This window comes from Ammospiza nelsoni, chromosome Z, assembly GCF_027579445.1.
Source record: "Ammospiza nelsoni isolate bAmmNel1 chromosome Z, bAmmNel1.pri, whole genome shotgun sequence".
In the NCBI taxonomy this organism is placed as follows: Eukaryota; Metazoa; Chordata; class Aves; order Passeriformes; family Passerellidae; genus Ammospiza; species Ammospiza nelsoni.
The window spans coordinates 1,921,901-2,055,937 of NC_080669.1; the positions used below are offsets into that span (position 1 = coordinate 1,921,901).

The window sequence follows — 134,037 nt, forward strand, 5'->3', positions numbered from 1 at the left end:
GAACAATGCGCCTCTCGCACCCGCCTGCCCCTCTCCGGAGGGCTCCGGGCGAGCTCGGACGGAGCCGTCCCGCTGCACCGGGCTGCGGCTCCCTGCTCCGGGTCTGGGGGCCGGAGGGAGCCCCGAGGGGGCGGCCGGACCGAGCCGAGCCGAGCCGAGCCGAGCCGGGCCGGGGGCGGGGGGGCCCCGCTCGCTAGAGGCAGGCGCTGGGGGCTCTCCTGCGCCCAGCAGCTGCGGGAGCTTTGGAAATTGCAAGGAGGCTCTCGCAGAGCTTGTGAACCCTCCTCTCCCCGAGCCAGCGCCCCTCCTCTGCAGCGCTGACGGTACAACGATATAATAATGATGGGTGGCTGAGGCTCGCATTTGAACTTGCAGGCTCGCTCCCTGTGCCCACCGCTCGGTGCCGGCTCCGCCGCTCGGAGTCAGGTGCTCGCCGGCGGGAAGCGAGCGAAGGAGGGACACCGAGCTCCGGCACAAGGGAGAGCCCGGAACCACCGGCTCCTTCCAGCACTAACGAGGGGATTTACTCTTTCATGCGGCCACTGGGATCTCTGGACTAGCCCAGACACCACGTTGTGATTTTTTGCTATCTCTGCAATACGCTACCTTTTAAGGTAACTATAACTCTTTTATTGCGGGTTGGTTTGTAGTGATTTTTTTTTATTCCCCCTCCTTTTTTTTTTTTTTTTAATAATATGACTGCCAGCAAACACCTAGTCTAAGATTTAAAACAAATGTTTTACTGCTTGCACCAACAAAGAGTTTGAACTGCAAATCTTAAGCGGGGAGGGAATAGTGATGATTGGTGAATTTAAACAACCTGGGGTAAGTTCAACCACACGCGGGGGAAGAGGAGAAGGAGGGATGCTCGGGAACCCACAAAAAGAAAAAAAAAAAAAAGAAAGAAAAAAAAATACAAAAAAAAAAAAGAGAAGAAAAAACCGATCCAAAGAGGAGAACAAAGAAAACTAGGGAATAGAAGACTTTGGGGTGACAAGAGTGTTCGGTGCTGGTGGCTTTGGATGGCTGGGAAGGTAGAGCCGCACCTTGGCGTGCGACGGGGCTCCGGAGGGAGACGGGAGCAAGCTGTTCCTTACGGGTGTGAAGTACACAAAGCGCCCGTGTGGCAGGAGCGACGAGCACGGACCTTTCCCCCCGGCCACCAGTTTTGTAGCGCTGGGAAAAGCGTGCGCTCTGTGTCCTCCGCTCCTGTGTGTTCCCCACATCCCCCCCTTTTTTTTTCTTTTCTTTTTTTTCCCTCTCCAATCCCTTCCCCTGCTGTTCCTGGAAAGCTGCTCGCAGGGCAGAGCGGCTCTGAGGTGCTCAGCATCTCTCCGGAGGAGCCGGCGAGCAGCGTGCCCCGAACCACATTTTCTCTGCGGGAAGGGGGGCAGTGGGTGAAGTGGAGGAGGAGGATCGCAAGGTCAGTGGAGCAAAACGCCCCCTCTTACACCCACGTCCACTTTCTGGGGCACGGGCTTTGCCTTCCCCCCTCCGCTGCCAGGGATTTCGCCTTTGTGTTACAAAGGAAAAGAAGTGAGAGCGCGGCGGTGGAGGGCAAGCCAGGAGTTCCGACGGCGGGAAGGAGCGGCTCTGTGTGTGTCCGTGTGTCTGTCTGTGTGTCTGTGTGGGACCCGGGCAGCCCGGCCCCGTCCCCACACAAAGGGGCGGCGGGCAGCGGGTGGGGGCCGCCCCTCATTGTCCCCCTGGTCACGTCCTCCCGGCCACCCCCTCTCCCTTCCTCCTTCCCTCCCTCCCTGCACCGGCTCTCGGTGCCGGTGGCTCCTCTATTTTCTCTTTTTTTTTTTTTGTCTTTTCCTCTTCTTATCACCCGCTTTCCTCGGTTTTTCTCCCTTTCCCCCATTCTCTTCCTTCGTCCTTTTTCCCTTTCCTTTCCTTTCCTTCTTTCTTTACCCCCTTTTCCTCTTTCCCCTTCTTTTTGTTCCGTCTCCCCTCCTCTTTCTTCCTTTTCCCTACCCGTTTTTGCCTCCCTTTCCCCCTTCTTGCCCTGTCCCTCCCTTCCCTCCCTTCCCCTTTCCCTCCCTTCCCCTTTTTTTCCCTTTCCCTCCCTTTTCTCCCTTTCCTTCCCCTTTCCCCCTTTTTCTCCTCCTCCCTCCACCTTCCCCTCCCCTTTTCTTTCCCTTTTTTTTTTTTTTTTTTTTTTTTTTTGTTAATTGAGGCGTGAGCGTCGAAATGCGCTGCAAAAAAAAAACCCCAAAAAACCCAACCCAAATCAAAAACCCATCCCGGTATGGGAGAGCGTAACCGTTGGGTGGGTTCAGTGATTGCCTTGATTTCCGTGCCTTTTTTCTTTAATCCTTTTCTCCTTTTCTTTCCTGGCCTCTCTCTCTGAGCGAAAATGGGAAGTTTCCTCCCCCACACGGAGCGAGCGAGGCCCGGCGGGGCGAGCCCGGGACGGGGCGGGCGCGGCCCCGCGCTGCCGGGGCGGGGGGATGTTGTGACAGGGCTGGGCTTTGGGGGGCTCTCCGTGCCGCGTGTCCGCCGGGGGGTCACGGGCTGATTGCCGGTTTTGGGGCGGCGGTCTCTGTTCCGTGTTGGGCCCGCGGGTTCGGGCCCGGTTTGGCGTCGCGGGCCCGGGGCCGGCCCGGGGGCGCGGCCGCTGTCGAGGAACGGGGCGGGTGCGGCGGCCCCGCGGCGCCCCCGGGCGGCGAGCGGCGGCACAGCAGCTCCCGCGGGTTTCCCGCCAGAGCGTTCCGGGCACCGTGAGGGAAAAAAGGCCTAACCCCCACAAATCACTGCCGTAATAAAATAATTAAAAATACGCAACACCCCCTCGATAAAAGCCGCTGTCTCCGCTGTTCATCGCACTCCCCATCGAGTGGTATGCACAAGCAGTGGGTACAGAGGAGGCTCCAGCACGGGCATGGGGATGGAGCAGCTCTGCTGGCAGCAAAGGCTGGGCACCAGAAGCTTTGGCCTGAGCTCAGGGCGGCCTCGCAGGGCCCGAAGGGGCCGCGGCAAAGATGGACACGGACGATTGCCGAGGGCCGCGGGGACGGCGGCCGGGGAACGGCTCCCGGCGCCGGAGGGCAGGGCCGGCCGGGATCTTGGCAATGAGGAATTGTGCCCTGGCAGGGTGGGCAGGCCCCGGCACAGGGTGCCCAGAGCAGCTGGGGCTGCCCCTGCATCCCCGGCACTGCCCGAGGCCAGGCTGGACACTGGGACAGTGGAAGGTGTCCCTGCCATGGCAGAGCTGGCACTGGGTGGCATTTAAGGCCCTTTCCAGCCCAAACCATTCCACGATTCTGTGGTGCTGGAGCAGGCGGTGCCTGATGGACAGTGCTGGACAGCAGGGTGTGACTGGCACATTTCCGACTCTGGGCAGCCCCTCAGTGCCTGGGCTCGAGGCCTGAGGTGGCGCCGGGGCTGTGGGGATGGCAGAGCGAGCTGAGGGCACCCACAGCCTCCCTTGTGCCCAGCAGTGGCACTGGGAGAGCCCCAAGAGGGCTGAGGGACCCCTGTTGGAGCCCACAGCGGGGTCCTGGTGCCTAACCCCACAATGGCTGCACAGGGTGCCATGAGTGACACCTTCACATTGTTTCCACCTCTTGCTCCCTTCAGCAGTGTAGTTGCTGGAGAGAAGTGGCCCTCAGCTCTCCTGGAACCAAGCCTGACAGAGGTCAGTGTGTCTGGGCGATGCTCTCAGGCACGGGGTGGGATTGTCATAGTGTCCTGTGCAGGGCTAGGAGCTGGACTTGCTGATCCCTGTGCGTCCAGCTTGGGATACCCCGTGTTTCTGGAAGGCAGGAGCGACAAGGTGGAGCGGGGGTGATGCAGAAGGAGCAGGGTGTGCTCGCTGCTCCTCCTCGTGCTGCCTCTGGCAGTGTTCCACTGTGTCCATGCGTGGCTGTCCCAGAGCCTGGAGCTGCTCCTGGCACACAAGCACGGCGCTGTGAGGGATGTCCTGCTGCTGCAGCCAGAACACACTGTGCTCTGGTCACTGCTCCTGTCTGTGCTCCAGCCTGCAGGCAGCACCAAAAGGACTCAGCCTGGAGGAGTTTCCCCTCACAGCTGCTGGGGGTGATGAGGGAGATGATTTGGGGTGATGCAAAGACATTCTCCAAGGCTTTGGGAGGGCATTTCCAAGGGATAACAGGCCAAGCAAGAGCCGCTGGTGAATCGGATGCAGGCTGATGTGCCATGTGTTGGCACAGTGGGTTAATTAATCGCGTGACAGAGAGGTGGTGGGGCTGGCAAAGTTAATTAGGCAGCGCTGATGGTGGGGTGGATACAGGGCGGCAATTAACAGTACCGGGATCAGAGGACTGCAGAAGTCAAGGAAAGTGCAGAATGTGTGCCTTTGAGGGAGGATGGTACCTGTGAAGCTTTCAGAGCTTGGAAGGTAGCAGGGGATGTGCTGTGACTGGGATTGGTCATTTCTACCTTTTTGGGGTTCCACTGGAAACTCTAATTTACTGTTTTATCCATTAGGATGAGCAGCCTTCATTCTCTTCTCTAGTGCTGGCTTCTGTTGGGTCCCACCCTCTTTTTCTTTTTCTTTTTTTTTTTCTTTTAATCTTTTATGTCATTCTGACTTTCACTGTGAGGGTCAGATGGGCAGAGGCTGCTTTTTACATGTTTAAGGAACATATCCAGATTTCCCAATGCAGCTGTGGAGCATGTGCAGAACCAATCTCAGTGTGACCTGAGAAGTTGCAGGTTTCAGAGACATTGTTACCTCTGTGAAAATGGCCAATATGGCAAATGCCTCATTGTCTCAGCTTCAGAGAAACCAGGAGTATTTTTGGATTGTAAGCTTTAGTCTCTTCCACATCAGGACAATTTGCTTTCTGAACCTGGAGTTTTAAACAGAAAGAGAGACATGATGTTCTCTCATCTGGTTAAATTAAAATAGCATTGGTGTGAGATCAAGCTTACACACTGCAAACTAAACACAAGCTGGAATTTGGTCAGAACTTACTGCTCCTATGAGTTTTTGCTGTAGTAAGAGAAGGTAGCAGCGCCTGGAAAAATAGGAGAGCTCTCTCTTTCCCCACAGAGAGAACCCCTACTGCTAATTTTTAAAGATGTGAAGTTTGCCCAGCAGTTTTGCATCTATTGGTTTAAAGATGCTGCACTCAGGGCTGCGTCCCATTTAGAAATGTAACACAAATTCCTGCTGTAGATCCATTTGCCTGTAGCAGCTCCTAATAAAATGGATCAGCCCAGTTGGAAAGCAGCCAGCAGGCAACCCAAGTTTGGTCACGTCAACTGAGGCACTTTTTTAGCAGAAGGTGGAAATTAAACACTTACTCAAGTCTTGCAGCTTGAGTTGGCAAGATGTGCTCACTGTGTTATGGATTTCTTTTACTATGGGTGTAGTGACACCAAGGGAGGAAAAAAAAAATCTTGTGGAAAAAGGTATAGTTGGATGGATTTTAGCTAATTGCAGTGGACTTAGGGGCAGCACAGCAGCCAGACAGCAGAATTCTGCGAGCTGCAGGGTGCAGGAATGGGAAACACAAACCTGTTTTAGAGCAGGGATTTAGGTCTGGGGGCTACAAGAGAGCTCAGTCCTCTGCAGCCTCTGCCAGCAGAAGGGCAGGAGACCGGAGCAATCACATCCAAGAGCCTGGAAATGTGGGTGGGAATCGGGGTGAGGTGTAAAGCAGCAACCTCTGCCTCACCCGTGGGTCCTGAGGAGGATTTTTGGCACCAGCTCTGCAGAGCTCTGTCTCCTCCTGAGGCAGGATGCCCTGTGGGGCTGAGTAAGGTGCTGCTGTTATGGTCTGCATGTTTGGAGAGGGTGGCAGGGGTGATTCCATGTTTAATTCTGGCAGCTGGAGTGGAGCAGCACTGGGCAACCCAGGAGTGTTTATGGGCACCCACCAAGGCCTTGGGGCATGAAAACCAACCCTCAGGTGTGGAGGGTTGTGTGGGAGTCACGCTCCTGACCCTTGGGGCTGAAAATCGGACCATCCTCCCATGGGTTTTCATTGCTTGAGTGAGCATTTCAGGATAAAGAAGATTTATAAAAAGTCAGGAGGTGGTTTTCTAAGAGTCAGGTAGGGATTTTTGGGCAGGAGTCTCATGTTAAGCTTTGTGCTCAAACAGTGCAGTTTTTTGGAGCTATCCAAGCCCTTGGTGCAGCAGGTGTAATTCCCGCCCTTCTCAGTAAAAGGTTAGGAGCCATCACATCCAGGAATGTCCGCTTCTGTTCCCATGGATATGTTGAAAATTGCCCTTCCACATTTGCCTTTCTGTTTTCATCTGTCCCTGTGGGTGTGTGTGTTGTGTTTGGTGAGCTGGAAGCGTAGCAGCAGGGTTTGTGTTCTTACCAAACATGGAAGCAGTTGTGTTATGACAGCAATTGCAATGAACTTCCAAGGGCAACAGGCTTCCAGTGACACGTGCCAGACGCCCAGGTACGCCAGGGAAGTGGGCCAGGTGCAAAATGCAACCAGCCCTGCTTAGGTGCAACATTGCCCCCATTGTTGGGAAAAAGAAAATACTTGTTGTTCTTTTTCTTGTCAGGTTTCTTTGATTCCCTTGGTTCTGGTCCCAAAAGGCAAGGTTGCCTTCAGGGGAAGGAGGGAGATAAAACTCATGGGTAAACATGGAGAGCTGAACTTGTAAACATTCTGTTCTGGACCTTGGCTTCGCTGTGGATGCAGCCGGTGTGTGACGCATGGGAGCACATGTGGGCAGAACATCTCAGAGGGTCTGGAGCCACTCAGCTCCCACAGGTGCCAGAACTTTGTCTGGCAGGTCCTTCACCCAGCGCCTTGGAAGGTGGAGAATTCTTCCAGTCAGTTTTCTTTTCATGCTGTCATCAGAGCTCTTGTGTTACCAAAGGAGCTTCACTGCAGTGGTTTTGGTGCTTGAGGCTTCCAGCCTTTTTGGGATACAAGGGTTGGTTGCTTGAAGGTTCTTCTGCACTTCTGTAGGCTCAAACTGACATCACTTTTTCTTTTAATTGTTGTGTAATAATGAGGATCATTTAAGTGTTTATCTAAGCAAGCATGTGACTATTTCAGAGCTCATCCATTGCATTCAGAGGACTTGGATGTCTGAAGCTCTGATCTTGTGCAACCTCCTCACTCATAACAGCCTTCTACAGAGACAGTATAGAATTTTAAAGGTAGCTAATAAATAGTCACTTTTGTTTTCTTCACATGCAGCTTGGCTTGTGTAAATGTAGGAAGAGATAAAAGTCTGGCTGAGTGGTTTTGGGGGGTAGGTGTTAAGGTCTTCACAAGAAGTTTTATGGCCTGCAGGGCTTAAACTGAATGAAGTCCTGATTCTAGTTTGGGATTGAGTTGTGAAAAGTGCAAATTCCATGAAGTTCACGTTGCAAAATAAGTGATATCACACTCTGCACTCAGCTGTCCTGAATGGCTGCAGCAGACGTGGGGCGTCCTTGGCAGCGTGCAGCCTGCTCTGTGGAAAGCAGCTGCATTTCTCCCTCCACGCCCAGGGAATAGGTTGTAGCACATGTTTCCCTGTGCAGTCAGCTGGCTCTGGCTGTCCACGTACAGAGAATGAAAGGCTCTGGGGTATTCAGCCCTGTTGGGTGGGAATTTTTAGCTTGCCTCACTGGAAAGCCTTGGTTGGAGATGTTTTGCGTCTTTGCCGTGCTGCTCAGACGTTGCAGGACGTGTGCCAGTTCACACAGACTCCTGTGGAGCTTGGGCTGCAGCTGTGAGCTGTGGAGAGAACTGTCCTGAGGTTGAACACGTCACCAGGAGTTTTCTGAAGCTGCCTCTCCGTGTGTCTTTGCTGTCGTGTTCAGAGCACCCTGTGGAGTTTTTAAAAGTAGAAGTTTCAAATTGTACACGTGTGCAGTTCAGGTTCCATGGTTATAACACAGGTACATATCTATTAAATCTCTCCTTCACTTAAGGCAGTTCAACTGCAAGCTCTCTTGAACAGGAAAAACACTGTCAGCTTGGTTACTTGTCCTAGTGAAGAGCTCAGGTGGCAGATTTTGCAGCAATATCAGGAAAATCAGGGTAGTGATAACAATTTGTTGGCGTTTTGACAAACTGCTTCTGAAAGTAATTTATTGTGTTGGGATGTTCATGGCACGTACATGTAACTGTTTGGATGAGGGACTATTTATAAACCCTTTGTAGTCACTGGTGTTTGTGTGTCTTGCAATGCTTTTGTAACTTTGGGGATATTTACAGGTTCAACGTGTGTAACTATGAATGGAAATGAAAACTGTGAAATAATGTTGTGAACGTGCAATTTATTGCTGTGTACATGTGCTACATGTGAAGAGCTTTCCAGCTGTTGGAAGGTAGAGCCTGTAAAGGAAAGTGAGAGGCAAACCCAAAGGGAACCGACATGTCAGGGCATCACTCAGGACTCAACAACCTCAACACCCATTACAAATCTCTATTCCATGGAGGCATGTGGTCATTATAACAAATCTCCACCATAAATTGCTAAATGAAATGCCCTGAAAGCAGGAAGGACTGATTCTGATACCAGTGACAAATACTGATGTGCTGAGTTACAACATTTGCTAAGTGCAATACTAACCACTTACTCCTTTGTTCTTTATTTCTAGGTCAAGATGTTGTTAAGTATAAAAAGTATCTTATGGATGTACTCTACGTTAGTTATAACATATATGCTACCTAAAGGTAAGTCTTCTGTACATAGAACATTTCATTAAAATTAATTTAGTGGTCTAATTGGCAGGGCAATTCACAGGACTGAGGAAACAGCCCAAGCTCAGGAAATTGTCTTTCTTTGCCCCTGCCATGCTGCACCATGTTACTGATTTTATTTCTGTGTCCTCCTCAAGGCATTAATGGTTTCTTTCTGTTGTGCTTGGGCTGCCATGAGCTAAGCTGGGGCAGGTCCCTTGGCTGCTGGGGTCTTTAGCAAGGAGGTGTTACAGCAGCTGCAGGTTTGGGTGGAAAGGAAGGAGCCCTTACTGCCTCTCTTGGTAATTACATGCCAAGACTGAAGTATGTATCCATGTGTGGTTGCCCTGGTTATTTGAAAGTTTGGGTCAGGCCTTCAGTATGGAAAATATCTCAACAACTGCTACAGATTCAACAAAAGTGGGAAAGCAGCTTTCCCAAGTCTCAAAGCAAGATTTTTTTCTTTATTTTCTTTCCCCCTTCTTTCCAGGTACTTCTCAAACTGATTTTAACCTTTAGGAAAATCAAATTTACCACTTTTTTTTTTTTCCCACCTAGCTGGAACACTGTTGCTAGTAACATGTTTAGGTAGTCCTGAATGATAAAGAAAAGAATTTGTTCATTAGTGGAAACAATTAAAAAAAAGGATAATAGATTTGACTATATGGAAGAAAGGTCTGGATCAGATCACAGACCTGACTCACTGCCTTGCACAAATGCAGAATTCAGGGATATTGGGTTTGAGAGGGCAGCACTCTTAAATGGGGAGGAGTGTATGGATCCTTGGAGCTGTAGAATGTGGGATGGCATCTTTACATGTCCTCTCACTTACTCCACCTTTTATTACATCATAAATGTAATTTATCTCCAGAGTGGAATTTTTGGTACTTGAGAGATCTTTATGAACGTCCCATTCTTTGGAATGTAGATCAGGTTGTGACCCATCCTTATTTGTCCAAATTTTTTTGAAGAAATTCAGAAAGACCCTGATGTTCCTAGAACACGCTGTGAATTTTGTGAGGTTTGCTTTTTAAGTCAAGTGCCATTCTTTTGGCCTACAGAGTCTTAACCATTTTCAAACTATGACCATGGTGAAGAGGAAAAGGATGAAAAAAATTTCCTTTTTCACGAATTCCTCTAATTCGTGATCCCAGAGAATCTGTGCAACTCATGCCCTTATCTTTTGTAGAAAAGTCAGTTGGTGCAATAATATTTTGAGAATGAATGTTAGAAGACTTCACAGAATCTTTATAAGTATAGCTTTTGTTTAAAAATACTCCAAAATAAAATGTATCTCAGCATTCTGAAAGATTGACACCCTACATTTCAACCTTTTCTTATCAAATCCTTAGTTTGGATTCAAAATTGAAGCCTTTAAATCTTTCGTGAAACACCAATTCCCAATTTATTACTATTGCGGTTTACAAGCTGGACCTTGTGTTCATAACCAGCACTGCAGTTTTTCCTACCTGTTTTGGGTGGCCATTTGTGGTGTTGAGTTCTGCAGCTGAGATTTACATTTGCCTGGCTCCTTGTGAGTGTCTTGTAGACCATAAAATTAATTCTTCATCGTTCTATGTGTCCTTCTCTCATTCTGCTTGCTCAGACCACAAGCCACCTAGTGAGTGACTCAGGTTACTGTTGGGTCTCAGTCCATTACCGTTTAATGTTTCCTACAAGTCTCACTCATTTAAATTCATAATTATCTTCACTAAAAGACTGGTGGTTAATGAAATAGCTTCTCGTAGGTTCAGTGCTAGTAGCTGGATTGACAAAACACATGGTTTTAGTGATCCTTTCTATTTCTGCTGCTAGACAGGGCAATATAACCATATGTCCCAGCTGGTTGTTGATGAACTGAAAAATGAGATGCAACATTTTTCTTTTTTTTTTTTTTTTCCCCTCATAAATTTAGCTAAAAATAAATAGAATATTTTATTCTTTAAGCATGTGGGATTTGTCTGCATAGTCAGTAGCAACATTCTGTTCAGCTAAACTCAATTATGTGGCAAATTCACTCCTCTAAGCAGTGTCACACCATGCAGGGAAGGTTTTACTCTTTTCTTCAGACTCCTTGTCCACTGCAGACCTATTGTCCTGGTCATTGTGATTAATGTGGTACAGAAGGGCATAATTCTGTCCTTTAAAAAATTTATCAAGACTCCTACTTTAAGAATTTTATAACATTTACCACAGAACAAGTGCACACATTTTGAAGAAAGAGACTTTGTTCTCAAGCAAGAATTCCTTTCTTCCCTCTTCAAAAGGAAGACATCCCATTGATAGGGGCTGACACGGAATATAAGCTTAGCAAAAATGCTAAAGGGGGTAAAAAAAGGGTTATATGGATTAATATGAAGTACTGATAGCTTCTACATTGGTCAGTAAATTCTGCTAGACTAACTAATTTGGAGTGCATCAAGAAATCAAGCTTTTTTGGAACTGTGCATGAACATCACTTAATCTTGTATTTCAGATATTATGTCAGCCAGACATTTTCTTTTTCTGTAGGGAAAAGCTTCCACCTCCTTTCTCCTTCTCCTCTTCCTCTTTTCCACTTTTTCCTATTCCTCTTCTCCTTCTTCTTGTCTTCTCCTCCTTCTTCCCTCACCTTGCCACAAAAAATAGTTTTTTTATAAAGTGTTGTATAATGCTTTCTAAAGCTGGGCAGAACTGCAGCTGCCCAGAATCTTCTGTTCTGGGAAGTAGCACAGTTTAGGAGGCTGGGTCTAGTTTTTATATCAGGATTGAAATTGTTGATTGCCAGGTCTTCCAGCTGGCTGATGTGAAGACACGAATTTTAAAGGGAGGAAATTTCCTCAGGGTTCAGTGCTGATATTCCAGATCACTCATAGTCATAAACAATGTTCTTACAAAGTTTATTAAAGTTCTGTCAGTCAGTATAATTATAATTTAGTCATTCTTCAATTAAGAAGAAAGTTCCTGTAAGGTGTATAGATGACAAGAGATCATAATAAATTCTGAATATTTTGAGACTGATTTTAATCTCCCACCTGTGCAATTTGGCAGTAATTCCATCACAACTGATAGAACTGAGAATTCATTCTATTTCTTTATCTCTAACCACTGTAGCTCTGTGAAGTTTCCACAAAATAAAGGTGATATAAAAGATCTCTGGTTTCATCTGCTTTGATACCATCACCTTGACTCTATCTGAATTGTGTAACTAAGGAATTCTAGTTTGGTAGGCATGGATGAAAAGGACCCAAGAACTCAATTGAGAATTCTGAGTCTTCCCTGTCGGCCCATTTTTTTCTGGCTAGTACTTTATTACTAAAATGCTTGGGCATTAAGCTGATGACTCTTGTATTGAACCTGTTTGGATAATACCATTAAGACTTTGTCCTGTGGAAAGCCATCTTCACTAAAAACTGGTGGTCTCTGTTAAAAATAATTAGTTTAATGAGGAACTTTTCTTTTTGATTCCATTTTCCTTTTTCCCCCATTTCTTTTTTCTGTTTTCTTTCTTCTTTTTTTTTTTTCTTTTTTCTTTCTTTTGCTCCCTCTTCTTTTTTCTCTTCCCTTTTTGCTCCTCTTTAATTCTCTTCCTCTGCCCACCCTTCCATCCCACCCTCCAATCTTCTACTCTTTATGGAGAGATTATACTTTTTATCATAGGTAAACAGATAATTTTCATGTGCTGGTGTCTCCTGTTTCATGTATCTCTCTGTTGATGGCTATTATTAAGTTATCATATTTCTAAACTTCATAAATCCCAGCTCCCTTCAAAATAATGATGACCATGCTCTACCTTTCAAAAATGCTAGAAGGACTGTGAAAGAGGTAAAACAGTTCCTGTTGAGCATCAGCTTTTAATCTTCATTAAGCCATTATGTGTGATGAAATAACATCACATAAAAAAAGGCAAATCCATCAGAAACCCTCTCTTCAGTCACAGGGTACAGCTTGGATGAACAGTAGTCAACTTCCCCCTCAGGATATTGTCAGATGGAAGCATTTCACAGTGAAATGTTTGCAGCTGGAGATGACATAAAAAATGATAGAAGTCCTGATCATGTCAAGTCTGAGCCAAGCGGGGACTTTCTGCGTGCTTTACTTCTTCCTTTGCTTTTACATCCTGAAATATTTCATTTCTGCGATGTGTTAAAGGCCCGGAGGCTGCAAAGAAACAACTTTGAAAGAGTGACTATTTGGGAGACTCTGGCTGGAAAGGCTTTTGTTTCAGCACGTGTGCAGTAAAAAAGAATTAACCCCTGAGAGAACAGTGGGGACAGGGGTGCAAAGCCATGGGATGTGTTTCCTTCTGAGGAGAGAAGCAAGGTGTGACCTCCAGCAGCTCCCCTGCATTCAGGGTTTTGGCCAGTGAGGTAACTCATGATTTTTCACTCAGAGTGGTCTTCCTCCGGTGAGTTGAAGAAACAGCTCTTACAGTTCATCTGTCACATAAAATTTCTGAGCAGTTGCCAAAGTTTAATTACTTGGTGACCATAACAAATAGAGAAAATAAGTCAGAATGAAATTTTCCCAAAGGGAAACGTGCTCTATCATCAGCCTAAGATGTACCAAGATTGATGCAAACTTCTTTTCAGTTTGTACTCCCCAGTCCTGTTACAAATCAGCTAAGGCTCATGGATTTCAAGCTTTGCATTAGTGAATCATTAATTAACAATGAAATATATCTGTTTCTGATTTTGCTGTTACACTGATGTGATTTCTCCTTTCTCTCTCCTCGCTCCCTTCCCTTTTTCTAGTTAAAGCAGAAAAAAAAACCCTGGTCAAGGGATCTCTCTCTGGAACTTCAGTCCTGCCGTGCTTCTTTTCAACCACACCCACCATCTCCTCCAGCTACGCCGCCGAGTACCTCCGCATCAAATGGTCCAAGGTGGAACTGGACAAAAGCGGCAAGGACGCCAAGGAAACCACGGTCCTGGTGGCCCAAAATGGCAACATCAAGATAGGCCAGAGCTACAAGGACAGGGTGTCTGTGCCCAGCCACGCCGAGGAGAGCGGGGACGCCTCGCTGACCTTCTCCAAGCTGCGCGCCAGCGACGCCGGCGTCTATCGCTGCGACGTCATGTACGGAGTGGAGGACACGCAGGGCATCGTCTCTCTGGCTGTTGAGGGTAAGGATTTTGTCAGTTTCATTTCTAGACAGCAGTAATTCCAGTTAAAGCCACGAAACTTGGTGATTAACACAATATTAGAGAGGATTTACAGCAGTGTCTTTAGCAATTTGCCCTTTGTCGCCGTCATATTTTCTGAAAAATCCCTTCACCGGGATTTCTTCTCCTGGAAAGCTGAGAAGCCTCAGAGAAAAATGAAAACAATAATTATCTGATTGCTTCTCCCTGTTTGGCTGCTTTGGAATGTGGTTGGAGATTGTTTATCCAACATGTGAATTGTTTCATTGGTTCCATGTGAATTGTTTTGCCTTAATCACCCAATCACCATCCAGCTGTGTCGGGACACTGGAAGCAGTCATGAGTTTTCATCATCATTCTTTGTAACCTTCTGTCTGAATCCTTTCTCTATTCTTTAGTATAGTTTTAGTATAGCATAATGGAATGGAATGGAATGGAACAGAATGGAACGGAATGGAATGGAATGGAATGGAATGGAATGGAATGGAATGGAATGGAATGGAATGGAATGGAATGGAATGGCCTTCTAAGAACATGGAGTCAGATTCTCAATTCCTCCTTTGTCCTGGAAACCCTGAAAATGCCACAGCCCTTAGATTAGGGTGAAAAGAAGCAATTTATGATGGAAAGGATGAAAGTTTAGGATGTAAAGAAGCCGCTGAAGCTGTGGTTGACCTGTCTTGATGTCCCCAAAAGTGGGAGCCACTCTTTCTGGGAAACAAATATCAAGCATTAAGGAAGTGCTCCTTTTTTCCCAGTAATAAATTTTGGATGGGCAGAAGGAAAACTCATCTGTGAGAAAAAAACTCATCTGCAAGAAAATAAGTAGGGAGGTGTTTGCTAAATGTGGGGCAGGCAGTGATAACAGTTTGCTTGCCATCTCTATTAGGAAATAGTCTCCAAAATTTTGAGAGGGAGAAGCCTATGTGTTGAGAGAGAGAAGAGATAGGAGTTTCAGGATGGTTGATGTTGGAAAAGACATCTAAGATTATCAAGTCCAAGCTTTAACCCAGCACTGCCATATTCAGTACTAACCCAGGTCCCCAAATGCCACATTCAAGCATTTTTGGAACTCTCCCAAGGACGATGACACCCCCACTTCTCTGCAAGTGTATTTCAATATCTGACCACCCTTTCAGTGCAGTTCATCATTTCCTGATGCCCACCCTGAGCTGCCCTGGCCCAGCCTGAGGCCTTTCCCTCTGCTCCTGTCCCCGTTCCCCCCAGCTGTGCCCTCCTGGCAGGAGCTGTGCAGAGCCACAAGGGCCCCCTGAGCCTCCTTTGCTCCAGGCTGAGCCCCTTCCCGGCTCCCTCAGCCCCTCCTGGGGCTCCATTCCCTTCTCTGGCCACACTCCAGCCCCTCAGTTTGTTGTTGTGGGTGGCCCAGAGCTCTCCTGGGATCTGATGTGCTCCCACAGAACAGTCACTGCCCTGTGGCTGGCACAGCCCAGGGGCCATGGGCCTCGTGGCCACCTGGGCACCCCAGGGCTGGTGTCACAGCACCCCAGGGCTTGTCCCAGCCCCTCTGTGGTGTGCTCCATGGGTTTCAGCAAAACCAAAGAGCGAGTGGCCAGCGCTGCGTGTGATGTGTGGGTGTTTCCCCCCTGGGAACGCGCTGGGGGAGCACGGCACAGAGACTGCTCCAGAGCCCGTCAGGCTGGCACTGAGCCCGGCCTAACGGGCTGTGCTGAAAGGCAGGGCATTAACCCGGGCCCTGTGCCATGCACAGGCACGTTCTGGACCCAGGTTTCTGCCTGTGCTTACAACAGCACTGAGCTGTGTGGATGGATCTTGCTTTGGGCCCTGCCTTGCATGCCCGTTTGGAGCTCGGTGTTCTTTGGAAGTTCAGTGTTTACTCAGGTGAATAAATCCCAAAGCAAACATTAATATCTGCTGCTGGAAATCATGGCTTTGGCTAAGGGTTTTTTGGTGAGCTTAACACTGTATTGTTCTTCCAATCTGCCTAACCTAATGTGAACAGTCTGTTGGCGTTGATTCAATGAAAGGATTTGAAGGTGTGGCCTTAATTTGGAAATACAGTAAATCAGTGTAACCATTAATGTCTGCATAACTTCATAAACTGTTAGGTCCTAATGACAAAAGCAAAAGAAATCCTGGTTTGAACATTACTTCATAACGAGTGTACCTGGCATTCCTTACCCCTTTTCAAGTGTTCCCTTGACTACATATCTATATCCAGGAGCTGCAGATGTTTATGACAATAAAATATCAGATGATTTATGGTGATACTGCAGCTTTTGTAGTTGCTGCTCCTGCAAAAACACTGCAAAGTGTTGAACTGATTAGATTTATTATTTTACCTCAATGAAAACTTCACAGGCTGCATTTTCTTTCTGCAACTGTTCTTTTCCATGAGTGCTTTAATGTCAGAATTTCAGGAGAGGAAAAAAGCTAAATCTTGATCCAAGTGGAAAATTGGTTTGCTAGACCGTCATTTGTGCCATCCATTCTCAATTTTCTTCATTATGTAAGCAAATGGCATTTATTAGACTCAGAAGAACTTCGTGGGAATGTTGCTGCTCAAATCTTCTGCTCTATTCTTTATGTTCTTTATGATTTCCTATGATTTCAGCTTTTATTATTAAGCCAAAAAAAAAAACTTTTTGTCCCGAACACAAATTATTTCTGCTGTTTCTCTTTGGACCTGCACCCCAAAGTGGCACCTTTTGAGGAGATTGTTCTCCCCCTTTGTTCATCCTGTCCTGACTGGGGTGCAGGGAGGTATTTCCTTGTTAACTGAGCTAATTCCAGAGCTGAGGAATACCCTGGTTCAGCACTGTGCTTTGGTCAGCTCTCCTGGGTGGAGCTGGGGCTGCTGAAGCTCTGGTAAAATTATCACCAGTTTTTTTATTCTGCTCATTTTATGCTCAAATTAAGTAGGCCAAAACTTTTTGGAAGAGTTCTACTGAAGCAGGTGTAATTTCACTTTTGCCATTATGATGAATTTGTGGTTTGGGGTTTTTTTTTCTGGTTCTTTGGGTATTTTTAAACCAATTTAAGAGTTTTTTTCTTGGTATTTTCGGGGTCTCTTTTTGTTTTATAGACAATCTCTAATTTTAAGCTTTCAAACAGAAAGCATAATGCAGCATCAATGAACCCAGGAAGATAAGATTAGACAGCTGGCCAGCTTGTTTTTCAAATTAACCTTTATAGTGTAATAGATGGCTGGGAAAGATAACTTGGATAAAATTACTGTAATTGCCATTTCTCTCCTTTAGCTGTGCTGGGAATACTAAACTGCTATTGAACACACTGTGCATCAAATTAATGTATTTTACCAGTGATGGAATGTATTGTGAACAAAAAGTGGGATTTCTGAGGAAGGATAATTTTCTCGGTAGCATACAGATTTTCCTGGGTTAAGCTGAATAGTGAATATTAGTCATTGGAAGTAGAACTTCTAATGCCTAATTATTTCTTTTGGCTGGGTCTCAAGCCCAAGACTGTACAAAAGCTGTAACTGTGAACCTATTTTTAATTGTTTTTTTCTGTTTAGCTATCACAACAGACAAATTTGATAACTTGTACGCAAATATCCAGTTAATTTGCTGTTTTAGATGCCAAATGAACTTCTGACGTCAGACTCATATGTTATTAGCAACAAACTGTTCAGACAAAAGATCTGCCTGTCCCAGAGTCCTGTTCCAATGAAAGCAGCTGATATCAAAGGGCAAACTTAAACACTTACCCTGTTGCTGTCAGAGACCTCTCAGCGATGGAATTACCCACACAGAGACTTGGGGTATTCTATCCTGAACAGATTTGGCTTTGGTTTTTCCCATTTGTTTTTTGAATGTCTGTAGATTTTCATTATCCATGGGTGAGCTCCTGGTTAAGCCACCATTTAAGCACAGCTGCTTATTTTAGTTATCCTTCACAAGGAAGACACATTTCATCACACTTTGTCTCTGCAGTGCATATTTCTGCTAGATCATTTTTTGACAGGTGAGAGTTTTCTAAACAATGACAGGATCTGGGAAATTGATGTAATTCTGTGGCTTTCCTTTGCCTTGATTATAGGAATTAACGATGAAAGCTACTGGGGTATCAATAGCTGCTTATATTTGGAAATAGATGATCTTTAAGGTCCCTTCCATCCCAAACCATTTCATGATTCTGTCTCGGAGACATCATCAAGACACTGTGAGTTCACATGTCATCTTTTGTCTGCTGAGCACCGCTTGGCTGCTTGGTGTGCATCAGAGATCAAATATTTTGATGTGAGTATCTGTTCAGATGTCTCATCTTAGAGCAGACGACCTGAATTGGCCCATTTAATTCTAAGGGTGTGAGCAGTTGTGTTCTGCTGTGCACAGCCCTGGGGCTCTGGGAAAGTCACAGCAAGGGGCAGGAGAAGGATGACACCTTGGGTTACTTGATCCACTTTTCCTTTGGCATTGCACATCTCCCCGTTACGTGCTGAGCCTTGTGCCCAAGCTCAGCAGAGAGCGCCCATCCTCAGGGGCCAGGTGCTCTCTACACTTCACCCCTGAGATCAGTTTGGCGTTTTGCACTTGGTGAGGCTGTAAGAGGGAGGAGGGAAACGCTTAATTTTAGCCCAGGCAGGAAGTTTGGGGCAGCCAGGTGCTTGCCTTACTCATTATTAAGGCCTGCAGGGCTGTGCTTGGGGCAGGCAGCTCTGCAGGATCAGTGGAGGGGCACTTTCCTCACACTGGATACCCCCTTTCCTGTCATTAATCACGGAGAATGCTTTCCTGGCACCCTGGTTGCTGCTATAATTACATTGACCTCCCAGACAGGGATATTTTGTGTTCAAAGTGGATCTGACAGCATGGCAGTGTTAGATGCTTCAGCTTCTCACAAGGAGAGGAATGAAGAATCTTAGAATATTTTGAGTTGGAAGGGACCCACTAGGATCACCCAAGTCCAGTCCTGGATATGTAGAACAAGTCATTCATACTCATTTTCACCTCCACGTGTTCTCTTCTCTGCCTTCTGTGCATGTTCCTCCAAAATTTTCCCTTTGTCTCATGAGCAACTCTTTGTAAGATTCTGTAATTTCATCTCTCTGTGGTGTGTTGTGCTTTTCTTCTAACCTTTCTTGCTGTTTCTAAGCCCAGAATTCAAACTGCCTCACACTGGGAGTCCTTGGCCTCTCAGCTTTTGGATATTCCTGGGTGAGGTAAGCTCTCTGCATTAAATATCCCTGGTCACCAGTTAGGGAGATTTATAGAAGACTCCTTTAGACTCAGCTTGTAGCCTTTAGGCAAAGCTACCTTGGGTGAGTTGAATTCCAGGAAGGATTTTATGAAAAGGATTGCTGTACCTTTCTGTGTCACATTTATTCCTTCTCTCTACTTGTAATGAAGTCCGCTTTTATAAAATACATTTGAGCTACCTTGTAAAAATCTGACCTAGAAATGAAGTGACACAGTAATTTTCATTCTGGAACATTTCTGAATATTTGGTGAAACACTTGTTTTGTGCTAGGATATTGGGCAATTAAGAAGAACATGTATCACCCAACGTATTCAATATTAAGAAGTCAGAACAAACCACTCATTTGAGCTGATTTTTGTTCTCCTCCTTGGAGATAATTGATTTAAAGGGATCAAAGTAGAAAACAGGATCCTTCTAGTTTACTTACTCTTTTGTTATAGCTCCTCAGTGAATATTTTTCTGCCAAAAGTGAGAGCTCTTTATTCTTTTCTAACTGATATTTTGGGAATTCACTCTTTTCATGGGCCTCATTTTCTCAGTTTCTGTTTTATTCTGCTGCAAATCTGAAAGACTTCTTTTCCTTTCTTTGGGTGTATTTTCTTTTTAATGCCTGTAAAGACAATCCGAGGCTTAAGATACTGATCTTTTTAATGGAAAGAAACAAGACTTAGGGAGGCAGCAGTAGATGGTAATTCACATTTTCATTTTTATGCAAACTTGTCTTTCCTACAAGCATTTTAATGATAATAAATGAAAGTTGTTTCCGAAGTGGGAACGCTGCCACTCAGAGATTGTGTGCTGACAACCTAATTGATCTGTTCTCTCTGCAGCAGAAATCCCCTTCTTTATCTCTTAAGCAGGCATTTGAAGAGGTGCTTTTACCTAATCTTTTGGACTCACCTGTCTTGAAACCTTACCACCTCTTGATGTTGAACTTCCGTGTAAATTATCACGGGCTGCTGCATTTTTCACCTCGTTCTTTACTCTCCTGCCTAATGGATCCCGAGGAATCTTCCTGGCAAGGGAAGAGCACAGTTGGTATGGCCCACCAAAGGATGGCAGAGGGAAATGTATTTTCTGGGTGGTAAAGACCCAGGGTCTACATGCAATGCGTGCCAGGAAGAGGGAAGGAAATGTCCTGGCCAAGCTGCTGTTTTTCCCTTGGAGAGTTTGGGAGTTTGGTGGACAGGCTGGGGTGGTTCTGGGTGCAGGAGCTGTGGCGGGAGAGAAATAAAGGACAAAAGCCACAGGTGAAGCTCAGCATTGATCCCGCCTCTCATCACCTGGAGCTGTTCAGAGGAGGCCCTGTGCCCCCTCACCTGTGTGCGGTGAGGATGGGCACAAACATCCTGCCCAGGGGAGCACCTGTGAGCTGGTGCCTGTCCCTGGAGAGCCCCAGCAGGGCCGGGGAAGGCACTTTCCCTCCCACCCTGAGCTCCCTGAGGCCTTTGGCAAGGCAAGCCTCTTCTTCTCAGGTTGCCAAAGCTCAAGACAGGCATCAGAGGATGGGTGCAGAGCCTAGAGAGAGAGACAAACGGATTATTCATGCACAGAACTGAAAAAGCTGCCCTATTCCTTCCTCTCAGACAGTGCTCAGCCCTGTAACCCATATTTTTGGGGTGTATTTGTAATGTAAATTGCCCTCTGCATCAAGCCCAGGGAGGATCTGAACTGTGATCTGAACTGTGTGGTAGCTCTGGCACTGGGCTTGGGGTTATTTCAGGGGTCTGCACCACAGTGCCCAAGGTCTGGAGACAAAAATTAACAGGATAACAAGCTCTGCCATCACAATCTTTTCCCTTTAGGTATTTGCTGTGTGAGGCAGCCGCTGAGGCTCAGAAGCTGCCACATCCAACACTGCGTGAGGCAGCAGCGTGAGCTCGCTAGTGAAAGTGAACTATAATTTATTAGCCATACCAGGAGCTAATAAACCAGCTTCCCCTGCAGTTCCACAGGGTTTTGATGCATGATACACAATAAAGCAGCAGCCCAAAGGGGTGTAACCATGCAACCGGGTTCTTACCCACGGAAACCCTTGCTCCTTAAAAATGAAATGCCTCACATTTTTATTTTCTGCTCTAAGACGTGAGATCAACGACGAAAAGACGTTCACCCTTGCTCTGACAGAAGTGAATTTTGGATGCTACAAATTGCTTTCCTATGAGTGCTCCTTCTTGCTGCTACTCCTTCCTGTAATTACACCGACTTTGTTTGCCAGATGTTCAGTGGCAACATTACACCGCTGTAGTCTGTTTTCCAGTTGCTTTATTTGTTCCAAGGACAACTCCTTTCTTGCCTTTTCTTTCGGGGAGGAAATAGACAAAGAGGGGGGGGAGAGAAAAAAAATTCCTTTACAAATGTTTTAAAGTGCAAAGACCGGGACAATGGGTTTTTCCCCCTCTCTCTGTCTAACTGAAACAATGAAAGTCCTGCACTTTAATCTTCTTAGCCCCAGGGGTCTTCTAATTATTGCAGCTGTTGCACAGGCTTATGCATAGCGAGTCCTCCTTCCCATTCACCTCGGAGGCTCTTTCATGTCCATTAGCTCCTCGCTGGAAACGGAGGAGCCTCCAGCTCAGAGAATAGGTGAAGTTTACCTTGTGGATCAGGGCGAGGAGAACAAAGCATTCCCCGAGTTCCTTTCCAGGATTTACAAATGACCAAAGGCTCTTCTTTGCCTCGGCGAAATCCACTTTAAATTGGCTGGGATTTTTAACTCTTTAGTCCTGCCTCCTTCAGGTGTCACGCCGAGGGTAGGAAGGGCAGGTGGTGCTTCCAACGTGGGGGAAAAAAAAAAAATGGAAGGAATGAGAGGTGAAACAGCTGGTTGTGAAAAATACACTCGTGTGTTTAAGCAGCGGGAAGCTTAACAAAAATACAGCTTTACAGAAATATGTTGCCATCCACTCTAAGGTAACAAAGCTTTTGGTGGCTGCACTGAGAAGCAGAAACTCTTGTGCCCAGTTTGAAGTCATAGACTATCCCTTTAACAATTTTTGAAAAAAAAAAAAATTTGTAGAAAAGAGACAATTAATCCAAATTCACACAAAATACATTTTAATTTGGATTAAAACAACAAACTGAATTAACAAACTGCTTCATGTAATTGGATATTTCTGACTCAGAATCAAACATGCTTTAGTACATAAACACCAATGTTATAAAAAAGAAAGTTTTGAAATGCTTTTATATGTTCAAAAATAACAAATAGAGTAGCCACATGCACAGCTTGTGACTATTATTATGGGTTCACAGTGAAACAGGATAAATATTTTATCTGCTTCTGTTGGGAGCTCTGTAAAAGTTGTCCATTTTAAAATTCTAGATCCATAACAGCCAGCGGGCTGCCTGAAATCCTATTTTTATTTACTACTGTGCTACTAATATAGCAATCCTCATTTATACCAGCAGGTGTTCTGCTCACAGTTTCAACCACTGCTACTAAATTCTGAATATATTAAATATTTTTATGCGTACCACATGCTAAAAAATATTAATAATCAGATAATATTTTGGCGATTTTAAGTTTCAAATGCTGATGTTGGCTAACTGTGCGTTCTGGGGTGTGGGGCTGTGGGGAGCAGGGTGTCCCCATCCCCACTGAAGCATTCCTTTGGCTCCCAGCACAGGATGAAGATGCCCTTTGGAAGCTGTCCCTGTTCTCTGCTTGCTCATGAAACCTGCCCAGAAATTGTTTGGAACGGTGCAGTGGGGCCCGAGCCAAATAATGCAGTGAAATAACCTAACAATTTAACACCCTTAATGGCTGAATTTCAGGCACCTGGAAAGTTTAATGTAATGATACAAACGCAGACATAGTTTTCCGGGGTGTATTCTTCACTTGTCACTGCTGCCAAACAACATTTGGATCCGTCTGAAGCTGAAATTGCACTGTTGCTTGGAAGGAGCTGTTTGTGATGGGTTTTGTCCGTTGTGAAAGGCATTTTATAGGGATGCTGGGGGTCTGCAAGCTTCCAGTTAGTGGCTGCAGCTGCTGTGTGACTCCCTGTTAAATGGTGAAACATGGGGATTCCCAGCCTTTCCTCTTTTATTTCCCGTTTCTCTGCAAGTGGCTTTGATAAAAAGTGATGTCTGATGGCTGAGTAGTTTTCAGATAATATCTTCTGCATTAATTTCTTAGTGAATCATGACAAGAAGAAAAATGTGAACTCTCTGCTTCTTGGCCATATGCAGATTTTTGGTGGCTGGCAAGACTTTACTGAATTTGTCTGCCTGAGAAAAAGATTTCTAAATAAGTAGGAAATTCTTGCATCAACAATTTGCTAAGTGACCTGTATTTCTATTTGCTTGTGAACTAGATTTTCTTTATCTTTCAACAATGCTCTAACAGCAAAGACTTGTTGTAAAATTAATTATTGCTACAATATTACTATTTTCCCAAACTATATTACATTACGCTGTTTCCTCATTCATGAAGTACTCCAGTAAAACCATCAGAGAAAAGGAACATTCAATGGTTTAGGGGCTTGTTTTGTTTTGTTTTGTTTCCATTCTCTGGTTGTTTTATGGTGTTGGAACACTTTTGAGGATTTTAGAGTGCAATTAGGTATTGCAAGGGACAGGCCTTTGATGCTAAAGTGTAAAAGACAGTGGTAATAGGGGGAAATGATTTTGTAAGGTGGGATGGCTGCTTTCTGCCACTTCAGCGCCCTTTATGGTTTGTTCCAGCTGTTGTCAGATTCAGTGGGAATTGTCTGTGTGTAGAAAACAGAATGTGGCTTCTAGACAGATCCTGCTTTAAACAAAACCATCTTCACACCAGGCCTCCCTCTCCAAAGGTCTGACGTGCTCCAGAAGCTGCTGAAATTGTCGAGGTCCTTTTCAGAACCAGAAAAACCCCAAATAAAACCCCAAATAAAAATGCTTTGTTTTGCTTGTACCATCTGTGGTGTGTGCAGCAAAATATGGCTATGGAAAAATGACTAAAATCTATATAATGATGAATGATGTATTTGTAGTGATCTTTGATGAGTAGAAACAGACACCAGGCCCATCACTGATTAGCAAATCTGCTTTAAAAAAAGCACATTTTTGGGGGTATTTTGTCATTACTGGTAGCAGCCACTAGAGGGGGAACAGAATTTATACCGTGATATCTCACATTTTTGTACTATTTTTCATTTTGCCCACCTGTTTTCAGCATTGTGACAACACCTAGGTGAGGTAAACAGAGTGGTGATGGCCGCAGAAACAACCATCACAACATCACAAGTGGTGATGGTTGCATAAAATGTGCCACTGATAGAGGTTTTTGGGTTACAGAGTGGTGATGGCTGCAGAAACAGCCCCAAATGTGCCGTTGATAGGGAGTTTTGGTTACAGAGTAATGGCTGTGGAAACAATCCAAAATGTGCCACTAACAGGGTTTTTTTGGGTTTCAGAGTGGCAATAGCTGTGGAAACAACCCAAAATTTGCCACTAACAGGGGGTTTTTGGGTTGCAGAGCAGTGATGGCTGCAGATACAAGCCAAAATGTGCTACTAACAGGTGGTTTTTGTTTTACAGAGTGGTGATGGTTGTAGAAACAACCCAAAATGTGCCTCTGATGCGTTTTTGTTTGCCTTCCAGGTGTTGTGTTTCACTACCGGGCTGCCACGAGCAGGTACACCCTGAATTTCACCCAGGCCCACCAGACCTGCCGGGACAATGGTGCTGTCATGGCCAGCCCAGAGCAGCTGAAAGCAGCCTATGAGGATGGCTTTGAGCAGTGTGATGCTGGATGGGTGTCTGACCAGACTGTCAGGTGAGGCTTTCAAAATGCCCCTCCACGTTTTTACCCAAAATTTGTGTGCCTGGCCTGTGCAGACCTAAACTGTTGTTTTGCCACAATTGGTGCCTTGGAGTGGCTGCCTGGAACAGAGGCTGGATAAGATTAAGGAAATAAAGTGGATACTTATTAAAGGCCTTCAAAAGGTGCATCTTGGGCAGTCAGAGGCTTCCCAGAGGCTGCACCCAAAATGGACAATGGACACAAGTTTATCACACAATTATAAGTTTGGTCCATTTGCATATGAGGGGTCAATCCTCCAATTACAGCTTCAGGTAATGAAGTAAGTTACTCCCAATTTTCTCACCCCCCCCCCAACCCACTTTATACTTTTGTTTATACTTTTTATACTGTTTATACTTTCAGGGCCTGAGGCTGTCCTTGAGTTTCAGGCCCAGAGGGATTGTGTTGTCTGACCAAAATGTGAAGACAGTAATTCACGCTCTATGTGGAGCTCAGAGCTACGCCCTAAAGCAGTACAGGATTTGAAAAATACAAAAGCTGAAATCCTAAGGGGTCATAACGATAAATTTTCTGCATTTCCAGGTATCCAATTAGACATCCAAGAGTTGGCTGCTTTGGAGATAAGATGGGAAAGAAAGGAGTCAGGACCTATGGGCGCCGCTTCCCTAACGAGACTTATGATGTTTATTGCTACGTGGAGCACATGGAAGGTGAGATGGGTCTGCAAAGCCTGGAAGTGCTCTGCAAGGCTTAAAAAGTGACTGGGGAGCCTAATGTGGGAGAGCAGAGAGGGAGAAAATTCCATTTAAAATAGGTTTTGGCTGCTCTGGATCTGAAGGGAGCTGCCAAATGGAGGGAACCTACAGTTTGCGGTCCTGCAGGTCCTAATTAAAGGCCAGTGTGGAGTCTACAGAGAGGCAGTCAGGGTTCAAGCTGCCTATAGTTAGTGCAGTAGATGTCACAAAAGTTGCTGTTGAAGTGTCTTGTTTTTTGAATGTTATGTAAAAATATTTTCAAAGAAATGCATTTAATGTTTGAGAAACTATGTATGCTATATATAAGTATATACAAAGATAGATGTAGTACATGTGCTAACTGTATTGCAGTTCATAAAGTATGTGATTAAGTGCTTTTATATGTCCATGGCATAAAATTAGACAGATATTGAATTGCCATCTATGTTTAATAGTATCTTTCTAATAATGGGTCATCTCAGGCTCAGAAATAAAAAGACATGAAAAATCTTTGTAGTTTCTGAGCATAGTTTAGTAAAATTATTACAGAGGTACTTCACAACCAGGACTAAGTTATATTTTCCACTTACTACAGTGGTCTGAGTGTGTCACAATGCTGTCTGTTTGGCAGGTTTTTATTCCATGCCAGTTCCACAGCTCCTATCTAAAAACCCTGATAATTCCTAACTAAACATCCTCAGGGATGGTCCTTGGCTGTTACACTTTTAATTTAGTGCTCTTAAAGTCAGCAGAACAATAAATTAGCCTTGGCTCTGAGCAAGCCTGCCTTTGTAGGTGTACATATATTTTTAAAAAGCAATTGCAAAATGCAAGTGCTCAATGTTTGTTTGTAATCTGTTTTAGATAATATATAGATTAGGTCATGCAAATTTTTCTCCTGCTGGTGACTTGGAGAGATTTTAGTTACTGAAATCAGTAAGTGTTTTTAGTAGCTGAAGATCTGTCCTAGACCACTTGGATATTTATGCAATACAAGCAACACAGGTATTGCAAACCCTCCAGAAAACATCTATACTTGAGAATTTGTAACTTCAACTTGAAAATTAAGTGACAGAGTTTGGTTAGTGCTTTTCATTGTCTTAATTTTAGTTATGCCCCATTTACATCTGCCAGTAAGCAGCACCTGTGAACATCTACAATTCATGACATTTGATCCTCCATCAGTCCTTGATGGGATTGGATTCTGAATCTCCTCTAAACTGCTTTTAAATTCAGTTTGTGTCTTTCCTAGCCTACAAAAAAAGAAGGTTTAGCCAAAAACCTAACCTGTATAATTCCTGGGTGAAGAACAATCTCTTGCTCTTTTCCCTCTTCAAGAACAGAGAAGTGTAACTAATGCAGAGCAGATTGTCCTGGGTGCATGTGAGCCATCAGTTTCTCAGGGTCAAAATTTATCACTAAACTTCCAAAAATAAAGCTTGAGTCAAAACTGAAGCATTTTTCACGGAGGCTTATGGTCTGTGCTTGGGACAACCTGGAACCAGACCGGTGTGTGGCTCTAAGAGGCTGCAGTGACTGTGCAGTCCTCATGGATGAAAATTCACAGGTCCTCAATTTCTCTCGTGGACATTAATTGGTTCTTCTTTGTTATAAAATTGCATTTGCCAAGGTTTATGACCTGGTTTCCCTCTCTGGATGCATCTACACTTCTGTCCCACTGTTGTGCAGCTGGACTGTGGTGGCATGGTCTGCTTTTATATGAAAACATCCAGCTGCTAAGAAATACATGAGCTAGAACACAATACTGTAGTGATTTGATTAATTATATAGCATTCATTATATTGAACAAGTTTAATGCCAGATTGTTATAATAGTTAGCCAAAGACACTCCCCAGCTTTTCCCTTTTGTTGCTTTTGAGTTTTGGGGTTTTTTTTGCTTGGTTTGGGTTCCTTTTGTTTGTTTTGTTTGTTTTATTTCAATTTGGGTGTTTTTGGTTGGTTGGTTGTCTTGTTTGTTGGTTTTTGTGTGCATGTGAGAGAGATTTTATTATTTTCTCATATTCTCAGAAGTTTTAAAATGATCAGGGGTCTGACAACAACTTCTATGAGCTCCAGGAGGAGTTTATGGGTACAGGGCATAGAAACATTGTAGGTAGGTTCTGCTGACATGCAGAGGAGTTAAATTATTATGTTTGCATGAGGAGAAACAGGCACATGTTAGGAGATAGACAGCATCTGTGAGTTTATACTTCATAACAACTCACCCACAGAAAATGGAAATTTAGAATGTCAGTGGAGTTATTGGAAAGTTGAATTAAACTAGACTGCTGTGTGGGTAGGAAACTTACAGGTCAAGAGCTAAAATTGTGCCAGATTTCTGATGGCCCTGTTCTCCAAAGGTTGATCTTGCAAGGTGTGACCTTAACTTAATTCATAGCAAAATGAATCCATGGCACTTAGGGTGTGCTTAAATACAACTTTTTCCATGTGACTTTTAAAGCTCATATCTGTGTACCCTGCCATGATTCAATGCCAAGTCTATTAGACTTGCTTGCACTAAAGAGGTCCTTATTTGGAGGGTCTGTGTCAGTGGAATGACTATTCATGGCACAAGCCTGACTAATGATATCAAAATTTGGGGTATAATGAGGGTCTCACCATGGAAGTCATTGAACACTTATTGGTCTGTTGGCTGCTGTTGGTCTGTTACCCCAGAAGGCTATAAATGGTGGTGGGAATTCTTGCAATACATTTTAAAATAAATGTGCATTGAATTTGCAGTACTAATTTGGGTATTTGCAGTGAGGATTTGTAGGAGCAACTCCATCTCGATTTTATTCCTTTTTGGCTGTGTGTGGAATCAGGAAGTTAGCCAGAGACATGGATTTCTCCTTAAATCACAAACTATTAGCTTAAATTGAAAACAGTTATCTAGGCTAACTCTTGCCATTTCCTTGTTCTGAGGAAAGCCAGAGAGATTAAAGGCTGCACAATTCTAATTTAAATAGTATGAGTTTTGCTGCGACAGTCAGAAGAATAACTGTGGGAAGGACTGAAAATTTCTGAGCTCCTGGAGATAAAAATGAGAACCTGGAGTCAAAGTATCATTAAAAAGGTACCAGGCATGGTGTTTTATTACAAGCTGTTTTACATTCCTCGTATTTCATCACTCATTTCAGTGTACCAAACACTAGCAGAAACCTTTAGGGTACTTTTAACTGCAGGAAGTGATTTATGAGTGAATATTTTAAAGTGATTGAGCTGCAAAGGTTTGAGTGGGGATTCTTTACCAGCTGAAGGGGTCTCTCCTGTGGTGTGATCCCTTGGATGGAGATGAGTGTTGGGTGGGGAAGAGTTTGAGCTCTTCAGACAAGCGGAGTGTGGTTATTTGGTGTCAGAGATGGAGATAGAGCCACCACCAAAGCCCACTGGTGGGGTGAGCTTGTGCAGAGCCAGAGCACAAGCCACCCCATCAGGACTGTCTGCTGGCCAGAGCAATCAGAGCCCATGTGTGCCTGACAAGCCTCCCTCACGTGCAGAGTTATTGTTGGGGTGTCTGTGGGGAAGGTTGTGCAGCCCTCCTTCCATGCACCACCTCCCCCCCACAGGGAGAGCAGGGAAGAAGGACAAAAACCAAAACCAGATGTCCTTTGAATACTTTCCACCTACTCTCATGCGGTTTTGCTGTTGTCATGGAAATTTCTGTGAGAGTGATAGTCATCATTAAAGGAATCATAGTCTAAAATGTGGCCTCAGGTGAGAAGTTTCTTCTGTGTTTTGGGCAGCTAAAGATCTTCTTTGGGGTCTATTCTGATTCTGGAGCAAGTAGGTTAATTTTCAAAGCTGGGACACAGTGAAAACTTAGGGTTTTTTTTCTCTAGTTCAGGGCATGTGGTAGAATTCTCATCTTTTCCATTCTACTGGACACTTATCCACCTTAACCCCTCATGCAGGGTTAAGTTCTCAAGAGGATTCCTGTTCAGCCAATGGGTCTGCACAGAGTAGACTCAAGACATTCAGGAAAGTGTAGTTAAATCATTGCTGCTTGTGCATCAAAAGGAATCAACTGACTTGTTCTGACGTGCAAGAGAAAAAGACTTCTTCATCTTGTCCAGCCTCCTGCTTTAAAGTTGGAGCGAGCTGCTTAGATGTTTGTGGTTTTCCAGCCCTGCAGAGTGGTTTTGGTAATTAGTGACTTTGTTAAGGACACCTCTTTATTCCCCTGGTGTGTCAGAGAACCAGCCCTGAGCAGCAGAGAAAGAGAGGAGGGGGATGAGGAAGTTCTTGGTCCCCAAAGCACGAGGGTAGGGTAAGTGCTTTAGTCCTCAAAGTGGTCATGGTATTCCTGTTTCTTTGCACACTTAACCATGTCCTAGGAATGAGGTTTTGAACAGATTCCACGTTTTTGAGGAAAAGAAAGTTGTGATGGCAGTGCCTCATGACTGCCTGGGATTTGACCTGCTGGATGTGTCCAGGTGAGGAGCAGTAACCACAGGTTATAGGGGCAGGTGAGAAAATGCCCTTAGAATGCTCTATAAAACATCAGGAAAGATGGCATTTTGTCTCTGACCCTTGTCTCTACCCAGCTGTATTCGCAGAATCCAGGAGCTCTAACACTGCCAAAGGACATCTCTGCTTGGTGAACTTGGTGGGTTCCAAGTGTCAGAAACAAATGAATAAATGAATAGGTCTGGAGTTCACCACAGGCACATTATGCTAAAAAAAAAAAAAACAAAAAGGAAAAAAGAGTATCTCTCAAATTCTTAGTGGGAGGTAGTGTTTCTTCTCAAACAAAACTATCACAACGGAACTAAAATGAAAAAGCACTGGAAAGTTTTTGTCTTGGTTTGGTTTTGTTTTTGGGGGATTTTTTGAGGGGTTTTTGAGTTTTCGGTTTTTTTCGTTTTGTTGGTTTGGTTTTTTCGTTTTTGTAATTGTGAGAGTCGAGCATTTCCTCCTATGGGAATGACTGACTTTTCGTATAATCAATATCTCTCTGCATTTTCTAATGCCTGGCTTTGGACGACTGTGAAGGCTGTAGAATCTGGGCGCCTGACCACAAGGTAAAGCTCATGAGCACCAAATTCCAAATGGGACAGTAATAATCACAGAATCATTAAGGCTGGGTAAGAAGAATTTTGAGATCATTAAGTCCAACCATCAACTCAGCACCACTACCCCAGTCAACAAAGGTGGCTTTGGTTCTAGCCTGCCCTTCTTCCCACCTTCCTTTTATGTTGTGTGATTCATGACATTCACATCCACCAGTGTGCCCAGCTCACCCAGACATCTCCTGAGGAAAGTGATTCAAAGCAATGAAACTTGCTGTAAAATCAGCTGATAAGATTTTTAGAACTGATTCTTGTAGAACTTAATGGTTTCCTCAGGGATTGCAGATGAACGAGCTTTTGTCTTCAAGAGAAAAATCTGACTTCTTCATCTGCCCCAATGTTTTGTAAAGAGATGGAAAAAGCCTGACTTTCACCAGGTATCTCTTTTGACCAAGCAAAACAAACACATGTGAGAGGAAAATCCTGGGGATTCTTGGAGTGCAGTGACCGCTGAGGCTGCTCCATCAGCCTGAGGCTTGGTTTGGAGCAGGAGCCAGCAATAACACACATTACATTATTGTCTGCAGCCTAAACACTGTCACGTTCTCCACCCCACCCCCTGGTACTGCTGAACCAGTTTTTCTTCATCTGCTGGCCTAAGCCCTGGGCTTTGCCTGCAGAGTATTGCTGAGTTACTCAGGGTGTGCTCCAGCTATAAAAACAACGCACGTGGCTGTTTAACGCACACAGAATTGAATTTTCCCTGCCTGGTGTTGGTGGCTATGTCATTTGTTTATCGAGCAGATGAGTTTTCCCTTTTAATTTCCTTATTTTCAGGGTTTTGGCTTGGAAATTGAGGGGCTTCCAGTCATCTTAATAAAAACACTGTAAGAGTGTGGTGGGATCTGTCCTGCTGTTAAATATGGAAGCTGTTGTGCTTTCAAAAACAGGAGTAAATTGTAGAGACTGCGTGGATTAAATACATTTCATTAACTTCAGAATTACTTTTCTTGCATTTTAGAAGAAGATTCCTTGCAAGGCTTGAGTCCTTGTCTCTGATACTTTGAAGGAGTCAGGATGTTTCAGCCACATGCTAGAAGTGAAGGAGATCAAGAAGCCCCAGGGAAACTCACATATTTTAATTTTTTTTTTGTAAGGTGGTTTGAGAAGCTTGCAGAAGCAGAACAAACTTTCATGTGTTTCTGGATTCACATATCAAGCAAGGCCTTTATTAAGCTCTTTCTTTGTTTTCCACATTTCATCCCAACAATTAAGCACGTTAAGTGCACATTTAATCACAGAGAATCTATTTCAAACTGGAGGGACAAATTGAGGAGTCATAGCTCCTAGAGTAATTTACTGCTGTTTGCAATATGACTTTTGCCCATTACTTGATTTTTTCAGAAATAAGAATTGTGGAATCATAGAAAAATGCTCTCTAACTAGAGCAATTACAAGATTACATGCTTTAACATCTTTGCCCTTTATCTTATCACTAGCATTCCTGAAATAAATGCACATTTAATTGGTATATGATGGAATTTTGCCTATTGCCCTGCTGCCTTTTTGCCTTCTTTGTGAGGTTATTGTCACAAATTCTTGAATATTATGTGTCAAATACATTGGATTTCTCTATTGGATTGTTTTGGTTAAGATGTGTTTTTCTTTAAATATGTAAGGGGTTTTTTTCCCCTTTTTTTTTTTTTTAATTGTGTCGGTTTGGTTTCATTTTTTTGTAAAACAATCCTTGACAAAGACGGTGTTTGTTTGACAGCAGCTGATTTTGACAGATGAACAAAATAAGCCCATGTGGGGTCGGTAGAATATATTCAGTGCAGAGAAAGGTATGACACTCATATTTTAAGTGTGCAGGATTATCACTGTTGCAGACACAGGCACACTCCAAGGCAAATCTGAGGCAGACTTCTGCCTAGAAAGTGCAGCTTGGGTAAGTCAGTTCTCTGCAGAGTGACCTCGCTTAAAGAGGAACCATTTGGAAATCTTACACCAAGATTTAACCCCTCACTAAGTTTATCTGCCTTAGCTGAGGGCAGATGACAGCCCAGATGAATAAATAGCACTAACTTTAATGAAGGGGTGTACAAGCTCCATTTGGAACCAGTGATCCAAATCACCTGATGGAGAAATTGCTTTTCTAATAATCTTGCACTGTTTACCCATTTCCCTGTATATTTTATAGTTTATCTCATAGGAAATGTTGTGGGATTGTCTGCAATTATTTTTTTGTTAACAGAAGTCATGGAAATTCATTGTTCTTCTTCACTTTTCTCACTTGTCTAACTGGACTGATATCTGCTGAATAATTACAATTAAATTGCATTTTAGCTATTAATTTTCATATACATCATGGCTGCTGTCAGAGAATCAGTGAGCAATCCTCAGAGCAGAGAGGGCTGCTCTGGAGAGGCCTTTCTTTGCTCCCCTGTTTCATGGTGCTGCTTTTGGGACAGGACTGTGGCATAGCTGCACCCATCACTGCGCTGGATATGGCAGCAGAGCTGGCGGGCAGATGCCAGAAGGATGTAAAACACAAAATACTCATTTTCTGTGTGGTCTGAAGAGCTGAATGAGCCATTCTGAGGACAAACGGCTCTTTGCTTCCCTTGTCTGTCCCTCTACCTCCAAGCTGGGAGCTGCACACAATGTGCATAAAGCAAGTTACACTATGGGATTGGTGCTACAGCTGTAATAACAAATCAGAGCCTCTACCTAGGAGGAAAAAGAAAGCTGGCACCTTGCCTCCTTTCACACTTGCATTCCTTTCAGGCCCCTAACAAGTGTAATATTGATGTGAATGAAACTGCTCGGGGTGATGTAGTTTCTGTCTGCATTTTTCTGTGTTCCCTTCAGACCTGTGCAAGGGTAGGACAGACTGGCTGGCGTGGAAAAGCAGTGTTCTCCACAACAGTGGCTGTTGTGTCCTGGCCTGCTGGGGCTGAGGGAGGGCATCGCTGTCTTGCAACAAATACTTTGATTTTTGTGCACAAGCATCTCATTTTAGGTCTGTCTGGTTTCATCTGAAGTCTAAGCAAAAACTGGAAAAGGGTCATTTTACTGCTTCATTCCCAGGACATGAACATGAGAGGCTTGACTTTTCTTTGGAGTGTTTGTGTGAATGAAGCAACCAAGACAACGGCACAATGGGGGTTTTCCTTGGAAGCAAAATATTAGATGTGCTATTTGCTTTGTTTTAGTGTCCAACTGGATGGCTATTGCTTACAAACTGTTATTCTTTGGAAGCTGAACTATGCTATCAACATTGTAGACTAATTCAGCTTCTCCACACAAAGAGTGCTTTGTGCATGCAGCACGTCTTGTGCATTTCCTCACCTTTGTTTCCAAATGGGACAAGAGGAAAACTGATGGAAATCCAACATTAGAAACTGCTCTAGGGTAGACAGTGAAGAATATTTCCTGTTTTTTGAGTGTTTGAGGCGAGATTCTAGCAATGCCTAAAAGGGCCAGATAGGAAGCTTGCAGAAGTAGAAAATTTGCTTTATGGAAAAAGTACATTCTGATGGACTGGATTTAATTTACTCAATTGAGCTGCAAATTCTACTCTTACAGGGGTCACAGTGGAGCCTCAGGGCTGCTGTTACCTCTGCTAGAGACCAAGGAAGGGACTCGGTGTCCAGCCATAGTGTGCTTCATGGCATAAAGTTTGCTTATAAATGCTCATGCTTTGTGGCAGTTTAACTTTCAAATCCAGGCCTGGAACACTTGGTTTACAGCATCTGATTATTTTTCTCTTTAAGGAAAAAAGAAAATACTCGCATTTTGGGAAAAGATCCTCAACCTTGCAGGACTCTGCAATTGATCGATGGCGGAACGTGCTACTCAGCCTTCGTTACCTTTTTTCTCTAATGTTTCCTCCCGCAGATGAAGTGGTCCACGTCTCAGCCCCCCAGAAGTTCACCTTCGAGGAAGCCAGGGAGATGTGTGAGGAGCGAGGAGGTGTCCTGGCTTCCGTGGGGAACCTCTACGTGGCCTGGAGGAACGGCTTTGACCAGTGTGACTACGGCTGGCTGGCGGACGGCAGCGTCCGCTACCCGGCCTCGGTGGCGCGGCCCCAGTGCGGCGGGGGTTTGCTTGGGGTGAGAACCCTGTATCGCTATGAGAACCAGACAGGCTTCCCTTACCCCGATAGCAAGTTTGATGCCTACTGCTATGAACGTAAGCATTTATTATTTTTTATTTTCTGGGTGGTGGTTTGCAGCATGCTCGCCGCGAGAAAGCGTTTCCTCAGTCGCGCGTTTTGCATCAGTTCTTGTGGCGCGCGCGGGTTTTCAGGAACTAAAATGTTGTTGTCAAAGCAACATTGTCAATGTCTTAAAGCAACATTGGCAGGGGAAGACGGGCAGAGTTTTAAGGTAAGATTTCAGCCTGAGCAGTGTTTTGACTGTGAGTCTGTGCGTGCTTCATATTTTGGTGCCTGAGCACACCTTGGTATCTTTGCATCTTGTCAATGGACACCACACAGACATTCAAAGATCACCTGACCATGTCACCTCCTCCAGATGATTCTGCCTTGGGAGGCTGGACTAGATGATCTCCAGAGGTCCTTTCCAACCACATCTATTCTGTGGCTCCGTGATAAATGTCCTAAATGTGAACAATGGATATTCTCCCTCCAAGGATGGCAGCAAGAGAAGCTGTTCACAGGCTGCAAACAAGGCTGGCCACTTTCAGGTCTCTCAATGCCAGTAATTTGGGGCCTGTCTCTGGATCCCAGGCACATTGTCCCATCACTTTCTTTCTCTTTCTTACTCAGTGTTTCATGGGCCAGTGGGTGGTCTAAAGTGCCTTTCTTACTGCTGCTTGTTTCCCTCCAGGTATTTTCACAGGCACATTCACATGGTAGACTTCACCAATCTAAACCAGATGTCCTCCACACCTGTCAGCTTTCTTTTGGGGTCAGATATTGTCCTGTAAGCTCCTCTATCTTCAGTGCCAGCCACCTGGCTCTGTTATGGTGCAACCTCTCCTTGAATGGGTTCCTGTTGTCCCAAAAGGTTCACCAGCTCCCCAGCTGAATATCCTGCTTCCCTGAGACATGCAGCCTCAGCACAGGGGGCTTTGGACAGCTCAACTATTTCCCTGCAGGCCTCTCTGTCCAAGGAAGTTCCTTGTTGCAAATAGCATGACTGACATTAACACTGTGTTGAGTTAAAAGTTCAGAACTTGGTCATTAACTATGAATATTTAGGTTTTTTGGACTCAGTCCAGTGACTGTAACTCAGAACTACTTGAAATGTGCAGTTTGTACTGTCCCCATCTTTGTGGATAATGAACTTACTGCAGCTGCAGATCTTTCCAGCTCAGGCACTGAAGACCCATTTGTGAGCAAATCTTACTCTTTGAGAACAAATCCCGACATCTGCTGCAACATTATGGTCTGGCTGTTCTCAGACACTGTTGGTTTGTTGTTTTAATTTTCCTTTATAGTTTGTGGGTATGATGTTCCAAAACTTTGCATGTGGAAATAGTCCTAATGGAACTGGTTACAGGAAAAAGGACTTAAGTTCAGGAGTCTGTGCTCTAATCTGCAGAGCAGCATTTTGTCATATCACTCCTTCTGTTCCTACTCCAAATTGTTTATGACCTGTTTAAAGTGTTGTGGATAAAAAAGACTTTAATGAGGGTGTATTTCATAAGTCTCTCTAAAAGACTGGGGTAAGAACTGAGCATTTTGCCTGTAATCTAGTCTTTAGTTAGGACAAATTCCAACCTGCTGTTTGTTTTTGTGAATTTCTCTGCTTTCAAGCAAGATGCGCCTTTACAATGTTCTTTCCAGAAGTTTTAGTTAGCAAAGTTGGTGGTAACATACCATTTGTTCCAAAAGGTACTGGGTTGTTGCCTTTTATATAAAGGCTTTTCCTGAGAAGTCTTGCCCTTGGTATATAGAGAATAAATATTTCATCACTTTGCAACCCGGGAATAGACACTTCAGGGCTATCAAGCTTTTTACAAGAGAAAATAAGACTAAACAGAACCAAAACAATTTGGTAGAGGCTGAACAGCTCTCCAACACTTTTAATTACAAACAATGGAATATCAGAATTAATTGAACACTGCTGGCTAGAGGACTCAGGCTTTGCCAGACACATCTGCCTTTGGGTAGAGAAATGCAGGGGTGTCATGCACTACCCTCCTTCAGGGTGCCACAAATTTCAGAAGTTACTGAAAGCTCTCTCTCCCTCTCAGAAGGTGCTCGGGATCTCACAGGAACCAGCTGTGGCTCCTCAGTGCTTTTGCTAAAAGATTTATGCAAGTGGTGAGTAATGAGCCTCCCTGCCCAGCATCTTGGTCGTCCACATCTCCAGCAGCTGCCTGGTGCAGTGGCTTTAGAGTGAGTCACTCTCTCCCACTGGGGCCTTGGAGCAGTCTCTTCTTTGGGGCAGAAAAAGGGAGAGGATTAAAAAAAAAAAAACCAAAACAGGCTCTGCATGAGAGCAGAAGGCTTGAATTGAAGCCCTTTGTTTCAAATCATCCTTTGCCTGTAAGTTTCTTCCGAAATTTCCCATTATCTCAGTTTCAAAGCTTCAGCCCACCACAAAATCTGTTGTCCTCGAGTTCTGCCTGCTTTGGGGATGGCATTAAGCTCTCACACAGGGATTCCCACAGCGCCTGACAACAAAACTGCCCTGCCCAGCACCTGGGCTCTCGGCGAAACCCCTGCTCACAGCTCTCACTGCGTGTCTCACACCTCTCCCTCCTCACCTGGACGTGCAGCCACACCACAGCACCTCTGTGCTTATTCAAGCTGTTCTTGTCCTCACCAAGACAAATTGTGCATTTGAGAAAGGAGATATCTCCTCCATCCTGCTCAGGCTCCTCACTCCTGTTTTGTGATTAGGAGTCTCTCTGCTGGAAAGTCTCAAAATGTTAATTTTAATTTGCGGTCTCAAGAAACCTCAATCTGTATTTTGAGCATTTTGTTTGCCTGTAAAGAGGAATCGTATTTATTGAAATACATGAAAAACACACGCAGTAAATTCAATTTTAAAATTATGTTCGCTAGTTTCAGTAGAGCAGCCAACCTGGACAACTTTTAAAGTACAGTTAAGTTCAGGATTTTAACTTCAGCAGTGTTATGGGTACAAAATTACATTGTATGAAATGTCTTGACTTTATGAAAATAAGAGTGGCCCAGACTAATAATACATGATTTAAAATCTAAAAGCCTTGTTAAAAACCCCTGAAACTTTCTCCCCTTTGATCACAAGTGCTTTTCACTCTTCAAAAACCACATGGGTCTAAGTTTCTGAAACATTATCTGTGCGTTTCATTTCATACCTCCAAGGCTTTTGCCAGACCTTTTATTTCTTTTTTTTTTCTTTTCTTTTTCTTTTCTTCTCTCTGAGAGATACCTAATCATATATCAGATGGGGCCTGAAAAGGTTTCAGGTTAGACACATGACTAAGTACTTGCAGCTCCTTGGAGGTCATCATCAGAGGGAAAATTTTTCAAGTGTTAACATATAGGACTTATATTAACAGGTTTAAATTAAAAAAAAACAAAAAAGAACAGCTGTTGCTGAGCACTTATGCTAATTTCTAAGAGATGAAAATATTTCATTATTAAGAAAATGATTAATATAATTTCAATTGTTTAAAATGTATCTTTTTATACATATTTAATAATTAATACTTTCAGAGAGCCATAGAGGATTTACTTAATCCTGTTCTTCAGCCTCCCAGTCTCTCCAGGGCTAATTCAAGAAATCTTGTCACAGACTTCAGCTGACTTGGGATGGACCTTTTTATCCCAAAGCACCCATTGAACAAACTGCACTCCAGAAATGCACTAATCAAAATGCATTCAGGTTTTTAACTCACATGCCTGCGACAAAGCTGAACTTGATGAGCTCTGTACACAGAGGTGGTTGGATTTTTTGAAACACAAATCCCCTTTTTGCTGAGAAACACTGATTTATTAAAGCTGAATTCTTTCATAGACCTGTATTGGTTTTGGCGAATCTTTCAGCAAAACATTTTTCACTTTGACTCAAAACACGTGTTGACCGTTTTGCTCTGGATTTGCCCATTCTCTTTCCCATTTTCCTCTCTCATTTTGACTTCGTTTCATGCACCTTTATTGCTTCTCTTTTGTTACACCACTTGGGTTTGGCATCACGGCTCTGTTTTAGCAGGAGATTGGAAAATTCCAGTTCTGGGCTGGCGTTGCCATGCGTGTTCCTCAGGAATGGAGAGTCCGCGCTACTTTGATTGTTCCAACCCAGCCCCGTCAAGAGCGGGTCCAAGTCGGGGCTGAGGCCCTCTTGCTTTGATGCTTCATCCATCTGAAGCTCAAAAATCTGTTCTGTAGGACAAATATAGGAAATTATGACCTCCACAGGGCTTTGAGGTGTCCTGCAGCACCACCATGGCAGGCTCAGGAAGCATCCACAGTGCTCCTCTTGTCCTGCAGCAGGATAAAGGACAGAGGCTGCTGGGCACAGCTCAGGAGCTGGCAGGAGGAACGCTGTCTTCCCCTTCTGCTGCATGTGACTTAGCTTGGAAAACCTTGAATAGCCGGGCAGCTCTGTCCTTCTCCACAGCAACCGTCGGTAGCTGCGTGTCCCAGCTATTTCCTGGATGAGGGAATTAGTTCCAGCCTGATGTCAGGGGCTGTGTCACGGGAGATCTGTGGATTTCTGATCAGTTTGGGAACCGACGCGGAATGATAAAGACCTCGGGCGTGGCAAAGCACGAGGAGCAGAACTGCCAAGCTGAAGGGGGGAAAAAAAACTCAAAAAAAGAAATTTATATCTGAGGAAGCACAGTGCTGGGCATAACAAACCCAGTGTGCTCCAGCATTTCAGAGTCCAGTATCAGAATGGAGAAATGCCTTTGGGCAGGTGAGGATCCCAAGGTCAGGGCACTGAGCACAGCCTGTGCTCAGGCTGCCTCTCTGTGAAGGTGAAAGAGTGCAAAGAGATCACCCCCCCAAACCAACATTCTCCAGCCTTTTGTTATCTTCCTAGGAAAGCAGATTTATGTTCTTCTCTCAGATATGGTGTTTGTCAAGTCCTTCACAGCTGCAGAGATCCCTGGTAATTTCTTGGCCCAGGTGTGGCTGTGGTAAATCCCTGCCTCTCCCTGCTGGTGAGCAGCACACCGACAGCCCCCTGCAGCTTCCTCACCCCACTCTTCCTCAGGGCTTTGAGAGCTCGGTTAGACCATGCTGAAAGCTGCAAGAGGACCTCAATCCACTCCAAACCAGCCCATGCTGTTCATCTCAGCAGTGTGTCACCTTGAGAAGGAGGGGAAGGATTTGGTTCCTGGGTGCAGCTTAACCTTTTAAATGTTGCCTAAGGTAGGAGCAGAGATTTATCTGCCTGACTGATGTGTGAGGAGCAGCTGTTTGGAGCACCATGAAGTGCTGGGGAGGAGATGCTTCTTTTGCCTGAGCAAGTGAACTTGCATTTGCCTGAGTGATTCAAAACTGGAGGCTCTAAGAACAACCTCTTAGTGCAGACATTGTGGCCAGAGAGAGAGAGAGGAAAGAGAAGAAGACACAGCTGGAGGCATTTTCCTGTCATTGCCTCAGGTCACTGGGTAGGTCAGGTAACAAGGAGAGGATGAGGAACAACAATGTGAAGAAGTGGAAGGTCCACCCCTATAAGTGTTCAAGTGCAGAAGAAATTAATTGATTTTGCTCTTTGTCACCTTTGTTCCATTGCTGTGGGGTCTGGGCATCACCCATGGCACACAGGGGTGATTTCCCCCCTTCCACACCAGGTGGGGGGAGCAGAGCACCAAGAATTCTGCTCTCAGTTCTTACCCAAGCGACAATCTTGCAATCTTGGCCCTTTTTCTTCTTCAATTGTTTTTTTGTGGTCACAAAGCAAAGATTATTGCTTTTATTGCTTTTATTTTTTGGTGCTGGGTTACAGATTTAATTAGGAAGAGCTGACTAAAGAGGCTTGCTTTTTTTTTTTTTTTTTTTTTTTTTGTTTTTTTTTTTTTTGTTGTTGTTCTTCTTCTTGTTGTTGTTGTTGTCCTCTTTGGCAGTTTCATAATAAATAATGTGGAAAGAGACATGCTTTTTGCTATTGTTCTTTTGTGGATAGATTGGCAGGTTATAATTGGTTCACAGAACTACACTTGCATATGGGGAAACCAGGAGATAACATATCTTTCCCCCTTCAACCATCTGACTTGAGAAGTTATGAAATAGCAAGTGGTTTTACTTAAGAATGTTTGTGTTCACAGAGCTAAAAGAGCTGCTGCCTCTGCTGTTTTGTTAGCTGGAAGAAAAGACCTTGGGCAGTTGTGTGAAGAGGATGCAAAACTTTTCATTATAAGTCTTTCTTGCAAATAACACAGCCTGACAGTTTTCAAATTTCTGGGTATTTTTTAAGAATCCTGTTGGTTTTCTCTGATACGGCACATGCTTTGTAAGCAGGAACAGATCCTGCACTTAAGTTTTCATATTTTTCTCATTATGTTTGGCTTTTGATTTTGACGTCAGAACAGAGTGTAGGTGAGTGGGAGTATGCACCTGGAGTTACAGAGAAATTCTTACAGCTGCACTGTCAGATTTTGAATTCTGCTACCAAAAGTCTCATTATTTATGAACGAAATCCCACATGCCCTGTGCACCACTGCTTCTGGAAAAGTGTGAATGAGCAGGTGCTGGATCAGTGCCATGATCAGAGGCTTCTTGCTCATTCTGTAACTCAGAGCACCAATTTTTGTCCTTTCTTTCTTTTTTTTTTCTTTACTTTTCTTTTTTTTTTTTTTTTTTTTTTTTTATCTGTTCTTAATCTTAGACTTGTTCAGCTTGGAAGGATCTGCCAGTAATTTAAACTCCAGCTGGCAAAACTTTTGGACTCAGGGGAACATTCAAGGCTGTCCTCTCTGCCAGGGTTGGTAGCAGGGAAGGAAGAAACACCAAGAAGAAACGTAACAAATTAACATTAAAAAAATATGCAAAAACAAAGCAAGGCAGTTCTCTGCATTGGCATTGTGCTTAAATTGGGCTCAAAGATTTCAACCATTAATTTTGAGTGTCTCAACATTATTTATGTTTTGTAATAATTTATTTTGGCTGTAATTCACAGAAAGAATTCACTATTTCCAGCTTTTGTTCCAACTTAAAGCAAATTTTTTTGTTTTGGCTGTTAGCAATGACTCAAAACAATTGGGTCTATGTCTATTGGGTCTATGTCCTTCCAGGTTCTTAGGTACTTAGCTAAATGTAAACAAATATACAATATTTCTGAGTGCAGAAAAATTGTTCAAGTAGTTGAAGTTAGGTACATGGGTAGAGCTGGTAATGTTGAAAAACCATGGGTACAAATTATATATAATTTTTAAAATAAGCATTTCTGCTCCATAAAGTCCACTAATACTGATACCAAATTAAACAGTACAGAATTTACTAAAATTCTTATCTGGTAATTGCAAAGTTAAACCATGTCCGAAGTTGTGCAGTTTGATTTCCTTGAAAAAATAGTAAGTTTCAATATTGCTCCATAATTTTGAATCCTTGTTTAAGTCATGGTGGAAAAGAAGAAGAAGAAAATGCTGTAGAGTAAAAGCATAAATTAAATAAATAGGGAGTGAAAACATATAACATCTCTGCAAAGTCATACAGCCCTTCCAAAATCACAAAATCAGCAATGCATGTTGTTCAATGTAGAAGGAATAGATTAAAACAAACAAACAAAAAAAATAGATAGTCTTTGATATGAGCAGCTGCTGGTGAGATAATTTGCTTTCTTGCTGCTAATATGTTCATGCACTTTATTAGGAAAATCTGCCTCATGTCTTGAACCAGAAGGAGGACAAAGGAGATAGCATATTGCACGCATGATGCAAGGAGTACAGTAATGCAAAACATCTGGGTGGAGTGGAGGACAGCTCAAACTGGAGTTGTCTACTAAAAAAGCAACCTTCCCTTTGTTTGTTCTTTCTTTCTTTTCACACACAAAAAAAAAAAGGATAACATGGATATATTTCTCATTGAAGAAGCACTGTCAGGGTTTTTTTTTTTTTTTTAGCCACTTAAATAAGTTTGCACTCCTGAATGTTGTGAGTGAAAAAACTTGCATGTAATTGTTTAGACAAAGTGATTTCAGGGTCACTCTAGTTGATTTTATCCAGAGCTGAATTGCACACAATTTCCATGGGAGAAAATCTGGCTGTTTATTGATAAACTCTTAAAAAATATGGGCTCCACTTATAACACTCTATAAAGGTAATATTTATTGATTCAGTTATTAATATAAGCAAACCAAATATGCTTGGTGTTTTTTCAGGTTGGCATAATAAATGTGTACCTATTCTGTCAAGTCATTAGCAGATAATAAGTCACGAATAATAAATATCTGCATCCCAGGCATAAATATCTGAACTCTTGGGACTTCCAAGCATTTCTTGGAAATCTGGAAGCTGCGTAAGTGGTTGTGAGTAAGTGTACACAATTTCCCAGCAGCGATGAAATAAACTTACCTTTATTTTCCACAGATTTTAAAAAAAATTATCTACACTGCCCTCATTTTTGTCTAGTTCTGTTAGAGGGTATTAACATTTTAATATTTGTGCAGAGGGTGATCCTGATGGTCACTGCAAGTGTGGCAGCTGAAGCCTGAGTGAGTGTTTGTGTTGGCTGCAAAACCAATTCCATCCACATTAAGGAAACTGATCCTGTGATTAGAAGGGAGAGATTGAGACTTGGCTGCCTCCTTTCCATTCTGCCATTAAAAAAAAAAAAAAAAAAAGAGTAAAAATTGCTGTTGAGGAAAATAATGAATACTTTGGTAGAGATTTAACGGCTACCACTCAGCAGCACACACGACTTGTGTGCATCCTTCATTTCCCAAGCTGTGAAGCAAAAATTGTGAAGTTTAATCCAGACCCATACAAGCAGAGAGGGGAGGAAAAAATATTTTAACTTAAAATAAATAAGTAAAAAGCATACAAGAATATGTAGCTAAATCTTCTTTGTAAAACCACAAAAAATTTAAATTTGTGGTAGGGAAAAGAATCTGCTCCTTTTTTTTCTGCTGGCAAAGAACACCACCACTTCTAAACATGGCGACGTCATATTTTCTTGCCCTCACAATTTCCTTTTCACTTTCACTTCTCATTCAGGAAAGCTGAAATATCAACCCTTTTACCTCATTTTCCTACTCTGTAATTCTACACGTCCTTCTAGAAATTTTGAGCAGTCATCCTCTGACCAGTCCTGGTCTTTTGCAAAGGTGGCATTTTCAAAGCTGAGTGTGTGAACCTGAACAAGTATTTGTGTCACCCTGAGTGGCACATGAAGAATTCATATCTCCAGCTATCAAAGGGGCACCTAATTAGCCATGGGCATTTGAAAAAAAACTGGTTTTTTGCATGCATGTTGCTTATGCTCGAGGATAAATTGTAAAATAATGTAACTGTTTTGATTTCTGTCTGCAAGGGGAAGAGACTTATTTGATCTATTACATTCTAAGCAAGATTTTATTTTGCAAGAAGTTCTAGGTGTAGTCAGTGAGTTCTCATAAGCACAGACTGTTTAATGCATTCTTCATATGCTTAGTGTGATTTAAAAGCTGTATTTTTCTCTTTATTTGCATCTTATAAGGCTTTTGACTCTGAGTCACTTAGCAGCAAGCAGCATTGCTTTAAGACATTCACATCTTCCACCCATGTGCTCCTATTGCCCTTCTGAAGATTACTGACCTGGGAAAACTGGCAGAAGGGAAGATGGTTCCAACCTGGGCTTTTCCTGAGGAAAATCTCTTTTCTGAGCATCCATTTTTTCCAGGAATTTAAGATCTGCTGACACACCTTGCAGTGTTAGCACACATTTCCTCCTCAGATGGCAAGGAAATGTGGGCTAAAAGGAGTAGAAAAGCAGCAAGGCCACTAGGCTGTTTAAAACATCACAATTTGGTTCACTGGAATCACCTTTCTTTGTGCCTTCTGTTCATCTAGGATAGCAACTCCCTCACCTTTTCCACCATCCAGAGGGTTCCGCACTTTGCCTTTGCATGTTCAGCACTCCCATGGAGGCATTTCTGTCTGTGGAGGAGTTTCAGATGTGCATCTTTGAAGTGTTTTCAAAAGATCAACATCATTTTAGTAGCATTAAGTTTGTGATCTTATGGTTCAACATTCTCACCTTTCCCCACAGTAAATTTCTCCCAGCATAATTTAAAGGCAGGAGAATTTTCTAGTGGCATGCTTGATCCTGCTGCTTGAGCATGCTCTCATTGCAGTGAGGATTCCTTTTTTGTAGCTTGTAATTATGTGCTGAAAATAAGCTAAAGCGTTGTTTTATACATCTGAGCTGGATGCTGCATCAAGCTTTGAAGAAAACCCACAGCTCTCCTCATTTGTGACATCTTGAAATAAACTTTTCTGTCCCCAGATCAGTACCTGGCAAGCTGATGGTCACTCATGTAACACAAGGGCTTCTAGGGGTAATTATATAAACCACAAATATGAAGAATATTGCTAATTTTTTTCACTTCATCTAGTGAAAGTGACTTTTAAGTTAGGCATTCTGCAGCTTTACAGTGTTTTATTGCATGTCATTCAATGCTCCAAAAAACTACCTAAAGCCTTTGAAACACTTATTTTTCAGCATGGCATTTATTTTTTGTTGGGGACATTCAAACTAACGAACTAGAATATCTTGTGTACTGACTGTACCTTTTTTTTTTGTTTTTGTCTTTTTTTTTTTTTTTAAAGCTAAAAAAGTCACAACAGAGCCCACAACCATTGAGCCTGTGACATCCCTGAGAACTGACAGCGTGAGATCGTCACCTGCTGGAGCTCCTCTCGGGCCTCCCATCTCTGAGACCCTGCTCACTAAAGTGCCTGCCACCCAAACGGTTTCTTTGGAGGAAACAACCCCAGAGTCTGAGGAGGACACAGAAATCACTACTGAGGTGGCTGAGGAGAAAAGGGAGATGGAGGTGCTCATGGAGAACATTCCTCTCACCACCCTCCTACCTGAGACTGTCACCGACGGCGAAATGTTCACCGGCGACACGCTGGGCAGGACTGAGCACGATGTCTCACCCAGGCCAACAGACACCACGGCCCCAGACGTGGAGCTGGATCACACTTACTCTGAAGCAGAGGAACAAGGTAGGTCTGAAAGCATTGAGGACGCTTTCTTGACCTCTGTAATTTTTCAGGATAGCACAGCTGTAGCTAAGAGTTCCACTGGTTTTTGGGAAAATGCTGAGACGGGAGATGCGCAGAGGCACGATGCTGACAATCAGACTGAGCAAATAGAAGTGGGCCCTCTGAGGACAGCTACAGATAGCTTCTTGCAGACTGCTCGGAGAGAGGCTGCCAGGACAGGGACTGCAGATTCACTGACAAAAGAGCAAGCGTCTCACAGTGCCCACCTCAAAAATGCACCCACGACAAAATCACTGGAGGCAAAATCTGACGAGAAACTCACGACTGTTGTGATCCCTAAAGCTCTGCTCACTGCTGAGTCTGCAGAGAGGGAGGGCAGTGAGAGCATGTCTGGCACAGATTCTGGGGTGGCTGCTGGTCATTACCCAAGAGCAGAAGTGCCTGCTGCATCAGAGACACTCCTAGATGAGCAAGCAGTAACCACTGGACAGTTCTCTGCAGTGAAAGAGTCAACGCCCTGGGTTAAATTTAGCTCTGCAACAGCATTTGACAGCGAGGCCTCAGCTCAAGGGAGCAGAGAGGACCTGAGAGATGTGCAGCCCACCGTGGCATCTGGAACACCTGTATCCTTTTCTGTGTCTGCTGCTGATCAAACAGAATCTGAGGCCATCTCAGGAAGTACTGATGCCCTGCTAGTTTTTGGAGAAGGCACCATATCTCTTATCCCCTCATCTCAGCAGACAGAAGCATCAGCTGTCTTGGAGGAGCAGGAGGAAACAGAACAGCCAGAAATGAGGACAATAGATGAGGAGTTCCCTTTTTCCACAGCTGCCATTCCTCCATGTACTGCAGGAGAATCTGAGGGGTGTTCTGCAAGGGAGAAGATCACACAGGCCCCTCCAGGTTCTGGCACGTGGCTGCCAACAGATAAAGAGGAGGGGTATATGACAGAAGAGTCATCTCACACTGGAAGAGTGATTGAGTTTGCTACAGAGGATGGCTTCTCTGGAATGGAGCCCACATCATCTCCAGGGCACATTGTGGAATCCACAGTGCATCCAGGAGCTCCAATTTCAGCAGCTACTGAGACAAGCAGGGAGGCAGCAGAGACCACAGGGGATGAAGAAGTGGTATCATCTGATTTTGGTCAGAGCAGAGACACTGCAAGTGTATCCCATACCAGCAGCTCCTTGGATTTGGAAACGACCACAGCATCCAAAATACCAGTGGAAGAAAGTAGTGCAACCATAGGGTTTTTTAGCTCCCCAAGTGTAACTGTATTGCCAAGTGCTGTGCCCACAGCTGCGGGGGTAACTGAGCATGAAGCAGATGAGACATCAGGGACAGAGGGAACTATTAAATTTACAGGTGTGACCAAGGTAGATACTGCAGCTCCACAGAAGGAGTACGATGCTTCCCTAGTTCCAGTTACAGTAGAGAGTGAGGTCACTAGAGATATGCCAATTACTGATCAGACTCCTTTTGATGATGTCTTTCATACAGAAGCAACAGAAACAACTGCAAAACATAGCAAGGTGTTCCCAGAGCTCTCCACACTCGACCAAGGTTTGGAGCCAAGAACTGCCACACTGTCTATGACATCTGCCCACACACACGAACCAGAGATGTCACCAGGACCTGAATGGGCTCAAACAGCAGTTCAGGAGACGCTGGATGAGACAGGCTCAGCTTATGAGGAGATGTACCCAACCACAGAGGCACCTGTGCCTGCAGTGACATCCACAGACCACGGAGGAGTTCTGACACCTGAGGAAACCAGCGCCTGGTTGCACCTCACGGCGACTCCAACAGCTGGAACTGCTCCTGACCAGGATGAGGAGGTCACTGAGGTGATGCCCATAACTGCTGGAACCGAAGCAGAGACACAGGAGAGCCCAGGAACCCCCACCAGGGAGGAAGATGATGCAGTGAGCTGGGATTCCGTGCCCCCCTCCCACAGGATGCCAGCAGGACGTCCCACTGTGGAAAGCATTACTGACCTGACTCTGGGAGCTTCTCCAAGCCGGGCTACAGAAGGCTCAGGAATGACAACAGAACCTGAGGAAACCAGGCCAGCTGTATTTGCAACAGACAAGGCAACAACTCCCAGCAGCGTGGCAACACCTTCCCTCGGTGCTGCAGACAAAGCTCAGCCTACATCTGCCGCCAAGCCCTTTGTCACTCCAAAGTCTCCACGCCTCATTCCCGAGGAAGAGGAGGAGGTGACGAGCCATGACATCATCATAATTGATGAATCTGTGTCTCCCAGCAAAGCCACTGCTGAGGATGATCTGCCAGGGAAGATGCTGGAGCCGGAGATCGATAAGGAATATTTCACCGCATCCACTGCCACGGCGGTGGCACGACCCACTGCTCCACCCCAAGTGAAGGAGGCCACAGAGGCCTTGCAACCTCAGGAGGTGTCTCCTTCCACTCCACACCCTGATAATGACATAAGATTGTATGTTATTCAAATCACAGGCAATGACACAGGTAAGATTTTGCCCTTTAGACCCGCAGTCCATCAGAGTGGACAGTTTGTCATGTCAAACAGGTGTGCTTTAGGATGTGCTGGAGATGTTTCTTGGATCACTGAAGGATGCAAAGTACCACTTTTGTCTAGACAGCCACTTGCTGAATATTGGTAGGTCTATTTTTCTGTCCGTTAAAAGCCCCTCAGAAATGTATTTTAAATTTGCTGTGTGGTAAGAATTATTTCTACATAAGAATGAATATGAAACTGTTTTATTTCTTTTTAAAAGTCATGATGGCTACAGTCCAGTTTTCTTTTTTTAATGTTGTCAAGTCACCAATTTAACTCCAGCTGTCTGTGAAACAAGCATTTTAATTTCACAGCTTCCATTCCATGCATTACTAGTCCTAAACGAAGCACTAGATTATTTTAACATTCCATTGGTCTGTAGCAATTAACAATGCCATGTACAGTGTAGTCAGCTAAAAAATGGTTAAAGCACTCTACTGCCTCCTGTTATTTGGAGGAACGGGTTTTTTAAAATTTTTTTTTAATAGCATATCATAGAATTTTTTTAAAATCCACCTTAGGGAATATGTGGTGCACATTGATGCAATATTTAATTCTGCCACATTTTTTAGCTGATGGTTCTGTACATGTGTATGTAGCTTCAATTCCATGGGTATCCAGAACAGAAACTTCTTAAGTAGCAATGAACTGTTGGGGTTAATGATGAATATGTCTCCATAATGCAAATGTGGAAGGGTGTGCAGTTTTACATCAAAGAATCCTGTCAATTGACTATTATTTAAGATGTCACGGTAAAACATTTTATTTTAAAACAAAAAGCAAAGGAACTGACAAGCAGTCAAAGCACAGAATTTCTGTTAGGTTCAATGTTTTATGGTGTTTAATTGTCTTATGTTTGTATAATAATTATTTTATTTTTTTTGAAGGAACACAGTAAAAAAATGGATTTTTTTGTTCTTATATACCTTAACTACATGCATGTCTTTCGAATGGTTGTGTCAGAAACTGTTTTCTCTTTGGTTCTTGGCCAAAACGTCCGTGCCTCTGAAGAACTCATCCAGCAGAATTCACAATTTATGGGAGTCTTTTGGATGGTTTTTTCAGGTTTGTTCTTGGTAGGGTTCCATTCAAAAATCAAAAACCAGTAGTGGTTTTTCCCTCGAGATGTGCCATATCCTGTTTGGACATGTAATACCTTGGCTTGGTATCTTTTTACACATTGTGCTTGTTATCCTACTTTATGTTTACAGGGTGCAAATCTGCACAAGTTATAGCAATTGTAGCTTAGCCTTCTATTTCAGAAAAGGATAGTTCTGAAACTTTTGTTTCTGTGGTATATTATCTTTATTTTGTCTTTAGATGTTACCAGTGCCTTGGGAGTCAGGAGCAGAAGGGTAATTTCTGAAGACAAGACTTAACCCACATATTAAGTCCTTTTGCACCTATGGAAACTCATTTAATTTGACTTAATGATGAGTAGTAGGGGTTTGAGTTATGCTGCAGTTTATTTCCTACAGGGGAGTGGGTTGTGCTGCGTGTTCCAGGCAATGGGAAGAAGTAGGATGGTTTGGAAGGGTGTGGATGTAGGATTTCTCTGCATCTACACTGAGAAGAGCCTCATTTTACACCTTTTGTTTTGTTTTTTTTCCAGAATAGTGTGGGTACTGTGTTTCATTAAATTAGATTTGGTTCAAAGTGGATTATCTGAAGGACAGAGCGTGCAGATACTTTTCGTAACTGCTCTTTCTTACTCTGCCTTGGGTGATCAGGTCTTTAGGACAAACTTTCTTCAGGGTTTGTCTTCTTCATCTTCACAAATTTTCAAAGCTGTGCATGCATTTCCCACGTACAGATGTGCATGTGTCAGGGTGTGTGTAAGCAGACATAAAGTTATAAATCCTTAAAAATCTGCCTTTAAGAATTATTTCTTCTGTGAGGAGAGGAAAGAAGTTCATAGTCTTGAAATGTTATTAAATTTGTCATATGGCACTGTCTGTGCTCTCTTTAAACACAGAGAGACCCATCATGTGTCTAGTGCAATTTTAGAGAGGAATTTTCTTCATTTTTCTGTTTTCAGGCCCTGGCAGTGGGAATTCCCCCACTTGGCTATCCACAGACTAAAGGCACCCTCTACCTACTGACCCCAAACTCAGTTAGAGCTGCCAAAGATTTATTCTCTCTGAGGGATTGGAATGATTTACTTTATTGCTACAGAAATGAAAGACAACATCTGAAAAATCCTGTCAGACCCAGTTTCCCCTCATTGTTCTTAGTCCATAAAGTTTTCTTTGCACTGAAGGAAATCCATATAGGGAGTAATGAAGAGGAATGAATTTGGCAAATTTTACCAACATATGCCTTTCAGTGGGATGTAGTTTAACTTCTTATTCTATCACTCTTTATTTGAGAATTGATCCACTGTCATAAAGAACTACATAAACTTTACTTCCGGCTTTTTATTCTTAGCTCTTTGGAAATTGTAAATACAGTTTACATCATTACATCTCCGATAAAACAAAGGGGTTTTCCTCCTTTGGCATGTTTTCAAGGTAATACAGTGTAGCATTTTTAGATAAAGTTAATCTGTGAGGTTTATAAATGAAGGCCTTCACTGATTTTCAAGAGTCCAAAAGTGCCTCCTAAGAAAGGACAGCTTGCTTACCAAAGCCCTTGAAGTAATAACTGTTTCAAATAGGAATTATAATGAGAGGTTATATATAGATGGCATTGTCTATAAATGAATATATTTTCCTTTTTGTGTTTGCAGAAGTGCTGGAACTATTTATGAGATTATTCTTTCCCCCTCATTCTTCACCTCCTTGTTATTCAGCTTTTGCCAGAAGCAACAGTTTAACAGTGAGGCAGGGCTCAGCAGAAATTCAGCACCATGTTTTGTTTCCTATCACTCAATTACAATAAAAACCTTGCTATTACACAGCTGAATATTGCTCCCTGCAGCTCCATTTGCCGTCCACAGCGTGGGCACAATAATATTTAAGTGCTCCATGGAGGTGCCATTAGACTTTGTCAGGCAGGAGCAGTGTTTCACGTTCCATGTGGAAGAGAAAGGCTGTGCTAAACGTGTGAATTCTTGAGATTTTGAGGTATTTTTTAGCAGTTTTGAGGTATTTTTTAGCAGTTTCCATCAAGCAGGACAGAGAGCCTGCGGTGGTGGGAGCAGCCCTGGCTCAGGTGAGCTCACCTGTGGCCAAGCTCAGGTGGGAGGAGAGGCAGGAAGGACTCCTTGTGCCTTCCTCCTCCTCCTCCTCCTCCTCCTCAAACCCTCACCAGGCTGGCACCAACTCCTCTGAAGTCTTTGGGCTGGAATGTGCTGTTGATACACGGAACGTGTTATGGATGTATGGAATTTCAGGGGGATGTTATTCTTCACTATCACTGCAGGCTGAAGCTGCACTCGAAAGGTGTGGAGTTAAATTAGGTTAAATAAAGGGGCAAGGATATTTTTCTGTCTCATACACACATCCCCCTTAATATAAAGTAGTACAGTAACTGGAAGGTGATATTAAATATTATAATTTCTAAGACTTTACATTTATTTATTAGACCGGAAGAAGGTTCTTCTAGAGGACTTTTTCTTATTCTAGAGATAAATAACTTTACTCTTAGCTTTTAAAATGCATGCTTGCAGTCAATGAAAACTCTCATAAAGGAAGTTTACTTTTAGATAAAAAAAAAAAACAAAACAGGGCATGGAAACAGAAATAATTTGAAGGCCTGGTGGAAGGTCAAACTCAGTTTGAATTCTGGAAGGTCAAACTCAGTTTGAATTCTGGAGGACGTGTTCTAGGGCTGATAAGAACATAGAGCTGAACAGGTAAAGTTGTTGGTTTGTGTAGGAATACAGCAGTTTTCGTTGAGAAAATGTACAAACAATCCACACGCTCCCATGTGGGCAAACATGGGGCGGGTGCACAAATTAATCTGGGTAGTAAGACTTGTTTTTTCTGACAGCCCACGGGCAGATCTCAGGAAGGTATTTCAATTAATGAGGAAAACATCCTTGCACATGAGGAAACATCCCTTTTTATGCTACAGAAAGGGCCACACACGTGTTTCAGAACGGAAGGGGCCTGGGACCTCCATCCACTGGAGTGGAACCAGGAGCTTTTCCCTTGGAATCGTGAGAGTGAGGAAGCCAAACACCCCTGCAGTGTGAGCTTCCCATGGCATCAGCTGGGACACAGGACTTTGTCCTTTTCTCTGAGGATTCAGGATTTGCCACCTCGTGCCCTGTTGTATCCTCACAGCTCTGATGTTTCCCAGTGCTGCTGCTGGTGCTGGAAGGGCATGGATTAGCAGCTGGGAAAAGTTAAAAAAGAAGCCCAACCAACCAAACCTGAAGGAACTTTTCAGCTCATAAAGCTTTTATGAGCTGAAAAATGCTTGTGGGGGTGTTGTTTAACAGTGGTTGAGGGGATGCTGGAAACATAACTCCTGTCTGAATCAGGAGTAATTTGCACACCTGCGTTTTTTGGAGATATTTGAAAGTCTTTATTCAGTGAATATGTTTCAAAGTGTTTGTTGGACCCTGGGACTCACACCAGCTCTGTCTGGTTTCTTGTCCCCTCCAGCCTTGAAGAGAGTGAAATTGCAGGAACCTGTGCTTTGTGGATGTGGATTTTTATGGAAAGAGGTTACAAACCTTTGTGTTTCAACATGTAATTCCCTGACATGCATATTTCTGTCTTAGCAGTGTGAGAGGGCAAGCAGAATTTGAATGAAATGCAGGATGGTAATGAGTCATAGTCATAAACATGAACAAGGGAGGCAGAATAGAGTCTTTTCAGGTCCATCTTAGGCCTTGCCTTAAAATTCATTTAATCTTCTTGTCTTCACAAGGGCTGTCAAAGATCCTCATGGCTCTGTTTAAGCCTGATTCTAATATCTTGCCTGAAGAGCTCCTTGGCCAGTTTATACCCGTGTTTATGCTTGCCAGCATTGTCTTTAGCCTGAATAGGTCCTTTTTCTTCCTGACACTTATCCCTTGATACTTTTGTTATTTCTCTGCTCAGTCTCAGAGAATGACCACGTCCCGTTGCTCAGCCCCTGTTTTTGGTGGTTCCTGATGGGGGAGTGGGAATGTGCTGGGAGGGAAGATGCTGGCCCTGCCTCAGGCCCTGGGGCTGCTGGGGTGACCTGTGCCTCTTCCAGGCATTGCAAGGGACACCGTGCAAGTTTGCAGCATCCAGGTTTGCATCTCTCTTCATCTGTACCCACACTGTTCTCCTTTAAGGTGTTTTATTTGTGCTCGCTGGCCAGCCATCTCTCTGGTTGTTTTATATATTATATACATTAATTATTTTATATTATATATTAATTATTTTGTACATTATAGATCAATATATTTATATATTAATATATGTTAATATTTCTAATATATAATACAATATATTTTAATATAATAATATTTATATATTAATATATTAAGATATATTTATATTATATATTATCTTATATAATTATATTGTTTTATATATTATATATTAATATATCAATAACCACAGAGATTATTTGCCAGCAAGCACAAATAATTAATTAATATATAATTAATATATATATTTATATATAATATAATATACAGTATATATTATATACAATATAATATACATTATATATCATATATCATATATTATATATTATATATTATACATTATATATTATATATTATATATTATATATTATATATTATATATTATATATTATATATTATATATTATATATTACATATTATATATTATATATTATGTATTATATCATATATTATATATTGTATTACATTACATTATATATTGCACTATATTACATTATATATTATATTATATTATATTATATTATATTATATTATATTATATTATATTATATTATATTATATTATATTATATGTATTATATTTTATATACCATTTTTGTGGTATACACACATGAGCTAGGTGGAATTTTTGGTGTGCCTTTTTTTTTGCTAATTATTGTGTTACTCTCCTCCCCTTCAGCAGAAGTCTCTCTCTGTCTTTTGTGTGCTGAAACCACCATTTCTTTTTTCCCCAAATGAAGGGCATATTCTACTGAAAGCCATGGTTTCTTTACAGGACCTATTTCAAATCAAGGTTTACTGTAAGAAAAGCTTCTGTCTTGCAGCTAGGCTGACCTGAACTAATTTCTGGTGGGATCCTGAAGCAGCAGCAAAAGTGGCCTCACATGGGCAGGACCAATTTCCCACCTTATTAAATGCAAAAATCTCCTTTTTTTTTTTTGTTTTTCCTTAATGTAGGGCTGGGCTTGTCTCCTTATCAACTGTCATGTTCTAAACTTCATTTCCCAGGGAAGCAGGTCTGACTAGAGTAATTTTCACATCCTAGATGGCCGAACTCCCTCTATTCTTCATAAAACCTGCTGTAGAGTTGGCCACATTCTTCCTGTGCCTGGAGTAACTGAAGTGTTAAAGGCTGAGCAGCGTGGCCAGATCCTGATTTCATCTTCCCCAGTGTAATTACACCACAGTAATTCCAATGAGGTGACTGAGAGCAGAACTGTGCTGGTGGGGATGTGGGGATAGTAGCTATCACAGTGTCTTCATAACACTTTGCAGATTCTGGGTCACTGTATAATTAGGTGATTATTTTTCTTCAGAACACGTTTGAGTTCAATCCAAACTGGTAGATCTGTTGTTTAACTAAACCCATTGGGAGTTTTCCATATTAGAATAGTCTTTTTTTTTTTTTTTTTTAAGCTGGTGATATGGAGGGCTTTTTAAAATAGGTTGTACACCATCCCATATAATTTGCATTTAAAACGGAACAGTAGCAATGTCTTGTATGAAAGCAAAAATACTAACCAAGTAATTGTAATAAATTCAAGCTTTTTTGTGCACTTCTCTTTTTCTCAAAACAAAGGGAAAAAAAAGCAAACCAACCCCACCAGCCCCATATGCAACAGAGCTGAAACTTGATGCTTAGAAATTTTCACTAGAAGCTAAAACTGAATTAACAAGTGGTCTTTAGGCCACTGTTTCTGGCTCTTCCTGAAGAAAGACTTATTACAGAACAATAATTTCTCTTTCCACATTCCTTGCTGGACTTCCATAGATACAAGGAACAGTGCCCTCACATTTAATGCTGTTCAGAGGATGCCTACACATTCCCAGCTGTTTTTGCATTGTATCCAAGGAGACGCCTCAGATCTAGACATAGGGATTACACATTTCCAGCTTTCTTATAGCTCTTTGTTTATTCATGAGAGAAATGAAGGAATTTTATTCATAGGTACAATGTAGTTTTTCATACTTCTGTTGTGAAGAACAGAAATTCCTTTTAGAGGTTTTGTTTACATGTGGAGAAAGTCCTACTGCAGAAAAGATGAGCTGTCTTTTACATGGTGATGCTATATGACTTAATTTTTTTTTTTTTTTTTTTAATGAGGAAAGTGTTTTTCTGTACCAAACTTTTCTGAATGTGTCCAGATTGTAACTTTCTTAATATGGAATTTACAGTGGTGGGGGGTTTTTTTCACATTTTCAGTTTGATTAGTGGATTATTCCTTGCTAATCCAGACAGCCTTTTAAAATCTTCCTTGTTTTTTTGAAGTGATTAAGTGATAAATTTGATCAGTAATATACAAAATGCCCACTGGTGTCTTTCAGAATATTTTCCTGCTGTAAGTGAGGATGTGTGCAGACTGGCTGGATAATATTTTGTGTTGTCTTTGGGAACATGTTGCTGAAGTTATTAATCTTTCTTTATAGACTAATTTTTTTTTTTTTCCAAGCTGATCATTAGGACTTTTCTGACAAGAAAAGTGTTACGTTTGTCATGTATTACTGCTTTTCTTGAATGAAGAGGATTCAGTATGAAAGCTTTCAGCTTCCTGAGGAGGAGAAAAGCAGTTGGAATTTCATTCCTGGTCAGGAATGTCTTGCAGTAGTCCCTGCCTGCCTGGGCATTACCTCTGCTTATACTCCATTAGCTTTTTGATACCCATCATTAGCTCAAAGAGTGCACAAGAAATATTAGTTTTTAACTTTAAACCATACTCTTGGATTTTACATGTAGCACCTCATCAAGCAGGAATCCCATAGTTTCAGTGGGAGGTTTTTTGGCATTAGAAAAGGAATTTCCACATATTTGATGTAATTTTTTTGTTGCTTTTTGCCAGAATAGCAGCAAAGAATGTGCCTATAAGTACACAGAGTAGCACTGAGATTTTTGATTGTATTTCATTGTGGGATTTTTTCCTAAACCATTGCTTTTTTTGTTTTTTTTTTTTTTTTCCTTGAAAGTGGTGAGTAAAATGATTCTGGGCTTACTTATATATTCACCACTCTGGCTTGAAGTGAGTTTCCAGTCACATGTCTAGTTAAATGGTGAACATTAGAAGCAAAATTCATGAGTCCTTGGGAAATGCTGTGGGCACTTGTTCCAACTGACAGGACCAAGGATTAACCCAAAATGTTCTTCAGAAGAGTATTTGTTCGCACTTTAATTGAATTGTTTTACTTCCTGGCCTATATATACAATTTTTTTTTTCTTTTTCTTTTTTTTTTTTTTTCAGTTTATTCTGACCACATACAGAGTCTGCCAGGTGTGAACTAATTCTGCAGCAGTATTACCATGTTGGCACATGATGGGGTTTGTGGCAGTACCTTACAGTCACAAATATGTCTCCCTCTGCTGATTTTCAGTGGTGCAGTTATATTACCACAGCAAGGCATCTATTTTTAGCTGTAGTTGGTTTAAAACCTTTGTTCTCAAGTGCTGTCCAGCACAAGTGCCTTTTCCAAAAAAAACCCAAGTCTTTCTAAAAACAAATTAATATTTTTCCAGAACAAATGTTCCAGTTTTGCCAGGGAAAAAAAAAAAAAACAAAAAAAAACAACCCAACAACAAAAAAACCAAAACAAAGCAGAAAAGAAAACCGAGATGAAAAAAGTTACTGCAAGAAAAAATTATGTGATTCTATGGTTAAACAAACACTCATGTTCTGTAGGCACTGTTTGAAATTGTGTCTGGTGGAGACACATTTGTGTCACTCCAGCTGCAGCAGAGGGGAGCTTACAGATTTATGCTGATTTAACTGAGAACCTCTGGTTTATCCCTGGGCTGCTTCAGGTGTTTTATAACCAAAACAATTTTATTAACGCATGGAGATAAATTTATAACATTTTCACCTTTTTTATTTTTTCTTCAGAAGCAAGGGATGATACTGAGAATAATCAATTAAATTTTTCCAGAATCCACTCTGTATCTCCTGAGTAATAGTTGCAAAGTACAGGATTAAGATCTAGATGCAAAAATCCTTTTGCCACATATATCAATATCTATGTATGTATTCACTCTAAATATGAATTCTAACACTCACTTGCACGTAAGAAGTTTTGTAGATACAGCAGTACCTTGAGCTACCACTGCCACTTCTGTACAAACTCAATTACTTTTGCACGTGCCAAGACTAATTTGCCCCAAACAAAATTTTAGTCACATTTCAATGAAGAAAAACGAAACTTAAAAAAATATATTTGCCTTGGGGAAAAGATTGGTGTTGCGACATGACTAATTTCTCAAAATAATGCCCCAAAAGAGCAGGGGCTGCAGCTAAAGAATGTGATTTTGGTTCCTTGCTGCACGACCACTGGGCTTGTGCAGGCATTATATTAAAAGTGTGCTTATGAGGTACATGAAAAAATGCTTGAGAAATAGTAGGGGATAAAATGCCAGAAAATCATAATGATAAGTGGAATAAATGTCACCAGAGAGCTGTAAAAAGAGCATTTTGGGGTAGAGCAGGTGGGGTAATTGTCATCATAGCTTCAGTTCTTGGAAAAAAAACATTCTGTGTATTTTCCTTTTCCTTTTCCTTTTCCTTTTCCTTTTCTTTTCTTTTCCTTTTCCTTTTCCTTTTCCTTTTCCTTTTCCTTTTCCTTTTCCTTTTCCTTTTCCTTTTCCTTTTCCTTTTCCTTTTCCTTTTCCTTTTCCTTTTCCTTTTCCTTTTCCTTTTCCTTTTCCTTTTTTTCTTGCTGTTTTACTCTTTTCTTCTCTTTCTCCCCACACACACATACACTCACACTCACCTATACAAACACCACTGTCTGTTTTAGAGCTTGAACTGTAAAATATTCTCTGGCTTTATTTCTGCCACATAAAATTCCTCTCGTGAGACAAATCAAGAAAGAAAAATTTAGTACATGCCTTGTACATAAACCAACCTTTATTACTCCTAAAATAATATGATGTCAATCTACTTTTTTTTCCCCAAATTGCCACATTAAGGAGTGTACTGCAAGTTTTTTTTTTTTTTTTCCCTAATGCCAAGTGATTCCTTTTTCCAGCATTACTGGAAAAAGGAAGAGGAGAAAGAATATTTCTTTCAGCCCTGAGCATCCACAGGTGCAGTCAAAGGGTGGCGTATGCCTTGAGATTCTAAGTGTAGAATTCTGACTTGTGCCCAAATTTATGTTGTGGTAAGTCAATTTTTGATTCTTGCTGGAGGGGACACTCTCTCCCCGTATTGGTAAGGCCAGAACTGGTTCTTTCTTGTGCCAGCTGTCTCGTGGCAGAAACATTTGAAACAATTAGCAGGATGTAAATGTGACGAAGGGGTGGTGGTGGAGTGGCACAGGAAAGCCCAAAATTCATGGGTACCTCAGTGTTTCCACCTCAGTCATGGAATATCACGCATGAAATAATGGATGAAGTCATTCTGGTGAGCAGATGCTCTTTCCCAACCAGCTTTTCCTGCAGAGTTGGACTTCCCTCTGCACACACTGGGGCACACCAGCTCAGTCAGATGCAGTCTGACTCCTTTGCTTTGTTTTGGGCTCCATCTGGAGAAAAATTATTTATCGCACAGCAGCTGTTTGGGTTTGGGTTGTTTAGCCCTGCAGAGCTGCCGAATTGTCTTCTCTGTAGGCAGTGAGGGAAATGTTGCCCTTGGAAGGATGCTCGAGCCCGGGAGGAGGCTCCACGGGCTGGAGTCGTGTTTAGTTGGTGACACATTGGAGCAGAAACGAAGTGGGAATGTGACTGCCCTCAGAATGCTGCATGACAAATTTCCAGGCATTGCCCAGGGAGCTGTACCCTGCCCGTGCTGGGGCTCACGGCAAAGCTGCCATTTTTAACAACTTGACATTTCGCTCAGTCTGCTTCTTTTTAGCAAATTTATTGTCGGGCGCGGGGGAGAAGAACAAAGCAAACACCAGGAATTGCCAGAGGGCCCCGTAATATGCTTTTATAATAAAACAGTTCCTTTCCTTCTGACATGGTTTCTGCATCATCCTGCCTGCTGCTCTGGAGTTCGGCAGGGCAAACCCAGAGCCCTGTGCAGAGCAGATGTCCCCCTAAGTGACACCCACTCCCCACAGGTGCCTCTGGCCGTGGCCTCCAGCTCCAGCCTGGGGTCCTGTCTGTAAAAAGAAATGCCAGAAAGTGATACCCATGGATTTTGCATGAAAAGCCCCAAATATGGTAAAGCAGAAGGACTGGATAAGTGAATTTCAGTAGGCAAGACTGACCACCCACCTTGAATTGCTTTCAACTCCTACCCAGCCAGCTGTGCAAAAGTCGCTCCTTACAAATACTTTCTCCCAGCAGTTTACCTGAGTCGCTGAGACTTTTGTGCAAGGTAAATTTATACATATGTGTGTAATGTAATAATCTCTCTTGACTCTCAGAGCGATAGCAAAATGTAAATTTTGATAAAATTTAGAAGGTTAAAAAAACCCCAAGACAATCCAAACCTCAAATTATTGAAACCTGCCTTGTGTCCTTGAGGATTTTTAAAGGGAGCCAAAGGTAACAAAATTTTAGAAATATATATGTCCAGCTGGGAAACATTTTAAAGTGAACTAAATAAAACCTTTTGTTTACTTAGAGAGAACAGTAATCAAGACCTGGATTTTACCAGACCTCATCATGTATACTAGTCATGTTAATGTGAGTTAGAAGGATTAAAAGCATAAAAAATTTAAATATTTCTGGATTTTAAAATTTTTTAAAAAATTTTTTGGCTTAGGTGTGTATAATAGTAGGCATGTTTCTCTAATGCCTTAGACCAGCTCCTTGGCAGTATTCCTACTTTTTCCTGAAGAGAAGGGTTATGCCTGGAGCACTGTTGCACTTTGACCATGCTTAGGTGGGATAATGATACTACAATATGGCACAAGGTAGAGGAATCGCATTGGGATTTTGGTTCAACAGGAAATATCTGTATTTCAAAATACTTTATTTATTTATTGTAAAAAATTAAATGAAAAGAACAATATACATTGAAAAATACCAACAAAATCAAACCTCTTCTGTGAAGCAAAACAGCGCAAATTATATTATCAGATTTATTTATTTTTGTGAAATTGAATTGTTTTGTTCCAATTTGAATGCAGTATCTTAAGGGGAAAGAACATCCTACTTAATAGAAAGGTTTAGATTTTTTTTTTTTTTTTTGTACTGGGCACAGCTTTTCAAATCCCTTTTTTATTTCCTCACCATGCTTTTAAAACAGAATATATTCAATGAAACTGACACATTCCTGTGGAATTCGTTGAGGCTTTGGATGGTTTTTTCCTTGCTGTAGGAATTTCAGCAAGCCATGGTCATAAAGCTTCTCAAATCCCTGCAGGCTGTGGATCAGGTTCCTGGCAGAGCTGAGGTTCAGGGGAGTCCGGGCACGACACAAAGGTGATTTAAGTCTTTCCTCATCCTAGAGCCTCTGATAGGTCTCATGGCCTTATCAGACCTCTAGTCCTTCTACAAAAGACTGAGCTGTACTGCTGCTCACAAAAAACTGAGCAGAAGTTTAGATTGAGAAGAAATAAGTTCACGAATTGCAGAAGTGTGAAATTCCAATGTCTGCAGGACGCCAGATTAGATGTTAAGAACCCCATTTTGAAGGGAACTTCACAAAACCATAAGTCTTCTGAATGAAATATTTCGTGTTTCGAAAGTTTGGAAAACATCATAATATGTTTTCTATTTAACTCCCCATTAATTCTTCCTCAGATGATTATCTGATGGGTTTTGAGAGAGAAAATGCTTTTTTACTGCCTGCCCCCTCAAAGATGGTCTTGGAAAAGCTCTCCGCAGAATATTAAAAGTCTTCTCAAGAAAAGAAATATTGCTGCACATTACACATTTCTGGATGTGTGCAGGCATTATCTGGTGCTAACAGGGAGGCAGCTTTTCTGTGTGATCCACTGGAAAACTGGCGTGGGTTTGGAACCAGCCGTGGTGGATTGGGAGGGTTGTGAGGAGAATTAATGACTCCTTGGTCCGTGGCTCTGTGGTTATGTGCAGCAGCAGGCTGAAACCACCCTGCTGTAGCCAGGGGGATTTCCATTTCTCACATAGAGGAGCTGTTACTGAGATGGATGCCTGCTCCTTGCAGGTCATTTAGAACACCTAGATGTATTAAACGGATTAAGGAACACTCCAGGCTGGATACACCCATGCTTTCCATCTCCATTCCAGTGCACCCCTCATCACTTCCCTCCAAGAGAGGCTCTGCTGATAAATCTCTCCCAGGACTTGTTTGGGTTGGCACTCTGAGCTGACAGCCCTTGGCTTTTTCTCCTTTTGAGCTACTTGTTTTCACTTTCCTTCACTTGGAGCCAGAATAACAAAGCACCTCTTTGAAGAAGGGCTCCTTTTGGCTTGTTTGCCATGAGCTATTGATAGGCATATTTGATAGACAAAATCCTTCCCTTTAAAGTCCTGGTTTTGTCTCTTTTTTAGTAGTCTTTGGTCTGTGTGTGCTTACCTGCAGCAGGAATGGGTGTGAAATAAACAGGAGCCTACCCTCAGGGTCTAACAAACCAGTTCAACAGATAAATATTTCTTCTGTATTAGTATTTCTTCTATATTAATGTTTTATGGTAGGTTTTCATCCCAGTGTTTTATACCCAGTTGACAAGGATGTATGAGCCACATCATTATGTAAATTATTTGTCATCTCAGGAGTTATAGAGCATTTTTCATTGCTCTTAACCCTGAGCAACCTGAATCCTAACACTGAATAATCAAACCTGTAGGAAGCAAAAGAATTTCTAATTAAAAACAAAGAATAAAAAAAAAAAATCAATTACATTCTTTGCTATCTCCTGAAAATCTTGTTATTTTTTCTTTGGAAAAATATTGAAAAAAAAGACTTCCAAAGATGCTTGTTATTTAATGAAAGAGCCTCCTGAAAGCTTATTATCAGAATATCATACCTTTTCCTCAGGTTCTTTTATGTGGATTGTTCTGGCATGTGAGATCTTGAAAAAGCTAACAAAGTAAAAGCAGCGTCTGATAGAGATCTCTGCATGTGTAAGAATTTGTATTTGTCTTCTAGGTGAGTTTGGAACAGATGTTGTTCACTAAATTTATTGCCTACCATAAATGACTTGGTGTGAGCTACTAATTTGAGGGACTCCCAGGTGTGCACCGCTGCAAAAATTCTGCACTGTTGGTCAGACCTTGTTAGCCATGGTGCCCTCCTACAAATTACAGCCCATCCAGGCTTTATGAATTATTTCTTTTTTCAAATGTACAATTTCTGTGCAAAACTGCACGCTTTGTTTCACGGTCTTGATTGCTGTGTGTGAAATCATAATTAATCTTTAAGGCATACCAGGGTGTTTATGCACATCCCTCCTTGGCAGTTCACACAGCACAAGGCTTCTTTCCTGGCCATTCGAATTTCTGTGTGTGGGTGCAGTTATTTTATAGTGAATCTACCAAAAATCAGAGGCTCTCAGAGCTCCCCATCAGCTCTGCCTCGCCATTCCTCTCTCACTGACTGAATTCCCGTGGGTTCTTGCATGCACAGATTTGAAAGGAAGGTGTGAAATTCTGTCTGAAGTGAAACTTCTGCTTTTATGAAGTCATGGTTTCTCAGTGTGTCCAGGGTGGCCCTTTGCTGAAATTCATGGATTCTGAAAGGGGTGTTGTTAGACATGCTCCTCAAAGTCATGCTGCCAGTCTTGGAGAGATTACCAAATCCCTGCTTTTCACAAAATTTGAAAGGGAGATCTCTTAGAGCTCAAGTAAATTGCTGCAGAAAATTTATTCTTCTGTGGGACTGGGCAGCCTCTCTCAATATTTCTAATTTACTGGAGAAGAGCATTCATTCTTTGCAAGCATTGCATAAAGTAACTCCCAACAAGCACACGTGAGGGAGGGAGAGGAAATCTCAGTTCTGTAGCCATCTAATAGAGCTGTCATAGCTCATGGCAAACACCAGGCTTCTCTGAGCAATGCACAACAGCCAGGCAGGCACAAGGTTAAAAACAACCTTTGTTTTGCTTGCACTGGCAGCCCTGAGCTTAGTGTTGCACAGACTTGACACTGTAGTTGAAACAAACAATGCTGAAGGTGATTTATTCTCTGTATTCTTCAGCTGGAGCTTTAGCAAAGCTGAGATCCAGTAATACTTCATGAGTTCAGCTGTAAACACAGCGTGAGGTATTAGAACATTAATTCTCAATGGAGCTGCAGTGACCTTTTCAAAACCCAATTGAAGTCAATTTGCACACACAAGCCAGCCCAGGCCAGAGAATCATGAACCCCTCGTAGTGCTCTGTGTCAGTTTGACTTGATAGAATGCATTCTTTTCCAGAATGATCACCTGATGGCTCTGTCTCTGCGGACTCAGTAGTCACAGAGGTTAAATGATCTCCATAGGTGGGGGAATTACTCCAAATTGATGAAGTGCTTTACCTCAAGCTCTCATTGTTTTATGACTTGTGGATGGTTTTAGTGAGGGAGATTTGATTTAAGAGCCGAGCTGTGTCACGTACTGCAGATATTTTTTCAGGAAGCAGTGGTTGCTGACAGTGCTCTCGGGCAGGAGTCCTGTCAATTGCTTCAGATCCTCTCCTGGCAGATGTGGGCAAAGCTCCATTGGCCATTCCAGCTTGTACCAGCAAGAAAGTGATCCCCTCTGGCCAAAAGGGTTATAAACATAGCTCCAGAAGAAAGAAACACTCATGGAATAGGATTTCAGCACAAGGTTTACAATTTCAAGTCAGTTGGCCAAGCTTGAAATATTGGGGCTTGTTTCTGAGTCTGTTGTGTCCTTCTTTTTAATTTTTTTTTTTTTAAATTTCATTTTAATTAGGATAGTTTCCATTGTCTGGAACAGAAGGTTTGAAGCAATGTTTGTGCTGAAAGGGCAAGTTTAAAAAGTGTCTATGGAATCTGGGATCATAAATCTTGGAGGAATTCACGAGGCTTTCTGCAGCTAAAATCTTGCCTTCTTAATCTTCTTTCTTCCCCTTTATATGCCACCTAGAAAAAAACTGAGAGGCTTGCAACCTGTAGGAGTACGTAAATAATTCAAAGTTAGTGGTAAACAGAAGAAAATTACTTGACTTCAGTCATGTTACCCCTCTGAGTGGGTGTTGACCTTTGAATCTGTGATATTTTTTCTCATTTGCTGCATAATGCTTTAAAATTCCAAGTAGCAGCAGCTATGTAAAATTATTTATTCACTGTCCTAGGGTCCAAGTCTAGTGAAGAGTGATTGATGTAGATGTTATGGTGTTCCTAGTAATCTGAATTACTCTATAGTATAAGGAAAAGGGAGATGCAGAGGGAGTTTTTTTGTGTCTTATTTTATTTTAGACTTTGCCTTGCTTAGCTTTGCCTAGATTCAGTTATTGGTAGAGGTCAGTTACTGTTCTAAATCCCTGGAAGCAGTTGCAGCAAGTTGGTCTGAAAAGTGGTTTTCATCTTGTCCATTCCTCATCTTTGCTGAAAATGTAGGAGCAGGTAACTCAGGCATGGGTTTGGGACCAAGGGCATTGGCAATCAGCAGACCTGAATAACCAATGTGTTCAATATACAGAGAGGCTCCAACTAGAAAATCACACCCCATGGCAGAGTTTAACTTTGTGTCAACAGGAGAACACACTGAATTTGCAACAAATTGTTGAATTTCAGATTTTTTTTTTGTTTGGTTTTTTTTTTTTTTTTCTTCTCCAATGGATTGCTTGTACTTCGTGTGTCTGCTGTTACTTAGGGATTATGAAAAACTCTCTTTTTCTTGCAGATCACCCGGTGAATGAATTTTTGGATCTGTTCAATCGCCACATGCTTCCTCATGCAATAGATGAAACCCACATTGATGCAGAGTCAGCTCAGACTGAACCCTGTACTTCAGACTCTGTGCAGGATTCCTCTGAATATATAATATTGGATCCTTTCTTTCCAAACTATCCAGAGTTTGAAGACGACGAAGACTGTGAAAACACTACTGATGTTACAACCCCTCCAGCTTTGCAGTTCATCAATGGCAAGCAGCAGGTCACCAGCGCACCCAAGAGCACAAAAGCTGAGGAAGCCAGGAGCGACCAAATCGAAAGCGTTGCCCATTCCAAAAACGTGACCTTTTCCCAAATCAACGAGACAAACACATTCATCATTAATGAACCTGAAGCTTCTGGTACTATGCAACCAAGCAAAGCTGGAGAGGTGATGGGGCCGTTTGAGGTCACACAACCAACCTCAGGGGCTGCAATGTTAGAACCTGTCTATAGTGGGGAGTCTGAAGTTGTGACAACAGATAAATCAGTGGCCACCACTTCTTCACACGAGCAGTCTGTGCAAAACAGCAGAGAGACCATGGCCTGGCAGGGAACTGAGGAGAGCTCCACTAAGGATAGCAAAAACCTGCTTTTGGCTCCTAGTGAATTCTCTGGAGATGGCTCCACTGAGTCTGATCTGTCCACTCCGGTCTTAGATGTTGTGACAGGGTCAAGAAAGGAAGATGATGAAAAAAGTTCTGGTATAACATCTTCTCCTGATGCATTTACTGTGGAAAGTTCTGCTGTAACTGCTTCTCTGGAGGCAGTTTTTATTCCTGCTACAGTAGACAATGCCGTAACTGACCTTATTTCAGAAAAGGCAACCCCTGCTCCGGGAGACCATTATAGAACAACTCTTAAACTTAATGCAAATTCCCCTGTTGAAAACATTCTGGAAACAAGTCATACAGCAAAGCCTGAGATGAGTGCTGCTTCTTTTATGGTGCTGGAAGGCTCTGGAGATGTGAAAGACAGCATCACTGTAACAGAGGAAATAGCAGTAACAGAAACACTTTCAATGCAAGACACTTCTTTGGGCTCCGGCACAGCACTACTGACAGAATTTTCTGTGACTGATTCAGGAATCACCTCTGCTTTGCCCAGAGCTATAAGTACTCCTTATCCTGCCTTTGATCAAAGTCCTCAAGTAACTGTTGCCACCAACTCTGTGTCTGAGCTAATTACGGAAAAAGTGCTTGCCAGCTCTCTTGTAACTGAAAAGAATATTGATGATGAAAGAGAAATGCACACCACTGTTTACGCAGGTCACCAAAATTCAGCTACTGCTGCAGAGGAAAATTTGGATTTGAATGAACTTGGGAGCACCACAAGTGAAGTCATAACTGTAAGTCACGAGCCCGTCAGAAAAACAGTACCAGGTACCATAAGTTCTGAAATCAAAAAGGTCACCACCGTTCCTCTCTTGAGGGAGAAGAAGCTTTTTGTAAATGAAGGATCAGCAGAAGAGCCTGCAGACATATTTTCAGGGGGTTCCACAAGCAGAGTGGTAAGTATTGGCTCCCCATTTATTGATCCAGGTTCTGGAGACACAGATTTTGTCGTTGAGTCCGCTACTTTGACTTCAGTCCCGTTAAGGCCTGTCACTGAAACACAAACAGAAATGTATCAAGGAAAAATTTACAGCACAGATGATGCTTCACCAAAGGATGCAACAACAGAGTACGAAAAACGTGCAAGAACAGATGAACCTGCAGTAACAATTTTGAGTACTTGGTCAGAGAGCTTCACAGAGGGGTCTGGAGCAGAAAGTCAGACGTCCCTGGATATGTTTAGTACCAAAAACCCAGGAGAACTCAACACAGAAACAAAACCAACCTACACAGCTCCTTCTGACATAAAATCTGGTTCCACGAAAGAGATAGCATCTCACATTGCACCAGGAATTGAAACCAGAGATTCAGAAACGGGTGAGGCCACATCATCTCCAGCATCTGTGGTCAGTAACAACCCTCATGAGGGCTTGGTGACACATGGTACTGGCAGTGAAAAAGCAGTAGCTGAATCTACAGAAAGCAAAGATGCAAGAGTTGGTTCTTCAACTGTCTCCTTGGGCAAGATTTTCCTGATTGAGCACGGCTCTGGGGAAGAATTCAAAGATGACAGCAGCACCACAAAACTTATGTCTAATGGACCTACGGAAGAAATACTTGGAGGTCATTTCTCAATTACTGACCAGGGATCTGGAGAACCTGACTCATCCACTGGACCATTTGCAGAAACAGCAGTTGCCCCGACTGGGAGACCAGAAATGTGGGAGAAGGATGACAGGCAAGCTGTCAGCACATCACCTCTGTATCCTGCCTTCACTACAGATCCTGATGAGCAGGTCACAAGTTCTGAACATGAGGTAACCTCCATGGGGGCTGCAGGGGATGTGAGAACTGAGGAGAAGACTGCTGATGAGCTGGCAGCGAGAACTTTTACAACGAAGATTCCTTTGATGGAAGAGATACAATCTGGAGAAGAGACGGCAAGCGAAATTTCACCAAAAGCTACGGAATCTTCTGAGGAAACAACAACAGACTCGTTCTTTAAAAGTACACAGACTAGCCATGAACATCTGGGATTTTTAAATGTTCCAACTCCCAGTCCTTACCTGGAAGAAAAGGAATTAGAAACTGAACCTGTCAAAAAACCACTTTTGCCATTTAGTGATGACAGAGTAACTGAGGCTGTAACAATTGAAAGGAAATACGTAAGCTCTCCAGTCACAGTTGTAGAGCAAGAGGAAGAGCTGGTGCAAAACATTTTCCCTACTAAAGATATTCCCAGAACATTCCTGACACCTAAGGAAGAAAAACAGCCAAATAATGAGCTCATTGGAGATCCACTGTTTTCAGGACAGGGGTCAGGAGACGACCTTGCTGCTCTTCCTTCTGTAGTGCCATTTGTTGTCCAAAAAACCAAGAGTACCTCAAGCCCTGAAACTTCTCACCCTGCAACTATGGGACCTGGGCTTTCCACTGACATGACCCAGGACTTTGAACGAGGAAGCACTCCAGCAAATGTTGAAGTTAATGAAGAAGTCACAAGTGCTGTAGCTGAGCTGCTGCCAGAAACTGGAGACCCATTCCCCACCTCCACCTTCCCCAGCTCCTCAGCTTCAGCAGAAGACAGCTCCAAGAGCTTCATCTCTGAAGAGGTTGAAGACACCACACATTATTTTGTTGCGAATGAAGAACCACAGGAAAAGGAAACTGACCATGGGAGAGGAGAAAATGAAACAGATAAGACAACACCCACGTCTAAAGCTGCTTCTCAGGAGGAAAATTCACATTTTCTGATTAAAGGAGGCACAACTCCTGTATCTGTTATACTGAATGGGACTTCCAGTCCTGAAACAGAGGAATTTCTTGTAACATCAGCAACAAAACCTCTGGGCAGAGTGCTACCTGAGGGCTCTGGGGAAGGATCTGGCTGGGTTGGTGTTTCAGATCCATCTTCCCCTGATACGTTTTCCCATTTCTCAATACCCACCTCTTCCAAAGTGGAACTAAATGTATCATCTAGTGTTCCTGGACCTGTTTATTCCAAAGTTATGACCACAGAGACTCCGAGAGATGGATCGCAGACTGCAATCATGGGACGAGTCTCCCTTTTCACAGAAGAAACGGAGGTTTTGGTAAATCCATCTGCTGCTCACCCAAAGACGGCTTCATCAGAGGAGCTAACGAGCGACACTGGGTTATATGAAAAAATTATTCCTATGATTGATGATAAAAGAAGTGTAATATTGAACGTTTCTGTTTATGGTGACATTACCCTGATTGAAGAACGACTGCAAACCCCACCAGAAGAAACAACTATTATAGACATGGATCACTCTACATCAATGCCTGAGGATATAATAAGTGTGCAGACTATGCCAAATCCTGTCACACAGTCAACATATGGCTATGATGATAGCACAACAGCTGAAGGGGAGAAATATTATTCCACTCCCAGGTTTTCCATAGCCACAGAAAAGACACTTGGATCTGGTGACACTCTTCCTCTGACTACTTCCAGTCCACCAAGTAGAGAGCTGGTGACCTCTGGGCACAGACCAACCTCAGGTGATGTGGATTTGGGTTCAGGGAATGACATGAGTTTTGCGACAGAAACTCTCACCACCACGGGACCCTCCGAACTGGGCATTTTCCTTCCCACAGTGCCATCTCTGGCAAGCCCCCAGGTGCCTCTTGAGTCCCAGCCTGTTGTGACCAGCCCCACAGAAGACACCTATGAGCCCAGTACTTCAGCAAACAGCCAAGCAACAGCAGAGCAAAGCGAAACAGTCTCTGGCTTTTCTGGGATGGGCCAAGAAGAGCTGGCTGATAATCAGCCTGTGGCTCCTTCTCTTACACCAGTTGTAACTGGTGAGCCAGAAGAGGCTTTGGCAACTGGTGAGCTTGAGTTAAGTGTTGCCACCACACAGCCAGCATCCCAGATGACAACTGTGTCACCCACCAAGGGTGCAGGGAATCGTCCCATGGTGTACACAAACACAAAATCAGCATCAGCAGAGTATGAGGAGACAGATCCAGTGACTTTTTATTCTGTTTCTCAAGCTCCTCAATCCTCAGTAACTGTTCATTTAGTAAACAGAGTATCTGAGTACCCTGAGGTAATCATTACCAGCACATCACCATCATCATCATCATCATCAAGGGATTCACATCAGTCCAATCACTCCTCAGGAGGAATCTTCAAAGAGGTTAGTTCTGATATTACAGCAACATATAAACCACCCACGAGTGACCTTCTGGAGGCAACAGAGTCCCCTCTGCTGGAGCTTTCTCCTGAGCCTGTTTCGGACAGCACAAGCACGGAAAGCACTCCTCAGTTTGGCAGGATTCTAACAGGTGGGACGGAGGAGACAGAAACCCCTGCAACTGATTTACCTGCTGAGGAAGACGCTGCTGTTTCTGGAGATTCTCCATCAATACATGTCTTGCCTACTGCTTTTCTGAGTTTCGGAGAAAGAGCGAGCACAGATATATCAAAAGTCAGCACAACAAAAGTGGAAGCTTCTTCAGGGAGAGCCAATAATCCCCACCAAGAGGAAGCCAGGACTGCTGAGAGGCAGAACCCCTGGCTCGTGCCCACAACTGTTTCAGACTCACCCAACAGCATCAAAAGTGAAGGATTTAAACCTGGCCAGGACGCAGCTACAGTGGTCACCTCGCCCTCCCAGCTTTTGGATGGAGGCACAGAAACACAGGCGGCCTTGTTTGGCCAGGGGGAGATCACAACCACCTCCTTTAACATTGCAGCCAACAGCATCGCCCCTGGGAACAGCCCCTACCAAAAGGAGCCATCAGCGCTGGGCTCCGAGGAGCCGAGCACTGTGGAAACCGTGACTTCATCATTTTCCCTCCCGGAAGTCACAAACGGATCAGATTTCGTGATTGGCACCAGTGTGGGTTCAGTTGAAGGCACGGCAGTGCAAATTCCAGGTAACTTCCCCAAAACGCGATCCCTTGTGGTGTTACGTGTGTTGTGGTCCTTGTGGAGGGGTTGCCTGGGCTCTGGTGAGGGGTGTGACAGTCAGAGCTCCTCGTGAAGTGACAACGGACCTCGTCACCCTCCGGCTGAGAAATCAGCCTGGCTGTGGCCCCCACAAAGTGGAAGAGGATGGGGGGGTGCCAAAAAAAAAAAAAAAAAACCCCCAAGCCCAGTGACTTTCCATCGTGGAGCTCTGGATCAGACTGGAGGTAACCAGCCAGTTCTGAAAGGCAGGAAGGTAACGTTGGTTGTGGCAGGGAAATCAGCTGGAGTGATTTCATTTGCCACATTACAAAAGATGATTTTATCTGGTGACTTTTCTTGTGATAATTCTTACACAATTGGTTTTCTGTGAAGGGTTGTTTTCAACTTCTTGCAGTTGACCTAGAAAGCAACAGTGCATGTCTTAGGATCAGAATTTTCTATAAAATTGAACTTCTCTTGACCTACAAGACAGCTTTCCACATAGCTTTCCAAATCAAGATCATCTTTTCAGCCTACATATAGCTTTAAGTGGTCGATGCAGTGTCAGTCTCTTAAAAATTACAGAACTTTTTTTAGACATAATTTGCCGCAATATTTTGTTTTCCATGATGGTATTGGGAACCATTTCATCAAATACATGGGTGATGCCAGTAGTATCACTTCAATTCATATTTTGTCTAGCAACATCTGATGAAAGAACTGGACTGGTCTGATTTTATAGGTTTACTATTATTTTTTCCTCAAATAATCCAGCTAGCTGGAAATTTGAAAATGCTTACTGTGGAAATGTCCAGTCTGTAGAAGGATAAACAGACAGCAAACACACAAAAAATGCCATTAAGGTGCTTAACAGAGCCCTTCATTTGTGACTTTCAGTGAAACAGCCAGAAAACAAGCACCCTGTTGAACGGATGGGATCAGAACCTTTCCAAAACCTCCGAGGTGAAAACCTTACTCACTTAATCATAACCCTGAAGTTTTGCACATAGAGTTTTCTTCTGGAGGCTTTCAGCTGGATCTTCTGCATTCCCATGCCTAGACAGGGAAGAATTTGCATCTCTAATCTGCAAGAAAAAAATAGATTTTTTTTTTTTTTTTTGGTCAATCCTAGTCAGATTGCTTTGGGAAAGGATGACCAAAAAAAAAAAATCTTAATTTTTCTCGTGCCTCAGATTTACAGAACTCTCTTCTCTATTGTGTAAGCTGTCAAATCCAGGGCTTTATTTTTGCCTGTCAGAAAGACTGCCTTCAGGATTTCCCTCTCACTGTGAGAAACTAACTCTCAGAAATGGTTTGGTGTGGACTTGTCTGTGTGAGTGAGTGCTCCTAGGCACAAAATCAAATGCAAATACCCAGGTATGTAAGCTCAGTGGAAATAAACATCACTGGAAGGCATAAAGCTCTTCAAGGAAATGGTATTTAAACGCTAACTCCTGTAACAACCGAGGATTTCACAGCAGGTAAGTTTTTATCTTAATATTCAGTCCAGAGTCAAATGCATTCAGAGCCTTTGTTCGTATTCTTTAAATGTATTTTTAAGAAAGGCAGGTGGGAAGCACACATGTGAGAAAAGAAATAGGACTTGGTGGGGGTTGATTGATTGAATATAAGCAGCCAGTCAGTATGTTCTGTGTACCCTGTCATTCTGCATAAACTAACCCTGTTCAAGAAAAAAGCATTTTCCATTCATTTTGCATATGTTTAACTGTTTTCAGCTATAATTAATTGTCATGTCATGCAAACTACATCCTCAGCAGAGTATCATGACTGCCAAATACAGTACAAATTGCTGTGAAAAGAAAAAAGTAATTCCAAGAGTAATTTACAATGTTCGTAGTAAATGCCGTATTGTTGTTTAAGTTGAAAGTAGTGATGCCTGAAGACCAGCTTTTCTGTTTTATAAATCTTATTTTGAGCAGTTGAGTACATTAATAGAGTTTCTGTAACTACAGTAAAGCCTGCACCACCAATGCAGCAATGAAGAAAGATTTTTTTTTTTTTTCCTCCCGAAAATCAAAACCACAAAATTTCCTTGAAACCAGGGAGTCAAATTCCCTTTCCTCCTTGTTTAACAGGCCAAGATCCGTGCAAGAGCAACCCCTGCCTCAACGGTGGTACCTGCTACCCTCGTGGTTCCTTCTACATCTGTACCTGTCTGCCAGGATTCAACGGGGAGCAGTGTGAATTAGGTAAACTGGTGCCATCTGCTGCTCGAGTTTAAAGCTCTTGAACGTGAAATCTGGTGTGCTCTAGAGTTGAAGGTTGCATGGATGTTTGAAAAATTTCACCCCGAGGCCTTACTTTGGGACAATTAAATGGAGAGATCCCCATTGTCCCTCCCCTTTTCCCTCTCTCCACAAAGTGCATAGATCTGTGCACACGCACAGGGGTCAAGGGAACTGTAAATTAACTGCAGGAGCTGCAATTCCCAGCGTGAAATTCAAAACCACACCAAATAAATAAAAAAAATAGACATTAGTATTTGGGATGGTTCCCTAAGAGCTTCCCATAGTTATTTGAAAGGCTGATAAGATAAAATATTCCCAAATGTGAATGGGAAGCTGAGAACTGAACACAAACTTGAAATTTTTTGCAGGAAATTTTAGATATGCATCTTTGGTACAAATTAGTATTTTGGTAACAATTTTGGCTGAGAAACCTCTTCCAGTTGCTTGTGACATCTTTGCATCTCCTGTGACTGTAGATTTCAAGAGATTCACCTATGTGGTTCAGAATAACCCATTTTCCTTCCAGAAAGGAAGACAAAGTACGATAAAATGGAACAAGTAAGACCAGCATAAAATTTGACCAGAGCATATTTTAAAATAGAAATATGTATATTTTAAGCCTTCTGTATGATGCAGCAATTATTCCTAGTTGATTGTTTGTAGGTATGTCCAGCTTCTCTCTTAGATTTTAGCGAGTGAACCACGACTATTTCTGGATGGAGATGTTTGAAAAATCTGTGTGGAAGTCCACACTGTGATTGTTTCAGAGGAACAGCACTCATTAGGAAACTTCATATGATCTTCTTCATGAGGAGACACACTAGCTTACAACCTGTGCGAAATCAACCCATGCTGAAAATAATTGTATAAAATGAACTTGTGCTCCAATTTAAAATGTGAAGACAAGGTATTTTAGCAGCTAGAGGAGGCAGGGACAGACATGCTATTTGTTTACTGTGCAAGACCATGGGTGCTATGATGTTTTGTCCTTATCTCGATAAGATTAGACAAGAAAGAAATGAGAATTGCAAACCAATGAGATTCCAGAGCCTGCCGCTCTGCAGACTGAAATTAGCAGTCTGTTTAATGCTACATTATAAGTTTTCCAATATTTGAGTTTCGTGAAGACGTTCGAGGCCCCTGGTGGCCGATGGGAATCTCTGTTGTGCCAGGGTGACCCGCACAAGTCAGATTTTCCACCCGGAGAAGGCTGCGTGGCATTCCTCCCTCTCACCCCCACAGCCACCACGGGGATCTTTTGCAATGCTGCATTCCTCTGCTCTGGTCCTGGCTGAGGCTGCGGAGCGTTTCCCTGCTGGCAGCTGGGCGGGCGATGGAACCAGTTTTGTTTTCTGTGCAGATATCGACGAGTGCCAGTCCAACCCGTGCCGCAACGGAGCCACGTGCATCGACAGCCTCAACACCTTCACCTGCCTCTGCCTGCCCAGCTACGTTGGGGCTCTCTGTGAGCAAGGTAAGGGCTGCTCCCTCACCTGTGCTGCTGCACGCTCCATTTCCAGCCCAAAAATCCTTCTGGAGTAACAGGGAAAAGCTTCCTAAAAATGAGAAGGTGGAAGAATCTGGCAAAAATCTGCGGGAAGTCACCAGCGGTGAGGAGAGGATTTTTGTTAGACTTCCCTGACTCGTGGTTCAGGGTGTTTTCCCATCTCTCACTTTGCACAAGCCCTACCCACATGCTAACCTGAGTGGAAGCCATGCACAAAATATAAACTGATACGCGGGGCAATTTCTGTGTCAAAACAACAGCTCTCAGGCGTTGCTTTTCAGCAAGAGTTTTCAGGTGGCTCCAAGCCTTGTTGTTGATGCTGCCTTGCAAACTGCTGGGAAGACACAAAATGAGGCTGTCTCATTACTGTAGTGATGCTTAATGAGTAGCAGCAGGGTTACTTTGTGGCTGAGTTTCTCTCTTAAAAAATTATATGTGGTGTGAAGGACATATCAGAACCCATCACCTCCAAAAAGCATCAGTGAGATGTAGGAATAGTTTAGTGAATAAGACAGATTAAATATTCCTCCAGTGGGGACCACAGCTTTGACAACTTCATCCTACAGTTTTCAAAATTATTTGTTCTGGGATTCTCTTAGGAAAAGTAGGTGCAGGATTATCATTACAAGGAGGTTGTAAAAGGACTTCTAAGCTGGACAACTGAAATATGATTGAATATCCATGTTCCTGTAGTTGTTAGAAAACTGCCTGCAAGAAACCTCACAGAATTTACAGAAAACGTTTGCAGTGCAAGATGCTTACTCAATATGTGGGAGGAGGAATAGGGTAGCAACATTTGTTCTGTCAATAAAATTAATGGAGGCATTTCCATGGGAAAAAGAAACGGTGCTTGCTAAACTTATGAAAATATGCTTTTCTTTTTCCTTCAGCTGAATGATTTTGGCCACAGGTGAATGAACTAAACTTTTGGATTTGTTTAATTGATATTGTATGTTTTCATGTTTGTTTCTCAGCTTCAGTGAAGAGTGGTTTGCAAACTCTTCCAGCTCAACCTGTAGAGATCTTTGTTAAAGGTGAAAAATCTCAGAGCTGATCAGCTTCAGCATTTTTGCTGTTTAACCTTTTCATCAGTCTGGCTCACCTTGTAACTTGAGAAGGCTTTCTGAATCTTGCCACCCAAATTAAAAATTGACAGTGTTTTCACACCAAAAGAAATAAATGTTCTCACTCCCTTCCTCCTCCCCTTCATTCCAGCAAATCCATGGCAGCGAGTGGCTCTGAGTGTCATGGTAGCTTTAAGCTGCTTTTTATGACCAACCTGAGAGTGCATTTTAGGTGGTTAATGGGAACATTTCCTATTTTGTCAATCAGAACCAGAGCTGTGCTCTCTCAGCTTTGGAATTTAAATTTCCTCCACTTAAAGTCCTGCAGTGGTTTGGGACTTGGGAAAAGGTTTTAGTGCCAAATTTCCACTCCACCAGACAAAATAAAACTGTGTTGGCGATTCAGACATGGTTGTCTGGCAAGCAGGCTTTATTTCAAGGCATCAGTCCTGACCTCACTAGATTTAAAGACCAGCCAGGACGACAGAATGTGCACCTCAGTGCCACAGGAAAGGTGGAGCTCAGCACACCTAGATTATATTTCGTTACTTCTTTTTTTTTTAAATTTCAAATATACTATTCATTTTAGAAAGTTTCAAAAAAAAAATAAAAATCAGGCTGAAGGGGTTTCTTAGGCACAGTGCTGAGCATTCAAAATGCCGTGGGAGGGAATGGGAGCAGGGAGCATGCACTGCCCTTGGACATGAAGCTCAGAGTAGGAGGTCACCACATCTGCACCCACTGCCCTGGTGCAGAAGGAAAAGCAGAGCTCAGAATTTCACCCAAATGCCCCTGTGGGACTGCTGTGGAGTGAGGGATATTCGACAGGGGTGTCCTGCTTGTGTCAGCATTTGGAGGGGACGTGGCCAGGGGACAGCACGGCAGCGAGCCCTGGCAGGTGGTGAAGGTAAAGGAACCTTCTGGGTGATCTAATCCAGGCTGAGGCAAATCAGTCCTGAGGCTCAGGGAGCTGGAACTGGCTCCCTGACAGCCCTTCCTCTTGCCAGGTGGAAAGAGTTCAGCAATCCGAGCCTGGGAACATCTTCCTGAAGCGAGCTGGAAGTGTCAGATGTTAGAAATAGTGCAGCTGAAAGTTCCCTCAGAAGCTTGCCCTTAAACTAGATTGTTAGCTTGGTTAAGCTAATCATCACTTCTGGTGCAGGTGAGATTAAAAGGGACAATATCCTCTTTTGCCCACCACCTGTATCTTTTCAAAGGAAAGATGGATATTCTGCTTGCCACTTTCTGACATTTGAACATCACCCCTTAAAATTCATAAATATCCCCCAAACACTTTCCCAAAGAGTGACAGGAGATTGCAGTAAATCTTGGTGTGAGTTTTATTCTGGGAGAGCCATCAGTCTTTCCATTGTCATCTCTCTGTGAAAAGCCCCTATGACAACTCTCAGGAAATGGTAGAGGCTTGCAACTTGAGCCTCAGTTTTAAGGGTGAATTCTCTTTATGAGAACTGGACAAACACGTCTGGATTTTCCTCTTCCTTCCTTGGCTGGCTAGAGTTTCCTTTTCTTTTTCTCCTGTTTCTGCTGTAGCTGGTGTCTCCCTGCTCTCAAGGAATGTTTTAAGCCTAAGGTTTGGCTTGCTTGCAGCTGGACATGTGTGCAAAAATGGCACATGTGTGTTTGTAACCGAATGCGCCTCCTTGGGATAATTCAACCAGCTGCTCTCTTCCAGGTTCTGAAAACAAAACAAATGTGGGTTTTAACCACCCTATCAGGAATCACGTGTTCTTATAACCCAGGTTCATTGCTTCAACGTCTGTGATTACTCCAGTCTTATTTAATTAATTTTGTTCCCAGGGCTTGGTTGGTTGGGGTTGAGGTAGTTGAGAAGGGCTCAGGGAAAAGGTAATTTCAGAAAACAGATGGTCTCCTACTAATGTCTGTCAGCTGAAAAGAGATTATTTTGGCTATTTGCTAAAGAAATGGGCTTCTCCTCAAGATGTGGGGGCTAAGTGGCCTCCAGCATTTCCTCATTAGCTGAAGGCAGAGAGTCACTGATAAAATTCACAGCTGAGTAAGACTCTCATTATGTTCTGGTACCTGTGTCAGTCTTTATTTCCTTTAAGCCTCTTCTGGAATTTCTTTAAAGACAATGGACCTATTGACAGCAGCATTGAATAAACAGTCCCTATTTATGTATCAAACCCACTGAGAACTCTTTTATTAAGTGCAGTGTTAAGGGATGTGGTTACACATGATCAATTGCAGTTACAGAGAACAGAAGCTGTGAGACCAACTCCTTGCACACACCAGTGAAAACCCCTGTAAATTGTCATAAACCCTGGATGAGTTTTAAAACACCACAAATATGGTGAGCAGTGTTTCAGTCCTTCCATCACATGCTGGAGCAAGGTTACACAAGTCTGTGGCTGGGTACACAATGAATGTGAAGTATTGCATTCAATAAATGCTTGCACCTACTCTGCTCACCGTGGTTGGGTCAGAAAATTTACCTGCAATTAGTGTCTACTAATTCAGAGACACTAGTTCAATGGTTCAGTAAAGGTACTGGAAATTTATATCCATATGGAACCTTTTTACCTTTTTGTCACCCTTTTAGCTTTCATCATTAAGAAAGTGTTGCACACTGAGGACAAAACTGTGCAGAGATGAAATTGCCCCCACAGTTTTACTAGCCTGGTTTGCATTTTTATCCTCTACCATCTTGAATTTCCCTTTCCCTATGTTTTTTCCCTCTTCTTATCAACTTCTCCTCTAAAAAAAAACCAAACCAACCCCCAAAAATGCCAAAAACAAAATCCACCAAACGCAAAATCCCTTGAAAAACCCCAGAATCCCCAGCCACTCTCCAACCCCAAACAAAAAAATCCTCTTTTCCAGCATCTAAAAACATCATGTATTTTATAGCCATCAGTTCTGGTTTGTTTTGTTTTGGGATTTTTTTTAGATTTGGGATACACACAGGTGCAGAAAATTACTTAACTTTTTGCCAGTGTTTGGCACCTTTTTTCTTACAAAGAGAAATTGTGTGATTTTTTTTTTTGTAAGAGAAATTGTGTTATAATTCATGCTCAGGCCATTATATCCAACTTAGGAAACACAGTCCTCTCAGTTTTGTATTTTCAAGCCCCTTTGCCCCCACATTTCTCTCAAATCCTTCGCTTCTTCCCTAGCAGAGGCCAGGGAAGGTTTGATTAGAATAGCCTGGAATTCCTCTCTGGCCACGTTTTTCTCAGCTCCTTGTTATTATCTGACTTGTTTCCTGTGGGACAAAGGAGTCCCTGAACAAGATAAATAATAAAATCTTAAGTGCCTTCACAGAGGACATAGGTCTGTTAGTCAGCTTTGTGTGGTTAAACAAATGTTCTAGAAAGCCCAAGGCAGACTAAAAATTACCTAGATGCCAGAGATTAAAGCTGTGTCTGCAGCCTGCACCTCGCACAGAATACAAAGAGGGAAAAGATAAAAAAGCTAACAATTTGGTTGTGTAGATTACATTCTTTTTTTCATAGCTGGGATGACTCAAGGCACAAGCAGTTTTCTACAGCTCAGCTTCCTGGAAATAGAAGGGACATAATCACTCTAAACTTGATTATGTCTTTGCATTTGGTACATTTATGTCAATACTGATGGCTTTTGGGAAATTATTTTGATATCAGACTCTTAAGACAATGACTACATTATTAGTGTCAGAGAAATTCTGATAAGCCTCAGACGTGGCTTTGGCACACTTTGTTTGCACTTTGAAATCTGTTTATGTACATGTAAAATCTAGTTTGTGTCATGGGGGATTTAAACCCTTTTTTTTGAAAAATAGACAATTTGGTGTGTCAGTATGGAAACGGCCTCTTCCTGCTGTGAATTAAGAACCTGTGCTGGGAAAAACTGCTTTTTTAGGTGGTGGTAGCAGCTCACAGATAAGTAATCCCTTAGTTAAGATATTTGCAGCCATCAGCCCTTGGCATGCACTGCAATATTTGGTTGTTTCTGTACTCAGGCAAAAAGAGGCCCTTTGGCCAAAGCATGTTATTGACCACTGGACTGCATTGACTGACTGAGAATGAGAAATCCAGTTTCCAGCCCCGAACATCTCCATAGCTCTGGGGAGGCTGGAACAGTTGGCTTCAGACACCGTTTTGCTCAGGGGCCTGATAAAATTTAGTGGGAATTGGCTAATTCCTGGTGGATGTGTGGGGTAGGGGAGGCCAGGCCTTGTGCTTCTGTTCCTCAGCATCCTGAGGCCCCTCAGGGCGAGCCATCCCGTGCTGAGATAGCTGTGGCTGAAACACACTGTAATCTCTCACTGAAATGTCCTTCATGATGCCATTGCATCTGCCATGGCTCCAAACTCCCTGCCTTTCCCCTGTTATTTCTCCCACTCCTCCCTAAAACTCCCTCTTATCACTGGCAGGGTCCTTCCCATCCTCGAGCACAGCTCAGACGTCACACAATCAGACATCACACTTGTTTTCCCCATCTTACTAATGCTGATTTTTTCCTGTGATTCATCCCTGCAGAAGCAAACTTAGAACTGAAACTCTTGGGGGGTTTTTTTGCCATCTATTCTGTTTACAGCTGCCTAACCTTGACAGAATAATTAACGTCAAATCCTTGTTCTTCCTGCTCCAAGGCTTGTGTTTATTTCTCCTATGCATAGTGGCTGGTGTGAATCCTCTCTGTGATGCATTCTTATCAGCACCATGCCTCATGCAAGCACAGACAACGTGCAATTTCATTACTTTGTATTTCAGCTTTGCAAACCTCCTAACAAATTGATGCCTAAAGTTGACTTCATCAAGGAAGATGGGTTTTGGAGGAGGATTTGGAGGCCTGAGCTCAGAAAGATAATATTGCAGCTTTGCTTCTGCAGACTAAACAATTGCAATAATTTCCCCTCATATAATTTTGAATCATCAGTTTCTTCCAAACTTAAGTTAGTACAGTGACTTGAAGAATGCTTTGTCCTTGCAAGTAAAAATTCCCATCCCCATGTACAGACTCAGAAAACTGGTGAAATGAAGGTTCACTGCAATCCAACATCCAGGGATTTCATCCATCCAGGGTGACAGGTGTAGATGTCCTCCTGAAATTGCCCAGATTCAGCTTAATTCAATCACTGGAAATCCACAAAGTTTCCAATTGCGATTATATGCCTTAGATAAGTAATAGTCTTGCAGTTTGTGCTGGAAGTGGGTAAACTGAAGTGCCTGGAAGTGAGGTCTCAAGGATGGGTGTACTGAGACTGGGCAAGCAGAACTACCTGAAAATGAGATTGAAATGATGAGTCTTTGATTTTGCATGCCTTCACAGATGGGATTTTCTTGAAACTTTGTCCCGCAGAAAATCCCTTGGTGTAGATGAGATGTGCCTGGTTTTGATGCACTGACCAAACGTGCCTGGTTTTGGTTGATTGACCAAATGTGCCTGATTTTTGTCCATTGATCAAATAATTCTTGTCTTGGTCCATTGACCAAACATGCCTGGTTTTGGGTGATTGACCAAACATGCCTGGTTTTTGTGCATTGACCAAATAAATGTGCCTCATTTTGGTCCATTGATCAAATGTGTCTGATTTTTGTCCATTGATCAACTGTGCCTGGTTTTAGTCCATTGATCAAATGTACCTGGTTTTGGTGCATTGACCAAATGTGCCTGGTTTTGGTTGATTGACCAAATGTGCCTCCTTTTCTTCCATTGATCAAATGTGCCTCATTTTGGTCCATTGATCAAACATGCATTGTCTGTGTTGACCACACAATGGTGCATTGACAAAACATGCCTGGTTTTGGTGCGTTGACCAAATGTGCCTCATTTTGGTCCATTGATCAAATGTGCCTGGTTTTGGTGCCTTGACCAAACGTGCCTGATTTTGGTGTGCTGACCAAACATGCCTAGTTTTGGTTGATTGATCAAATGTGCGTCATTTTGGTGCTTTGATCAAATGTGCCTGATTTTGGTGCGTTGACCAAACGTGCCTGGTGTTGGTCCATTGACCAAATGTGCCTGGTTTTGGTGCATTGAGCAAATGTGCCTCGTTTTGGTCCATTGATCAAATGTGCCTGGTTTTGATGCACCGACCAAATGTTCTTGGTTTTGGTCGATTGATCAAACATGCCCGTTTTTTTGCATTGGCCAAATGTGCCTCATTTTTGTCCATCGATCAAATGTGCCTGGTTTTGGCTGATTGATCAAACGTGCCCGGTTTTGATGCACTCACCAAACGTGCCTGATTTTGGTTGACTGACCAAATGTGTCTCTCATTTTGGCGCATTGACCAAACATGCCTGGTGTTGATGCACTGACCGAACGTGCCTGATTTTGGAGCACTGACTGGGACTTTGTGCTTTGTCTGTGTGCTGCAGACACGGAGACCTGTGACTACGGCTGGCACAAGTTCCAGGGGCAGTGCTACAAGTACTTCGCGCACCGGCGCACGTGGGACACGGCGGAGCGGGAGTGCCGCCTGCAGGGAGCACACCTCACCAGCATCCTGTCCCACGAGGAGCAGATCTTCGTCAACCGTGCGTACCCTCCTCTGCCTCACCCCACCAGGGACAGCTGGGCGTGCCAGGCAGTGTCCAAAGGAGGAGATGGGCAAGGGTCTGGACGGGAGCTGAGGTCACTCGGGTGGTTCGGATGGGGAAGAGGAGACTGAGGTTAGGCCTCAGCGTGGTGTCCAACATCCTCTGAGGGGCATCTCTGATCTCTGCTCCCTGTGGCAGGGTCAGACCCTCAGGGGATGGCCTGAAATTGTGTCAGGGCAGGTTTAGGTTCTTATCCTGGATGTGCTGGGCACTGCCCAGGCTCCCCAGGGAACGGGCATAGCCCTGAGGCTCTAGATTTCTGATTAAAACTAAAGGATTTTCCTTTAATTTTGCCTGTGTGGTGGTGGAAAAATGTCTCATGATTGGTGGATTTGGTTCCACAGAAGTGCTGTTTAAAAAATTCAAAACATACAACACTTTGTTCAACTGGATTTGAGGCAAAGCCTTTGCTCCAGGAAGCAAAGACAAAGCCTTTGCTGCCAGAACTCCAGAATAATTTGAAATATTCTCCCAGAGATGCCCAGGGTGGGATTGTTGGGGTGTCTGTGCAGGGACAGGGACTGGACTGATGATCCCTGTGGGTCCCATTCAACTCAGGATATTCTGTGACTCTAAGCAAGAGAGATCACTGAGGGTTTAGAGATAGTGAGATCTCCTCCTCACCACCCAGCTTTTGCATCTCCAACTTAAAACATACTTTAAAATGTTAAATAAAAGGCACACTTTGTGTTGTAAATGTTTACTTCTGCAGTTAATACAAGTTCTCTATCACTATTAAGTTATAATTTGTTAAATAGAAAATACTTTTTGGGGGGAGGGATGAGAACAAGAACTTTTGTTTTGGCATTGAGACTTTTTGAAACTTTTTTTTTTTTTCTGGAGACTTAAGGTATTTTGTGCATATCATGTTTTTGTGCACATGATGACATCAAGACAATGCCACCATAATTAGCCATAAAGAAATAGCTACTGTGTTGTACTGTAAAATTTAGACAACAATGGCCACAGCCTAACCAAAGCTTGAAAAATGTGGATTAGAATATGTGATTTTAATTTTTTTTTTCTTTTCTTCCTGTTGTACATTCTCAGGTAGGAAATGAATTCTCTTTGCCGTGGTAGACTTCCCTGGGAGTGAAGAGACAGGGTCATTTAAAACTTTTAGATGAGAACCTGCATTTTTATACACATCCCAAATTAAAACCAAAAAGCTGAAAAAGAGCCTCTGAACCAGCCTTTAGCACAAAGAGCAGAACAATCTTAAGAACAGGATGTCTGATTCATTCCGCATAAAATTATTTTCCTTGGTGAAGCCTCGTCCATTTATGGGAAAGTTAATGGAAATGCCCTTCTGGTCCCCAGGTATTGGCCATGACTACCAGTGGATTGGCCTCAATGACAAGATGTTTGAGCGTGACTTCCGCTGGACCGATGGCAGCCCACTGGTAAGATGCCTTTGAGCTGAAATCACTCACTCATTTCTTTTTGTGGTGGCTTATCAAATTCCCACTAACAGTGAGGGAAGCTGCATTAAAAAAAAAAAAAAAAAAAACAAAATAACAAAAAAACCCCCAACAAAACAAAAAAAAAACACCCCAAAAAAGTAGCCAAAAAACCCCCACTGTCGCTAAATGCGGACCCAAGCAAACAGTCAGTAAATGCATTTTTGGGATACCTAATATTTTGTGGTTTCGCTCTGAGGTCTTGTTCTCAGTTCCTGTTATTGTATGTGTGGGAGCTCTCTAAGGTTTCACATAGAAATACTCAAAAATCTGAGACTGTGGTAATTTAAGGGCCTCTGCTGGAGGTGGTTTGTGATCTTGCCTTGCGCAAGGCCGTGTGTGGCAATTCTCCTCCCTCACCAGGATGCATTTTTGGGTGATGATCTGGCCCTCAAATCTTGCCTTTGCTGTGTCTCTGGGGTGCACAGGGGAGCCTCACAAGCATTTCTGGAGCCTGCTCTGTGGGGCAGCTCTGCAGCAGCCATCCTCAACTGGTTCAGGGGGCCTGTAACCCATAATTCAGCCATAAAATTTTAAGATGCTGTTGATACCTCCTGACTTAAAACAAAAAGGAAAATCAGCAGAAGGAGAGGGAAAGCATCTTCACCCACCATCAACACACCTAAATCAAAGAGGTGATGGACATAGGAAATGATCAAACTCTTCCCCAATCAAAATAATCTCTTCTGCAGGAGGAACAGGTGATTTATTTGCTGTTGAGCACCCAGTGAAGAACATTACATTAAGAAAAAGCCCAAACTGGTTACTATTTTCCTTCCAGTAGTGAACTTTTAAATCAGAGAGCATCTGGACACACCTGTTGTTGCTGCAGACCATGTGGCTGCAGCTGGTGTAGAAAGACACCTGGGGCAAGGCAGGCTTCAATTATTGCCATTTCATGTAAATAACCACACCCTAAAAGTGCTCTGAAGTGGCTTTTAAATGAGACATTTCTTGGGGACATGGCAAAGGTGACAGCAAAGAGGGGTGGGGAATGGTGGTGAAGCTTTCTGTTGCTTCACTGGTGGCTCAGGGTGGTACCTTAGTGATTCCAGACACCAGGTGTAAAATAAGATAAATATACATAAGATAATATATAACGCTTATATATTCCAAAACCAGAGTTGTTGTGGCACTGATTAATCACCCTGGTCTAGTGGAAGGTGTCCCTGCCCATGGTTCCTCCCAGTCCAAACCATTCTTGATTCTATAAATTTGAGGAAATTAAAATTAGAGCTGAGATCATATTTTTATAATTCAGGCTACTGACTGAATGGGCATTATATTTTTGCTGTAATTTTCAATTTTAAGAAATTAAGATATTCTAGGAACAGAGTTGTACCATCTGTCCAACAGATTTCTGCTTTTATTGATCTTTTTTTCCACCTTATTTTTCTTTCATTTTTAACAACTTCCCTCTGTCTCTTCCTTCAGAAACAATTTAGGTGTCTCCTGAAATCATTTATGTTCATTGCTTCAATAGATTTTCCTCATAACTTATTCCATATGGTTTCTGGATCCCATGGTTCTGAGCAGCTGCCTCATTTGTTCCTTTTTCTCTGGCTTTTAACTTATTTCTCATACTTTCTAACCACTCTTGTTATTTCAGTGATTTATTACTTCTCTGCTAATTAACAAGAATGATAACATAATTAAATATACGCATCCAATCTACTTCCCTGATGTCCTCCTAAAATTGCAGTGAATTTAAATACTATGCAGGTAGAAAATTTGCCTCTTTTATGGGTGTCCAGGTGAGCAAGATTTATGATGGCTTTAAATTCATTAGCATAATTTGTGATCATAAAAATCAGCATTATTACACCAACACTCAGGCTCTAAATTGAATTTCTGAGTTTAGAGGTGACTCTTGCCTATAGCCAAAATTTAAATAGCCTTGACTTGTTTTATGTATCAGGGTGCATGTGTATTCAGCTGTTTCTAAATTTGTTTCCCAGCTCTATGCACTCTCCAAAAAATACTCTCTATCCACAATTCCATTCAAGACTTCTGGCATGGGGGAAAATTTGTTAAGTGTGCTGGGGATCCCCCTGATATCAGTTTTCTTGGAGATACTATCAGAAGAGTGATTGTGCGGCTACAAGTGGTGCACATTCATCTTTATCTTGATACTTCTTTGAATCTTCTCCAATAACAGCTTGGTCCAATCCAAAAAAATCATGCTTGCGTGACTTTATGAGGTTTTATGGATTAAAAATAAGCCCCTAACAGTTCTGATGCTTCAGGTACTTAAAAGAAAAAGCAAATTAACAACAACAACAACAACAACATCAAGATATGTTGTGGGTGACAAGTTTCTCTTTCACACAAGTTTTCTTTCTGAACCAAAGCAAGCCCCTGGAATTGGGAATTGGGAATGCTTGAAACACAGGCTTCACTACTGAGACACAGAAAAAGGTTTATATTAGTTTGGTACTCATTTCCCACCAACACAAGGAAACTGACAGAAATATGCAGCACACTGACAGCAGCAACTCTTTTGCCAGATATTTTATTGGCAATTTTGGGAAAAGGGATAAAATACCTTTTTTTTTTGCTTTGCACCTAAAATATTTCCCAACCAATGGGTTCAATGGAAGGAAATCATTAATTTTTTTGACATTTTCAGCCCCTGACAAGTTGTGTTTTTCCAGATTTTTTTTCAAACTGAAGCCAAGGGCCAGCCACCATTAAACATGATATTTGGGCAAAGCCTATAAATGAGAATACAGAATTAAGGTTCTTGCTGGGAAACTTACACTGATTTTAAAGTAGCCTTGACAGGCTCTCAGCCCTTCTGAAAAAGACTGTTTAGTTGGACTAAATAGTGGACTAATTACAGTCAGCCACTTTTGATACCTTGGAATTATTTCTTTTTCACTCCTGTAGAAAATACTCACTCTTAACAAGTCATCAAAACCAGCAGCACTACTCAGAAAAAAAATCCAACAAAAACCAAACCCCCTCTATTCCTGTGCACATTTTTTGTGCTTCAACTAGAATTTATGTTGAACTTGGAAAAATAATGCCAGTAAGCAAGTTTTGGAAAAGATGGAGAGTGATCCTGTAAATTCACGCTATGGCTCTCAGAGTTCCTGGAGGAAAATGTTGGTGTCTTGAAAAATGAGGTGAATGCAACCAAATTCAGTGAGAAAGCAAGAAATAGTGTTTAAATCTTCTCAGCCAATGTGACTTTTGTCCATATTTGCATTGAGTCTGCCTGTTTTCCATTAAAAACCCCAACTTTGAGGACAGGAAAAATCACCCTAATAGATAGAAACAGGCCCACTCCTAAATCACAGTATTGGAGGTTCCAGTCCTGAACAGAGACCTTGAGGAAGCTTTTTGATCTGCCTCACTGAAATGTCTGATGCATCATTATCTGTGAGATATCAGAGGGATTTGGCAAGTTTATTTCTTAACTGTAAAGTGGTTTTAATTCAGCACCACTTAGCAGTTTCCTGCCTTTCAGGCAAAATGGCACAATCTTGTGCAGATAAAGCCTCACCATCTGCTGGTGAAACACACATTTTCAGCTTGTTATACCCACTGCAACCCAAACACAGACTGGGCTTGAGAGAACAAAATTAATTGAATAAGGTGGTTGTGTCCCACTTCTCATGCCCTAAAGTTTAATTGTTAGCTGAGGTGGCATTTTGCATAAAGAAAATGGTTTTCAGGTAACTGGTCTATCATTACAAGATTTTTATTTTTTTTTTTTTTGGCCAAATGAATTTGCTTGTATTTGTCTTCCTTTTTTAAATTTTTATTTTTTAAATAATTTGGGATCTTTTTGGCTAAGACCAGAATTTATCTTCAAAGTGCTCCTTGGCTAAGCTTATGAGCAGAATAAAATAGGCTTTAATTACAGTAAGCTGAGGGATCCAATGGCTGCTCACATGTATCTGCTTTTTTTTCTGATGTGCTGTGCTTGTACCTGGGTGGCAGGCAACAATCTTTCCTCATCTATATCATGTCCCTGCCCACTTTTTAAATTTTATTCCTCTTATTTATTTATTTTTCTGTTTTTGAAAGAAGTAACTTCTCAGTGGTTCTGTTGGCTGGGAGACGCGGAATTCACGTTGCGGAGCTGATGAGACACGCAGCAAAACAATTTTTGGGGCAAAACAGCAGCACCTTTTTTTTTTGTACGAAGGGGAAGGAGTTGCTGGCAGCTGTGTTAGTGCAGCACAAAAAGAGGAGGGTGTCCTTTGAGGGAAGCCAGGTCCTCACACGTGGGGCAGGTTCAGTGAGAGCTGTGACCACTGACACGGCCTGGGAGCATCACCTGGGCTTGTGTGCGCCAGCAGGAAGCTGCAAACTCTGGCAATCCTGCCTGGTCCCTGATTTCTGACAATTTGCCCCAAAAGTGAAGGTGGCGAGAGCAGCCCTCGAGGTGTGTTCAGAGGACTTGCAGCACCCCAGCTCTTTTAGAGCTTTGTTAATCACGACTTCCTGAAAATCAAGCCAATTTCTGCTCAAGATGTTTCAGGTATGATTACACTGATGGATTCAAGAGGCAGGGGAGAATAATGTAGTGGCTTTTAGAGCATGTTTTGCCAGCTCTGCTTTTCTTCTGTTCGGGGTAGTTATAGGGCTGTTTGTTGGCTTTGGTGTGGGAGAACATTATTTTCCCTCTGATATACATTCTACAGCGCAATGAAAATGGCTATATGTAGTCTTTATTTACATTGAGAAAATTACAGAATCTAAATTGTTCTTGCACTTTACTCTAGACTTTTCTTCCAGCATTCCTGCAACAGTGAACAACACTTTGGAGTATGTACCAAGGACAATCTTCACCCCACAATTACCTATACGGCTCTAAGCAGTGAAAACAAACACATTTGAGAAAAAAAAACCACAGTGTTGCAGGAGAAGGAAGCAAACACTCACACAACTGTGTGAGCAGAGTAATTTGCCTACTTGGATCTTTTTATACTTTAAACGTGATGCAACACAAACTACAGAACAACGTAACTTACATTATCAGCTGGGGCATTTAATAATTGATCAAAGGGAGAGAGGACACAACGGGAAGCTTGAAAATACACCAGCAAAATCAAATTTAAATAATTCACTTAGCTCTGTGAATGGTAACTCTTACAGCTGTAAAGCACACCCATCCAAGCAGGAAAAAAAAAAAAAAAAACAAAAAAACCAAAAAAAACCAAAAAAAACAAAAAAAAAAAAAACCGGAGGAAAAAAAAAAAAATCTGGTGTTGCTTTTGGCAGCTCCCCCTTTGTGTTTGCTAAGGACCCTTGTGAGCAGGCAGAGCAGACAAGGAGCCCTTTGGAGCCATTCATGTTATGGATTAAGCACATACAGCAACTTGGGGCTGTGCCCAGGGCCCCCTGCCCCACGAGGGGGGCTTTTCACATCCCCTGGAAAACGCTGCTGATAATTAGTGCTTTGTAGGGCGGTGAGCTCACTGCCATTACATAAGATTAGTGCTGTAATAAGGAGCTGGCCAGCGTCTGTGGCCAGATTGTCTGTCACTGGGAGAATGCTGCCAGCCGGGAAAGGGATGGGGAATATTGCCACTTTTAAAGCTGTACAGAGACCCTGCCTTGGGTTTTTTTCCCTCCCCTTCAGCACAGGGGTGTTTATGCTTTGTGTTCTGAAAAGCTGGTTTCTCGGGTTGTCAGTGTTAGGTAGGTATGTTAAAATAAAAATTGAAAAAAAAAAAATTAGGAAAAAGGAGGAAAACAAGCCAGAAACTTAATTCTGGCGAAAAACAAAGCCCTCTCTTTTCCTTCCTTTATTGGTCGGTGAATCAGAAGGCTTTAACTTGAGCAAATCTGTAACTGCACCCCTCTCAGAAAGAGGAACTTCATTGAACACACACACACACACACAAACCCAAAACCTTCAAAAGTCATGGAGTATTGTAGTGAAGGAGCCTGCCTCTGAGGGTTAAGTAAAGCAAACAAACTAAAAAGTGCTGTAGTCAGCTGCAAACAAAAAGCTCATTGTGCCCATGTCCCACAGGATCCTTGGAGAAGGAGATTTTAAACCTACCAAATGTTTTGGTTCTGCGCTGCAGTCAGTCATTACGGCCTCTTTTTAAGATGCTCATTTGACCCACGTTTAAATGGAGGAGAACTATATAATGTTATTAATGACAGGTATATTTTTGGTTCAGGATGTCGTAACGAGGGCCTCTTGGACAAAGTGGGGTTTTGTCTTGTTTTTACCGGGGGGTCAGCAGTTACTTCAGAGACTTGTTACTGCTGGGCTGAAATTACTCCTTACTCTGGGCTAAAATTCTTGGACAGCTTCAAACCTGCCGTAATTGTTGACAAAGTGCAGGATTTTCCTTCTTTTTTTTTTCTTTCTTTTTTTTTCTCTCTCCTGGTAGCTGTGCACAAAAAGATTAAATCACACCCCACACAATTTGCATTGTGCTGCTAATATATATTCATGTCAATGTGACTCCAAAACAAACAGGAATTCTCATTTTTAATGTGATTTCTCAGCTGCTAAAGTGACTTCTGAGAGCCCATCACACACAGCATACCCTCAAAACTAAACTCTACAGTGTGTGATGAAAGCTATCATTCTGAAAACAACACATGGTGAAGAGCAGGTAAAAGTCCACGTCTTCATTTAGCTTTGAAAGAGTTACTGAAAGCTGTAATTCTGAATAATTATAATTTTGGAGCAACTCGGGGCTTTGGAGCAAGCAGACAGCGTCACCTAGTGGGGTTTCACTTCCCATTCACCGTTTTCTGCTTCTCGTGGAAAAAATCGTCATTCCATGGTATTGCTTTAAAAACATCCCAGACCTAGCAATCTGCTCCACCACACAATCATTTCTTCCCAAAACTATAGGACTGACAGGGATTTTATGTTCCAATTTCATCAGGTAGACTTTTTTCCCCCACTGGCTGAATTTCAATTAATTAGATTTCTTTTCCAAATTATTTCTTTTTGCAGAGCTCTTCCTGCTTATTCAATCTGCAAATCGCTTCTTGTGGATAGCTGCACATGAATGTGTGTTTTCCAGAGTCCCTCTCTGTTTTTGCAAGCTGCTGCACGGGACTAAAAAAGTTTCCCAATACATTCCATCTCTCTGTAACCAAAAAACCCAACCCCTGCAAGTGAAATCTTTTGCAGAAGTATTTAGCAAAGCTCCTCCTGGGAGTTTGCCTTGCTCACAGTGTGACTCAGTCATGGGGAGTGTTGGGTTCCTGCCTGGTCCAAACTCTGCCAGTTTCCCAAAACCCTATGCAAATAAAACTCAGATTAGGAGCTAAAGGAAAGCCATTCAACCAGAACCTAAAAAAAAAAAAAAAAAAATCAGGATCACGACATGTGATTTTTGTGTGTACTTGTAGATAGGTTTAAATATAGGAGCTGTCTTCAAATTGATTTGAGTTTCTCCCAGCAATGACAGCAATGATTTATGCACACATTTGGTGCCTCCTTCGGGCAATTATTTTAGCATCTGTCTGAATCTGCGTGTGATCTTCCCTGTGATCATCCCCCTTCAGGCAAGACCCACGCCTTTAAATCATGGTGTGTGCTTAAACTCTCACTGAATGGAGTTTTTAATCTCAAGAATGCTTTTGGTGAGTTCTGTCACTCTGCTTCCTTTCACAAAATTAAACAGAAAAATCCTTTGCAGGACTGGAGGGAATTTTCCTGGAACAGAGCCTGCACTGTAAGACAGATTATTGTCTTCCCCATGTAAAAATGCATTTAAATACTAGGTGACCTTAATGGAAGTATCTCATACATGGCCAAATCTTCACAGAAATCTGGTTGATTTTTTTTTTCCCCCTATGGAAAAGAAACGCAATCCTGTTTAAACTTCCCAAGTGTCTCCTGTAACAGCATCAGTGCTGTTACACAGTCACAAATGAGGGTTTCCTGGGCTGATGCATGTGCTCATTGTAACCTCGTGCTGGTCTTGTTGAAGTTCAGCCAGTGAGTAATTCCCGAGACTCACTGAAAGTGAGATGTAATTTTTACTTCAGCTGTCCAATTATAACAACCCCCACCGTGAGGGATTCATTCAGGGCTTTCCTGATAAAGATTTCTAAGACTTTTTCTGCTATTGTGTTGCAAAAAAGAAAAAAAAAAATAAAAGAGGGAGAGAATTGTATTCCTGTTCTTATCAGAGCTATGGCAGGAGAAGAAAATGGTGATAGTAAGGTTTGCAGTGGTGGTTTCAGCTTAGTGATTAATACCAGGCAGGAAATGTTGCTTCACTTTGAGATGAAATGGCACAGAAAGTATCCAATCAGCCAGTCCCTACCTCTTCCATTGTTGATTTTTCTCTAATTTGCCTCATTAGTCTTGCATTAAGGAGGAATCAGATAAGGAAGTAGCCAGAAGGAAAGAAAATAAAAATCACAACTGCAACCTCCAAAAAGTGCCAAGACAGATTTGTAAAAACAGCTTAGTTTAACATGCTGAAAACATGTTTCCTTTCCCCAGAAGGGAAAGCCTTGACCTGTAAATCTAAATAGATGTATTTCAAGTAAATTATTTCCTAGATTCAGTCCTGTACAGAAGATTATTGGCCTTTACACAATACCGAGGTCAAGCAGTAAAGCTTTGTTGGCATCTGTGGGTTTTTTTTATTGTGCTTCCTTAAACACAAAGCTTGTTGGCTTTTTTGGAGTGATTGATCTCAGGCACTTGATGAGCCTTTTGGAGATAAAAGGAGGGCTGAAATTTCCCAAGGAGTGTCTCAAAGCTGAGATACTCCTGGATCCACCTGGGCAGTGCAAGCACCTGAAAGAGCTGAGTGGATTACCCATCAGTGAGGAAATGAGCCCGTCAAGAAAGGCTGCTTATCTGAGATTTAACATAACAAATCTCCCACAAGGTGGGACCTTGTCCATGATGGGAAGATTATGCCCCTTCTGTTTAATTAGCAGCCATCTGAATGAGAATAGGTAATAAAGTTCTCTGCTTTACAGCTCTTGCTGTAGTCCTGGCGTTTTTAGCTGATTTTATGTGACAAGCCAGCCTACCACCCAACACGACTGTGAATTTCCATGTAAGGAAATCCTCCCCAAAAATGTGGAACTTAATAAAATGTCCTCATGGGCTTTTGAAGCCATCATATCCAAACTCCTCCTGTGAGGCAAGAGAATAGATTTTTCCTTGTTTTATGGGCTGTGGATGGCCAGCCAAGTGCATTATCTAGTGCCACGTAGGAAGCCTGAAGAGCTGAAACCCGACTGGGCTCCAGCTCTAAGTCGTAGACCATCCACACTCTGCAGGGAAATTTTCAGGGCCTTTGAGCAGAGAAAGCCAGAACAAATAAATCCAGTGTGACAGAGGAGGCTCTGATTTCAACAATAAAACCAAAAAAGTACAAGTAAGATCAACTAATTATTGCAGTAAAATTAAAAGCCCAAAGGGTATAAAACTCCACTTCTCGTCCTGAAATGATGGTCAGGCAGACTCCCCAGGGACCAAAGGAAGGGACCAAACCCCTGTCCCTGCAGTCACCTGGCTACACAGAAACCTCAGGTTCTTGAGGAAAAGTCCCAATCACCCTGCCACTGAGGGTTTTGAGAGTTATTCAGAGTAGGTGGCGCAGTGGTGTCTGCCTGAGCCTGCGGTCTGTGCTTCATCAAAGATGGGTTGTGGTAAGAAACAGAGAATAAAAAAAAAAATGTAGCTGATTTTGATATCAGCTGGACGGGGACGGGGCTTGGAACAACCTGTTCTGGTGGAAGGTGTCCCTGCCATGGCAGGGGGTGGCACTGGGTGATTTTAAAGGTTCCTTTCAACCCAAACCATGCTGAGATTCTGTGATTGCTCCAGGCCTCCTTCTCCACAGCTGGAGCAGGAGTGTGGCCAGACAAAACTCCTCTGAGGTACATTTTGTGCCTTGTACATAATTAAGATTATATGTCAAGAAAAGTACATTCTGGAAGCGCTTTGCATTTTAATACAGAGAAAAAAATTCATGTCTGTTGTGGTAATGTTGCTTAAAGAACAGAGTAGTGATGGTTTTCAGGTCACTCTGCAATCACCCACTGTCAATATTTCTGACAAGGACTAAAAACCTTACAGTAACTTTTCTTCCATGTATTCATGAAGTATTTGATTCTATTTAGGCTTTGTCTTATGAATGATGCAGCATTGCCAAAGGCTTTTTCCCACTAATTTTTTGCTGATATGGGTTTACTGGAGATCTACAGATCTACACCAGTAGAAACCAGATTCATGCCTATGCTCATGCAAAGATCTATTCCACAAGAGAAATGCAAAATATTAGTTTATTTGTCTAGTAGCCTGTTCCACTCAAACTGTGAGAATCTCTTTGTATCATTGTCCCATTATCAGTGTCTAAATAAGGAACTGGAAAACTACAGAGGGGCTGGGTGGGGACCTAAGAAAGCAATTCAGCAGTCTGGAACTTCCTCTGCTAAGCAATTCTGGCACCAGACCCAGGCAAAACCAGAGCTCCTCAGCCAAAATAAATCTGTGCAATGACGGTATCAGATGTGAGGTAACAGCAAGTCATGCTGGAGGATATCAGACATTCCTGAACAAACCACAGGTCCTAGATGTAATACCCTGCCACCACGCTGCAGCCCTGCCAGCTAAGCAAACACGAATTTTGGAGTCATTTTGGCAAGGCAAGCAAGAGCATATGGAGCCTGTGTGCTGAGGGTGGGAGCTGGCAGGCTGCTGAGCACCTCCAGCTCACACGCCCCCAACAGCCCCTAAATATCCTCCATTCCCACACTCTCATCCCTATGGAAGCAAGCAGCTCTGCAGCGTTATTTTCACCAGAAAACAGATGCAAGGCTTGCTGAAATCTTTCCTTGGCTCTCAGGACATTATTGATGGAACTTTCTGCCACTAACCTTACGGTTTTCTTTAATTTTTGTATCTATGCACACATTCTTGAAAGCTAATGGATCCTAAACTTGAGTAAATTAGTTGGTGTGCACTGTAATTTAGGACTGTTAAACACTAAGAAGTGGAGATGGAGTTAATGTAGTTCCAGCTGAAAAGGGGGGTGTTTTATTAGAGGTAATAAATTCAGTGCAGAACAAATTTATTCAGACTGTGCTGGTTAAATTGCCTGGATAATTAAAACCTATGATGGGTAAGATGACACGTGGTAGGAAAAGGTTAAGTATTTAACTCATTTTCCTTTCATACTTTGATTCATTGTAAGATAAATACTACTTGTGTGGGGTCTGTTAACTTTATTTCTAAAATGTGTTCACCCAGGCAGTGAATAGGGGTTATTTCACAAAGAAATAGAGAACTAAACTTTTATGACATTTGTACAGGCCAGATTTAGTCAGAAAGATGTAAGCACTGAGAAAAATATAAGCACTGTAAAAACTGTGTCATTTTGCCCATACAAGGGGCTTGCTGCCTGGGTAATGTCTGGCATTTATGTGAATTCCAATTCTTACAGATAGCTATTTTTATCCTTCCTTAAATTCTTCCTGGAGTGACACAACAGAAATCCCAGCGAAAATCAAAAATCATTAGGAGTGACTTCCAAATATTCTCTCGCTTTTCTTGGCATAACATGATGCAAATCTCAGATTCCTGTGCTTTGTTTGGGAGCAAAGTGAGGGATTGTCCCACCTGTGCTGGCTGCCAGGACAGGAGGCTGCATGTCCCCTCACAAGAACTGCTGCCCAAGTTTCAATCAGTCTGACTAAAGTGTTGCTACTTTTCCTGCTGGTTGATTGTAAAAACACACTGAATCCTCCCAAGTTTTCACCCCAAAATAACATTGTGCTGGTATTTCACAGCGGTTTGAAGGTTCTTTTGTGAGTTTTTATTTCTTGCTTGTTTTGCACATACCAAAACCCATATTTCTACTTCTAAATGTAGTGCATTTTGAAGAAGCACTTTCTGCTGTTATTCATATATTTTCATAGATGTTTGAGGCTGGTTTTTCAACAGAGGGCAGAATTTGAATCAGCATTTCTAAGGCTGAGAGGCTGCTGTCTGGGCTCAGACTGCCACCTAGCATTTGTAATGAAAACACCAATCTCCAGTGGTCCTGGGGGCCAAATTCTGGCTCTTTCACTTATGCTGCACCTAATTCTGCATGTCATCCCTGTGGAATGACTTCATTAACTGAATGAAATCATCCAATGCCATAAATAATCCAAGTCTGGGAAGTTAGTCTGTAATTTCTCACTTAGTACATGTGCTCTAATGAGGGTAATGGGATATTTATTTTCTTGCATTATACTTCATGATATTTATGCAGAAAAGATTGTTTTAGACACACTTAGGATCCAGTTTTGCTTGTGTCTCGCTGTTTTGTTCACCTCACATCAGTTTACAGTAAATGAGAAGTTAGACCAGAATATTTTTCCCCTTGAGATAATCTTTAATATAGTGGGAAGATACTCTAAATCTACCTTTGTTTAGCCCACTCTTACCAGCCTGAATCAAACAGTTGAGATTCCTTTTTGCCAAGGTGATGTCATGGGCTCTTTTGTTAATGTAAATATCCTCCAGCCCTGGGAATGATGGTTTTGCTTCTCTTTTCTGCAGCAATATGAGAACTGGAGACCAAACCAGCCAGACAGCTTCTTTTCTGCTGGAGAAGACTGTGTTGTTATAATCTGGCACGAGAATGGGCAGTGGAATGATGTCCCATGCAATTACCACCTCACTTACACCTGCAAGAAAGGAACAGGTACAACCTTTACAGTGACAAAATCATAATTTGCTAAATTGCCATTCAGTTCTTCTGACCGTGCTCTCTGGACCTTGATGGATCCATCAGTTTTCAGTCCTCTTGAACATGTCACTGAGGATGACATGAAGAGCCCTGAAAAAAAGACAGTTTCCTTAAATGCTTGTAGTAACTTCGCTGCTTTTTAGGTTTCTTTGTGTGAGTATGCCAACTTTTGGCTTGAATTTACATTTAGAATTTAAACCAAAAAGGCAAGACTGACCACAATATCTGCCATTTTCCCATTTCCAACACTATTAATTTTGGTTTACAAGACTGGAGATCTACAGAGCAGACTGATCCCCCTATCCTTGTCTGGATGTTCCTTTGGGAATCCATCTGAGGTCCCTCGTCATCTTCCTTAGCCAGGGCTCAGAGGCTGGTCCCAGCCCACACTGGGCTCACAAACTGAAGTTTTGGGTGATGCTCTCTCTTCTTTCCAGTGGCTTGTGGCCAGCCTCCTGTGGTGGAAAATGCAAAGACCTTTGGGAAGATGAAGCCTCGCTATGAGATCAACTCCCTCATCAGATACCACTGCAAGGATGGCTTCATCCAGCGCCACATCCCCACCATCCGCTGCCAGGGGAACGGACGATGGGATATGCCCAAAATTACTTGCATGAATCGTGAGTTCTCTGAGAGAAAAACACTGACACAGCAGAAACAGCGGGCTAATTTGAGATTAATAAGTAATGAATGTGTGTTTTAAGAGAGGAGCGAGTCTGGTAGGACAGATTATGGTGGAAAAACACCAAGCATCCAAAACTAATGGAAATTTTCCTCTTCTGTGTCTACTTATGCCTTGGAGTGGTTGCCTAGAACAGGGGCTAGACAAGATCAAGAGAATAAAGTGGGTATTTATTAAAGGCCCTCAATAGGTGCATCTTGGGCTGTCAGAAGCCTCCCATGGGCTGCACCCAAGATGGACAATGGTCACGAGTTTTTCACACAATTATAAGTTTGGTCCATTTACATTTCAGGGGTTAATCCTCCAATTACAGCTTCAGGTAATGAAGTCATTTACCCCCAGTTTGCTCCCCCCAATTCACTTTGGTTTATACTTTTGGGGCCTGAGGCTGTCCTCAGGCCTAGAGGAGTTATCTGACCAATATATGAAGACAGTAACTAACACTTTATATTGAGTTTAGAGTTATACCCTAGAGCAGAACAGGATTTGAAAAACACAAAGGCTAAAATCTTAAGGCATCATTCCAGAAGGCATTAAGATTATTTTAAAGTCAGAAAATCCTGGCATCAACAGGTTCCTAATAATGCTAATGACTGTGTGTATGCCTGTAACACTGCCACAGCTCCAGCTAATCATTTGTTTACCCTCTAATTAACAAGGAATAAACACAACTGTGTTGTGAAGTGTAGCCGGCCCATTCACAGCTTAATTTTAAACAAATTTCCCCCCCCCCCTTTTTTTTTTTTTTCCTTCTCCCTTCTCTCTGCAGCCTCCACATACCAAAGGACTTACTCTAAGAAATACTACTACAAACACTCCTCATCAGGCAAGGGGACGTCGTTAAACTCATCCAAGCACTACCACCGCTGGATCAGGACGTGGCAGGACTCGAGGCGCTGAGAGCTAAATGGTGAATTGGGGATTTCCACCATTTCAGCCAAAGTCATAACTTTCTGTGCCTTTTTCTATCACTTATAGGAGTATTATCGAATCATTTTGAAACTACGGACTGCAGTATTCACGGCGTGTTTTTGCAAAAAAAAGAAAAAAAGGAAAAAAATAAAAAAATTGCGGTGTTTATCAGAAAATTTAAGAAATAAATAAAAAAGAGGAGAAGTGCTTATGGGGATAAAAGGAAACCATTTCCAGCCTATAAAGATTATTAGTTTTCTATATGCCATCGGTGTGGACCATTTTATGATACGTACCAGCCTTCTGCAATATTTAAACAGCTCAATTTTAGCACCAATGAAAATGTAAATAAGATGATTTTAATGTTGTTTGACTGTGTGTTGTTTTTAAAATCCTGTATATAAAATGAAAAGTCACACTAATTTCAGGCATATTTATGGTTAGAACGGCCTCAGAGGTCTTCAGTCATTTATGACGTTGTTTCTGTGTTGTTTACCTAGGCTGGAAATGGTTGAAATAAAGACTTCACTGACTGAAATTTGAAATTATCAGGTGAAGATAAACACACAAGTGACAAGACTTTTTTTTTTTTTTTTTTTTTTTAAATGGGAGCTGTGCCAATTCCCACCCAAGGTACAGTTTGTGTCCCATAAGATGAAAAGTTTAGGCAGAGCACATAAAAGTGGCACGAAGCATGAACTAGGGACTGCAATATGGAACATTTTTTCTGCTCTCCATTCCAGCTTCAGCACATGTGAGAAAGGACTGTATGGAGGAGTTGTGTATGACAAGGAGAGCCTGTAAAATTCCAAGTGCTAATACATTAACTTTATCAACCAGGGCCACTTTTTTCTTTTGTTTGGGTTTTTTGTTTGTTTGTTTGTTTGTTTTGAGAAAAGAAAAAAAAAAGGAAACAAGGAAAAAATTTACTTTCATGATATTAACCACAAGGTCTATATTACAGGTCTCTGCATTCTAAAATGGAGGTAGACCTGGTGTTTGGGGGATTTTTTTTTTGTAGAAAACAAACAAAAATCAAAAAAGTAAATAATTTTGTATATATAACCATTTTTTAATCTTTTTATAAAGTAATGAATGTTTGTGTATGAATGCTGCAGCTGTGAAGCGTACATAAATAAATGAAGTAAGCCATACTGATTTAATTTATTGGATGTTATTTTACCCATACAAAGAAGATTCAAAGAGCTCACCAGTGCAGTATTAGCCCCTGAGCTCCACTTTTGGAACCATCTTTCAGTTCAGCTTGCTCTTTTCCCCAGAAGAACAAAAATTCCTGCTAAACAGGATAATTTGTTGGCGGCTAGATGGGTGAGAGCTGTGCGTGACCCACAGAAGAATCAGGATCTTGGCTTTCTCTAAAGAATTGTGTGCACAGATTGGTTCTAGGTTGTAGTTTGGTGCAGCGTGTACGTAGGAGTTTTCTGCTATGATTTCTTGCCCCGGTCAGTGCCACCACTGACCCGGATGTGTACAGTGAGTGTAGGAGGTGACGTTTGAAACGGCCTCTCCACGGAAAGGACTTGTTGTTCCTGCAAAGTGCCTTGCACACCTTTGGGCACAGGACAAAAAAAAAAAAAAAAAAAAAAAAAAAAAAAAAAAAAAAAAGTTAAAAAAAAAAAGGAAAAAAAATTAATAACAGTTTAAAAAAAAAAACCCCGTGAAAATAAAGTAAGTTCCTTAGGATGTACCTTTTAAAGTAACATGAAAACCACACACACAGAGGCGCGAGGTTTACGCCTCTGTGTTTGCGTGGGGTTGTGATGGGGACGAAAAAACAGAGAGGGAAAGGAGAAGAATTGAAGCCCAGCCAACAGGGCAGAGCTGCCCGTGGCGTGACCTTGCCACAGCTGAAAGCAGAGTCAGACAACATCTCCTGACCCTGAGGAAAGGCAGGGGCTGCTGCCCACACTTGTGGCAGGACCTCCTTGTGTTGGTCGGTCGGTTCCCCACCCCTCACCCCCAAACAATGCACATAATACTTTTCTCTATTTATATTATTATCTTGTATAGTGTATAATGTGAATGTCTGGGGTTTGTTTTTTTTTTTTTTTTTTTTTTTTGTGAATGAAAGTCTAAAATCTTTGTAACTTTTATATCTGCTTCTGTTTCACCAAAGAAACAAGGTTTTGCTATACTGTGACTTGTCTTGTTATTGCATGTCTTCCTGTTTAAATCTATGCAATGTGATTTTTTTCATATGAATACAACTAGACTGTCAGGTACTTCACAATTACCATGGGCTTGGTCAAGTGCCCACTGGCGTCAAAGAGTCAGCTGGCTGAACTTTAGTAGGTGCTGGATTTGACTTTATATGAGCAGCTTTAGGGGATATTTTAAGATATACATTGTATGTTTTGAAGTCGATTATTGCTTGTAAAAGTCAAGGCTCTGTTCATTAAATATACACTAATCTACACATCACTTCCTTGTACCAGAAACACACAGAACAGAAAATATATTTTAACACTTTGCAAACTTTCTCACCATATGTATAAAAAACCCTGCATAGATTTGTTGTTTTCTTGTCTACTTGTTGGATTTAACAATGTTGTAAGACATTCAGATAACATTGTGATTGTAGTTTTAATTAGGTTAGATGCAGTGCTTATATTGATTTTTTTTTCACCTCCTTCTATTACGCATAATAAAATAGGTCTGACAACATTCCTCATTAAAAAAAGAAAAAACGACAAAAAAAAACCACTAAAAAAACCTGTCACCCACGCTTGTTTATTTAGACAGGGAATGACAATTTATTCAGCTCTGGAGAATTTTTATAACTCTGATGTAAACCCCAAAATGTTTCTGTACCAACACCTTGCAAAATGCACACACCTCTTGTGTCACAGGGGTGGCTCTGCTGTGAAGCCAAGGTGCTACCATGACAAATGCCATCATTCCTTCACCTGGAGCATCCCTGAACTCCAGTCTGGGTAACAATGCTGGGGTTGGGGGCAGAGAAGACAAAACCAGAGATGTCACAAGGGTCTGGAGTGCCAGGACAAAAGGAGATGGCTTCAGACCGAGAGAGAGCAGGGCTGGCCGGGATCTTGGCAATGAGGAATTGTGCCCTGGCAGGGTGGGCAGGCCCCGGCACAGGGTGCCCAGAGCAGCTGGGGCTGCCCCTGCATCCCTGGCACTGCCCGAGGCCAGGCTGGACACTGGGACAGTGGGAGGGGTCCCTGCCATGGCAGGGTGACACTTTAAATCCCTTTTCTACCCCAGCTATTCTATGGTTCTATGATCTAAATGCAGATTTTGCCCTTTTCGTGCCCATGACAGTCTCTGCAGAGTACCCAGTGCTGCTTCAAACATCCCCCTGTCCCTTCAGACACTGACAGCACTTGATTTCCTGGGGTGCACCCCACAGGGCAGAAATCAGCCAGGACAACTCCTTTGGGAGACCTTCCCAAACAGCAAGAGAAGGAGCTGGTTGGGGCACATATTCCAGTTTTCCAGTTACACTCTAACAGATGCACACATTCATGAAATTAGATAGAGACATCTCTGTGATGGCAGAACTTTGGTTTTATGGGATCCCCTGCCTCCTCTCATTCCCAACAACTCATCAGGCTGGGGATGGAGGAGCCCTGCAGGAGGAAACACAAGTCCTGGAATTGCAGCAGAGGGGCCAGCAGGATGCAGGCAGGCTGGCAGGGGGCTGTCGGTGGAAAGGATTTGCAGCCAACAGGGCTTTGGCATCAGGGCTTTGGCATCAGAAATTGCTTTGCCTGGGCAGTGGCTGGAGGAACACTGGGGATCACCATGTGGGTATGGTTAAGGTCAATGTGATACCCTTTTCTAAGAGAAAATTATTCATTTCTGTATGTGACATCTCTGCCCCAAGCACAAGCAGAGACCATCCCTGGGCCATGGGAGTTGAAGCAGCTGGTGCAAAAAGAAAAATCCATTATTTTCCAGAGAAAACACACAACTTGTGTTGTTGATTTTAAGCAGTGATGTGTGCAGGACTCCATGAGCATGTTGTTCTTCCTGATGAATGATAAAAAAGATACAAACAATGCTTGGAGGAAACATGGACAAAAGCTTGAAGGCCACCCAAAGCTGTTAGCATGGCAGAGAAAAGAAGTAAAGACAGAAACATCACCCAGAAAAAGGTGTATCATTTCAGCCCTCCATCAGCAGACTTGGAAGGAAGCTTAAGGCCTTGATGGCAAATTTTGTTTTCCATAGCAAATAAATATTTCCAGGTGGGGAAGCCATCAGCTGTCAGTGCAGCAGAGGCGCAGTCACTGTGTAAATGCTGACAGAACAAAAAAAGCAGAACCTTGAGTTCTATGAGTGAGGAATTTATTGCTGGGGCAGGGACGGGTTGGTGACACTACCCCAAAATGCCTCCAGATTTCCAAAAGGTGGGACAAATGAAATGAAGCTGAAAGTGGCCCAGCAGCCATTTCTTCAGCCAATTTCTGTGGTGGTTGGAGGAGAAAGTAAAAGGAAGACAAACACTGTTGGTGGTCCTGCATGGATGCAGCAGTGTGAGGAGCAAGGTTGCTGGGATTAAGCTCTGGAAGTTACATCATGCAGTGGTGAGCAGCCCCCTGGCAGTAAAAGCCCTTTCTGAGACAGCAGGGCAATCAGTTTAGGGAAGGGAACAAATGGTGTGGTTGTCTCTGGGAGCAGGAGAATGGCAGGAATGCGGGCCCTGTGTTTCTTACAGCCTTCGAGGTGATAATTGCACGTACTGTTCCTGCTTGGTAGGGGAAAAAGGGGAAAGCAGAGGTTTGGCACAGGTCACACAAAAAGATCTGTGGTAGATCTGAGTGTTCACTAAAGGCCCTGTTCTTCCACAGGCTTGAAAAAAATAAAAAGAGGAAAAAGAAAAAATTGACTTTTCTAAGCAGGTGATGGAAGATTTAATTGCAAGAGGCAGCAGGAGTTTAGTATTCTCAGAGTTAGAACAAACTTGGGCTCACCCAAGTGCCATAACTTGGTCAAAATAAATATTCTTAATAAGCTTGGGAAAGGAGGAAGAAGCACCAGATATTGCTGATGGTGCTGTTTGCTTGCTGGATGAGGGATCCCTTTGGTTCTTCCTGAAGGGAACTTCTTCCACCTCTGCTTAAATCAGGGCAGCTTCCGGATGTACTGAAATCCTTAGCAGAGATCCAAATTCCAGGAATTGAAAGGATCTTGGGTTATCAAAGATCAAAAATTCTTACCAAGGACCCAAAATTCCAAAATAGTACATGGCAGGGTAACATCCCCTGTGCCTCCCAAAAGTGCGTTTCCACAGGACGATGTGCTCTGTTACAAAAACGTGGATTTTGGTGAATTTCAAACCATGCTGCAGCTAGGCTGACATTTGCAGCTTGAAAACAGGTGATGGCAAAAGGCTGAAATGCCAGATGATCCCCTTAGCTTTTGAGGGAAATTAAGACTTTTTTCCTCTCATCAACCTGAACAGGTTGTGCTGGTTTCCTCACATTTTCAGTTTATAAACGTGTTTTGTTTGCACTCTATAATGACAGGTGGTTTTTTTTTAAAGAAAAAGCTACTTCAATCCTTCAGGTTTTTTTTAAGACAAGACCTTTTAGCCCATGTTTGCTCAAGTGGGCAACACTTCCTGTCACTCTCTAGTCCTTGAAAATTGTTAGGAACAGCTGTTTGCACTTGTAAATTCAAACATTTGAGTTTAAAATGACAGGCTGTGTGAACATAGGGATTTGTCAAGTTGAAGCAACATTAACTATCATTAATAAGTGATATTGCTGGAGCAAAATATCTTCTAAAGACAAAGGCTTTGGACATCCAGCATCACTTAGTGCTGCTCTTGGGAGATTCTTCCTGAAGAACAGACCCCAGATGTGAAAATTAATGAGAAATTTGGGGTTTAGACTACTTTTGAGATTAACAATATACTGGATACTGGCTAGCTGGATTGGCCCCAAACCAGGAGATACATGCTCACTTGATTTTGGAAATGAAAGGCCCAGTTTCACCCCTCTGAGCTGTTTTATGGCAAGCACAGCTCAGAGTCTGACCTACCTGCACAGCCTGTGGAGTGTTTTGAGGTCACCTTGGGAGTTATTCCTGTGTTCCTTAACCTTGGGGCACAGCAGCGCCAACGTCTAATGCAAACCTCTTCTCCCCCTTTCCCTCAAATCCACTGCTGACACTTTGTGCTCAGGGAAACATTTTTTCTGCATTCTTTGCTTTTTTTTCTGCCAAGGTTAGGATTAAATTGTGAGATGATGTTTTCTGTTCAGACTCAGATGTTTATTAATTCTTATCCATATCACAATCTCACATGCTGTGAGTTCTACAGCACTTTACAAAACTAAATTGGAGCCTCCTCTCTCTCCCTCTCTACAAGGCCTTTTAAAGAAAAACTATCTAATCAAGAAATGGCACCTATGTTATTTTTACTTTTAACCCAATAACCAACCACTCGTGGCTGCAATGAGGACTTTTTTATCCAATTACACAAAACCACCCAAACCCATGGAGAAGAAGGAGAAAAAGAAGATGAAGGAGAAGATGAAGGGGAAGGACCAGTCTCTGCCCTAAAACCTCCATCTTGCCTTATATATATGACTATATTCTGAAACCCTAAACTATTGAGTTTTCCATCCTGTGGTATTACACACTTCTATTCAAACTCCACACCCACAATCCCAGTTTCATCATTCCATTTTGGAAGCTTCTCCTCGGCCTCAGGTCAATTGAGTGTTCTCTTGGGGGTCAGTTTCTGTCAGCAGAGAAAGTCTGAAATTTTCAGTGTCCAGGATTACAACACTCTATAACACTCAGAGAAGGAACAATTTCTGCACTGAAAGGATTTTCCAACCCCCTGGAGCCCTCCAGGCTGGGGCAGAGGGGCTGGGAAGCAGGGACAGCCCTGGGGGTGCTGTGGTGACGAGGTCTCTGGTGTTAAGGTGACCCCCAGGTGTCAGAAAGTCTCTTTTTCCCAGCCAGACTGAAGAAGAAGCTGAGATGCGTCAGTTCTGCTTTCCAAGGTTGTTTATGTTTTTTATTTATAACATTCTTTCTCTGACTTGCCCAGGTCTGGCAGGTCTGTTCACAGCACAGTGACCGCCCTCAGGGCAGTATTATCTTTTTATACTAAAAACTACGTGTACTTTATTTACAATAATTCCCAATACATGTCACCTATGTCACACAGTGAGCTTCTACCTTAAACCAAACCAAAAGTGCCACCATCCCAGCAGAAGATGGAGGCCATGAAGAAACAGGAGGAAGGACAGGACAGGCCCAGATTCCTCCATCTTGCCTCCTGAACCCTCATTCTAAAAACCCCAAAATTCTCCATTTTCACCCTGTGCCAAAGTCACTAAATTCTACTCAAACCCTTGTGGCTTGTAACAAAGTTGGTAATTGTTGTTTCCATGGGTTAAAATCGAAGGCCCGGGTGTCTGACTCCGTGCCCAGGTCTCTGCCGCCTGCCAGGCTCTGAGGGCAGCCAGAGCCATGTCCTGGGTGCCAGCCCTGTGCCAGCAGCCGGACACGGCCCAGGGGTGCCCGGGGGCCCAGAGGCCGATGGCCCCGGGGCTGTGCCGGCCTGGGGCGGCAGCGGGAGCGGGGCAGGGCCCGTCCCTGGGGGCTGCGGCACCTCCGGGCCCTCACACGGGCAATGGAGGGGCTGCGGCGTGGCCGGGCAGGGAACGGAGCTGGGAAGGGAACGGAGCCCCAGGAGGGGCTGAGGGAGCCGGGAAGGGGCTCAGCCTGGAGCAAAGGAGGCTCAGGGGGCCCTTGTGGCTCTGCACAGCTCCTGCCAGGAGGGCACAGCCGGGGGGAGCGGGGACAGGAGCAGAGGGAACGGCCTCAGGCTGGGCCAGGGCGGCTCAGGGTGGGCACAGCAGGAATTTCCCCATGGAAAGGGGGCTCGGGAGCTGCCTTGGCACTGCCCGGGGGGGTTTGGAGTGCCCAGCCCTGCAGGTGGCACCTGGAGGTGGCACTCGGAGCTCTGGGCTGGGGACAAGGTGGGGACTGGGCACAGCTGGGACTCCATGGGCTGGGAGGCATTTTCCAGCCTCTCTGAATCTGTGAAATCACAAAATTCAAGCACAAGGAAGTGTTTTATGCAGCCTTTCCTTAAAAATGGGGAAAATTTTGCAGAAACTTCAGAAGCAGATCATACACATCTATTAATGTATTGCAAATCTGATTCATGAGTAGGTGAGGAGAAGCTAGAGAGTGGAGAAATACAATGAAAAGCTCATTTCCTGGAGTTAAGTTGTGGTGGATGTTTGTAAGTGTCCTTCCAAGATCAGCCTCTCCACACTCAAGAATGAGATAAACTGCAGGAAGGATTGAACAACATGGATTTTATTCGCAATTACAACGTCTTCAGCTTCACACATGAGGGAAAATTAAACTTATATACCTGTGCCCAAGGGCAAAACATCTCTGGGTGAAACAGCCAGTGGGGTCACCGTAGCAGAACGGAAGTTTTTGCATTTTAAGGGACTGTATCTCTGTTTTTTACCCTTCTTGCAGCTGCCTAACATCTGAGATAGTCTTACTCGTGGAGCTGAACGTGAAAAATCTTTCTTTGCTTCCCTGTATTATTTATTTAAAAACTAAAACTACTTACTGAAAATTCAAAAGAGAGACAAAAAACTCAGGAAAAAGGGAAAACTAATCAGGATTGTTTTTCCCAAAATCTCGAGATGAAGAAAAATACCGGAACAGAAGAAATATTTTCTATCTTTACAGATAATTCACTATCTTAAATATTATTCTTGTTGATGATAGATTCCCAAGTGACTAAGAGAATTTTAATTCCTAGGAGGCTATCAAGATGAGATTGAATTTTGAGATGCCTTGCAGACCTGTAGCATATATTGTTGTTCACTGATAATTAATATTGCTGTTCAGCTGCTGACAGGAATGCTTTGGCTGCCTACAATGCCAGTTTTATATCATTACCAGTTTTACGTAATCTGATCTGACATGGATCAGGGCCAGGAAGGAAAAAATACAATAGATTAAAGAATGGCTGTACTAATTGCTAATCAGTGTACAAGCTATGGCAAAAAGCCATGTTTTCATCCTGCAGAGATATACCTACAGCCAAGGATCCTGAGGAAATGCATTAATATAAAGAACTTGGTCTCACAAGATTTTAAACTTCCACACCCCTTGTTCTTCATTTAGATCTGGGCTTGTGAAAACAACTTTCCAACACAAAATGTTTCAGCACACCTGAGATTTTCAGGCTTTGCTCCAGAATTCCCTGTTGCCACACAGTATGTGATTTTGCAGTGTGATTAACATGAGGCCCAGAGGCAATATTTATCAATAAGAAGTGAAAAACAAACGATGGGACTTCCATGACTTCACGCTGTGTGCTCAGAGTGGCAGGGCTGAAGCTCTAAACACCACAATCAGCAAGATCAGACACTCGGACAGAAAATGTGTCCTGAGGAGAGTGTTTGCCACCAGCACAGGCCAATTTTTAGTTTTTTTAATCTTCCCTGTAAGTAGAAGTGGCCTTGGGGGCTCCTGTGCCCATCCTTGTCTTTCAGCCCCCACCAGGAACATATTGAAATTCTCCCTTCCCTCATGGTCACCGGTCGGGCTTTTCCCAGTTCTCCTCCCATGGTAGCAGCAATCCCTTTAATCTGTTAACACAAGGAAATGCTGGAATGTTACTGATTTTTACTTTTTTTTTTTAAGGTTTTGCTAGGAAATCATAAAAAGTTTTTTTTTTTTTTTTTTTAAAGGCTTTTTAAGTTGTTTTTTCCTCCTAGGAAATTACTAGGCGAACATTTCTGCTTTTTAAGAAAGTCTGCACAGATGAGTGTTTGGGAAATCAATAAATCCCCTCAAATATTACAAGGCCTGTGGTGTAAGAGTTGATGCTGATGTCTTCATAGTACACTGGAAAAAACCCAGATTCTCTGGTAATAGGCAGACACATTCAAAAGTCAAATCTGAGGCATAAAGGTTTGCACCAACAACTATGGTGTGCACTTTTTAAATAACTTGTAATAATTGGAATAGTAGCTAATAATAATAATAATAATAGTTGTAGTAGTAGTAGTAGTAGTAGTAGTACAGCAATAACTTTATTTTTATTAGTAATTTTTTCATCAACTGACTTAGGAAACTCCAGTGCCTTTAAATATTTTTTTTTTCATTGTGACAATTGTTAAAGTTTCTTGAACTGAAAGGAAAAAAAAAATATTATTTGCCTGCACTACTTGAGTATTCATGGTGGCACTGTGTATCCTTTATTAAAGCAGAGAACACTGATGAGAGCATTAAAAAGTGTATTTTCAGAGAAAATGCTGCTCGAGTTTTTACTGTCTTCATACATTTGTTATCTCAAGAGAAATTTGGACTTTCTGACCAGATCAGGACCAGTTTGGAGGAGGGTAGAATGTTTTTCTCCTGTTCATCAGCCACATGAAAACCTCTCAGCTTCCAGCCTGTCCTCACACAACAGCAATCCTGGAATATCAGGTTATTTTCCCTTCCCCTCCGTGTGTTTTGCTAAAGTGACACAAGGCCCATTTAAGGACAAATTGGTCAAGCCCAAGCGCACAGAGAGAACACACAAAACTGTTCCCCTTCAGCATAAAAATGTAGTTGTGGACAAGGATTTGTGCAGGTGAATTTAGGGAGAAGAAGGAAAACCAAATTTCTGTGATTTACAGGGATTTGTAATTTAACAGGTTCTACCTAAAGATTAGTGCCCGCAGACTGTAAGGTTATTATGTTAGCTTTTTTTAAAAATCCTATACAACAAACTAAGGGCTGTGATAGGGGTTTTGAGTTAAATATCAGTGTTTTATAAGGCAAGACATTCTAAATTAGTTTCCCAGGCATCTGATTCCCTGCTGTTCCTCTGGAGTTTTATTTCCTGTAAGTAGCTGGGTATGGGCAGAGTTATTTTTATTAGCTCTGTGATTAGTTACAGCCCCCCTGCAATATGAGGTGTCTCTCCCCGATTCTGATTTGGCTTCTGGCAGAGACAGGCCAGCCCAAAAGTCTCAAATTCTCCATCTGTTGATGTTTCCACCTCGTGAGAAAAAGTGACCTCGTGTGGCCTGTGAATTCATATTTTGTGCCTTTTTTAACAAGGAAAATGTGCCACGTGTTTTGTCCCTGCATGGAGGAGGAATATCCTTGGATCTTGCCACAGTGATCTGCAGCCACAGTGGACTTCAAGTTACTCTTTATGTGTGGATGGGACACAAAAATTTGGTTTTATGCAGATTCAAGTCACAGCTTTGCAGTTTGACCTAAATATCTTCTGTGTTGAGAGGGAAAAGAAAGCACTGCACTCCCAGAAGCTCTTAGTTTTGTGTTGAAACAGAGGATTGAAAAGGTTTTATTTTCCCCTGCCCTGTAAAAATGTCTTTTTCTAAATCAGATCAGTGAAAGAAATGAAAATTCCTCTACCTTCCTATAACCTTTCCCTTTTTTTTAAAATATATATATCCCTGACAGTCTTGGTTAAAATAGCAAATTTAATCCTAAGCTAGAAACACCATTTCAAATGGAAACTAAAAACCATGTGCTTAAAAGCATGTTTCTTCTTCCTATCAGCTAGCCAGCAAGAAAGGCTCCTGAGGATTTTGTGGTTTTTGTATTTTTTTTTCTTTTCATCCTGTGAATTCTGTGAATTTCTCCCTGGCAATAACTGATAGAGGTGAGATTCCAAAGAAGGTGCAGAGCTGAGGGTGGGTTCACAGCAGTACCCAGAGGATGGAGGGACACAAGAATTGTTTGCTTTCTGTTCAGTGGGGGTTTTTTGGTTTGTTTGGGATTTTATTTTTTTGGTTTTTTTTTTTTTTTTTTTTTTTGTTTTGTTTTGTTTTGTTTTGTTTTGGTTTGGTTTTCTTTTTACTTACAATACTGAAAAAAACCTCTCCTCTGCACTTTATTTATTGGGCCTGTCCACTGACAAGGGCTGCAGTTGCAAATGTCAACGACTCTTTGGTGGCAGTGGTCATTACATTCGTACCCAATTAAGGACCTGAAACACAACTCAGGCATTCCTGGCAATTTGTATGGAAATTAGAGTACTAAATCTCACTCAGGGAAGTTCCTTTCCTTTAGGATTTCTGGTTATGAACTGACCTGGCCTGCACTGCGCAGAGAACACCTGTGAGCTCTACTTTTATTCACTGTTTAAATGAAATTAACCTGGTTAATTTGTTTTGGGTTCATTACCAGTAATAGCCTTGCTAGACTGGATCAAGGCAATTTCATGCCTGTTATCAAGTAATTGCATCACAATAATGCACTTATGGGCACGGCTGGGGTGACCTGGACGAGCCCTGAAATCCAGGATTTTCCCCCTCTTTTTTTCCTTTAGGGAGCGAGGCAGGGCCAACCCCCTGAGCCCCCAGGGGTGACACTGGTGGGGGACAGCAGTGCCACCACCCCAAATGTGCCCTCCTGACTCCTCTTTCCTGCAGAGCAGCACGCTCAGGGCTCTCAGAGCCCTGTCCTTAGAGCAAGCCAACGCTAGATGTCACACACAGGAGGGTTATTGCAAGGGGAAACAGCCTGCCAGGAGAGATTTTTTTTTTTTTTTTTTTTTTTTTTTTGATTTTTTTTTTTTCCTCTTCCGCTTTATTTTTGCTTCTTTCAGCCTCACCTCATTGGTTAACTCGTGATACTCCGGCAGATCCATGAAGGTTGGTTGCTACAAAAAAATAAAAATTTTGCATTCCATGAGTTATCCAAAGGGGAAAATAATCCCTTGCTCCTGTCACAGGACCAACAGCTGAGGTCTGGGCTCTCTGTCTCAAGACCTCCAGACTTCAGCATGACTGTTTTCTAATTTAGGCTTGTTTAAATTCTCTTGAAGATGGTAGGTGCCATTTGAAGGTGAGTATTATTTAAAATTGTGGGGTTTTATTACTTAAAATTGTGTTTTCAGATATTGGAGATTGCTGGTGAAGGTTGCAGCTCTTGCTGCAATTACAGGAAATTCAAATGAAGCCAAATCTGCAATAGATGCTTCAGATAAACCATAAATATCCTCTGCACACAGAGTGATTCCCTGACTAACTTTGGATGGTTCATCTTTTCATTAATATCCTCAGTTTTTATGCAATTACTAGAAGAGTCATAAAAGCTAATATTTCATGGCTTTATAAAGAACTTCTGTTAAGGTTTTTTTTTTTTTTTTCCCCTGGTTGTAAAGTTCAGTAGTTTTATTAGTTAAAGTCTAAGCTTTAAAGTATGAGCCTTCAATTTACCCTAAATTATGCAGAATTACACGAATCATGTTTGCAATCCTTTAATTACTTCATCTTGGAGACTCTGGGGCAGGGGGACAGTTATGTTTTATTATACATATCAACAGATATCCAGATAAAATCAATATATATACATAATATATACAGATATGTCTCTTATTTCTATTAAAATCACCACCTTTGCCACTACAGTTGGGCTTGCATGTCTCAGGGTAGCAGAATGTCAGTTTCCACATTCATCTCCCAGATAATGTCTCAGGGTCATGAATTATGGAGAAAATGGTGACTTGAATAGCTGAAACCTTAAATTTTTGAGACTTTTTACAATTAGCTGGTTGGTGGGGGAAGAAGGAGGTGTTGACTTACAGGTAGTGTGGTTTAATTACTCCAAGAAAAACAGGTGAGGATAAAGAGCAAACCAGAGGAGTTTGTATTCAAACTTCATGTGACATTATTGCAATGTTCATTGAAAATGTGGCACGGTAACACCTTCATTTAGTTGGAATCACAACATCTGGGGAAGGGGATGACATGTCTGGAGTCACCCTGTGCAAACCTACTCACTTGAGGATGGGTCAGTCAGACCAAGCTGACTGGGAGTTCTGATTATTTCAATTTATGGAGACTTTATAACCTCTCTGAACGTCGTTTCCCAGTGTTTGACCACGTTCATAATTAAATAAATTTTTTTCTTGTGCTGAGTTTGTGCCCTTTGCTTCCTCTCCTGTTACTGAGCATCACTGAGAGGATCTGGGCTCTGCTTCCTTTGCTCCAGGACTCAGTGGCCAGGCTTTACAAAGGTCATTCCTAAGATATGATGCCTTGTGGAAGGGCCAGGCAGTAATGCCTTTTGCCTGAGTGCCCTGCTGATGTATTTATCTGCCAAGTAATGTCAGCCTTTTAATCAAATAAATAATTAATGGCCGGCGTGTGATGATACCAGCGCCTGGGAATTGTGCACTGGATGGAGTGAAATAAAGCTGTCACTGGGAAAGGGCAGTGTTGGAGCCCGAGATGGATCAATGGAAGCAGAAGAACATTTCTATTTGGTTTATAACTAAGTGATCTTTTTTGGAAGGTCTCATTTTACAGAGCTGTACTCTGGTGATTGCCTTCTTCCATCATCAGCCAAGATCCAAGGCGTTTTGAGTAACCTGAACATCTTTACTGTATTTTAAACCTTATTTTGTTTTAGTCAAATGACAGATATACCATTTGTAGTAAATTCAGTGACATTTTAAATGAATTTGATTTGGGTAGACATACAGCAATGAAACGACTCATATTCAACCCGTGCTCCACAATTGTCAGAAAACAGCCTTGGGGCAAACAGCCCATTTGGCTACTCACGACTTTCTGCAGGATTTGCCAGTTACTCCTCACCCAAATACTGGGTTTAGACCTGGTTGAGACCTGAGTTTCTCTTCCTGAGGCAGCTAGGGATGAACACCTTCCCTCCTGGAGCAAAACATCCTGCAGAGCCACTTTTGTATTTGTGGGGTTCCCAGATGAAGGCAGGAATGATGAATCTGACTCCATGTTCTCAGAAGGCTGATTTATTATTTTAAGATACTATGTTATATTAAAGAATACTATACTAAACTGTACTAAAGAATACAGAAGGAATAATTACAGAATGCTAAAAAGATAATAATGAAAACTCCTGACTCTTTCCAGAGCCCAAACACAGCTTGGCCCTGATTGCCCATTAAGTCAAAATGAACCCAATGAAACAATTCACCTGTTGGTAAACAACCTCCAACCACATTCCAAAGCAGCAAAACACAGGAGAAGCAAATCAGATAATTATTGTTTTCCTTTTGCTCTGAGGCTCTTCAGCTTCCCAGGAGAAGAAATCCTGGGCAAAGGGATTTGTCCAGAAAATGTGGCAGCGACAAGCACGGCCAGCGGCACCGCAACGTGGTGGCCCAGGGCAAACACCAGCCAGGGAGTTTCTTCTTGTGTTCCCAACAAAAACCTGAGCACACTCACAGAATGAGGAGATATTGCTGAGTGAGGAGAGAAACAACCTTTCCATGGGCTGCTGACAGCTGGCCAGAGCTCCGATTAATTTTGGATTAAGTTTGTGTTTGTGCTCAAGCGGCCGCGTTCGTGTGGGACCGCCTGAGGATCAGTTTGGAAATCCACTGCTCATCAAATCTAACCCTCAGTGATAATAACAGCTTGGCTGTGCTTTGTTTTTTCCTGTTTGTAGTGGTTTTGGTTTGTTAATTTGAGATTTTGTTAATTTTGAGGTTTTTTGTTTAATGTGTTAATGAACCTGGTGTGCTTAACATTGGTTGATTATTAGTGTATTTATTTTTTGTTGTGAGGTAGGATTAGGAGAAAGGTAAAGTAGGCTTAAAATTTTTAAAGGGTATAAAAAAATTTATTAATAGCAATTAAAACAAAGAGTAACAAAAATTAGAATGAAACTTTTAGATCACTTTTCCTCTCCTCATAGCCTTTTTTTCCTTATTGATAATGTAAAGAAATAAAACTTCACATTTTAGTTAGTTTACTATTTTTAGAATTGTCTGTTTTTAGTTTATTTTGGGAGAGAAGCTTTTTTTTATAACTTCATGGAGACTTTTTATATTAAAAAATATTTTTTTTGTTTTTTTTTTTTTAATGAATAGTAGTTGTTTTATTTCTTCTTAACCTGAAGAAATAAAATTAATCTTATTTCTTTATTTTTGTAAAAACTCTTTCCTTGTAGCTAGAATTTACAAAAAAAAAAAACAAAAAAATTGAATGGTGTCATTGGTTTGGTGAATTGTCTGGTCACGACTGAAACCCCATTGGAGCTTGAATGCAACCTACTATTAATGAGTAACAAAAAATTGCCTAACATTAGGAAAAAATAGCAATTATTTTATCTTCTTCCTCTTCTTCGTCTTCTTCTTCTTCTCCTTCTCCTTCTCCTTTTCCTCCTTCCTCTTCTTCCTCTTCCTCTTCCTCTTCCTCTTCCTCTTCCTCTTCCTCTTCTTCCTCCTTCTCCTTCTCCTTCTCCTTCTCCTTCTCCTTCTCCTTCTCCTTCTCCTTCTCCTTCTCCTTCTCCTTCTCCTTCTCCTTCTCCTTCTCCTTCTCCTTCTCCTTCTCCTTCTCCTTTTCAATTATTTTTCTTTACTTTGATTTATACTTTTTTTTTTGTTTTAAAGATGTATTTTTCCTTTCCTGTTCTCCTCATGTCTTCTTCTTTGCTCACTCATCCCCCACTTTTGCCTCAGACTTTGTTAAAACCTTGATGTTGACTTTTTTTGTAAGCATAGCACCGAACTAGCCAAACTGGACCCCTAATTTTAGAAATATTGCAATGTTCTACCCAAGTAAAGTGGCATGCAGGCAGCTTGGAGCAGAAATTATCAGCAATGGCATCTGCACAGTTTCTTCTGTCAGTGACACAGACCTCTGCAACCTTCACATGGGTTCTTATTTCTTCTAAAAACAGGTCTCCAAAAAAACCTCCAAAGGCACCACTTGTGTAGAGCAAAGGATTTCTGTGGAAGGTGATTCAGTGTTCTTCCCTCGGTAATGGGGCTGCTGTTATGACTGGCTTTTTGGAGTTTTACCTTGCAAGAGAAATAAAATTGTAGAAATAAAATTGTGAATCTGTGCTGCGTTTCCACAGTGCAGCACCCTCGCAATCTCCACTCAAAACTTGTCAAAGAGACAAAGAGTGGGAAATGTGCAATTATTTGCACATTGCCTGCAAGAGGAATGTCTTCAGTGCAAACCAAGTCAGCTTTGCCTTTACTTTTCATTGAGTGAAGGGCTGGAATTGAGCTGAGGATCAAACCCAACATCTGGGTGTGCCAAACACATCGGTCTCTCCCCAAGACAAAGGTTACTTCTGCTAGCTAAAATCTCCTCCAGAGTGAAATTTGTTTATCTAAACTTTGTTTACTGTGAAATGCCTGGAAGCTATTTTCATTAGATTCTTGCCTTTTTTTTTTTTTTTTAATATGTGTGTGTGTGTCTGTTGCTGGTTGTTTTTGTTTTCTTTTGCAATTTGATTAATATGATCTCAATTTCTTGGTCACGGAACTGGTGGGTGAAACAGGCAAACTTCAGCAGGGCTCAAATACCAAAGAGGTTCATTTATGATTGCTCAAAGTTAATATTATTGTGCAGATACGTGCAAAAGAAAACCAAATTAATGAGGAATATTGGATATTTCTGATGAAAAACTGGGGGAGGGCAGTGCTGAGCAGAGTCCTGAGCCTCACAGACATTTTTTCTCTGTTGGGAAGAGCAGCTCTCACCAACAATTAGGAGAGCTCTGGTCACAGCACAGGCTCTCAGACCATTTCCAAGCCCTCTTAGGGAAAAATCCAGCTGTCCCTGAAGGTCAGTGCTGTTTCCCCAGACAGACCCTGACGGGCAGATCTCAGCATCCTGCTGGGCCCACAGCTGCTCCCAGTCCCATCAGGCGGCGAAGAACAATTCGAAACATTGAACCAAGCACAGAATTTTCTGGAAGACACCCCTGGACACCGCACGGCAATGGCGTGAGGCAGAGGAGCTGTATCATGGCAGCAAAGGGGACCATCAAGCACTGCACAACGTGCTAAATTGTGAGACAAAAATTGGGATAAGACATTTCTGTGGCTCCTGTGACCACAGCTGCGAGCTCCAGCTGAGATGCAGATGAAACTTGCTGATTTCTTGGCAAGAAGCAGCAAGCAGCAGGACTGTCTCTTCAAAAGAGGCCTGGCAGTTTATCTTGAGGTGTCCAGCCAGTGAGGCTAAGTCAACATCCAAGATGAAGGGGTTAGTGATCCCTCTTTTCTCCCCTCTGCGGGCCCAAAGCCCTCTCCTGTCTGATTTATGAGTTCCTGCTGGTTTCCAAATGGCCCCTGATCCTCCCTCTGAAATCTGAGATCCAAAGGGCCCTCCAGAATTTCTCCCTCACACTCAAGTGAAAAATAAGAAAAAAAAGAAATCAGTCTCCAAGATTCCTAGGGGGATATTTTGTGCCCAGCACCCTTCCATCCTCTCCCCACCCATGTCAGCAGAGGAGAGTGGATGTGGATCATGAATGTCTGATAACAGCCCACATGGAGCAAGGCCGAGTTATCTCAATTTAGAGTGACACACAGGAAAGCCACACAAGTGAGCTGTGCACAGCAAAATTCAGCCTGAATCGAGCCTGCACAGAATCCAGCCTGCTCCAATCCCTTCTCTGCATCCTCACTGCAAGAAGGAGGAGGATTTGCTGGTCAAGTGAGAGGCAATCACAAAAGAAATCAATCCAAAAAGTGAAGTGCTCCTTCAGTGGCTTCCAGTGAAATTTATTGCTTGTCATCTTCCTGACAAGTTCCTTCAGAATGCCCAGACCTTGAGGGAAATTGGTGGTGTTTGAAGTTTGGCAGCGGGAAGTGTGATCTGTTTTTGGGGTATTTGCTGTGTTTTCCTTACACAGTTGAGTCCTTATTATTTCTTCCAGTATCTTTGTGCAGATTGGAGCGGGATGCTGTGAGCTAACACGTGAATATTTGGCAGCTGAGCAATGGACCCTGATGTTTTTGACCAGGGGGGGAAATGGATGCCATAGCAGTGCTGGAGTAAGTGCTGTGTTGGAGACATCCCTCCGCTTCCTAAGGAGGTCTTTTCCCTGAGTTCTAAATGCAGTGTTTCAGGTCTTGTTCGTTGTTTTAAATGCATGTGTCTTCCCCATGGGCCAGGTGAGGTGTCTGACTAAGGCAGGACCTAGAGTCCTCTAAAATCCATGACCATAAAATAAAAAAAAAAAAAAACCAAAAAAACAACCCAGGACTGAGTGGCTTTCAGACAGTGCTTGGCCAAACGCCATTGAATCTCGGGGATATTTGTAATTAAGACAGAAAACTTGCTGGAAACTCTGAGTTGTGACTCCCAAAGAGTTTAATGGACTCAGGGAAAAAACATCTTGTTTTTGTCCATCAGGAAACAAACTTAGGGGATGTGTCAGGAACTTGGTGTCCCTTGTCCCCTGTGCTGCACATCACTGCCTGGAGCAGCTGGATGTGCCCATTTTGGGGCTGTTACTGTGGAAAAAGAGCAGGTGACACCTGGAGGTGTGACTGGCTGGAGATTTGTTCAAAACAAGCGCCCCATTCTACCCCAGAGGTCCCGAATTTAGTTTGCTGAAGTGAACTTATCCAGTGCTAATATAATGTCACTGCAGGACAGGAAACAACATGAGTGCACACACTGCTGTTCTCAAGGTGAAAAAAGGGGAGTTTATTTTCTGGGTCCGACATTTATAGATTTTCAAAAGTGACAGTGGACTGGAGAGTGACAGTGCCACCTGTCCAATGATACTGGACAAGCCTACAGTCCATCAAATTTCTCTTCCTCCATAAACGAGTTATTTACAGAAAGTGTGCGAGAAAGTTCGTTACAAGAAAGTCAACATCAGAAGGCTTAAAAAATCTTCAAAAATCAAAATGACAGTATAAAGCAGTAATGTTTAAAAAACCAGATTCCACCCTTGCCATGGTGGTGGTTGCTTTCTCTCCCAAACCCTTGGTGCTGTGTTGATCAGGAGAAGAACATGATTTCTTTATTTTGTTCTGCAGTCACTCGATAAAAGATAAGATATCTGCAAGCTCCAGATTTGATGGTGTGAGTAATAGGAATTTGCTGTCTTTCCAAATTTTCTTCCACCAATGGGTGGCCCTTGCTATCTCCCTTGGATGGGTGCCCCATCCCTGAATGCTGCCACGTTTTTGTGGGTGGCACCTCACCAGCTGCTCCTTCGGAATCGAGATCTCCGTGGCTTTCCACCAAAAAAAGATGGGGAAAGTGTTTCACTTTTTGCTCCTTGGCTTTCCCTCCTCATTTTCTTCATCCCAATCAGTCTGTGAGGGGACTTGCCACTGTTCTTTCTCATGAAATAATCCACGGAGCCAGAACGTTGTGGAGCCAGGCAGAGGTGCCAAGGAAAACTGAGTCACACACACACAGAGAGCAATGAATCATCTGGGGCTCAGCTGAGACCTTGGCACACGTGGGGCTGTCCCACACAGGGACATTTTTTGTTCTTGCTGCTGATGGTGCTCAGGGGTCCCTCACGCTCTGTGTCAGACACCTGGTAGTGAGACTCCTCTAAATATTTTTATTTAGATGTCGAGTGGGATGTGTATACGGGGACACGTGTCCCACTCGACGTCTAAATAAAAATATTTAGAGGAGTCTCACTGCTCTGTAGGAGGTAAACCCAGACCAAGACAGGTTTTGGTGCTGGTTTTGAGTCTGCTGTGCACAGCTGGAGCATTTGCAAGTCTGCCCTGGGAATACAGACATGTTAAAATACAAGTGTGTGCTGCCTGTGGGGCTTTGGGGGAGCAGAGCAGGGATGGTGTGCAGGAATGTGGTTTTTGTTGACAGAGTGACAGAACTATTTTTTGTTTTCTTAAAAAGGAAAGAAGCTTAGAAGTTTGGTTTTTTTTTTTTTTTTTTTAGATTAGGTGAAAAAGACACTTCATAGGACTTTGGAGACTTCATATTTGAGGATGGCAAATTGGAGAGAAGCTACTTTTTCTCTGTTTGTTATTTTGCCTTTTATTAAACCTTTTTGTTTTCAGCACTGCAACAGAAGCCATCCTGCTGATTTTCATGCCTCCAAAGGTAGCTGAGCTACCTTGGGTGTGTTACAGGCCTCCAAGAGCTCATGAGACCTGGCTCAAGGATGCTCATATGGCAATAGTGTGGACAGCCCCTGGACCAAACCACAGCAGAGATCCCAACCAACCGAGACCAGAAACTGGGAAGAGCTTCCATTGGTTCCAAAGGAAAGTGAAGCTTGTGGGGTGGATTCATTGGGAAACTCTGCTTTGCTCTGCTGAGTTTGCCTTTAAGGGTGTTGTCATTCTGCAAGCTGCTGAAAAGTGTTTAGTTTAAGGTATTTTGTGTTTGTTTTTTTCACTGTGCCTGGAAAAAAGGAGAGGCCAGACAGGCTGATGCACGCCAGCAGAGATGCCAAAGCCTGGCTGTACCCTGCAACACATTTTTTTTTTTTTTTTTTTTGTGCAAAACATCAAAAAAAGTGAGGGAGAGTGGAGTGCTGTGCCCTTAGAGCCCGGGACACAGCTCTAAGGGTTTGGGATCTGCTTAATTAGCAGCATGCTTCATTAGGGCTGCATTTAAACCCTCCCTTGCTCTCTCCAGGACCAGCCAGCTTAGCAGGAGAGTTGCCGCTTCACAAGGCTTTTTCTTCACCAAAATGTGCAGCAAAATCCACCCCTCAAGAGCCCTGTGGAAAGATTTGTCTGCATTTTCTCCTGACTCCAGACAAATTCAGACCTAAGTGTTGGGAAGGATGAAAGTTTGACAAGAAAGTCTCACAGATATGCGTGCCTAGTAGAAAGATTTTTAAATGTAGAGTCTGATGAAGAATAGAGATGGAAGCCAGTTTTGATAGAGAAGAAAAGAATTGCTGAGCCAGTCTCACTGGATAACCAAGGAGGCAAAGGGGGTGTTAGTTAGAAGGGGTTTTATGGCTTAGAGCAAAGGATAAACCCACCCCAAACAAGAAGATGTTTTCACCAAGCAGAAAGGGAGCACAGGCAAACAAGGCAGCAAATGTGGCAAGTGGAAAAAAGGTCTCAGAATTTCCCACTGCAAGAGAACTGAAAAACAACTTCCAGCTTAAACTGTAATGTACTGACTTTGGTGATTGGAGAACAGCAACATGAATATGGTAATTACAGGAGTTATGATGGGCTACAGATAATAGTTAAGGTATGGATTGATTCTGCTGTGTTAAGATGCTCAGCAAAGAAAAGTATAGAATGCACCGTAACCAAAAGAAAAGTCTGTAATGCACTGTAACCAAACCCAAAGGGTGTCCAGGCTGCCTGCAGCTGGAGCTGACAGCTGTGGGCACAGCTCTGTCACCCACAGCCCTGGGCTGCTGTGACACCTTGGATGGAACAAAACTCTGCATTTTGGAGAGCCCCTGCAGTCCCACACCCCTCATTTCGGCTCTTACGCCTAAGGAGCAGTCTGTGAGAGACGGCCCCTGAAATGTGATGTAAATGCTGTGAAATGGGATGTGAAATGCTGCCCCTTCCCTCCTCCCTGCTCTCCTTGGCACGGGGCTGGGGATTGCTCAAGCCCTCGGAGCTGTCTGGAGCACGCAGTGGAGGAAATCATCTGCAGCCCAGGAGAGATAAGGACGTGCACAAGCCCTGGGACTGTGTGAGAGTCAGCACAGCAAATCTGGAGACACCACCACACAGATGAGTTTGTGGTAAACATGTGCCCTTCCAAATGGACTGGGAGAAAAAAAGTTATGGGCAGCCTTTCCCCCTCCCTCAGGATGAATTCTCTAAATGGGAAGGAAGGGAGTGAGAAAGTTGGAGTTTGAAAAGTTCAATTGTTCCTGGAAACAAGAATAGCTTTGTGGTTGTTTCCCTTTTTTTTTTTTTTTTTTTTTTTTTTTTTTTTTTTTTTTTAATAAAACAAGCTGATTCATGAACCTTCATCCCCACCCCTACCTGGTCCCTTTTTATTTCCATTTTGGACTGTGCCAGCTCAGGATTTCCCTGTGCTGCAAGATGCATGCAGCACGTTGGGAAAACAAAAAGCAATTGCAAAGAAATAGCTGTTCTCCAATTGCCTGCACCAGGTATGGCAACATGGATCCAGATTGAATGAATTAAGCTTTTATTTTGGAACTCTCAGGGCAGGAAGGCAGCTACATTGTCTGTTCTAATGAGACCAATGCTCCCTGCAGACTTTCCTTGTCATTGAGGCCCTTTCTTTTGTCCCAATCCTGACAGGTTTCCAGTGTATTTTTCACTTGGTCCTTGTGAATACATGATAGGGCTGGAGAAGCCCAGGGCTGGTCAGAAAACTTCCAGCTGAGAAATGTCAGGGGCCTTCATAAATTCCATTAGGGCTGCAGGGCCCTCTGCAATTAGGATGGACAATTTCCATTACCTTTCATGCAGAATTTGGGCTCCACAGAACTGCAAGTTTCGCCCGGTGGCTTTCAGTTCTATCCCAATTATTTGCTAAGTGCTGTTTGTTAAGAAGTCATCTGGACTTTATTTAAGGGCTAGGAAATTAATTGAAACTGACGGAGGACTTCCACAAATGACAAACTCCATCAAACTCATAGGTTTCAACCCGATTGGAACAATACTTCAGAATATTTTGGCCTAATGTTTGTTTATATGGATAAGTTGGGGAAGAATGAATGGCCTCTTTTGTGAAGCCCTGCCTTCAGACTGTGGTGCTGTATGGCCAGGTTTTCATTATAATTACTTTTTATGCTGCAAGTCAGTCACTAATTCAACATAAACTCAACGTAACAGGAGTTTCAAATGTGTCCAAAGCGAGTTCTTAAATGCTGATCTAAACTCACCATGAGCATGAGCTGGCATAGAGTTTTACCCATGTAAGTTCAAAAATAAATTAAGCCAATAAATGAAGTGTGGGAATTAAAAGGCACATCCTGACTCAGTTTTCATTCATTCTTTTGCTCATTAGCCTCAGTGCATGTGTTTTTCCCTCTCTCTGTGAGGGGAAAAATGTTGGACAGGCCTGGTGGGAGAAATCAGAGCAGCAGTTGTGGCTCTGCTGTCCTCCAGGAAGGCCACAGGACTAAATCATGGCTCTGCTCAGTCAGAATCTCACTGTGTCTCACCAAATTTACGTTTCAGCCGCAGATTCTGAACATCAGCAACTCAAAGTGGTGACAGACTCAAACTCCAACGTGGTGACAGAAAGCACAGGGCTTCAACGCCACCTGCGTGGTCTCACCTGGCAACCACAATTATCAGTTTTCGACCCGAATTCCCCTTCCATGAATAAAGAAAAGCAATTTCAAGGCCACTTTGGAGGGTGCCAGAGTGCTGGGGCCAGTGGTGACCTTGCTTTGAAGGGTGCCCAGAGCAGCTGTGGCTGCCCCTGGATCCATGGAAATGCCCAAGGCCAGGCTGGACATTGGGGCTGGGAATACCTGGGACAATGAAAGGTGTCTCTGCCATGGCAAATGGGACAAAAAATGGGACAAAATGAAATTTTTCGTCCCTTCCGACCCAAACCATTCTCTGGTTCCATGGTTTGTGTTTATCTAGTGAGAGCTCCTGCGACCCAGAGCTTTTGGCCGGTTGGGTGAAGAAGGTGAAGTCAACAAAATTATTGAGTTGATGGTTCCAACCTAAAGAAAACAAAAGGTAAATCAGGTTAAGAGTCAAGTATGGAGACAGAAGTGTAAGGATCCTGGAATCCCCAGACCTCAAGCTCAAAAAAATGTGCAAAACTGGCCTCTGGTTTCTCTTTCTGTACCAGAAAATGTATCTGCTTGGCCCTTTGGACCCTAACCCGTGTGCTCTGAGAAATCAGAGAGAAACAGGCAAAAAAGGAGTCTCTGACTGCTGAAGCACATTACAGAATCAGCCTGTTTTTTTTTTTTTTGTTTGTTTTTCCAGTATGGAAACATCATTGAAAGGCATTTTTCTTTCAATTGATTGGGGTAGTGTTTTCCTCATGTCTAGATCTGACTTCCTGAGCAGAAGACATACTTTTACAGAATGCTGTTCATTTAAACTTAAGGAAAAAAAAAAAGAAAAAAAAAAGAAAAAAAAAAAAGGGAGTGGGGGAGAGGGAGAGAGAAAATATTTTCTCCCTTAGCTTCTAAAAAATATAATATTTTCTGTATTTTTTGATTTTGGCAAAGACTGCAGTGTATGCCAGCCAGAAAGTAAGTAAAATACAGTCAAAGGCTGCCCTTGTCCACATGTTTGAAATGGACTACCAAAAATGCATCATTTTTTCCAACATTTTTGCTGGGTGGAGCGCGGAAGGTGATTCCCCCTTCACACCCTAGCATAAATATTTATACAGAACAGCTCCAGCCCAACCTGAAAGGAAAATTCTGAGAGTGCTTCAGAAGGCCTGTGGCAGGAAATAAAACCCTAAAACAATTTCCATTAAATTTTCTGGCTCCGGGACACGATGCCGTGGGTTTGGAGCCGAACAAGCGGCCCCACAGAAAAACCCTGAGGTTTCTTTTGACTCCATCTTCACAAACTGTCTCTGTTGCTCACCAGCCACTGGAAAAAAGGAGAGGAGGAAACGCTGCACTGCCTTGGGAGAGCACTTTAAATGAGCCTGCTGTCCTTGCCCACCTCCTCCTCGGTAAGAAGCAGAAGAATAGTGAAAGGACACCCTATGCAAGAGGGAAAAAATGGCACAGCACCTCAGGCACAAAGGGGATGTTTGAGGGATCACAGGGCAGGCACTTGCTTCAGAAATAAAAGGGCCTTTTTTAGCAGCATCGAAGGTTTGGGTTTGCCCAGCTCTTGCTGTGCCATCCCCTCCTAACCCAGCGAACCCTCCAAATATTCACCTTACACTAATTAATTCTTGCATTAAGCCAAATTTTAGAGCACCTCCTTTCGAATATAGTGCTGCTGATGTGAAGGAAGTATTCAGGAAGGACAATTATCAGCAAGGATAATTTTCTGTACTTTTTACACTATGGTTTTTGTGTTGAGAGGGTCTCCAAGCGCTCCGTAATTGTTAACCCAAGGTGGGAAATGTCACCATCGCTGGGATGAAGCATGATGTCTGGATGAGCACCAAAGATGCACATCTCACTCTTCATGTTATGTACATTTAGCAACTTTCAGCTTGGGGAAAGGCAAATGAACGAATAAATGCATTTATAGTTGATTATAAATAAAACTTTATTCAGCTGAGTTGAGCACTGGAGTTAGACCTGGTGCTGGTTTGGGTTAAGCCTCATAATTATCCTGTGGCCACTTGTAGGTTTCACTGCTGTGGGAGGACAGAGCAGAGGCTGGAGCACAGTCGCTGCCCTGGCTTTACCCTTCTTGCATATTCTTGCCCTTCTTTCACCCTTCTTGCCCTGGGACCAGCCCTGCTGATGTCCTGGTTTAAAACTGAGGACACACATCTTAATGCATCATTTACCTGGAAGTGGACAGAAACATCCTTTAAAAACAGTAAATTTTGGCTTTTTTCTGCGAGGAAACTCTGGTTTTTCACTGTGTTCCCATCATGCATGCTCACTGACTTAACCATTCCTGGTTAAGCAACCAAGAAAGTGAGGAGCAAGGGAATTAAGGCCTCACTGCTCATGCTGACATCACCATCCCAGCTGAAGTCACTATTTTGATGGTGGCCCTGTATAGTGGACACAAGTCCCAGAAGAGTTTGGCAAAAAAAATCTGTAATTTTTTTTGCAAAAACTTTAGGCTCTAGGCAAACTTTAATATAACTAACTAAATAAATAAATAAATAAACAAATCAATTTTATTTATTTATTTATCCAAACATATATTTTATATAAATATAATAAGATATATAAAATATAAATATATTAAATATATATTTATATATTTAACTATTTTTACTTTATTTATGGTATTTTATTTATAAAAATAAATACAAAATATATATAAAATATATTTTATATATATGATAAAAATAATAGATATAAAAATATATAAAAATAATACATTATTATTTTTATAAAAATAATATATATAAATAATACATTATTTATAAATATATAAATATAATATATAAATAATATATATTATATGTAATATATGCAATTATATGTAATATATATAAAAATAATATATAATAATACTATATAAATATATTTATATATTTAAATGCATTATTTATATTTATAATTATTATATATATTATATATTTTATATTATATATAAATATAATATATAAATATAATATATAATATTGAATATATTAATATTTTAATATATTCTATTTAAACTGATTTTAAATATAATCCTGTATTTATATAAATATTATATAAATATAGGATTATAATTATATAAATATTATTATTTATATTTATTATTTATCTAAATAAATATTATTAACTATAATCCTATGTTATACAAATATAATCCTTTATTTAACGCAGTGCCAAGGATTTTAATGGCAAATATAATTACAGCAGCACTGTAGGAAAATGCCTTAACACACACAGCATAGTGGGCAGTAATAATGAGATGAGAGGTGTTTGTTTCCTGCATTCTGGGACATTTCTCCCAAGTGGGCTGGTTTGGGGTGAAGATTGGGAGGATGGGGCAGCACCAGTCCCTCTGTGAAGTCCCTGCATGTGCTGAAGCACCACTCTGCAGTTATCTCAGAAACCCAGAGCCCAGCCTAGCTGCTTTAATCAGCCCTAAATTGCTCACTGTAATTAGCCAATTAGCAGCTGTCAGCGAGCCCTAAATGATCCCTCCCTATCTGGGATCTCTGTAAGCTGCAACACTCCTTGGGTGTCCATATCCCAAAAGGAGGCAATGCCTTTTATTCCGTTTCGAGGTTTATGTTCAGATTGGGAATCTGCACCACCGTTACCCATATAGGGAAATGAAGCAAAGTCCCTCCTCAGGACTCCTGGAAATAGGATGAAAAGCAATGTTAGCCCGGGAGAGATGTAAAGATGCTACTTCAGTTCACCATAGCTCATTAAAATTACTTTCTGAGCACTTAAGCCTCGGGTACTTCGTTTTCTGGCTGAGAATCTCAATGGTCCATCCAGGAGCTGGAGAAGGCTCCAGTGGGAGTGATTTGGGATGAAAGTGTGGCTCTGGGGGTGTTGCTGGGCAAGTGGGCTGTGAAAATGTGACCCTCGCAGTGTCTCTCAGGTTTTATCTGCTGCACCCGTGCTAAAGGTGTGAATAATTTTGGTGGAGCAGAAATACCTGAGAGTCCTTGGTTTTCTTTCACTCAGTGAGCTAGGTCACAGTTTCAGAGGAGAAAAAAAAAAAATTAAAAATTAAATATACACACTGCTTTGTGTTTTTAATGCTTGTAAATAGGCATTTACCAAATGGATGGGGAAATCCTTGAATAGCAGAGCAAATGTTACAACTTTACGGCAAATAGTTGCAGCAAGTTTTTTTTTTACTGAAGGGTTCTGATTAATAAAGCTTTGCTTTGCATTTGGGAGATGTGGTGGATTTATTAATGTGGACTTTTAATCCCTGCCACGCTGGAAATATTGCACAGTGCTGTTCAGATATTTGATCTCAGAGTTCTCCTTCATGACTCTAAGTCACATTTCCTGTATATGATTTTTAGCCTGCTAAATAAGGTCCAGGAAAAGGCTTTGATAAAAGTGGTTATGTTTTAGGATACGGCTCTAGATGGACTTCTGTGTGAAAGCTGGACTGGAATGATTTCTTAATTTGTAATGGAAATGAAGTTTATAAAGCTATGCAGGAGCAGATGTGAATTGCTGATTGGTCAGGGCCTCCTCTTCCCACTGACATGCATAAATTTTATCACAAGGGAGACCCTTAGATGTGTGGCATTCACATTCGCTGGAAAAATCCCTTTGCCCAGGATTTTTCTCCTAGGAAGCTGAGAAGCCTCAAAGAAAAGGAAAACAATTCTCATCTCATTTGCTTCTCCTGTGTTGTGCTCCTTTGGAATGTGTTTGGAGATTGTTTACCCACGGGTGATTGTTCCATTGGATTCTGCTGTGAGTTGTTTTCACTCTTTGGCCAGTCAGGGCCGAGCTGTGTCAGGGCTCTTCACTGTTATCTTTTTAGCATTCTGTAAGTATCCTTTCTGTATTCTTTAGCATAGTTTAGTTTAGTATTCTTTAATATAATATAGTATTGTAAAGTAATAAATTAACCTTCTGAGAACATGGAGTCAGATTCATCATTCTGCCTTCATTGGGGCATTCCCCGCAAATACAATGTAGGTGCACACAAAGCATGGTTCTGTGCTGATTGTGGGGTGCCAGGTCTCACCGTTTTTGCTGAAATAGCCCTCTGAGCAGAGAGAGATCTTTTCTGCAGGAGGCTGAGCTGGGAGTGGCTGCACTCAGCAGGAAGGGGCTGCTCCACAGCAGCTGCACTGAGCAATGTCCTGGACATGCCCTGGGTGAGGCTTGACAAGTCCAGATGTGACCCCCAAAATCTCAATTGTATTTCTCTTGAAGTCAGACCAGAGTTTGGCTTGAAAGGATCTGTGACGGTGCTCACAGGGGTCCCAGGATGAGGGGACAGACGCGGATCTGACTCCATGTTTCAGAAGGCTGATTTAGTGCTTTATGATATATATTACATTAAAATTATGCTAAAAGAATAGAAGAAAAGGTTTCATCTCAGAACACTAGCTAAGCTAAGAATAGAAAGGAATTATAACAAAGGCTCTGTCCCAGACTCTCTGTCTGAGCCAGCTGACTGTGATTGGCCATTAATTAGAAACAACCACATGAGCCCAATCCCAGATGCACCTGTTGCATTCCACAGCAGCAGATAATCAATGTTTGCATTTTGTTCCTGAGGCCTCCCAGCTTTTCAGGAGGAACAATCCTAAGGAAAGGATTTTCCATAAAAGATGTCTGTGGCAAGGATCCTTTATCTGGTCCTTTATCCCTGCCATGGCAGGGACACCTTCCACCATCCCAGGGTGTTCCAAGCCTGTTCCACCAGACCTTGAGCACTGCCAGGGATCCAGGAGCAGCCACAGAGCCTTGAATCAACACCTTGGCAAAGTTTTAACTTCTGAAAAAGGGAGAAAACGGCTGAAAATGGGTAAAATTAATCTTCTTGAAACCTGTGACTGGCTGTGGTTGAACAGAAGGCTGCTGGTACAATTCCTGAGAGAATGAGAGAATGGCAGTGTTCTTGATTTCCTGAGAGTTTGGGTGAAAGTCTTCACATCTCTGGTTTTGAGGCAGTTCCATCAAGTCCTAAAGAAGGCATTTTGGGCAATTTTGGGCAATTTTTGGGCAATTTTTGGCATTTTGGGCAGGTCCAATGCCTGGGCAGAGAGCCCTGGCATTACCTGCATGTGCATGCAGGATTGTGTTCAGACACCTCCATCCTCAGACCCTCAACATGGATTGACTGCCCCTGACTCTTTGCTCCCAATTTCCACGGGATCTTTGGGAAAAAAAGACAGAAAATTATGTTCCCCCTTAGCACCAGATCAGATGAGGGAGCTGTGGGCTGGGCTGAGTGCCTTGATGGCTCTTCCTCACACACAAGGTTTTTATAATTTAATCTTCAGTAGCCATCAGAGATTGACAAAACTATAAAATGGGGAAATACTTCATCCACACTGCTCATTGCAACTCCTCCTGCTTGAGTTGCGTTTTAAGCAAAATCATCCTCTATCTGCGTCCAAAGCTAACACATAAGGTTATATATTTTATATATTTTATCTTTTTGTTGTTGTTATTACTGCCCCACCTGGGGCAGCAGAAGTGCTGTAGCTCCTGTGTGACTCTCCATGACAAGTTTCTCAGCTCTTAATATTTTTGATCCCCAATTATGTTTTAAAAGTGAGGACAATCCAAATGAAAATTCACAGTAGTAATTATATCGATCCCCTTGTTGCTGAAATTTCTAAATTAAATACAATGTAGATAAAATGAAAAATCTTCTAGTCTGTGAGAAATAAAAAATTCCCCCTTGAAATGCTACTGAATTCCTTGTACAGTTGACCTTGCTTGAATGATTACTGCATTGCTGCTGCAGTTAGACATACCCAAGAAAAGCCTTTTTAAAGAATATGTCACAGGATTGGCTGAAAATTATCAAATTCATCTCTATCGTGCATCAGTGCTGAAACTTTAGCCTTGAAAAATGCATTGGAAAGATTAACATCTCTATAAATAATGTTAATTGTGATTAAGAATTATTATAAAGAAATTCTAGGAATGTGCTTATTTTGTGGGGGGTTTTCTTTCTGCTTTGTTTTCTATTGTTTGTTTGGGTTGGGTTTTTTAGTTTTAGGGTTTTTTTTTTTTAAGTTTTTTATTTACAATTTATTTCCCTTTTTGCAGAGAAGACTGAGACTTACATGCTATCTTTAGAAATTTCTAAGGGTAGGTATCAACTTTTCTGGAAGTGTTCAGCCTTGAAGGTCATGTTTTAAAATGGGAAAGTCAGTTTTTCCTGGCGCCATCCTTGACACGGCCCTTTTTTGATAACTGCCCCTGTGATATCTTGAGAAGTGTTTGTAGAAGCTGTGAGAACTGAAGACCTTTTTTCTTAGCTCTGTATTTTGGGGATATTTGTGTGCTTTTGGGCTAATAAAGGTGAAGGCGGTCCTGTGGAGTTGAGATGCAGAGAAATGAAAAAACAAAAATAAAAAAGGGTTAAAAATACCCCAAATGTTAGTTTTGTGCTGAGCACTCTATTTTCCAGAACTAAATATCCCAAGAAACTCCCCTGAGACAAGCTGATGCAGTAAAGCTGAGCTGCACTTGATTGCAGTCAGTAACAGCATAAAATCTTATTTTAACTGGCTTTGCACAAAAGCAACGCTGGGTGCATGCTAATCACACTGTGCTGCACTGATCTCCAAACAAAGAAATGTTTTGTTGGTTTCCCATAAAAAACGGACAGAAACCAGATTACCTGGATCTTTTGGAGCTGATTAGGGTGTGGAGGCTTGATGAAAGTGGGATGATTGCAGTTTAGTGCTGCCAGCTTGCAACGCTGTCAATGAGCTCAAAAGCAGCTCTAAAACTTTGGGGTTTTTTGGTTTTGTTTTCTGTTTCTTTGTATCACTGTTTTGGTAGGCTGCAAAAGACCCCACAATTTTAAAAACAATTTTTTGGGGTGTTTTTAGGTGCGCTCAGTGTCCAAGCACTGCCATCAAACCCCAAACCCAACACCTGTCCATGGGAAGGCTTGGAAAGGAGAGCAGGCTCTTTGGATTGCCCTCCAGCCTGGAGCAACTGGATCTTCAGCACTGGCCACAGCCAGACACATCTGCACCTGCACAGTGTTGAGTTTTGGGGCTTTTTTTTTTCCCATCAGGTTGCATTTTAGTTCAGGCCCTGAAACAAAAATCCACGCTATGGATTGAAAATGTCCCAGGGCTCAAGGATTGGATCCGGCTGCTCTATTCCCCTTGCAGATGGGATGCGTTTATGTCCCACCTCATCCTGAGCTTCAAATTTAGTTTCCTCCAAAAAAAACCACCCCTAAATCACAAGCACAAAAACTGTATTAAACAAAAGGGCAAAAAGGTGGAGTTCATTGGGAGCTGCACTTCAAAACCACAGAGCTGCCCTCAATTGATTGTACTGATTTTTTTTTAAATGCACATATGTAGCTGACCTGAACCTGTGTGCACAGCATTTAAATTGTTGGCTAACTAGGGAGATCACTGTTATTTTTGTAATAATCAAACATTTAGAAGCACTTAGCTAGCAGATGTTTTAGTCCAAGAAAGGGCTAAGCAGGGTCAAGTGATCACTTTAAGTACTTCTTCCACTGGAGAGCATTAATGACATAAATGTGAATTTCAACATGACAGAAATGCTGTTGGCTTCCTCCTGTCATGCTTTCCTCTGCTTTTTGAGGTGTGGTTTTTCTAGGTGTGGTTTTTTCGAGGCATGATTGTCTTGTTCCTGGTGACAATCAAAGGTTCCAAACCAGGGGTGCTAACAAAGAGCTAAAACCTCATGAAAAACATCCTTGGCAGTGAGGGAAGTGCAGCATCACTGATGGCTCAAGTTTGCTAACACAGAATGTGAATTCATTTCATGCTGTAGTTTTATCCTAATTAATTGTAAGAGGCAGGCCCAGTTCTGCTGTGAAGAAGGTTTCTCAATCTGTCTCTCTTGTGTTTCAGCTGGAACGCCAAAATTTTTAAACGTGACCTTTTTCTGCATAAAAGGAAACAAGGAACTTAAATTTCTTCCGGCTATTAAATCAGGATGAAATTAAGTGGCAAGCAAAAACAGCATCATGTATATAAGTACAGTGAATATCTGCGTAGGAAGTAAGGAGCTGAAATGCCTTACAATGTATCTTTTAAGCAAAGAACAAACCCCAAACTGTCCTCATTCAGTACCAAGAAATACCATTTTCGGTTTGTTTTGCTGGCATTTCAAAAAAATTAATCCACTAAATACCCACTGGGTGCACTGGAAGATACACCAGTGAATAATTCATTAGCTGAGGCCTCTGTTAGGGCTGCTGCCCTTTGTTAAACAAGTGCTTGCCTCTGGCAAAATATTGAAGAAGTGGATGGGCTTTGCAGTTTACACTGGTGTAGCTTTATGGATTGAGACATTCTTAGATCCCTTCCCCGAAAAAATTCCTCCAGATCAAGGCTTGTCAAAGAAAAAGAAGAAATCCCTTCCAAACTTTTGATTTACCATTGATCTGGATGGGTTTTCTAAAAAAATTATTACATTAAATATGCAACCCGATAATTATTATTAGACAAAATATACCCTGTGTGAAAGATGGGAAACTAAATTATTACTTTCTGTTGCCTTTCCTTCTTCTTCAGGAGCCTTCCAGAAGCCTGCATGTTTTAAAGGGAACATCACTGTTCATGGCATGGGAAGAAGAGAAATTATTTTTCAGTTGTTATTATTCAATAATTTTAAGTTAGCAGTGGTGGCTGTGGTTTTTTTTTTTTTTGTTTTGTTGTTGTTTTGATTTGCTTTGGTTTTTAAAATTCCTTTTGGTTTTAAAAAGGTTTTTTTTTTTTCCTTTTTTTCTCTTTTTTAATTTGAGGGCCAGAGAAATCTTGTCTCTTTATATAACAAATTCCCTGGCATTGATATTTTTCTGCTCCATGATCTATTTGTTAATCTGGTGTAACTAATTCTGAAAAAGAGTGAAAATAGCTAAGAAATGTGTTTAAAATTCATCTTCAAGTAACCTTCAAGAAGGACGACAGGCTGTTGCTGAACAGAAAGCTGCTGGTATAATTTCTGATTAAATGAGAGAAGGGCTAAGCACCATGGCAGTCTTCTCCATCATTTCCTGAGAGTTTGGGTGAAAATCTTCACATTTCTGGTTTTGAAGTAGTTCCATCAAGTCTTAAATCCAGCCACTTCCAAGCACAAAGACAGTGACTCTACTTTGAGCAGCAAAATATCATTGCAGGGAGTCTGCTGCTATTAATTAAAATCCTTACTACCGAGTCACTGTTTATTCAAAATGCAGTTTTAATAATGTTGTGAAGTGGAACTGTTGCAAGTTTTAAATTTTTTTAAAACTAAATTGTTGGAAAGTAAAGGGCATTAGTCTCAACCATGTATAAATGATAACGCAGATTTCCCTTGTTCTGAGTGACAAATTTTCCAAAGCTTTTTTTTCCTGTGTCTAAACATTACCAAAGTACCAAAACTTTATGGAATATTAGTGTTTCCCAGCAAAATGGTGCAGTGCAGGCAAGTTTCAGGATTAACTTTCTGGCACAGATCAATAAGAGAATGCAGAAATGGTGTGATTACAGAAGCTGAAAAGCTGGCCAACTGCTTTGAATAATTAATTCTTGCTTGATGCTGGAAATTTTTCTCATTTCACTTTACAAAGAGAGATTTTTGTTGTGTTTTAATTTCTAAGGCTGGAGGATTATATAAATAATTTAATGAATTTTCTCATACACAAAACGCTGTTCTGCATCCAATTTCTAGAGATGGATGTGCAGTGTCACATCAACCATAACTATGAAAATAATTTAAAAAGCACCTTCTTTATTTATGGTTTATTTTATTTTAGAAGATGGCAGAAAACACAAAGAAGAAATTGGTACTTGCACTTCTACTTTAAAAAATGCTTCAAAGAAGCATAAACCAAAGGATTTGGAATGCACTTCTCTTTATTTTCTTTGTGGATCATATTCACAGAGTAGTCTTTCCCCTCCCACCCTTTCATAATCATATTGTTTAATATGGCAAAGTAAATGTTTTTGTATTTTGATTTGCCCTATTTGTGTTTTCTGAGACAGGAGGAGAAGAATGGTCAGTCAATAAGGAGAAATCATGATATTGGAAAGAACAATGTGATTTAATTGTTGTTAATTCACGGGCATTAAAATTCTGATACATTGTGAAATAGAAGATAATGATAGAGAACACGACGCTAACAGTATTCTCTCATGAACAGAAAATAGCACAGGCTTTAATCCAGTTATTAAGCTGCTTTTCAAAGTTTTTATTCAAGCACCTAGCTAGCTTAGTTGAAAATAAGAAAACATCCTGACATTTGACATTATAAAAGGAAATGGAGACATTAGCTGTAAAAATAAATACAATTCGTGTCTTTTTGTCCATTTGTGCCCACTTCTCAGGTAATCATACACATTTCATACGGTTTTTACACCTGCTTACATTAGAGCTAATTCTTTTTTATTTTTTTACACACTTATTCTTTATTTCCCATACGAACGCGTTTTCACCAAACTGTCCAATCAGCTGTTATAATAGCGTTGCATATTGACACACAGACCTAAATCTAGCCTGATCCCAAATTAGACTACCGAGCTCCTGGTGGGCAGCACGGCGGGTGTGAGCCCACACCCCGTGACTCCACACGAGGGATTCGCCACCCCGAGCACGCGGCGTCTCCCGCGCCAGCTCACAAGCGACAAAAAACCAGCGGTTTTGGTAAAATTTGGCCATCGCGGTCAGCTCGGCGTCCCTCTGGACGCCCTGACCCCTCATTGCCCTCCTGGGTGGGTGGTGCAGAGCCTGCTCAGCCACCCTCCTGGGGCTGTGCTGGGCTTTGGGGGATGCTGGAAGCAGGGCAGGGTCGGGGATGCTACGCCCGGACCGTGGCCTGCCCGGGGGAGGTGTGGACACAGAAGGCAAAAAACAAGAGCAAGCCTGAGATTGCTGTGATTTAGGACCTGACCAGCCATCTCCAGAGCGTTGCAGAGCTGGTGAAAGGCTGAGCTTGGCCTTTCCAGCAGTGCCTTTGGTCTAGCAGTGAGGGCACTTCAGCCAGCCCCACGAGTGGGTTGGATGTGTACGTTATTATTTAGTTTTTTTTTTTAATGCAGGCAAAATATAATCCCCATTCCTGCAAAAAAAAAAAAAAAATTAAAAAAAAAAGATGCTGTGTCTGGGTGAAACCCTCTGGGGGGTTTCTTTGGAGAGGTACAAAAAAAAAAAAAATTTCATGAGGGTCTCTTCACCTCTGTGCAATAAGAAAACCATGCAGCCTCCTCCAGATGTAGCAGATCTTTGGGGATGGTAGAGCCAGCTACGTAAGGCTCCCCTCTTTACAGCAACTCTGGATCTAGCTGTGGTAATCACTTGGATATTCTCTACAGCTTTTCCCA

The 134,037-nt window shown here is 42.4% G+C and overlaps 1 protein-coding gene across 1 annotated transcript; it reads left to right on the forward strand.

The window, feature by feature from the left end:
* The first annotated feature begins 511 nt into the window (after window positions 1–511).
* On the forward strand, window positions 512–99,786 carry VCAN (versican). Its single transcript, XM_059492480.1, has 16 exons — window positions 512–614; window positions 8,537–8,612; window positions 13,352–13,723; window positions 24,533–24,707; window positions 25,278–25,405; window positions 34,342–34,635; window positions 45,160–45,561; window positions 47,065–48,054; window positions 65,098–70,590; window positions 72,700–72,813; window positions 74,213–74,326; window positions 81,768–81,926; window positions 83,310–83,392; window positions 95,961–96,105; window positions 96,588–96,770; window positions 97,602–99,786. Exons 2-16 carry the CDS (start codon window positions 8,543–8,545, stop codon window positions 97,730–97,732), a joined length of 8,853 nt encoding a protein of 2,950 aa, XP_059348463.1. The 5' UTR covers window positions 512–614; window positions 8,537–8,542; the 3' UTR covers window positions 97,733–99,786.
* Window positions 99,787–134,037: the final 34,251 nt, after the last annotated feature.

Coding starts and splice junctions, on each gene's coding strand:
- VCAN (XM_059492480.1), top strand. CDS start 8,543: ATGTTGTTAAGTATAAAAAGTATCTTATGGATGTACTCTACGTTAGTT. Junction 13,724..24,532: donor CGTCTCTCTGGCTGTTGAGG/GTAAGGATTTTG, acceptor TTTGCCTTCCAG/GTGTTGTGTTTCACTACCGG. Junction 48,055..65,097: donor AATCACAGGCAATGACACAG/GTAAGATTTTGC, acceptor TTTTTCTTGCAG/ATCACCCGGTGAATGAATTT.